The following is a 117,927-nucleotide window of genomic DNA, read 5'->3' as shown; positions in this document are numbered from 1 at the left end:
ACCCTGAAGCTGATCACATGGGTAGCTCACTACAGAATTGGGATAGAAGACAAAATAAAGACTGTACAAGAAGTCAGCAATGTGAGCACCTCCAAACCTGTGATTTCTAGGGGGGGAGGGGATTGTTTTTGTTGTTTTGTTGTTTTCTATATCTTCTTTTTCTTCACCTGAATCTTTATCACACCTCGCAATGGTATTTTAAAGCCCCAGATCCTGGAGTCATATAATTCTATGGGATTCTCCATTTTAATTAAAAATGTACATTTCTGACCCTCATGATTGCAGAGAACAGCTTGAAAATGAGACCCGTAAAGGCTCAAAAACCTGCAGGTAAATAAGAAGATCCCAAAACTCTTAAAACCTAGACCTTTTATTTTCACATTATTCTTAAGTCAATCTCATGATTTTAGCAGCTTGACCCAGGATTTCCGAATGCTTAACAATACTAATCTGGCTAGGTGGCAGTGTATTAACAAAACCTGGATTCACCAATTACACAGACCTCAGTGAGCTAACAATGGTCAAGCAAAAATAAAAAATAAAAAAAAATTGGAAACTTTGAGATGTTGAAGAAATCATATAAAATGGTTGTGCCTAGTGAATATGCAGGTCCCTTGAACAGGTTTCACTATATATAGCTTCACACATTTTTTGATCATCCTTTTTGGTCATCTTTTTTTCCAGTAGATGTTGGTTGTTCCTCATTTCCCTGACCCCTCATAAATTTGTTCCTGTATTGATGTTTAGTGGAGCACACAGCTAGTAATTGCCAACTGGCTCTAGTTGTTTTAAATGATACCACACACTTTGGTTTGTATGATTTTGAGTTTTAGATTCCATATTTTAATGTAATTATTTATTTAATAGTGTGGTTTTTCAGACACCCAAGCTCTGGGGTTGAGGTGTTGCAGAGTTCATTCATTAAATAAAATAATAAATTTATTGTTGTTAAGAAAATTATGGCTAAAATTAAATGTTATGATTAATCCAAAAGCAGTGAGGAATATAAAAGCAATGATGACTTCTTGTGTATTTAAGAACATACACAATTTAAAGAAAACAGGGCTCATTTCTTGTGGAAGCATTCCCAATTCAGACAGGACTATCTTTTTTATTGAAAGAGGAAACGGGGCTAGACTATTAGCAATAGGTCTCATTGCTAGGTCACTGGTTCAGATTCATCCTTTGTCCCAGCTGGCTAAACATGGAAAAGTTAGCAGATGGAAAGTTTTGAGGAGCTTTTATGAAATGAGTTTGCTGGGGCTCAGTCCAACTTCTGATTGATGACCAGCATCACATATCCACCAGCATCCTCCCTGGCTAATAGTTCCATCACCGCTCATGGACAATACCAACACCCCACAAAAAGTGGAAAAGAGAAAGGAGGAGGGAAGGGGAAAAGGTGAGAAGACTCAGGGGCTGTGTCTGAACTGGCCAGTTTTTCTGGAAAATCAGCTGCTTTTCCGGAAAATCTTGCCAGCTGTCTACACTGGCTGCTTGAATTTCCGCAAAAGCACTGACTTCCTACTGTAAGAAATCCGTGCTTCTTGCAGAAATACTATGCTGCTCCCGTTCAGGCAAAAGTCCTTTTGCTCAAAACTTTTGCGCAAAAGGGCCAGTGTAGACAGCTCAGATTTGTTTTCCGCAAAAAAGCCCCAATCGCGAAAATGGCGATTGGGGCTTTTTTGCGGAAAAGCGCGTCTAGATTGGCACGGACGCTTTTCCGCAAAAACTGCTTTTGTGGAAAAGCGTCCGTGCCAATCTAGATGCTCTTTTCCGAAAATGCTTTTAACGGAAAACTTTTCCATTAAAAGCATTTCCGGAAAATCATGCCAGTCTAGACGTAGCCAGGGAGTAGGAGGTGAGGAGAGGCAAGGGGGTAAGAAAGGGAGCGAAACAGTGAGAGAGGTTGTGGCAGGGGAGGGGAAGGTTATGAGATAGAGTTGATTTGGGGAGGAGAGACAGAAAAAGAGGGTTGGGGAAAGGGACAGGTTAGACAGGGGAAGCTGGAGATAAGAGAGGGGTGGGGGGAGTAAGGGGATGAGAATAGAGGTGCTAGGAGGAAAGAGGGAGGGGGCTGGGAGAGAAGAGGGAGAGCCTAGAGGATAAATGGGGGAAGGTACAGAGGAAAAAGTAGGGGGCTGGAGGAAGTTGCAGAGGCGATAATGAGGGGGCGAGGGGACACAGTAGCTGATGGAGGGGGGGAGGGAGGCGCGCGAAAACGAGCTGCCCCGGGGCTGACGGAAACAAGGTCCCCGCGTCCCTGCCTGGGGTTGGCGGGGGCCGGGAGGAACCCGCCTCTCCCGGAACTAAAGTGCCGCGGCCTGAGTTTCCCCGCCGGCCGGCTACAAAGTGACCCTCCCCCGGCCCCCGCTGCCGCTCCCCGGCCCCGCGCATGCCTCCTTTCCCTCGGCGGCGCCATTGCGGCTAGTGGTGCCGAGCCCCGCCCGCACCGCGGATCATGGCCACCGACTCCTGGGCTCTGGCGGTCGATGAGCAGGAAGCGGCCGCGGAGTCGGTGAGTGCGGGGGAGGCCCCGCAGCCCTTCGTGGGGCGGCCCGGCCCTGCGGGGAGTCCAGGTCTGTGCTGACCCGGGGGGGGGGCATTGGCACCAACCCCTCCTATCTTCCCCCCCCCCCCCCCCCGCCGGGCAACGCGGAGCCTGCCTGGTACCGCCCGGGACAGCGGGGCCTGACTCAGCGGCCCGGGGCCCTGGCTCTGGAGCAGCCGCTTCCCGCCTTTTGTCATTTGCTGGGCCTGTAAGACATCTCAAGTGGCGATGCCGGCGACTGGGGAAATCTTAGAGTCTGCGGACTCCCAGAAGTGTGCGTGGAAACCATTCCTCTGGCAAGCCCGCCCTTTCGTGGACCCCTTACACATAGTCTCCAGGTCTGCAGCCCCACATCTCTGCTCTAGAGTAGGATCTGCATGGGCGGAGAATCCACATGGCTTCTACACTACTCCTAGGCTGTGTGGGTGCGTCTACACTGCACCGTAACTTGAAATACGATACACAATTTGAGCTATGCAAATTGTGTATCTTAATTGAATGCTATTTCAAAATATTGTATTTCTTCATTTGGCGCTGTATGCATACTGTATAAATGCTTTAAGGATGTTAAAATATACAGCGCCAAATGAAGAAATAATCCGCTATTCCAAAACATCCCTTACTCCTCATGGAATGAGGTTTACTGGGACATTGGAATAGTGAGCCCGAAATAACTGGCTTGCTGTTAAGACATAGGGATGGCTATTTGGGGGTTTTCCGGTATCCTGACATAGCGTTGCAGTGTAGACATAGCTTGTGAGACCCACTGATAGCTTGGTTTTTGTTCTGCACTTTGCTTGTCTTGTGGCCAAAGCTTTGGCACAGCTCTAGACTACAGTCCTGTGTGTACTACAAATTGCAGCTGTGTTGTAGCCAACTCCCTTGAAATGGTTATGTTTCTATTTTAGGCAGAGTCTGAAATATGAGCCCCACAAAGTAAAGTATTAACTTTTGAAAAGTCAGAAGGGCTGAGAAGATCAGGTGTGTTAATGAACTTGTTTCCTACTACTGGAATCTTGCAATAGAAGTCTGACTTTGCTCACAAGAGAAAATTGGCATCCGTATTGTGAAGACGTAAAATGCTATAAATATAAAGTGATGTTGCTTTCCCAGTTAATTTCTATTCATAAATAATGAACAAATGTGACACCTTCTGTTTGAGATGTCTGTGGTTAGAATTTGCAGTGTTGTAGCTGTGTTGGTCCCAGGATATGCGAGTGAATGAGTGAGGTAGTATCTTTTATTGGACCATCTTCTGCTGGTGGAAGGAAGGTGGAATAGCAGTGATTTGGGAGATCCTGATCAATTTGTTTTAGCTCACCATTGCAAAGTTCTACCCTTTCCTTAATTTTAGGGTGAATAATTATCACTATTAAAGATGGGCAGTTAGGTTTTTATGACTTTTACATGAATGCATTAGTAAAACCATGCAGAAGCTTTTCTAGTAGCTTAAGAGCTAAATGAACAAAAATTTAAAATAAACCTCTGAAATAGTTTGTGAGGCCACTTCATTTGTGGGTGAACACTGGCTTTTGCTAGGGTGCTACTTAATTACTAGCTTGGATTAACATGAGCAGATGCCTGTGATGTGATATTGTCCTCAGTTGGCCTCTTCCAAGAGAGGGCAAAATAGAGATGATTGGCATTACTGGAGTTCTCAATATGTCAGTCAAACCATATAAATATGTCAGTTCTCCTTGTATAATAGGATCCAGAAGACACCACAATGGCTATTACTGTTATGTCTGTATCCAGAGAGTGTATTTCTTTGGTGTCTGCTTTAAGGATGTTAAAATGCAGTTAACTGACTAGTTGATGGAATTTTCATCGATTAGTCGATATGCACTTCTGCATTCCTCCTTTGACATGTACAAGAGTCCCTGCTGCAGCTGGAGCCTTCTTTGAAATACACAAGAGTCTCCAGCGGGGGCTCTTGTGCATTTCAAAGCCATGGAGCTCAGGATCAGCGGGGGACTCAGAGTCCCCGGCCGACCTCAAGCTTCCCGCAGCTGCCCCTCTGAATCTCGCAGATGCGTGGGTCAAAGGGACAGCTACCGCACAGCTGATACATGGAGGCTGCAGGCCAGCTGACCCCAGGCTCCCCGCAGCTGCCCCTTTGAATCATGTAGATGTGTGGATCAGCTGTTCAGCGGCGGTTCCTTTAAACCACACATCTGCCGGATTCAGAGGAGCAGCTGTGGGGAGCCCAGGGTCAGCTGGCGCCAGGACAAGCGCGCGTGGGGCTTCCCTGTGCCAGGGGAGAGGGGGTCGGCCCCCTGGGCTGGCGTGTGCGGGGCTTCCCTGCCTGGGGGGGGGGGGGGCGGCGGTGGTTGGCCCCAGGGCAGGCGTGTTCGGGGCTTCCCTGCGCCGTGTGGGGTTGGCCCCGGGGCAGGCATGGGCTGGTTTCCCTGGGAGGAGGGGAGAATCCTGGGAGGAGGGAGATGCAGGGGACTCTCCGCCTCCACTGGCACCCCACTCCCCAGCCACAGAACGCTGTCCCCACGCCCCTGGCTCCAGCCACAGTACTCTGTCCCCACTCCCCGAACTCTGTCCCCACTGGCACTCTGTCCCCCTGCTGCAGAACCCTGTCCTCTCCCCTCCCAGCACCCTGCTCCCCCTCCCCTGCCCCTAGCCGCAGATCTCTGTCCCCACAAAATGTATAATTATAAATGCTTCATTTTCTATTTAAATAGCATGATTAAAAACCAGACCATTTATTTCATAACTATAAACATCTGATTTTAATTTTATGTATCGCATAATTTAAAAATAAACTGTTTATCAGAGTGTGTAAGTAAGGGCTGAGGATAGCAAGTGATGGACAGGAGGAGAATAGAGAGGGCGGGGCTTCAAGGAAGGGGCGGGGCGGTAGATCTTCGCCTGTTCTGAGATTTAAAAAGTGATCTTGGGTGTAAAAAGGTTGGAGACCACTGCTCTAGATGGTGCTTGGTCCTGCCATAAGGGCAGGGAACTGGACTCAATGACCTCTAGAGGTCCCTTCCAGTTCTAGTATTTTGTGATTCTATGAATGGGGCAGCAAATCTCATGTCTGTGGTGTGTGTAGAACTGTGAAGCACAAGCTGATTCTTATTGTTCTAGGATAATGGAATACCAGTTACTTGTTCTTTGGATTACTTGTTTGTTGAATCCAAACACACCAGGAGTGTATACACTTATTTTCAGAGAATTATGTTGTATTTACCTAGTTATCAATGTGTGTCATTCAGCATCTCTCCAATGACTCATCAAAATTGCATGATTCACCACATGTTCATTTTTAATATCTGGGCCATAACCACAATCCTGTTAACTGAGCACAGATTTGTGGGTGTCATTTAGTTAGCATTAGGGATGTAAAAGAATAGTTGACTACCCGATAGGCCTAGGCTTATTGGGTAGTCAAGTCGACTACTCACATCTCCCCCCTTGCTGCCATTATATCAGAGGCAGCAAGAGTGGGGGGAGCAGGAGACGATGCTGGATGGAGCCAACTTAAAAGCTGGTTCCCCCAGTACCATCTCAGCCGTGCAAGGGGAAGGCAGAGCTGTAGCTGCTGCAACTCTGCCTTTTTAATTGTAGTAAGAGCTGCCCGGCTCCTATTACATTTAAACTGCAGAGCTGCAGTGGGGGTAGTGAGTGCCCTACCCTCCATTAACTATTGGAGTAGTCAATGGAAATTCCATCTACTACTCGATTAACTGATTAATCGCAATTTAACATCCTTTGTTAGCATTGCTAATTAATCTACCAGAATGCTGAGCACACTGCAGTACTCTAAACTTCTTCCAGTCTAAAATCAAGCAAGGGACAATCAAATCCAGATTTCTGTGTCAATGCCCAACCTTTGTTAGGCCACTGGAATTGTGGTTCTGAATTTGACCTGTGCGTTTGTTGCCCCTGTGATGCAGTTAGGTCTCTTCAAGTACATACAACTGGTTAATGCGCTAAAGAGTATTTAAAGAGAATTGCTTTAGCTCCAGGGAATACAAACTTCTTTGTGACAAGACATGAAGAAATGTACTCTTCAGAATTTGTCTTCGGTTACAAACTTACAAAGTGTCTTTGGGAAGGTGGCTTCCCAAAGCCATCTTTTGGAAGGTGGCTGGTCTCCAAATCAGTGACTTAGATTATTGAACATTCTGTGGAGTGTACTCAGTGTCTGTCTTCTCTGTAGTGTTAATTACTATCCTGAAACTCAAATTTCAGATGAGTGACACAGGAAAAGAAAATAGCAAAATTTTAGTAAGGGTTTTGGTGACTTCTCGAATGGAAAATTAAAGATAGCATTTCTCATACAGTTTGTAATTACATTGGCTGTCCTGTAAGCCTCCCCGCGCCTGCTAATTCCAGAATGGATTGTTTTAGTTCCTACTATATTTGGAGTTTTAAATTGTACCATAACCCATGTGAGGTGTTTAGTAATAGTGAGTCTGAAATTATTAACCTTGAGGAAGGTTTCAGTGAGGGCTTTCTTGAGCAAATGAAGGTTTTCTGAGCATAATTATTGCAGTTTCCTTGTTTTACACGTTTACAGTTGAGCAACTTGCACCTGAAGGAGGAGAAAACAAAACCAAACACGAATGGTGAGTTTACAGCAACAATACTGGGTTAGAAAAGACTATTATTTAACAAATGTTAGATCTGGCTTTTATATCTTTCGGCAGGTGGAAAATCCAGTTTAGCAACCACCTTCCAGAAGCATAAGGCTAAGGATCTAACCACTAGTACCCTTAACAGAAAATCTGGCTTAAGTGCTTTTTTTTTTAAAGCTTTTTAAACTGTTTTCACTGTTCAGTGCTGTTTAGTAAGAAAGTGATTCTGTGATTATTATAGGGATGGATTCAGGTTACTATTAAATTAAAATACAACATGTTGAGAGCAAACTGCACTGCCAGCATTTTCATGTTACGTTAGTCTTTCCTGTATAGATGGAACAAAACTTGTACCTATCACTGATTAGATTTACAGCTTTGTTGTTTTACCTCACTGTAGCAGTTACATTATCTATGTAGATGAGCTGTGTGATCTTGTTTGGTTCCATTCCATTTGAGATTGCCCCAGTAACCACTGTTTGTCCAAATGTAGGTGCTATTGTCAAGACAGATGACAATGCAGAGAAGACGGAAGATGAGGAAAAAGGTAAGCACAATTGAGAAGCAGTCTGGCAAGTCAAAAAACTGTTCAGTTTGAATCTATTTAAAGCCAGTCTGCTTCATTTGTGAGTATGGATAGTCTTGGCATCTGCCATTCTGATGAGCATTGTTCCCTCTTATCTTTTCCATCCATGTGTGGAATAAATTGTTTATGTGCACCGATATGTGTGAATGTGCACCACCAACAGGAAAAAAATCCTAGCTGTGGGCACATGCTAATCAGCTGGGCAGTATTTGAATCTCTCCTGAGCGGCCACACAAGTGCACAACTTACAGGAAAGGCTGCTCATGAGGGTCTTCTTGGCAAGAGATGTCAAAATACACTGTTCCATATTGATTCAGGAGACTGCTGTGCGGCCATGGGGTGGGGGCCGGGGCAGAGAAATAAGGTGAAGTCTGTGTCTATCTGCAGTAGTCAGGTACAGGAGCTGTTTGTCTGATAATACTAACTGAATTGCCATCACGCCCCGTGCTCCTAAACCTTTGGGGCTTTTGGCACACATTGCTTTGTTCTTATTGAACAAAATGTTCATAGCTAGCATGTGGAGTGGGTAGTCTGGCTCCTTTATGGAGGACAACTTAACTTGTCCAAAGAAGGTTTATCTTATATAGGGAAACTCAAGGGCACAATGGTTATGCTGGATAAAGGCAGAGATACAAAACTGGGCACTCTTAACAGTAATAGCATGCCATTGTGTTAAAAACCTTAGGAGGGAAAATTTGTCCTCACTTGAGACTCACCAAAGCAATGTTTAAGGTGATATGTTCTCTTTGCCACTACTCAGTCAAAGGTGTCTGAGTAAGATTAACTTATTTATAAATGATCTAGAGAAAGAGGCAAGCAGTGAGGTAGTAAAGTTTGTGGATGATACTAAACTGTTAAAGAGAGTAAAGACAGAAGCAGACTGTGAAGAACTTCAAAAAGATCTCACGAAACTAAGTGATTGGCCAACAAAATGGCAAATAAAGTTTAATGTGGATAAGTGTAAAGTAATGCACATTGGAAAAAAAACCCCAACTATACATATAGTATGATGGGGGCTAATTTGGCTACAACAAATCAGGAAAGAGATGTTGGAGTTATCGTGGATAGTTCTCTGAAAACACAGTCCACACAGTGTCCTGCGGCGGTCAAAAAGGCAAATAGAATGTTAGGAATTATTAAGAAAGGGATAGAAAATAAGACACGGAATATCTTACTGCCCCTGTATAAAACTGTGGTACGTCCATATCTTGAGTACTGTGTACAGATCTGGTCTCCTCACCGTGGAAAAGATATTTTGGCCTTGGAAGGGGTTCAGAAAAGGGCAACTAAAATGATTAGGAGTTTGGAACAGGTCCCATATGAGGAGAGGCTAAAGCGACGGGGACTTTTCAGTTTAGAAAAGAGGAGACTGAGGGGAGATCTGATGGAGTTATATAAAATCATGAGTGGTGTGGAGAGGGTGAATAAAGAAAAGTTATTCATTAGTTCCCATAATATAAGGACTAGAGGACACCAAATGAAATTAATGGATAGCAGGTTTAAAACTAATAAGCGAAAGTTGTTCTTTACACAGCGCATAGTCAACCTGTGGAACTCCTTGCCAGAGGAGGCTGTGAAGGCTAGAACTATAACAGAGTTTAAAGAGAAGCTAGATAAATTCATGGAGGTTATGTCCATTAACGGCTATTAGCCATGGGGTAGGAATGGTGTCCCTAGCCTCTGTTTGTCAAAGGCTGGAGATGGATGGTATGAGAGAAATCGCTTGATCGTTGTCTTCAGTCCACCCCCTCTGGGACACCTGATGCTGGCCACTGTCGGCAGATGGGCTGCTGGGCTAGCTGGACCTTTGGTCTGACCCTGTACGGCCATTCTTAAGTTCTTATGTGTCATTATCCAGGTAGAGAGATTTAGAAAGGCAGACCTCTGTATGTGCAAGTGGTCCTTAGCTTGTCGCCTCCTTGCATTATTCCTTCTCTCCCACATGTCAATATTACTCCCAATACTAGTTAAGAGGTATTTTCTGTTTAACTTCAGTGGTCTACTCTACAAAATCCCCTTTTTTTAATTGTAGAAATTTGGTTTTGGTGTTTGTTTTAATTAGTCTTTAATTACTCTTATTTATGCTCCTGTTGTAGTGGGAGTGACAGTTTATACTGTAACTGCTATAGCCCAGCCAAAATGCTGTAGCTTAACAGCTGGTTCTTTGAGCCTCCTTCTCTTCTGTAAATATAATGAAACCCTTGTTTTTGCCTCCTTTTCTCCCCCAGAGGATAGAGCTGCCCAGTCCTTATTGAACAAGCTGATTCGCAGTAACTTGGTGGACACAACAAACCAAGTAGAGGTGCTACAGAGGGATCCTACATCACCTCTCTACTCTGTGAAGTCTTTTGAGGAGCTGCGACTGTAAGTCCCTGTTCTTCTGCTAATTATAGTTTCGTGCAGTGCCATAATCCAGAACATCTTAGATTCACCTAAAAGTGTTACTATGAAAGATTTAGGATATTTACAAGTATTAGGTGTTACGGCAACAAAAGCCATAACTCCCATAATTTACCCAAAACTACTTGTCACATTAAACTGCCTCTCTGAACCAAAAATGATTATTCTGAAAAGTTCTGGTTTTTTGGTGACTAAATTTCTAGGTATGTTGTATAGGCACAGCCAAAAGATTGTCAGGGAAATGTCAGTTTTCCAATACCAGGTGTAACACTTGTTGCAATGCTTTGTGTGGTCACTTGTGTAATTCCCTTAGGCTATGTCTACACTACATGCTTCTTGCACAAGAAGCCTTTTGCGCAAGAGGTTTTGTGCAAAAACTTCTTGCGCAAGAGCGCGTCCACACTGTATGGACACTCTTGCGCAAGAAAACTCTGATTGCCATTCACAGAATGGCCATCAGAACACCTGTGCTTTTTCCCATATGGGTTTCTTGTGCAAGAAACCCCTCTGGAGCATCCACACTTGCCTTTTTGCGCAAGAACTCTTGTGCAAAAGGGAGTTATGCCTCATAAAAGGAGGTTTACTTACAGCGGGAAAAGCCCTCTGTTCTGCCGTTTTACTCTTGATTTCCTTGTGCAAAAGCATATTTGTGGATGCTCCACGGGTTTTTGCGCAAAAACCTTGCAGTATAGACATAGCCTTACTGTCTCTGCAATGGCAGAAGAGCTGCATTTGAGCAGAAAGGAGCCCGGGAAAGATTTGTTCCTGTCTCAGGCAACAACGCAGAGGAAGCCAAACTGAGATCTGCAGTCTGTATTTCTATGGCGCGGCCATGTTCCTGTGACTTATCTTAAACTTCAGCAAATTATGTATAGTCGGTCTGTTCTAGGGATGTGAATGATTAATGGGTTAACTGGTAAGCATTGGCTTTGTTGGGTGGTGCTTACTGGTTATGGTTAACTGGTGGCAGCTGGAGCAGCTCCTCATCCACCACGGGGAGGGGACTGCTCCAGCCTGATGGGGCCTGCGGTGGGCAGCGGCACTGCAGCCCAGCTGGAGCAGTTCGCCATGGGCGGAGGGTGCTCCAGACCAGCTAGAGTGGGGCTTTTGCCAGGCTGAAGAAGCTGCCCTGCCCACTCCCATTAAAGTGATTAACTGGTTAAACATAACATTTTTACATTCCTAGCCTATTCAACCCTTTTCTTAGAAATTCTAGAGTCCTGCCATTGAAAATAAATTGTTTATACCTTTGTACTTTGGACAAGAGTTAAATTATTTGAAAATTCACCTAATTTGTACTTATTTGTAATAAGACTGGATATTGCAAAGGTATCTCATTAGCAAGTCTCTTAAGCTACATGACTCAGCACCCATCTGCGTTTTGCTAGCAGCTTCAAAATCATTGATGTGCCATCACAGTTGTTTCAGGAGAAGGTTCTGGGAAACCAAAGGGGAAAATTCCAAGGCTGAAGGGGAAAAAGAGAACCTAAAGTTCCTTTCTGCTAAACCAGTCTGCCAAGGAAGTTTCTTTAAAGAACATGCATACAGAAATCCTAGCTTTGGAAAAGAGGGGAGGGGAAACAGGGTGAAGGCAGTGTCATCGGCTTTCAGGTGGCCTTTGATTGCCTAGAGAAATGGCTCTCAAACACCACAGTTCAATAGAGTGGAGGAGGGTGAGTCCATCTCTTAAGTAGTATTGAACAGAGATTCTTCATGAAGGCTTTGTGGCAGAAAGACCTCAGTTTGTGAAGACTGCAGTAGAATGGGCCAGAAACTTAAATATAATGCAAGCTTAGATATTGAAGAAATATAGGAGAAATTGTTGAAAGCGTAAAATTAGAAGTTCCATGAAATCTTTTCCTGTCCATAGAATATTTCTAACTCATTTGTTAGATAAATCTTGTCTCGGTGTCTTATGCACCCCAAGTCCTTGCCCCGGGTCATTACCCAAATCCTCTGCAGTTTGTCTCTGTCCCGCCATCACAGGTCACATCTTCCTCTCTGATCCTGCACCTTCTACACCCTCTCCCCCAAGGCCAGAATCCTTTCCCACACCGGCTCACTGACCCTGTGCCCTCTGCTGCACCCTAATTTCCTGTCATAGGTCATAATCCAAACCCTCTGCACTTCCTTCTGCACCTCTCCTGCATGTTAGAATCCTCTCCTACACCCATACGTTCTCTCAGACCCTGCACCCCAATCCCCTGCCCCTTCCTTCACGCAAACTCCCTCTCAGATCCTATACCCTCTCCTGCACACCATACCCTAAGCTCCCTTCAGCACCTAACCTCCATCCCAAGCCCTGTATCCCCTCTATAGAAAAATGCAGCCTTTTGACTACTTACCAAAATCTTGGGAGTGCTGCCTCCTCTCCTCCCCTCCCCACCCCAATCAAAAATGATTGCCCACCCTGCATGGTAAGATGACAGTGAAACTATCCAGGAACACCACTTTGCTCAGCCCTGTGCAATGCATGATAAGATGAAAATGAAACTGACTAGGAACAAAACTGCAACTCACTAGTCATTTTGTTGTTGGAGCTGAGAAATGCAAAAAGTAAACACATATGCCTTAAATCAAGATTTAAAAAAATCAATTACTATAAGATGTTTATAAAATAAGGATTTTGTAGTCTCACATCCCTTTCAATATTAAAACTGGCTTTCTAAATAAGCCCTGACTCACAAATGGACCTTAAGTAAGAATCCTTATCCCTTTACCCATGCTTGGGACAGCTTTCTTTTACTCTTTGCCTCTTGACTCAAGGTTTTCGAATTCTGCAACTCTGGAATAAGAGTAAATTTACCAGCAGCCGTACCTGGAAACCCCCCTCTGACAGACTCCAAATGGGCGATGTCTTTGTTTGGACCCATACATGTGAAATAAAATGATCCCAGCTGTACTGAGGGAAGAGTGTCTCAACTTTACCAAGAATCTGGAAAAAGCCCCGACTGTTGTAACTCCTGCTTTTAGACACTATTTCATTAGTACTCCTCTCCCCCAGCAGTCTGCTTTATTTGATATCTACTTAGCAACTAACAGGTTCCTAATTAAGTGTTTAGCTTGGAGATCAATGGAAAAAACCTTCGGAGGAGAATGCAGACTTCAGGTTTGTACTGCAATGTACTAGTGGGCCACCATTGTTATAGTTAGTACAGTTCTGATTCCATTATAAACAGGGCAGATTTACTTGAGCAAATAATACCTGATTCTTATTGCTTTAGCTGCTTTTAAGTGGCCTTCAACAGGATTTAATGCATGAGCAGGCAGACTTCAAATTCCAGTTGCTTAGGCAATAGCAGTCTGGCTCTCGTGATAGCCCATTAGAGGTTTTCAGCCAGGGAAGGGGCATCCCTGGTATCTGAGAAGTGCATGGGTTTCCATGTCAATAACTGCACATTAGCTTTCAGAGCATTAGTAAATTAGCACATTCATTTTGCATAGTTTATAAACAAGCAACAGAAAGAATTGCTTGTCTTACAGGTCTTTGGTCTTTTGTGCCTGAACTTGGCTTATTTTTTAGCGGTTTCTTCGTGCACTACTTTAACCCCATGCAACTCATGGCAAGTATTGTAATGTCTCTGTGCTCACAATCTAATGGTTTGGAAGATTTTTTCCCCCCATTAAATCTTACCCAAACCTGTATGAGTTGCAGAATGGCAAGGTTTGTGTAAGACCACACAGTAGAGCTTTCCTTTTAACAGCATGTGCCGAGCTGGTGGGGGTGGGAAAATATTTTGATGAGCTCCATAACTGATCTAATCACTAAATTGCAAAGCAAAAACATTTTGTATAATGGTCTCCATACCCTCCCTCCCCCACACGCACACACAAGGTTCCTTCTACAAAGTCAGGGAAGATCAAGCCAGGTAGTTCTTAGCATGTGTATCTTAAAAAGTAATGAGGTCCCTTCCAGTTCTAGTATTCTATGAGAACACTCCTTGAAAACTGAAGCAGTTTTGGTTTTGTGATTCAGATAGGGATGTATAATCTCATTTAAAATGTTAACTGGTTAAATTATACGTTTAACCGGTGAACTGCCCACCATGGTGCACTGTGGGCCCAGCTGCATTAGAGCAACCCTGCCCTTGGCACAGTGGGCCCGACCCTCTGCAGGTAAGGGACTGCTCTCGCCAGACCAGGCGCTGGTTAACTGGTCACCAGTTTACATCCCTACTGTTAGAAGAAGTAATGAGTTCAAATTTATTTACTACAGTTAATCTTTAAAATCCCTTGTGAAGATAAGTGCCCATGGAGAGCACAGGAAGACACCAACCCATTCGTCCTCTGCCAGTGACATCAGTCCATAAACAACAGTGTCTGATAACTTTACTGATAGAAATGTAGCCGTGTTAGTCTGGGGTAGTTGAAGCAAAATGCAGGACTATGTAGCACTTTAAAGACTAACAAGATGGTTTATTAGATGATGAGCTTTCGTGGGCCAGACCCACTTCCTCAGATCAAATAGTGGAAGAAAGTAGTCACAACCATATATACCAAAGGATACAATTAAAAAAATGAACAAATATGAAAAGGACAAATCACATTGCAGAACAGAAGGGGGATGCGGGGGGGAAGGGGGAGGAAGGAAGGTAAGTGAACTTTCTCACCCATTACCAAGACAGTTTCCCCAATTATCACCTGTAATACCATTAACTCACAAACATCCCACTCTCCCTACCTTTAATATCAGCAATTCACAGACACTTACCTTCCTTCCTCCCCCTTCCCCCCCCCCTGCATCCCCCTTCTGTTCTGCAATGTGATTTGTCCTTTTCATATTCATTTTTTTAATTGTATCCTTTGGTATATATGGTTGTGACTACTTTCTTCCACTATTTGATCTGAGGAAGTGGGTCTGGCCCACGAAAGCTCATCATCTAATAAACCATCTTGTTAGTCTTTAAAGTGCTACATTGTCCTGCATGATAACTTTACTGTTCTTCGTGTCTCCATCTTCCTATAAAACACCTGTTCCAATTGTTCATGGAGTACTTTGTGCATCAACTGAAGATAGTTGCATATGGATCATAATGATAAACTTTTAAAACTTTATACTCTTGAGGTTCTATATTGAATTGCATTTGTGATTATTTTCCCCCAAATTTTATTTGGAAATGGGTCACGAAAGGAAACCACTTGGCAGACTTTTCACCTTGAAACATTACAGGTTTGCTTTTCTATGCTACTGATTTGTAGCTAAATGACTACAAATAGGCTCCTTAGATCATACCTTGCCTGTCTGGCTTTTGAAAGATGAGAATGGATCTAACGATCAAAGAAAGTTAATGATGGGAGCACTCAGAGTAATTGAGTCTTGCTTCTGCAACTACTTGTATCCTTGGCAACTGTTGCAGAGAATCGGGCTATGGAGATTCTTGCTTTTGAACAAACACAAGGTTGCATATTCAAAGGGCTTTTGTTTGAGCCATAGACTACAAATAATACAGGCTTCTTGAAAAGGATATTGAATCAAGTAGAAAGGTTCAACAAGCAGGAAGGTGTGGGCAGGAAAACAGCTATTTGTGTTTTGGAACTTGCTGCTAAGCAACATTAACAGCTACAAGAAGCAGTTAAAAAGGTCATCGGTTGAGAATTTCCAAATACAAATATCTTAACATTAATTTTAGGTTGTTCATGAGTCTCCTTAGATACAAGTGTCTGCTGTGACTTGAAAGCTTTCTTTAACAATTTAGGAGTGCCTTGTTAACAGAAGCAGCTAGTAACCTGGAACAATTGAACATGGCAGATGTCACCACTGCACCTGAGTGCCATCGGATAGTGGTGTACAAATCAATAGCCTAACGTATGCTGAACTGAGCTTAGCATAACTTCCCTCTTTCTCCTAGTTATGCTTAATTTTAGAGCTGAACATCAAAAATGAAAAATCTTAAGTGACATTTACAAAATCATGTTAAATGGCCCTTGCAATCACATCAAACTTCTTCCTGTTCTGGTACCTCCTTTCAGAGTAACATGCCTGGCAGGGCTGGTAACTGTGGTGTTAAGACACAGCTGATAGGGCTCACAGAGGAATTGCCATGCTACATTGGATCATTAGTCTGTTTTGTACCGGGGCAGGCAATAATTTTGGTGGGGGATGACTCCAAGATTTTAGTAAGCGGTCAAGGGCTGCACTTTTTTTTTATGGCGTCTGATACAGAGGCAGCAGTGCCAGGAGAGGCGCGGAGGAGGCTGCGTCTAACCATGAGGGTTAACCGATGAGCCCTGGCATCATACACTATCGCATCCCTAGTTTCTTCTTCGGGTAGTGTCCCCGTAGGTGCTCCACTTCAGGTGTTGGGCTCGTCCCGGCGCCGCAGGTTGGAGACTTGTCAGCTGTATTTCAGCCTGACCGTGCATGCGCTGTGGCGCATGCTGTTCGAGCCGCTTGTGAGCTTGCGCGCGATCCGGCTCCCGCCAGTTCCTCCTAACCGTCCACGGTCACAGGCGGAGCAAACTCCCTCTCTTTCTGTCAGACAAAAGTTGTTGAATTTTTCTTAGAATTTGTTAGTTGTTAATTAGTGTAGAAAGTTCGTTCGTTAGTTTTAATAGTTCATTTTAAAAAAAAAAAATTTTTTTTTCTCTGTCAGGATGCCGGGGTCTCCTGGCTTCAAGAAATGCTCACAGTGTCATGATGCTCAATGTGCGTAAAGTGCTTGGGCGAGGGTCATATACCCCAAAAATGCCTGCGCTGTATTAAGCTCACGGTCGCAGCGCACTCAGGGCAGGCATGACGGACTGGGCCATGACGCCGGAGCAGCATGCGGATTGCATTACCAGGGAGGGAATGCGCCATTACCTGGCGGCAGCTGGTTGGTCTCCAGCAACTTGGTGGGAATGTGAAAGTGCCTGAGCTGCACCTTCCCCATCCTGCGCCCAGTGCCTCAGGACCTGCCAGAAGCAGGGGAGTCTTGGGAGAAGTCTGTTCTCTGTGGCAGACTGCAGGACGGACGCCTCTTCTTTTATAATAGTATAGATTAATTAAATTATAAGACTTTTTGTATGAGGGCAACAGTGCCATTCCAGGTGTTTGGTCAGATGTAATCTGCTTCCAAGATAAGCAAGACAATGGCATGCTTCCAGGCACCAGGCCAAAGTGACATAGCTGTTTTACCAGGATGAGAACTAGAGCTTAAAAGGACAGTAAGCAGCCTTCTGAGGAGAGGAAGGGTCACTTGTCAAAATGCTGTTTCTGGTGGGAACAGATTGGTCCCGCAGGAGAGCCTGAAAGCAAATGAGGCCTTCTCTACATGTAGAGAATGGGAAGCTTTAGGGAAGGCAAGTTTGTAGTATGGTATGTTTTTTTTTTAAGATCTGTATCCTATTAAATGCTCTTGTTCTAAATCAATAAGATTTGCTGCATGGAGGCTGTTTGGTTTCTGGTTCCCAACTGTCATTTCTCCCAGAGTGAACAGAATACTGCAGATACTGAACGTAAGTCAGACCTGCTGAGGGTATCACAGTTGACGCAAGGGACTGCAGCCCAGAACTGAAGCAGGAGAATTGTGTGAGGTGACTGCTGAAGGCCTAAATGTACAAGTGGTACACTCAAAGACCAGGAAGGTAGCCTGTGAACTGAGCGCCTGCTCATAGGGCAGATTTTTCCCAATGCCATCACTTAGGTTAGGGTATTTCTACGCTGGAAAAAAAAAGACCTGCAGCAGTGAGTCTGAGTCCAGGTCAGCTATCATGGGCTTACACTGGAGCTAAAGGTAGCAATGTAGACCCTTGGGCTTGGGTTCTGAGACCTTCTTCCTTGATGGGTTTCGTGGTTGTTTTTAATTGTGTAGCGCACAGTGAGGCCAACAGTCTCACCGGGCTCCTGGGCGAGGTTGACTCGGTGCCCCAGAAAGGGCAGGGCCTCATGTGGAAGGGGCCGGGACTGAAACGAGTCTCCCCCAGGCAGCCCTAAGCACTGCCCTGAGCGCACCATGTGGGGCTCCAGCAGCAAATTAAAAAGCCCTGTGGCGGCAGCATTTGGGAACCCTAAGCCCCGGGGCAGTTGCCTCCTTTGCCGCTGCTCCTCCTTCCCCCCTTCAGTGGGCCTGGTAGCCCAGGTCCTGCTAGATGAATCAGTTGACCCAGGCTCTAAGACTTGTTGCCATAGTCCTTTTTGCAGTGCAGATGTATCCTTAGCAGCTGGCTTGCGTCCCAAATCATGAAGGTTTATGTGCTTTATAAAATTGCCTTCATCCTATATAATGGACACCATATTCTCAATCATATACATATTTAATTTGTGAAGGTCTTAGTGTCAATGATACCTCATGACAGAGTTCCACATGTTAATTGTGTTGTAAAAAATGTTGTCTTTTATCTGGGAGTTAAATTTCTGGTCTTTTTATTAAGTGTTTCCTTGCTGTTGTATTGAAAGGGTCAATAAAAGCTCCTGACTTACCTCCTCTATCTCATTTTATATGCCTCAGGTCTTCTCTAACCTTAATGTCCCAATCTGTTTAGTCTCTGACACTCCCTATTTCTGCTAGTTTAGGCACCGGATGACCAGACCTGAACACACTGTTCCAGATGTGGATGCACTATTGTTTTATAGCAAGGCATGATCTCATTTTTAGAATTGTTTTCTGTCCTGTTCTTTGTACATCCTGACATGTTTGCATCTCTTGATTACTGCTACATGCTGTGCAGAGATTTTAAGTGAGCTGTCCACATTGAGGCTTGGAATGCTTTCTTGAATGGTTAGTACAGTAAAACTCCAGTGGTCCAGCACTCCTGATGGTCTGGCGCCATCTGGAACCCAGAAGTGCTCCGGGCAGCCAGACAATTGGAGCTGCTCTGCCCCCGGCTTCCCCGAGTCAGCTGCTGGTCAGTTCCGGAAGCGGCTGACTTGGGGATGCCTGGGGCAGAGCAGCTGGGGTGCTGCAGGGTTGGTCCTACAGCGCCGAGGGGCGCATCACCCCCCCACTCCACCCCAGACCCTTCATAGCCCCCCTTCTGATAGTCTGGCATATCTGATAATCCTGCGCCCCCTGGGTCCTAAAGGTGTCAGATTATCGGAAGTTTACTGTAGATTTAGAGCCCGTCAGTGTATATTGGAATCTCAAGTGACTCCTCCTAATGTTTGATTCCGAGGGTCTTGTTGTATCTTCAGGGCTCCAGGGTTCCATTTCTGTTCTGTGGTCCTGAGTTTCATGGGTACGCATGACTAGGGCCACATCAGTCCATGAAAATCCAGCCTGGCGAATGGGAACATGCAATGCTGCAGTGCTATCTAGTGGCCATAGGAGACATCTTTCGTTTCTGGCACTGGAGTCTGGTGGTTTGGTAAATGCAGGGTACGTCTAGACTACACCTCTCTGTTGACAGAGAGATGTAGATAAGGCGCATCGAAATAGCTAATGAAGCAGGGATTTAAATATCTAGTGCTTCATTAGCATAAACATGGCTGCTGCTTTTTTCCAAAATGGAGCTTTTTCAGAAAAAAAGGCAATCTAGACACGGATCTGTTGAAAAATAAACCCTTTTTTGAAAGATCCTGTACACCTCATTTTTTGAGGAATACAGGATCTTTCGAAAAAGGGTTTATTTTTCGACAGATCCGTGTCTCGACTGCTGGGTTGTTGCCCCCCTCCCCCCCCAAAAAAAGCGCTCCGTTTCGGGGAAAAAAGTGGCAGCCAAGTTTATGCTAATGAAGAATGGAATATTTAAATCCCTGCTTCGTTAGCAATTTGACGTGTCTAATCTATATCTGTCGACGGAGAGGTATAGTCTAGACACAGCCACAGAGAGCCAGTTAAGGGAGGATCAGATAAACCAGGTTCTACTGTATTTCCTCATCCACAACACAGCTTTGTACCCATGAAACTCAGGACAGCAGAACAGAAATACAAGATCAAACGTTCTATCTAAACAGATTAGGAAGCAGAGACACTATTTTCACATCTGTTCTTGATATCACAAGAGGGCACATAAACCAGCTCCCTTCAGAGCAAAATACAGTACTTAGTGGCCTATCAAAGGATCATTTCGCTTTTGGGGTTAACATGTGTGAACCCAGTATTTCCTGGAACCAGACTGGGTTTTCATCGACTGATGTGGCCTTAGTCCCAATTAAACTGTATAAATAAGGTTCTACTCTATTTCTCTTTTTAGGGTGTGCACAAGCTAACAGATGGACTACTTCTTTTCTACATGTTTTATTAATCTATAAAGTGCTACCAGACCATTTGTTGTTTACTTATTTTTTGTTAGCAATGTGGAGAAGAAATGGCTTGCCACGTTAAACTTAGTAGAGACATAGCCCCAGGTCTACGGGCTGTTAGGGTTTGCTTTTCAGGGGCTCTGCCTTGCTCTGTTTGCAATCAGAAACTCCACCATTGACTTCACTGCCTGGTTCTAGTGCTGTTTTTTACTATCTCAGAAACACTCTACTCTTTCTTTTTCTAGGAAACCCCAGCTCCTGCAGGGTGTCTATGCCATGGGCTTCAACCGACCATCGAAAATACAGGAGAATGCTCTGCCCATGATGCTTGCTGAACCGTACGTATCCATGCTTTCTGCTTCTCCTGGGAAGTGCAGAGGACAGGAGAGCTCATGTACTATTAAACTGTGAGCAGCCTGGGTAGGGGAAGGCCTGCTTGAAGTGGGGTTGAGGCAGACTAGTGGCTGTGTGGAGGATGCCGAAGGCACTCCCTTTCCATGGGGCACTGCTGCTGAAATTCTTTAGAATGCTGGCTGGCTCCCTGCAAAATTTTCCATAGGTCCCCGTAAGCCACCTTTTCCGAGGCTTGCACTGCATATTCAGCCACACCTCTCGGCAGCAGGAAAATTGATCCTCTTGTCAATGTAGGGGAGGCTTAATAAGGCTGTTACGTAACAGCACTGCGGCACTCCTGGACAGGTCCAAGCAGTCAGAATGCCATGGATCATATCAGTGCCCTTAAGGTGAAGGGCATGGAGTAGTGAAGCTAACACTAGGGGGAGGTGAGCAATATGGAAAACTATTGCAGCATCACAGCAACTTTCCCTTCAAATCCCCATGCTGCAGAAAAGCTTCTTGTGCCACGATGGGTGCTCCCTACAGAAATTCATTTGTGTCCTCCCCTTTATGTAGTCCTGCCCTTATGAAGCTAGACGGTGACTTAAGGGACTGGCTGCATCCAAACTAATCTGTGGCTGCAATTCAGTTAATTCAAGCTGTGTTGCCAAGTCCCACAATTGTGTATCTCATATACAGGGCATCCCCGCTCTGTCGCCCCGCTATACATCCGTTCCACTCTAAAGTTGGAAATGCTTGTAGGAACTGATGCATTAGAAGTCCTCCCTTTCCCCACCCTTAAGTCGCGCCAAATTAAAACTCCGATTTGCGCAAATGGAAATCAGCTATCGGAAAAAAATTCCCTGCTTTAAGTTGTTTCACTATAAGTTCAAGTTTTTTGGAATGTATCTTGGACTTAAAGCAAGGACAAGCCTGTAGGGCCATCCCTAAGGGGTCTGGGGCACCTCCCCCCAGTTTCCCAGGTGTAGGACCTAGGGCAGCTCTCCCCCTCCCCACTGCAGGCCCTGTCCCCACCTCTGCTCTGCCCTGCCCCCAATTCATCCTTTCCCCCATATTACTTAGTCATATAATGGATTGTTTAACCTTGTGCCAACGTGTTTGAAATATCCCCTTATGTGTTGATCCAGCCCACAGAACCTGATTGCACAGTCCCAGTCTGGTACTGGTAAAACAGCTGCCTTCGTCTTGGCCATGCTCAGTCGAGTCGAACCTGGGAACAAGTATCCACAGGTAGAGGCTTCTGGAATCTAATGCTTGTGCTGGTTTTTAGTTGTAGTGCAGTGCCATCTAGTGAGAAGACTCTGGCAACAGCTACACAGCTTCAACTTCCCAGTGTGCTGTGGTGTCTAAGCATTGGGGAGCAGAGGCAGCAGAGCTGAAGAAGCTGATTCTTTTGTACAGAGGTACTGGGTTCTCCCAGCTCCCCTGACCAGCCCTGTTCTTGTCCTCCCTTCTCCCCCTCCCCTGTCTTTCTGTGGCCTGTAAAGAGGAGCCAAATCAGGGTACAGTGAGCAGCTGTGTTGGGATGGAGAGTGGGGTGAGGTTGTGTTGGGGTGGGAGCAGGGCTTGTAAGGGTAAGGATCTGTACTGACGAACCACCTGTATGTGAGGAGCTTGGAGAAGTGGCAAGTATATGAAATGTTGAATCGTTCTCTTGCCTTGTTCAGTTTGTATTGATGCCCAGCCTAGCGCCCCAACACAAAGGAATCGGGGCTTAGGGTACATCTAGACTACATGCCTCTGGTGACAGAGGCATGTAGATTAGGCTACTGGACATTGTAAAATGAAGCGGCGATTTAAATAATCACCGCTTCATTTAAATTTACATGGCTGCCCCGCTGAGCCGACAAGCAGCTGATCAGCTAACCATTTTGTTAGTCTTTAAAGTGCTACATAGTACTGTCTTTTGTTTCAGCTACACCAGACTAACATGGCTACATTTCTATCACTTTTCTCTCCATTTAGAGCTATGACCATTAGAAATATCCCTTATGCATCTGTTAATATAGCACTTGTTTGTTCTTAGTATCTGAGTATCTATGTTCTTAGTAAGATGTTCCAGTCACATGCTTATGTGCACAATACAAAATGTACTAGCCACACAAAACTAATTGGTAAACAACACTGCACATTCAAACGAACTTCCTTTAATTGGGAGAATTAGTAAAAATACTGTTCAGCTGATGACTGTTAATGTTACACGTAAATTTCACTAAGTGTTTTATCCTAAAATCTTGGTCTTCTATTTGCACAGAGGTGAAGTTTCACAACTAAATGTATTTCACAGGAAAGTGTGACAGGCTAATATACTCTTATCTGCTTTCTTTCCAGTGCCTGTGCCTTTCCCCAACATATGAACTGGCACTTCAAACAGGAAAAGTAATTGAACAGATGGGAAAGTTTCATCCAGAGCTTAGACTTGCGTATGCTGTCCGGGGCAACAAATGTAAGTATGAGGGAAAATATGCCCCTCTTGCAGATCTAAGCAGGGAAACTTACCTCTTTTTTGAATGAAATAGAGTTACGAGAATTTCAGGGGGGGGGGGGTTCCTCTTAATTTGCAAATGATCATACTGGATTTGACATCAGGTACTCTTAGCACAGTTGGCCTGGAGTCAGATTCTATCAGGTCTGAGTGTTGCACAGAACATGAGCTAGTGTAATGGCACTTCTCATTTGGAAGCCCCCAGTTGTGCATGGAATGAGAGTTGAACAGTTTTACTGGAGTTTCTTCCTCCACCACCTTGGTTACAAATAGATTTGTTAGTCTCTAAGGTGCCACAGGACTGCTTGTTGTTTTTAAAATTACAGACTAACACTGCTACCCCTCTGAGACGGTTCCAAAGTTCAGGTATTTTCTGTAAAATGGAAGGTCACTGGCGAGCCTTTTTGGTGGCTGATCTGTTTTGTCCAAGTAGATCTTTCATATTATGGGTTGCTGGTGCAATCTGCCTAGCAGATAATTACAGATACTACTTTTTTTTTCAGGTATGTATAGGCACTGTATAAACTGCATGGTGACAAGTATCAGAGGGGAGCCGGGTTAGTCTGTAACTTTAAAAACAACAAGCAGTCCTGTGGCACCTTAGAGACTAACAGATTTAAATGTTAGTCTTTAAGATGCCACAGGACTCTTTGTTTTATATGAACTGCTAAATTCATGAAGTTTGGGGGAAATGGTGGATCCTGTGTGCTTCATAAGGGGTTAGTGTTGTGACCAATAAGCTGTTTTGCTAAGAGGAGGGTAACACCAGGAAAGCAAAGTTGGATGCTGCAGAACTTCCCTATAGAGGCTGGAATGATATCTGTTGCTCTGGAACTAATGGGACTGTTCTGTTCAAAAAAGTCAGTCTCCAGGGCAAGGAAAGACCTCTGAGGATGAGGGTGGGGTTGTGGGGGAGTAACATACACAATGATGCAGCATTCATCTTCTCCTGGGAGCGCTGTCCACCCAGATTTCATGAAAGCCTTTCTGTCTGTCTACGAACAGTGGAGAGAGGTCAGAAGATCTCTGAGCAGATTGTCATTGGCACCCCTGGCACTGTCCTGGACTGGTGCTCCAAACTGAAATTCATAGACCCCAAGAAGATTAAAGTTTTTGTCTTGGATGAGGCTGACGTGATGATAGCAACCCAGGGCCATCAAGATCAGAGCATCCGCATTCAGAGGTAAGGGCCGTCCCCACGCTGCCAGCTGGGCTGACTAAGGGAAGGGAAAGATTCTAGTTCCCCTCCACCGCAGCCAATTGGCCCCTCGTTATGTAAGCCAATGTCTCTGTTCCTCTTCATGTCTGCAGAGAGAGCTGTCTTCCAAATGGTAGGACAAGATTATGTGCTGGTCACTTAACTACTAAGGCCACAGGTTACATTAGAAATACACTGAACTCCGCTCCAGGCAGTTCATAAAGCTAGAAATTCATTGAAGCCATTTAATTATTTCAAGGAGCGAGAACAGCACTTCCTATCCCGAGTGGGATTCATGCTTAAAATGTCCAAATTGATCTAGATGCCATTGGCAAATTGAGTGGGGATGGGATCAGATATTCGTAGGCTCGTGTTTCGAAAGCCTAACAGACTTAAAAGGCTGAGCCCGAAGGCTTGTAAGTGACTGAGTGTCGCTTTGCAGCTGTGCTTATCCTGTCCCAGTGAGCTGATGCTTTTTAATAGGGAAACCCTGACTTGTCACTTTGCCTTGCAGAATGCTCCCCAGGGACTGCCAGATGCTCCTGTTTTCTGCCACCTTCGAAGATTCTGTATGGAAATTTGCCCAGAAAGTTGTTCCCGACCCCAATATCATCAAACTGAAGCGAGAGGAGGAGACGCTGGATACCATTAAGCAATACTATGTCTTGTGCAATAATCGAGATGAGAAGTTCCATGCTCTCTGTAATATCTATGGAGCCATCACCATCGCCCAGGCCATGATCTTCTGTCATGTGAGTCATTCTGAAAAATGCAGGGAACAGCGCCATGCCCTAAATAGAAGGGAGCTCTCATTAAAACAGCCCCATTCTGAAATAGGATCTGCAAATGCCAGGAATCCTAGTGATAGACCCCTTGCAACAGGACTGAGGGCAGAGTCGTTCTCTGTTAGGAACACAAACGGGGAACAAGCCGTTCCTCAGCTTCTCTTGGAAATGTAGTGGGAAGGTTGAAAGAATCTGCCTTCCCAGCCAGTCTCAACGCTAATTGTCTTGTTGGGCCTATCTCTGCTGAAGCTGGAAACCTGCTAGCAACAGTTATTTACAAAAATGGTTCCTACTGTAGTTTCAGTGACTCCTGTGGACACTGGATTTCTTAAAATTGTGATAGTCAAACTGAATCAAGGCAAACATACTGCAGCCATCCAGCACCAGCTGCTCTTAAACATGCTTGTGGCGTGCATGGTTCCAGCCATCATGTGGCTATGTGCCTGGTTTTCAATTTTGGAAGCAGTCTCCCCAAAACCAAAGCATTTGAGGTGCTGTAAATCAGGAAAATACATGTTAAAGTACAGTAAAAGCTATTTTATTTGGTATTTCACCAACCAGAAAGCGCTATAGCTGGTATTGCTGATCTTGGAAAATCTGGTTTATAGTCTGGTTGGTGTGGGGCTGGTAGACTCTATACCTGGCTGTCTCTGGCTCCTTAGAAACAGGTACATATCCCTGATGCTCCTAGGCAGAGGACCAGTCACCCGGGCACCATATGCACACCCCATCTGAGCGCTGGCTCCCCTGTTCCTGTGCACTGGGAACTGTAGCCAGTGGGAGCTGCAGAAGCGGCACCTGCAGGCAGAGGCAGTTGACAGAGCTGCCTAGCTGCATCTCCATCTAAGAGCAGCAGGAACATGTCCCTGCTTGCAGGGAGCCACCCAAGGTGGGTGCTGCCTGGATCCAGCATCCCAAAACCCCTCCCATGCCCCAGCCTAGAGCCCTCTTCCACACCCAAAACCCCTCATCTCTGGCCCCACCCTGGAACCTGCACCCTATCCCTATCCCTCACCACCATAGAACTCTCCTGCATTTATTCTAGTTAACTAAGAGTTAGCCAGGATATTTAGCCACCCGGCACCTCCGGTATCTCAAGATGCTGGATAACAAAATGCATACAACAAAATGGTCAAAATCTAAGCAAAGAGGATTTAATGGGATAGAGAAATGTGTCTTGTGGTGTGGGTAGGTAAAAAGCCTGCCGCTGGTCTGTAACCCTGTTGGGCCTAAATTTCCCTCTAAATGGTGGTGATCACCCACAACAAGCTTGCGCTGTAACAATGACGCATCCTGACACTTTTTTATGGAAGCTGCTGAAATTGCAAATTTTAATTAAATGCTCATGGTGATCATTCTAGCAAAGTTTAGCTCTAGATTGGGAGAAGATTGGTATGTTAAGGGACGTGTTCTGTACCCAAGTGTCTAGTACAGCAAAGAGCTGCTTCCTACGGCCTTAAATGCAATGTTTGACATAGTCAGGGCTTTAAAAATTAACTGGTGTCCTGATTTTTATAGCTGCTTGACTCAACCCTTCAGCAGAGATTCTCAGTGGATGATCTTAAGGGACCTGTTCAACTTGAAATAAAGCTAGTTTCCAAAAATGAATAGCTAGTAGTACTGCAGACTGCATTTTTGTCCCAGTCTTCTTGGTGCAAGCATGTGATCTTAAAATAAGTTTCCTATTTTTATTTGTTGCTGAGAGACTCAGACAAGCAGAGGAACTGAGTATACAGGAAAAATGTAGATGAAACTGACTACATACAAAGAACTATCATATATAAAAGAAAATAAGAAACGTGTCTCTGAATTTTATCATAATAGCTTTCAAACGGAAATGGGAATGGTTTGGGTTCATTGATCCTTTTAAATTATGATGCTAGAATCCTGGGATAAGCAGATTGAAAGTTCCATTCTATTGAGAGGCCTATTTCTGTTTGAAGTTCAAATACTGCCTTGCCAGAAGGATCTTGATTGCTCTTCCTTTACTTTTCAGACTCGTAAAACAGCAGGCTGGTTGGCAGGAGAGCTGTCAAAAGAAGGTCACCAGGTAGCATTGCTAAGTGGTGAGATGATGGTGGAACAAAGGGCTGCGGTGATCGAGCGTTTCAGAGAGGGCAAAGAGAAAGTGCTGGTGACCACAAATGTCTGTGCCAGAGGTAGCTTGCAATATCACTGCATTTTGGGAAGGGAAGAGAGGGTAGTTTTACTAGAGATGGAACTTTGGTGTCCGTGACTGACGTACAAAATATTGCTGTACCTCCTATAGAAGAATTTGTATCCTGTGCTAGATTAATATAAGAGAGTCCCTAACAAAGTCATTCCAGGAGAGGCTGACAGACCTAGTGTCCCCCAAAACTTTGGCTTGTCCTTGACATGTGTGGATTGGGTTATGTCTTTCTCTCCCAGAATGGCTTAACGTAGGATTTTCTAAAGTGACCTGAAGTTAGGGTGAAGAATCTTTGCTTCCAGACAGTCTCCTTGCTTTGTCCTTTGGGCACGCTGAGGAATCCTGTGGCTGCCCCCTGCCTTGGCGGGTGCTGTGCGCAAACAAACGCATGCCCTGAATTGTCTCAACAACAATTTCATTATCACTAGAGGTCAGTCAAAGGAGTAAACTCCTGTAATAGTCTGTGCTGCAGGTTTCAGCTAAATGAGGCATTCTGAACAGTGCTGAAGCTGAATGACTCTTTTAGCCTGGGTGTTGAAATGTACGAGGGCAATTTATTAGTGCTTCTAGGCATCAATGTGTAGTTCTGGTATGAAACTGTTAAACTAAGCACCCTTGTGTTACCTAATATTGTCTCATTGTCATACCATACCTTAAATGTTCTTCCATACATTATGAAGATCCCTGTAAGTTTTGCTGATCGTTCACCCTTGACATTGTTACAGGCTTCATCATGGCAGGTTAGCTCAACTTTCCTGGAAACTTGGAGGCAGTAATAGTACAGCTCTGTGAAAGACATTGAAACCCATGGCACCGGGTGACCCCCGATTCTGGCAAAACTCTGAAACAGCCCTGGGCTAAAGCTGTTCTGGCTTAAAATGGGCTAACGGAGAGTTGTAATATCTCTGCTTTTTCCCCCCAGGCATTGATGTAGAGCAGGTCTCTGTTGTTATCAACTTTGACCTTCCTGTGGATAAAGATGGCAACCCAGATAATGAGACTTATCTGCATCGGATTGGGCGTACAGGTCGTTTTGGCAAGCGAGGACTGGCTGTTAACATGGTAGACAGCAAGCACAGCATGAATATTCTCAACAGAATTCAGGAGCATTTCAGTAAGATCCCTTAAGATGAATTTCTCTTGCATGGTTATAGCATTATTTCTGTAGAATGTTGAGCAATGGTGTTATCAGACACTGAGAGACTAATTCATATTTCCGAAGGCCTCTGAGGTCTTGGTCTTTGCTTAGGCTTATACTGTTTTGCTTTGCTGCATATTGTCTATCAAGGGTACAGCTGCACTTTATGTAGCATTTCATTTCAAAAATAACATTGAGAAAACTAGGGAAATAGCCAGTTGTTTGTATACATTTAAATAAACAGAACTTCTGATGTAATTGTCTTTGTTTTAGGGTAGAACAGTGACTGCTGTTTAAAGGGCAGATGGGAACCCATTTTGATATCTGAATAACTTCTATATCTATCATAAGATAGTGAACTTCCAAAGTGATGCATGGCAAATGTGCCTTGGAGATCTTCCTTGCCTTGCTATATCAATCCAGTTCTCATTGGCTAGTTGGCATTATTCAATATGATACTCTGCAAACCATAATGTTATTTGAATGCCCATCAGCTTACAACAAAGACATTGCCCCCTAGTGCCAAATAAATTGTTTCCAGTTTGATCTTTGAAACTTGCATGGCCCAATGATCTGTGTGTCAGAGCCACAAAATATGGTCTTCACGCCAGCATATAGCCAGCCAATCCCATGGAAGTGATCCTTCTAGTGGGCTGAGCCCAAGTATCCACACAGTTCCACAGCGGGATGCCAGTGGCCTGTAAGACTGGCACTGGGCCTTTGGGCACCAACCAATCCTATCTCCCTTTAGCTGTCTGCAATGAATCCAGCCAAGCCAGACTCCTGCTGGAGGTTTGTACTGTACTCCTTCAGAGCACAATACTCCGTATTTGCCTTGACTCCAGACAACTTGTTCCAGAGCAAGATAACATAGTCACCCAGCATACAGAATCTGAAAGTCTGTGGGTTGGAATAGAAAGGCGAAGATTAAGATTGAGTTCAGAATGTCCAGTGTTGGCCAGGGCTCCCTAAAGCCGTGCTGCTGAGGTGTCATCATGGTCCACTCTTCTCATCCCTGCTGAAAGGTGGGGGGAAATCTCTTCCCTTATTGGTTGCTGTGTGTGAACCTCTTGGCTGTTGAGGTTCCCATTGTCCTTCTGGATCCTCCATTGAGTTGGGTTTGTTTTGGCCCATCCTTTAAACAAATCTTCATACCACCCCAGATAGTTAGTGACACAACACCTCATATCCCAAGAGCAGCTTTTCAACCCTTTTACATTCCACGTGTAACAATGCAAAGCACAGAGAGAAACTAAAGCATGCATAAGAATTAAAAGAATATTACCCATACTCCCACTTTCACTCGCCACATTGTTGAGACTTGATTTATAAAACTTAATTCCATTGTTTGTATCACGGATTGGGATTGATTCATCTTGTGATAAGAATGGAAGTGGAATTTCACACGTCAGGAATATTGATGCAGGAAAGTGGGATCTTGTTTCATCTTCTGGTCTTTTGTTGTATAACATACACTAGTTTTGATTCCCTTCTAATCTCCTCTTCCAGACAAGAAGATAGAGAAACTGGATACTGATGACTTGGATGAAATTGAAAAAATAGCCAACTGATATGAAGCTGCTGAAACTGGTGTACACCCTCCTGGGGTAGCTCTCCCACTACAATTGGCTCAGCGCTCAGATTGGCACACCTTTTGGCCAGTCGTGAAAAGGACTCTTAAGATAAGAAAACACAGAAATTACCTCACTTTAAAAATTGCAGTTGGACTTAAAATTGTACCGCTCTGGGGAAGAAGAGGAAATGTTTACAGAAGATTTTAACATTTCTTAGTTTAGCCTTAAAATGGGAAAATGTTTTAAATTCTAAGAAATAGACTTGCCAAAAAGTGGCCAATACGTAAATATCTAAAAGGAATAAACAAATGCTTTATCATTGTTAACTGGGATACTGTTTTTAACATATGTTATCAGTAAAACAAAACTCAGCCAAATATATGGACATTGACTTTAAAAAGCAAGGCAGACGGTTTTGACTAAAAGCTAAATTTACCTACAATAGGATTTTTTTTTTTTTTCCTGGCTTCCTGGTGGATTTACCCTGTTTTTGTAGATTGTCCAGAAGATCTCCTCACTAGTTCATATTCTCAGTGATGCTGTGTTGCTTTTAATGGGAGTATTTTGTTTTTAGTTTTGTTTTTTAGAATGAGCACTCTTCCGAAAGCAGTGCGGTGGTTGACAGTGTTACTTAACTACTATAGAAGTCCATATGCGGCAGTTAACCTTGCCAAACCAAATCTTGGTTCATAAAAGTGGGAGGGATCAGCAGCGTAAAGAGGACTGTACTAATTAATATCCCAAATAAATTCACCCCTACAAATGGGGGATTAGTGTCTCTACAAATATTAGTGTGTCTTGGCAGGGGAGTGGGAATTCTAGTTACCTTTATGCAGGTGGTGCCAGTTTTAAAATGCTGCTGTTGTCTGGGCAGCTCCATATGAAGTCTCATATGAAGCTGTTGGCCTCTACCAATCAATAATGGAAACAGGAATATTTATCTGATTAAAAAATCAAAATAGCTTGTATTGACCAAAAATACCCATAAAGAGAACACCAAATTTGCCTGTTACAGCATGTTTCAGTACCACAGTCTTGAGTTAAATTGCTCAGCCAAAATACTGATGGGAAGCACTCTACTTTCATTGTGCTTGTATCGCAAAGCAGACAGGTCATCAGGCCCTACAAACCTTGCCCCCCAATGTGACCCTTGCCAGTGAAGGTTTTTATTTAGAACTTCTATGTTTGGGTTTTTAGTTGAATTGGGACCACTTACCATGCACAAGTGGAAGTTGGTGGGGTTTTGTTCCTCCCTAATTCCAGAAGTATGCTCCTAAACATTAACTTTGTGGTGCACAGTTCTTTTGGGAAAAGTGGACATGCGTGAGCAGTCATCAGATTGCTACTCAGTGAAGGAATCACTTCAAAATAAATGTATAAATTGTAAATTTAACTATGAATTTTCTTTGCAATTTTGGCCATCATATTCTGTTCAAAGACAGGAACGTTGATCCTTTTACCAAGTAAAAAAAAAGGCTCATTTAAAATGTACCTAAAATTTTAGGAAATTGTGCACCCTTTTATCAATTTGTATAAAGTCTTTAGTGGAAAAACTGTTAAAATTAAACTTTTTGTATTCTGGGGTGTATCTATTTTTATTCTGTTTAAAACCTATTTAAAATGGCAGGTGAGTGAGTGCTTGCGTGTAGAATGGAAGACTTGTTTCAAACACCTTTAATAGTACAACTGAATGACCTTGTGACAGCAGTGCATTGGGTTGAACTGTCATGAACGCCGCTGCTGGTCCTGTGTGCTGTTTCTAATGTACTTTTAATTGGAATAAAGACTACATACTGAACTGTGCCGGTGTTTGGCTTTGGCATCCCTATTTGTTATCAAATGTCTTGTGAAGGGGAGATGGAGTTCTGACAGTGCTTTCTATTGGAATACTCCCAGGTGAATCCCACTGTGAAACATGAGATTAATGTGACTGAGCTGCTATACTTCCCAGATGCTTTCAGTGTCAATTTATGGCAGCATCTTGCCAATCGTTTCATTTGTTAATCTAATATAACGATAGAGTGGATTAATGTTATTCTTCTCTAATGTCTCTTGATGCCAGGATTTTTCCTGGCAAGGGCCTTAGTGGTAACTAAGTACTAAAGGATAAAATTTTGAATGAGGTAGATGCTAAATTTAAGTCATGCATGGCCATTAAGACACTTAGCTCTTTCTCCTTGGGGCAGGAGGGGCAACTCAAAACACTGCCATTCGAGCTTTCCAGCCAGTCACCTGATCATCCCTTTCTCATCACTTATTTTCTCCGCTAGTTATCCTTAGCAGCTTTCTGTCCTTTAACTTGGCCCTCCCCACTTACATGATCCTTAGCACTGAAATTGTTAGTCCTAAGAATTATTTAGAATCCAAACCAGTGTCATACCTGCCTACTGCACAGATTAACAACTCGTTCCTGTTCTAGCTGCTGGAAGACAGAGAAGAATTGGATTAAGCATTGCAGGATTGTTTGGATGCAGTGATGTGTAAGTAGAATTATAAAAGCCTGATCTGTTTTTCTAGAAAGGCTGTTTATTCCTCTTGCCTAGATGTTCTATAAACATGTGTTATAAGATTAATTGAACATGCATGAAGAAATGTGGTGAAGTCAAACCTCTAGTTCATGCAAACCTTTAATTTAAAACCAAAGTTGTACCGAGTCTTAGCATCACACTTAAAACAGTTTATTTAAAATTGCTAAAATGTAACATCATACACACATCTCAAACAGTAAATTGATCGTACTTGACCCAATATTTGTTTTATAACTTAAATCTGATTTTTCCACCACATCCCTGAGACTATTCCTGCTGTCTGTCATGTGACTAGCTGATCTGTGGGGGAGCAGAGATTATATCAATGCATAAATCTAAAGTAACTACTGAAACAATGCCTGTCACAAGTTATAGCTTCCAGTGAAATTGTTCATTGATTTTTTTTTTCATAGCAGAGCTCTTCTGGACACTATCTCAACAGCTGTTAGTTGACAATAGGTTATTCCCTTTATCCTAGCCCAGATGTGATTTGAATAGGTGCATTAAAATGGAAAAGGTTCGATAACCATCTGTAGAAGAGGAAAAAATGACTGCAGTAACAACATACAGAGCTTTGGTCACATTTCACAACTAAGTATTTAAACAGGGATGGGAAGTAACCAGTTAATAGCATAGATTTATTTAGAAAAAAATGAACACTTCACCTATGGGGGTGGTTTGTGTTCTTTAGCATTAGAGGGCTCTTGTATGCTATGGTTTACCTGCCTACAACACTCAGTTCTGCTACTTGAACCAGCCTTCTCTTGCTAACAGCCAACCCTAAGTTCATAGCAGAAGAATGCACTGTATTCTTCCATGTAAAAAAAAAAAAACTGATCATAGTTCATTCTTCCCACTGTTCCTGGCAATTTTCATCGTGAAACATTCTTTCTACCATATTCCCAACTAGGTTTCTAATGAGAATTACAACTAAGCTCTGACGCTCACCCTTGAAGACAACTGAGAAGGCTTCAACAGCAGCATGTAGGCTAAGCTAGAAGCAAACAGACTTGAGTGCTACCCCTTGCAGCATCACGTAGTGCTACAATTTCAGCAGTTATCTTGTTCTATGGGGCTTAATTGCTAGCACATGAATATTTACTTTTGACAGAAATTCAGTGTGTGATATCACAGTAAAGAGCAAATATTCTACCAACCTTCTTTACGAAAGGTGGGTTTGGCCATTACAGTGAGGCAAAAGCACTGAATGTTTTTCACTTGTAATAAAAGTAGCCTATTTATTTGGCAAGCTGTCCAGTCAGATAACAGAAGCTATTCTTTTCTGAGTGCTCAAACTCAGCTACAGTAAATGGACTGTTTTTTTACTTAAAAAGAAGTGAGGCTCTTTAGCACATGCACATCAGCTGCATTAATACAAAACCAAGCCAATCTATGCTAGCAGGTAGATTTTTCAGGACTACAGAAAATAAATAGCTCTAGAAGAGCCACAATAATTGGGGTTGTTATTTACCTAGTAAACTATTCCTCTAGCAGAACTCCTCTTGTACATATTTAGACAAAACATTAAAGCAGTGATTAAAGTTAATCACTCAGATTAATGCAGTTGAATTTAAAAGCATGTTAAATTGCAGTAGTAGTTAGCAAACAGCACTGAAATGCAAAGTTACAGCAGACAATCCACCCTTGACTTTGGATTTCCTGATTTACAGATGTGCATCACGCTCTTAATGCACTAGGTGAAAGAAGAAAACTAATGAGTTAAAGCCTATTTGTATCAAATATACTCAGAGGAGTCAGACCTTCTTAACTATGACTTTTTTCTTTTATGAGAAGACAAAAGTAGTCAGTCTTGAGGCACTGAGATTGTATGGGCATAGTTTGGTTCTTGAATGTACTTTACTCTTAACCTTGTACTTTTAACACATCCCAGTAATCTGTTCACTCACAAACTCAGTTTAAGTTACTGCTTTGAGGCTGTTTTTCTGCATATTGACCGCTGTAACTGTTATTGCAGCTAATAAGCTATTTTATTATAAAGATGATTACTATAGCTGTAAGGGATCAAAACAGAGAAGGGAGGAATAAAAATAGTGCTGCTTGAATCTTCCCAGCTACGTGCATTATTCTGACTCAGACTCCATTCTGGGAAGAGGTACATTCCTGGAGCAAAAACAGAAGATGAGACAGGCCTCCCACCACCAGGAGAGAGATGGGTCTTTCCAGAAGAATGGAAACTCTTTTAAAAACCACTTAGAAATACTACAAAGCCCAGAAGCTGGTGCTTGCTCTTAAAGTGAATTGTGATTGTACATATGGAAAAATACTCTTAAAGCAATGTGTACATACTTTAAAATAATTAAGAAGTATTTCAGCACACTCCATTTATATACAAGTCTACTTCAAGGGAAGCTCTTGGAAGACAGCAGGACTAAGAAGTAGACCACTGAAACAGATCAGGCTGGTCCAGTTCTTAGACCACTCATCAATGGGAAGTTCATGGCATCCAATGGAGTTACATGCTTAAGGTGTGATAGAAGTTGTGCAAGAACAATTGTACATTTAGAGATCTCCATCTTGCTCTTCCTGTAGGATACACAACACTGACTTGTGTGGAATTCCACACTCCTGCAGCGACTTCGTAAGATCAGGAAAGTGCCTCCTAGGCACTTCCATGGTTTCAACACTACAGTGTTTGTATTGGGTTGTGGTTTTTTGCTCTGCCACAGCAAGAACCATTTGAAGGCTATCTGTAGGACTGAAATGATGTTCAAATCTTTGACCAGAAGGAGACCTAATAGCAAGCAGCAATCTTGGCTCTTTCTTCAGAGGCTCCTCCAAGTTTAAAACTGCTGACAAGCTTTCTTCTCTTGTTTTCCTTAATGGCTTCTTTTCATAAACGAGAGGCTGGACTTTTGAATGTTCCCCTCTAGCCCCTTCATTCTCTGTCATTATATTAGTGGATTTTCCTTCTCTGGGAAGGGTTTTGGATGGTTGCTCCTCCTCCTGTCTACTACTCATTTTCAGTTTGTTGGTCTGTTCAATCATTGTTTCCACAGCACCCTTCCCCAAGCCCTTCCTGCTGATGGACGGGAGCACTCTGTACTTATTTAGGGAAGATGAGGTCCTCAAGGGCACTTGTTGGAGGAGCTCTGGGATTTCCTCAGGAGACACCTGCCCTGGCTGGTAAGATGGTTTGGTAGATGATGCTCGTTGATTGCTTGCTGCTTCATAAGGAGCTGCTGGCTGAGGAGAGGCTGGCACTCTATAAGAATAGGCCTCCACACTATGGGAGTAATTCAAGCTTGATCTTGTGCGTCCTTTGGCAGATTTCGGCCGGGTGACGTGCATATTGATGGTATCTGACCGCCAAATGAAACCTTCTGCAGTGCCCACTGTGGTGTTGCATTCAGATGGTGCTATGTTCAGAGGAGCTACTGTGGCCATTGCTTCTCAAGACACCTGTAGAGGGGGTGACAGATGGAAGAAAAAAGTTACATGAATCAGTCAAATCTTTACATCATTTTATTTCACTAGAGTACCCCAGTTTTATATTGTGCTATGTTTAACAGAGTAGGGCATCTTGGCATGTGATGATTTGCTGTCGGGGAGATTACAGAACAGCACTCTTGCTGTGTCACATACCAAGTTAATGGCATGTATTCCCAGATGCTGGCTTTGTAACAGCTCCAGGTTCTTTGGTGTACAGAACAGGTCCATGTATCGGTAAGAGACCACATTCACCTTATTATGTTGTAGGAACAAACAGAAGTGGGTTCTCTCTTTGGAAGGGTCCCACAGTACCTTACCAGCTATGTACTCACAACATGATGCAGCCTAAGCCACACCTGGAATGAAGGACTCTGGTAAGCTGCACAACAAAAGGGAAGGGAAATGCTGATAAGAGATACCATGGCAGTTAGAAGTTCCATGGGATTTTCAATAATAGAGCAGATAAAGCCTTGTGGGGTTTGTTTTTGTTTTTTTATTTTCAGGTTTCATCAGGCTCCCATGCAGCATGATACTCCATTCAGTGAGATCAGAAGGATAAATAGGTGAGTCAGCCCCGCTGGGATCAAAACCACAACTCTTGAGAAATTCAAATGTTAAAGCCAAATAACAAAAGAAAGGTTTTAGCTCTGTTTACATGGTATGTGCTGTATATTAATGTTTGCACAGCACTGTATATCTTGTGCTAGTAAGTGTTCTTATTGCTCATGAAGCATTTGAAGTCGGGGGAGACTTATTTATTTTGATAGATGGAGTGGGTATTATTTGCCTTACAAGACAGACAAAACAGGAGCATCTAGTCACCAGTTGGGGTTGGTGTAGGCACCACGCACTTAGTGACAGTAACTGCCCAAATATCTCATTATCTAAATAGACTAGACACAGAGAGGGTGGGTGAGAGGAAGTGTTGTTATCCTTAACCAAGATAGTGTCTGGTAGAGCCAGGAACTTAACTGGAACAGACCCTAGAGCTCTAATGTCCCACTCGACCAGTGTGTTTATCCACAGTCCTTCCTCTCTAAGGGATGTCTCCACCATAGCTTTATTCCATGCCCCAAAGCCCCATTACCATCTACACACATGCAACCATCAAGCATGTGCTTATTTTTGCATTTTGAACCCATGTTTGTTTGCATGGATGGGGGCACGGGATGTAGCACAAGAAAGCATTAGCTTGTTAGAACTTGCCCATTTTGTAGTGAGGATGCTGGCACAGGCACAGTCACAGGTGTGGTCCTTAATGTCCTTCTCATAATTCCCCCTCTCTCCTCCCCAGAGGAAAGGCAAGTTCTCCCACAGTTGACAAAAGTCCTAGTGTATCTCTGCACAAAGAATCAAGGGCTCCGTCCTGGACACAAGAGAAGTACAATGCAGTGGGTAGGACTTTGCTGTGGGAATGCTCATGTCCAGGCTCTAGGCAAACCTGCGTGCTCCAACCCACACCTAGGATAACTCTGCAGTGTAGCCAATGGTGCACTTGTCAATTTGTACAAAGGTGTTAGTGAAAAATATATACACTATTTTTATTGTGATGTTAGACACTTACTGAACGTGGCAAGCATGTGTATGTAGAGGAGCAGATATGAAATCATTGCTGTTTCTGCAAAGGTTCCCAGTGTGAACTGATAGGTAAGACTGATTACACATTGGCTTTTACAAAAATTTAGAAGTTTCTTCTTTAAGTCCTTTGAGCCAATATGGCTGATTCAAGCCACTCAAACCTGTTGTAAATGATTACAACTCAAAAGACCTGAAGTACATCTCCTTAGTAGCAGTTACCATAGAGGTCTTCTAAGGATGATGGAGCAGAATTTTACTCAAGTGCTCTGAATCACAGCTGCAATAATACCATTTTGCTCTATCAATTCAAAGCAGCCTTAGAGCCACAAGTGGCCACAGCAGTGGGTTAGAGTAAGACTAAGGATATTTACATTGTTCTCTCCCTGTGGCTTGTAAAAGTGGTTTGGCCAGTTGTTAGCAATGGCAGGTTTATTTGGATTTACACACCTCTGCAGGGAAAACTTCCTTTCCCCCACTCCGTACCTAACCCACCTTCATACTCCAACGCCTCTTCTCAAGTATATAAAGCATCTGTCACTCCAAGGGGGATGCCAACATGCATGTTCCACCGTATTCAGGAAATTAACAAGCGTTGGAAAACCAGATTTCCATTGGCCTTTTGCCAGTGATGAGTTATTTTACACCTTGTTTCTCCACCTTCCTCTCTTGTCTCAGTGAAATGGAAATGATCAGTAAATTAAACAACGTCTAGTAAAAACAAAGTACAGATTTAATGTATGGGTGTGCCTTGACATGCATTTACTATCAAAGTACAATAATCACTCAACTACCTAAATAAGTGATCTGTTTACTAACAATATATATACACAAGCCAAGCTGGCTGACAGTAATTATCTGGACACAAAGTGTAAGTCACCAATAACAGATCCCTAGGATTGTATTAAAAGGGCAGACATGTTATTTGATTTAGAATACCTTCAAATAAACTCCTAGAAAGCAAAATCAATATAAAGAACTAAAACCCATTATGCCCCTTTAAAGAAGGATTTCAACTAGATTGTGGCAAATCAGAGCTGTCTAGAAATATGCTGACAGTGAGCAAAATTATGAATAATCCCCCAAGAAATTATCTGTTTGCATCTTCTGAGTACTGAACAGCATGATTTCATTTTAAGATAAATGTGCTTAGCATTTTAAATTGTTACACCAGTCTTTAAACAAAACACAATTTAAACCTGGGCTTCTCAATCAGAGGCCCTTAATAACAGAGCTGTGCCTTGTATTAATGAGATTTTAAGCAACAAAAGACCCAAGATAGTAGTGGCTGCTTTCCCAAAGGGCACAGAAAATGGAGAGGACAGGGAGTTCATTTGAACAAATGGGTATAATTACTGAGGAAGCAATCGAATACTCATTTAATTCAACCTTTCTTGACTTTGTGCAATTGTTGTAGTCTTCACACTGCTGTTACAAGGAAAAGGCCATGGACTGGCCAGCATTTAGAATCCAAAGGATGCACTGTGGGTGCCACTGGGTGTGGTACTAAGACTTTGAAAAGTGGCCACTAATTTTGAGGCAGTCAGGTTTTGGGTGCCTAATTGCAGTCACAGGGGGGTGCAATTTTTCAGACAGGCGGGGATACCCCGGCACTGCTCCGGAACCTCCGAAAATCCATCTTTTTAAATATACCCCTTGGCTCTGATCTACCGCTAGCAGCTGCGCTCAACGCCCAGACCGGAATCACTTAGGACACAACCGTGTACAAAGGAGGTAGGCGAGGAAACTGAGGCACAATGTGGGGCAGACACTAGCCCCAGGTTATCCGGCAGAGCTGGGAGCGGGTCTCCCCCCCAGCCCGATGCTCTATCTGCTAGGCCGCGCTGCCTCCCTTAGAATCTTAAATGGGGGCGGGGGCACTGCTTGTGGAAGCGTCACCGGGCTGTCTACCCACCCGCCCGTGCACCCGGAAGCCCTGCCCGCCCCGGGGGCTGCGACATCCTCCAAGCCCGGGCTGGAAGCGGGACAAGGGGGCTCCTGACAGGAAGGGAGCCTAAGGGGACAGCCGGGTCCCCCGGGGAGGCAGCATCCCCGCCCGGCGGCTCCGCGCTCTCACCTCCGCGCCGCTCCATCCAGCAGCCCGCTCCCAGTCCCGCTGGTAAACAGCCCCGCGTTGCCACAGCAACCGGCCCCGCCCGTCACCCACTTCCGGCAGTGACCGGAACAAAGCCGGACTCCCCCCCCCCCCCCTTCCCGCGAACCAGAGAGAGCAAAGGGCAGGCTGGCTAGAGCGCCCCTCTCCCGGCCTGTTCCGAACGGTGCCTACTGGCCCGGCCCCGCCCCTCCGAGGCTGCGCTGCAGAGGCGTGCCAGCCTACCCCTCCCGCTCCATGGGCCCGGGCCCCCGTCACCATAGCAACGTCCTCCTGGGGACTCCCCAGGGGTCGGCCCTCAGGCCCAGGCGGCGGCTTTTTTTGCGGCAGCCGCCAGGCAAGTCCATGCCCGCTGCCTGGGCCATGCACAAGCCATGAGCAGACCGGGACCCCTTGGGGGGAAAGGGGGTGAGAAACCCTGCCTAGGGCCCCCAGGGGCTGGCCCTGTCTCTGGCCAGGTGGGTGCATAGAGCTCGCACCTAGTGCGGTGTCAGGTACCCGTTTCCCTCTGCCCTTAGCTGGGTGCAGGCGGGTACGGATTAGGGACGTAGGAGACTAGTTGACTATCTGATAAGCATTGGATTATTGGCTAGTCGTTTGACTAATTGCCTAGTCGATTCCCCTCCCCCCCCACACCTGTAGTTAACCGACTAGTCAACTAGTTGATGTGGACTCTTGTGCATTTCAAAGCAGGCACCTGAGTGCACCCCAGAGTCAGCGGGACTTCCCACTGGCCCCCGGCTGTACTTGGAGTTCCGCATTCCTCCTTTGAACTGTACAAGAGCCCCAGCGGAAGTGCCAATCAACTAGTTGACTAGTCAGTTAATCCCATTTTAACTTCCTTAGTATGGATAAAGAAGGGGGTTGGGCGAAGGGGAATAGAACGGAAGTGTTCTGGGGCATCTCTCAGGGGAAGCAAGAGGAAAATGCAGGACTATGTAGCACTTTAAAGACTAACAAGATGGTTTATTAGATGATGAGCTTTCGTGGGCCAGACCCACTTCCTCAGATCAAATAGTGGAAGAAAGTAGTCAAGCAAGGGAAGTAGGGAAGCAAGAGGGCATGGCTGGATTTAGTAGTGATTCTAGGGTCACCAATTTTGAACTCACTAGCCTTGCCCCTTCTGTGAGACCCCGCCCTTTCCAGAGGTCCTGACCCCCCAATCACTACATTGCCTCTCCCTTGGTGGCTCATTCTCCATCCTGCCCCCCCCCCCACCACTGTCATTGGGCTGGGGCAGGCATTTGGAGGGTGGGAGTGAGGGGTCTAAGTGGGGATGCAGTCCCTAGGGTGGGGCCAGAAATGGGGTTGGGATGCAGCACAGGTCTGGGGCAGAGTGTTGCAGTGTGGAAGAGGGTGAGGGCTCTAGGCAGGGGCTGGGATGAGGGTTTGAGGTGTAGAAGGGGGTTGTAGGCAGGGCCAAGGGATTCAGAATGTGGGGGGAAAATGCAGGTTGAAGCCGGGAGTTGGGTGTGGAAAGGAGGTGTGGACTCTGGCATGGGGCTGGGGATGAGGGTTTTGGAGGGACAGGCTTGGGGTTGGGTACATGCTTACTTTAGGCAGTTCCTAGTCAACACTGCAGGGAGGCTAAGACAAGCTCCCCACCTGTCCTGGTTCTGCACTGTGCCCCGGAAGTAGCCAGCAGGTCGTGCCTATGGTGAGGGAGGGGAGTAGGAAGTTCCTGGCCAATGGAAATGCAGAGCTGATGCTCAAGGAAAGGGCAGTGCATGGAGCCCCATTGCCCATCAGCCTAGGGGCCAGACCTGTTGACCATTTCCCAGGTGCAGTGTGGTGCCAGGACAGATGGGGATTAGCCTGCCTTAGCCTTGCAGCACCGCTGAACAGACTTTTAATGAACTACCAGGTGCTGCAATTGAAAATGGCCAAATTAAAGACTGGGGAGAGGCGGGGAGTTATGCAAGCTGGTTTTGGCTCATTCTGTTGGCTGCCCCTCCTGCTGGAGTATATAAATGCTTATCAGATCTCACACTATGTAAGCAGGAGTGAATTATTTGGGTCTATGAAACAGAAAGGCTTTGTTAGGCTGTGCCATGACAGAATAATGGGTTTGTTCCTTCATTGACACGCTGCATCACAACTCAGTGATGTTTAATGCATCTCATCAGGTTGCAATTTGATGTGTAGTTTGTTCTGATGGATGCCTGGGACTGAGCAGCTGGGGTGCTCCCAGGTAGGTCCCCACATCCACGCACCTCTGTGCTGCGGGGACCAACCCGGCAGCACCCAAGCTGCTCTACCCCAGGTGTTCCCAAGTCAGCCGCTGCTGAAACTGATCAGCGGCTGATTCCAGGAAGCCCCGGGGCAGAGCTGCTCTGCTCCAGGCTTCCTGGAATCAGCCGCTAATCAGTTTCAAGAGCGGCTGAATCTGGACACTAATCTGGACCTGCTCCTGCAACCTGCTCCAGACACGCTCCTACCTCCTAACTTTGCTCCGCATCTGCCTGGTCTGCCCCCCCCCCCCCCCGCCCCATGATCTGCTGCTCGCGGCTTTGCTCTGCGTCTCCCTGGTTTCCCCGGGGGAGGTTTTTTCAAAGGCAGCATTGGCAAGCAGCCGCTTTTTTTTTTTTCATTTTAATTTTATGTTTTTTTTTTAAATCAAGAAAGAGAGTGAATGCTCGGAAGAGCAGAGGCAGACTGCGGGCAAGCAGTCTGCGGGGCGTCGGCCTTACCAGCGAGCTGTTGAGAGCCCCATTCACTCCTGCCGGCGGGGCGGGGCGTCGGGCCTGCGAGCGGGGGTGTCAGGGAGCAGTTGACGAGCCCCGTTGAAAAGTAGACTAGCCGCTTCTGCAGGTGAGGGGAGGCGAGGCTGGTGGGAGCAAGCGGGCGGGCCAGCAAGCCAGCAGGCAGGGTAAGCGAAGGGGAGAGGGGGCGGAGCCTGCATACAGATGAGCCCAGGGGCTGGCTGGCGGGAGGAAGGAAGGAGGGAGGAAGGGAAGGAGGGAGGAGAGCGGGTCGCCGCCCAGAGGGCCGCCGGTGCCCCACCACCACCCGGGCCTCCCTGCTGCGAGGGAGGAGGCGCGGCGGGTGGGTGAGTTGGTCGGTCTTGGTGCGGTGGCCGTGAGTGAGAAGAGGGCGGCAGGCGGTGAGCGAGCGAGCGGGCGGGACTTAGAAAATTTCTATTCCCCCGCGCTGGGGGACGTCTTGGGAGGGGGAGAGTACGTCTGTGTGCGCCGTGAGGTGAGGTCGAGTGTAGTATCTGGACCAGGTTCGTGTTTGAAGATGGCCTGATTAAGCAACCGCCGTGGGATCGAATCCTTTGCTCCGTGAGACCCGATCGGATCCAGCCCTTTTTAGGGCTTCTGCACCAAGACTCTGCAATCAACAGCCTTCTTTCTAGGCACCACGGAAACCGCTCCAGAGCGTAAAAGCCTCCAGTTGTGTGCCATTTCTTTTTCTTTCTTGGGAGGGGGAGAGTGTGCACTGTAAGGTGAGGTAAGCAAACAGGTGGGTAATAACAGGGAGTTTTGAGAGGGAGTTCTACAGGTGAAGGAGAAGCAGATACAGGACTCTTGAGGGAAGTGTGTTTTGTTATTGGGGCTTTCTTACTGTGTGCTGAGCTTGTGTTTGTTTGGTGTGTGGTGGTGGTGGTTTTTTTTCTTTTTTTTTTTCTTTCCCTCTTTGAGTGAGGCTTTAGAGAGGGAATTCTCCAGGTAGAGGAGAAGCAGATACAGAAGCCTTGGGGGAAGTGGGTGTTGTGTTTGGGGCTTTCTTGCTGTGTGCTGAGCTTGTGTTTGTGAGTGAGGGTTGGTGTGTGTTCTTTTTTGGTTTTTGTTTATTTACTTATTTATTTAGTTTCCCCTGTGTTTGAGTGAGGCTTTTTTTCCCCACCTGCCCTCCCCCTCCCCTTGATGGAGTTTGTGCTGTGATTGTCTGTGATTGGCAGGTGGAAACTGTTGGCTTCAAATTAAAGTTTGAATTCTAGAAGCCTCTGCTGATTGGCTGAGCCTTGGTAGGGGGAGGGGCTTTATAAGGCAGTGGGCAAGCGACCAATGAGCTTGCGAACAGGTGAGTACTGACAGGGAGTTTTGAGAGGGAGTTTGGAAGGGGAGAGGGAAGGGGGGCAGGTTCTCTTGCCTTTCTTTTTAAATCCCTTTTCCAGGACAGCAGCGATGGTTGGTGATGGGTCTGCTGTTGTTACCTGCACAGCGTGTGCCTTGTTTGTCTTCCTCCCAGAAGAAAGAACGGATTTCATCTGCACGAAGTGCAAGCTGGTCGACCTTTTGGAAGAAAAAATTAGAGGACTGGAGGCCCAAGTGTCGACCCTACACTTGATCAGAGAGGATGAAGACTTCCTCAATAGAAGGCAGCATTTAATCCTTCAAGCACAGCAGGCAGAAGATCCAGAGAGGGCAGTACGTGACCAAGAAGAGAACTGGCAGCATGTAACTTCTAGAAGGGGAAAAAGGCCAGCACGGGAATCCCCCGATGCTATAGAAGTAAGCAATCGCTTTCAAGCTCTGTCCACAGGCTCTGCGTGCTGAAAGCTCTGGAAGGGACCTCACAAGGAAGAAACCGGAAGGAAACACCATCTACTGGAAGGCATGGGATGCGTAGTCCTGTGGATGGGGGTTCCACGGCCACCACACCCAAAAGGAAACAAAGGATGGTGGTGGTCGGAGACTCCCTCCTAAGAGGGACTGAGCCATCCCTCTGTTGTCCGGACCTGGAATCTCGAGAGGTGTGCTGCTAACCGGGAGCTCGCATTCAGGATGTCACTGAGAGGCTTACCAAGCTGATCAAAACTTCGGATCGCTACCCCTTCCTGCTTCTCCACGTGGGAACTAATGATATGGCCAAGAATGATCTTGAGCATGTTACTGCGGATTATGTAGCACTAGGAAGAAGGATCCAAGAATTTGGAGTGCAAGTGGTGTTCTCCATCCTCCCTGTTGAAGGGAAAGGACTGGGCAGGGATCGTCGAATTGAGGACGTAAATGTGTGGTTGCGCAGATGGTGTCGCAGAGAGGGCTTTGGTTTCTTCGACCATGGGACTCTGTTCCGGGCACAAGGATTGTTAGGAAGAGATGGGATCCACCTAACGAAGAGAGGAAGGAGCATCTTCGTGGGCAGGCTTGCAAACCTTGTGAGGAGGGCTTTAAACTGGGTTCGTCGGGGGACGGTGACCAAAACCCTGAGGGGAGTGGGAAAGTCGGATACCGGGAAGAAATGCAGAGAGGAAGGGGCAAGAAAGGAGGACCCATGTTTCGAATGGAGAAGATAGGATGATCAACTGGTTACCTGAAGTGTTTGTACACTAATGCGAGAAGCCTGGGCAATAAACAGGAAGAACTTGAGGTCCTGGCCCAGACCAAGAAATATGATTTAATTGGGATAACAGACTTGGTGGGATGACTCACATGACTGGAGCGCTGTCATGGAAGGGTATAGACTGTTAAGGAACAACAGGCAGGGGAGAAAAGGAGGAGGAGTTGCACTATATGTAAGAGAGCACTACGATTGCTCTGAACTCCAGTATAAAGAGGGAGAAAAACCTGTTGAGAGTCTATGGGTTAAGTTTAAAGGAGCAAACAACAGCAGTGATGTTGTGGTTGATGTTTGCTTCAGGCCACCGAATCAGGTGGATGAAGTAGATGAGGCTTTCTTCGGACAACTGAGCGAAGCTTCCAGATCACAGGCCCTGGTTCTTGTGGGGGACTTTAATCACCCTGACATCTGCTGGGAAACCTATGTGGCAGTACACAGGCAATCCAGGAAGTTTTTGGAGAATGTTGGGGATAACTTCTTGACACAGGTGCTGAAGGATCCGACCAGGGGCCATGCGCAGCTTGACCTTCTGCTCACAAACAGGGAGGAACTAATAGGGGAAGTGGAGGTGTGTGACAACCTGGGAAGCAGTGATCATGAGATGGTAGATTTCAGGATCCTGACCAAAGGAAGAAAAGAGAGTAGTAAAATACACACCTTGGACCTCAAAAAAGCAGATTTTGACTCCCTCTGATGGGCAGAATCCCCTGGAATGTTAACATGAAGGGGAAAGGAGTCCAGGACAGCTGGCAGTATTTTAAAGAAGCCTTATTGAAGGCACAGAAAGAAACCATCCCGACATGTAGCAAGAGAGGCAAACATGCTAGGAGACCGGACTGGCTTACAGGGGAAATCCTTGGTAAACTTAAGCACAAAAAGGAAGCTTACAAGAAGTGGAAACTTGGACAAATGACCAGGGAGGCATTTAAAGGTATAGCTCGAGAATGCAGGGGGGTTATCAGGAAGGCGAAAGCGCAAATGGAATTGCGACTGGCTAAGGATGTGAAAGATAACAAGAAGGGTTTCTACAGGCATGTTAACAAGAAGAAGGTGATCAGAGACGGTGTGCGGCCCCTAATGGTAACCTAGTGACAGATGATGTAGGGAAAGCTGAAGTACTCAATGCTTTCTTTGCCTCTGTATTCACGGACAAGTTCGGCTCCTGGACTTCTGCGCCAAGTGACGCAAGATGGGATGAAGATGGACAGCTCATGGTGGATAAAGAACAGGTTAGGAACTATTTAGAAAAGCTAAACGTACATAAATCCATGGGTCCGGACTTAGTGCATCCGATGGTACTGAGGGAGTTGGCAAATGTCATTGTGGAGCCTTCGGCTATTATCTTTGAAAAGTTGTGGAGATTGGGAGAAATCCCGGATGACTGGAAAAAGGCAAACGTAGTGCCCATCTTCAAAAAAGGGAAGAAGGATGATCCAGGGAACTATAGGCCGGTCAGTCTTACCTCGGTTCCTGGAAAAATCATGGAAGGGATCCTTAAGGAATCCATATTGAGGCACTTGGATGAGAGGAAAGTGATTAGGAATAGTCAGCATGGATTCACAAAGGGCAAGTCGTGCCTGACCAATCTAATTAGATTCTATGATGAGGTAACTGGCTCGGTGGACATGGGGAAGTCAGTGGATGTTATATACCTTGACTTTAGCAAGGCTTTTGATACGGTCTCCCACAATATTCTTGCCAGCAAGTTAAGGGATTGTGGATTGGATAAATGGACGGTAAGATGGATAGAAAGCTGGCTAGAAGGCCGGGCCCAGCGGGTAGTGATCAATGGCTCGATGTCAGGATGGCGGTCGGTTTCTAGCGGAGTAATCCAAGGTTCGGTTCTAGGACCGGTTTTGTTCAATATCTTTATTAATGATCTGGATGAGGGGATGGATTGCACCCTCAGCAAGTTTGCGGATGACACTAAGCTGGGGGGAGAGGTAGATAAGCTTAAGGGCAGAGATAGGGTACAGAATGACTTAGACAAATTGGAGGATTGGGCCACAAGAAATCTGATGAGGTTCAACAAGGACAAGTATAGAGTCCTGCACTTGGGACGGAAGAATCCCAAGCATAGTTACAAGCTGGGGACCAACCGGTTAAGTAGTAGCTCTGCAGAAAAGGACCTGGGGGTTACAGTGAATGAGAGGCTAGATATGAGTCAACAGTGTGCCCTTGTAGCCAAGAAGGCTAATGGCATATTAGGTTGCTTTAAGAGCAGCATTGCCAGCAGATCCAGAGGTATCATCATTCCCCTTTATTCGGCTTTGGTGAGGCCGCATCTGGAGTATTGTGTCCAGTTCTGGGCCCCCCACTACAAAAAGGATGTGGACGCATTGGAGAGGGTCCAGCGGAGGGCAACCAAAATGATTAGGGGGTTGGAGCATATGACTTATGAGGAGAGGCTGAGGGACTTGGGTCTGTTTAGTCTGCAGAAGTGAAGAGTGAGGGGGGATTTGATAGCAGCCTTCAACTTCCTGAAGGGAAGTTCCAAAGAGGATGGAAAGAGGCTGTTCTCAGTAGTGACAGATGGCAGAACAAGGAGCAGTGGTCTCAAGTTGTGGTGCGAGAGGTCCAGGTTGGATATTAGGAAAAACTATTTCACTAGGAAGATGGTGAAGCACTGGAATCGGTTACCTAGGGAAGTAGTGGAGTCTCCATCCCTAGAGGTGTTTAAGTCTTGGCTTGACAAAGCCCTGGCCAGGTTGATTTAGTTGGAATTGGTCCTGCCTAGAGCAGGGGGCTGGACTTGATGACCTTCTGAGGTTTCTTCCAGTTCTATGATTCTATGAGTGTAGTATCCGGACTGGGTTCCTGTTTGAAGATGGCCTGATTAAGCAACCCGCCGTGGGATCAAATACTTTGCTCCGTGGGACTCGATTGGATCCAGCCCTTTTTAGGGCTTCTGACACAAAGCTGGGGGGAGAGGCAAAGGCACAAAATGAGATCAAACTAGCTACAGGCATAAAGGGAAACAAGAAGACCTTTTATAAATACATTAAAAGCAAGAGGAAGACCAAGGACAGGGTAGGCCCACTGCTTAGTGAGGAGGGAGAAGCAGTAACAGGGAACTTGGAAATGGCGGAGATGCTCAATGACTTCTTTGTTTCGGTCTTCACCGAGAAGTCTGGAGGTGTGCCTAACGTAGTGAATACAAGCAGAGAGAGGGTAAGTTTAGAAGATAGGATACACAAAGAACAAGTTAAAAATCACTTAGGAAAGTTAGATGTCAGCAAGTCACCAGGTCCTGATGAAATGCATCCCAGGATACTCAAGGAGCTGATAGAGGAGGTATCTGAGCCTTTAGCTATGATCTTTGAAAAATCATGGCAGACAGGAGAGATTCCAGAAGACTGGAAAAGGGCAAATATTGTGCCCATCTATAAAAAGGGGAATAAGAACAACCCAGGAAACTACAGACCAGTCAGTTTAACGTCTGTCCCAGGGAAGATAATGGAGCAGGTAATTAAGGAAATCATATGCAAACACTTGGAAGGTAATAAAGTGATAGGGAATAGCCAGCATGGGTTTGTGAAGAACAAGTCATGCCAAACTAATCTGATAGCTTTCTTTGATAAGATAACGAGCCTTGTGGATAAGGGAGAAGCGGTGGATGTCATATACCTAGACTTTAGTAAGGCATTTGATACGGTCTCGCATGATATTCTTATTGATAAACTAGGCAAATATAACTTAGACAGGGCCACGATAAGGTGGGTACATAATTGGCTGGATAACCGTAGTCAGAGTTGTTGTTAACGGTTCTAAATCCTGCTGGAAAGGGATAACAAGTGGAGTTCCTCAAGGGTCTGTTTTGGGACCCGTACTGTTCAATATCTTCATCAATGATGTGGAGTTATTTATATTCCCTGCAGGAATAAAATGATGTAGATATTGGGATAGAGAGTACGCTTATTAAGTTTGCAGATGATACCAAACTGGGTGGGGTTGCAACTTCTTTGGAGGATAGGGACATAATTCAAAATGACCTTAGCAAGTTAGAGAAATGGTCAGAGGTAAACAGGATGAGGTTTAATAAAGAGAAATGCAAAGTGCTCCACTTAGGAAGGAACAATCAGTTCCATACATACAAGATGGGAAGCGACTGTCTAGGAAGGAGCATGGCAGAAAGGGATCTAGGGGTCATAGTGGACCACAAGTTGAATATGAGTCAACAGTGTGATGCTGTTGCAAAAAAAGCAAATATGATTCTGGGTTGTATCAACAGGTGTGTTGTAAGCAAAACTCGTGAAGTCATTCTGCCACTCTACTCTGCACTAGTTAGGCCTCAGCTGGAGTACTGCGTCCAGTTCTGGGCGCCACATTTCAAGAAAGATGTGGAGAAATTGGAAAGGGTACAGAGAAGAGCGACAAGAATGATTAAAGGTTTAGAGAACATGACCTATGAAGCCAGGCTTCATGAACTGGGCTTGTTTAGTTTGGAAAAAAGAAGATTAAGGGGGGACATGATAGCGGTTTTCAAATATCTAAAAGGGTGTCACAAGGAGGAAGGCGAAAATTTGTTCCTCTTGGTTTCTGAGGACAGGACAAGGAGTAATGGGCTTAAAGTGCAGCAGGGGAGGTTTAGACTGGATATTAGGAAAAAGTTCCTAATTGTCAGAGTGGTTAAACAATGGAATAAATTGGCCAGTGAGGTTGTGGAATCCCCATTTCTGGAGATATTTAAGAGTAGGTTAGATAAATGTCTATCAGGAATGGTCTAGACAGTATTTGGTCCTGCCATGAGGGCAGGGGACTGGACTCACTGACCTCTCGAGGTCCCTTCCAGGCCTAGTATTCTATGCTGATTTACAGCAGTTGAGGATCTGGCCTACACTTTAAACGTGGCTGCTTGGTGATCTGTCTGCCTCCCTTTTTGAGAGCCAAAGAAGTGACAGTACTAGTAGAGTTGGTCCTCAAAGTACTGTTCCTCAGAGTTTGATTAGGTGAATAGAAATGAACTGAACAGGTCACTAAAACCCTGCCTGAATACCCCCATAGACAAGGTGCATAAATCCAACTCCTTCTATCATCTTAGCCATCCCCAGGAAAAGATTGCCTCCTTGGTAGCTTGATGCTTTCTTTGAGGGATTGGGGAAGGGACTAGAGTAGAGAACTCTGGAAAGAGGAAACATCTGCGCTTTGCAATCTGTTGTATAGCCAGCTGGCAAGTTAAACTTTATTTAGCAACTGGGGGTAGACCCATTGCAGAATAAATTGATGTAATAACGGTATGCTTTATTATAGGAGCTTGCTTCCTTTCTGAAACACAGGGCTGCTGTCCGGTCGCATTCACAGGCTTCCTTTGCGCATGTGGAGTTATTTATATTCCCTGCAGGAATAAAAGTGTTTAGTTACTCCCTTGTGGTAACTAAAAGGCAAAGGAACCCCATGAGAAGCAAGCATTGAGTAGCTTATTCCTCTGCTGGCCTTCAGCACTTCAGAGGTATGAATGACGTTCAGCAAAACAGGAGCCCAGTTACTGTAATGGTGCCTAGAACGTTGTGACACTGCTGTTGGCATGGCAGCAGATGGGACCACTGCACTGGTACCATCGGCATGGGATCTGTGGCTCTGTTGCCAGCTTCAGTGTATTTCCAGATCAGCCGATTCTCCCTGGACTTGTGTAGCCCACTGGTTAGTGAGAGTTATAGTCTCCTGCCTCCCCCTCCCTCCTGCTGTAGTCCCCAGAGTCTGTGTTACTGCCCTGGCTACAGAGCTTTAGCTCAAGCTGTAGCAGCTCATGTGTCTGCTCAGGAGGTCCCTGGCTCAGTTTCCAGTGTGTTAGCCGAGACCCATCACTCTCACTTGGGTGTTGTGGGTATAAAATGCTAACAAATCAGAATGGCAACATGTTACACTCTCTAAGTGTAAATACAGATGAGACAGTGGAACTGAACAGCACTGCTGATCCATCACAGCTGCCTGTAGTGGAACTGGCTCAGTCATCCCAGCTCACTGGTCCCTTACCATCGTCCTTCCACTCTCATTGCAGGATCCTAATTGCCTTGGAGGTATCATAACCTGTTGTGATAAGGGGTTGGTGAGGAGGAACCAGAAGGACATGAAATACTTCACCGACTCCTTCCTCCCCCTCCCCCACCCCAAAATTAGCTGTCCTTTAAGTGTTTTGCTTTTTCCCAAAAGACTCTCTGGAACAAATATTTCCTAGAGAAACAATGTCACTGTAAAAGTTTCAAGCAAGTGAACAAGACATCCACGGCCAATTCAGCCGCACAGAGAATGCTACTCACAGCAGATAATGTCTTCATTGATGATGGAGTATTGATAAAGATCAAAATATGGATGACAGCTTGGGTTTAACTTGTTATAGCAGCAATCATGGGCATGACAGCACCTTTAAGGAGACAAACACAGGAATAAGAGAGGAAAAGGTAATCAGGTGATGTAATGCCTACTTGAGGGGAGAGTGGTGGGGGAGTCTTGTTTTGGAAGAGCACCCAGCAGCCCAGATGTTTATCCCAACTGATGTTTTTAGCTCTGCTCTGTGCCTCAAATCCAGTTCTTGTCCAGAGCTGGGTGAAACTTTTGGAACAAAATTTCTTTTCAGCAATAAATGCAAATATGAGTTAATTGGAACATTCTGTGAATTCCTGTTGGATTTGCTGAATAGCTTCAGTTGGGGTAGAGCCTTCAAAGCTGTTTAGGAAAAACTCAAATATTTCACTTCAAAACAAACTGTTCTGATTTTTTTTATTCATAATTGTTTTAAAATTTCCTTTAATTAAAAAAAAAACCTTAAAGTGCCCAAAATCAAATGCAAACAAAACACTAGCTCAACTGAAAACATTTGTTTTGATTTTTTTTAAAGTTCTGGGGTAGAAGGTAGGCTAAGGTGATAGTATATGCATTTTTGGGGGGAAGACAGTGAACCAAAAATCCATTAGACTGACAACTCCCTGGGGGCAGGGCCTGAGGGTATGTCTACACTACCCCGCTAGTTCGAACTAGCGGGGTAATGTATGCATACCGCACTTGCTAATGAAGCCCGGGATTTGAATTTCCCGGGCTTCATTAGCATAAGCGGGGAGCCGCCATTTTTAAATCCCCGCTGCTTCGAACCCCGTGTAGCGCGGCTACACGGGGCTCGAACTAGGTAGTTTGGACTAGGGTCCTATTCCGAACTACCGTTACTCCTCGTGAAATAGGCACCCTAGTCCGAACTACCTAGTTCGAGCCCCGTGTAGCCGCGCTACACGGGGTTCGAAGCAGCGGGGATTTAAAAATGGCGGCTCCCCGCTTATGCTAATGAAGCCCGGGAAATTCAAATCCCGGGCTTCATTAGCAAGTGCGGTATGCATACATTACCCCGCTAGTTCGAACTAGCGGGGTAGTGTAGACATACCCTGACTCTGTTCTATGTGTGAGCGGGGTCAGGGTAAACTCTATCCTGACATCTGGTGGTGAACTGTGGCAAGTGGTGCAAAGAGGCTTCAGGGGCTGAGCCAAATTTGCATGGACACACCCACCCTGTCTAGTATGTGCTCACAGCAGCCCAAATGGTCACTTTGGCCACTGTGGGATCCCCAGTCTCTCTGTTATTGAGGCAGGGGGGATAAAAGTGTTGTTACCCTGATTAGGCAAATCAAGGACAATGGAATGGTGGAACTGTTTATGACAGAGGGATTCGTCATAAACTAAGTAGCACTTGCTAGACAAGGGGCATGGGTTCCAAACCAAGTCAAATTGAAAGAGGGTGGACCTTGTCTGTGGGCTTGAACAACACTGATTGCACCTCCTCATTGCTCCAGTGTGGAATATCAGACCCTATGCCACCAGCACTCCCAGTTACCTTCGTGACACTACGGATTTCCTGAGAAAACTACAATGCATAGGTGATCTTCCAGAAAACACCATCCTAGCCACCATGGATGTAGAGGCTCTCTACACAAACATCCCACATGCAGATGGAGTACAAGCTGTCAGGAACAGTATTCCTGATGATGCCACAGCACAACTGGTGGCTGAACTCTGTGAATTTATCCTCACACACAACTATTTCAGATTTGGTGACAACATATACCTCCAGACCAGTGGCACTGCTATGGGCACCCGCATGGCCCCACAATACGCCAACATTTTTATGGCTGACCTGGAACAACGCTTCCTCAGCTATCGTCCACTTACACCCCTTCTCTACCTACGCTACATCGATGACATCTTCATCATCTGGACCCATGGGAAGGAGACTCTGGAAGAATTTCACCATGATTTCAACAGCTTCCACCCCACCATCAACCTCAGCATGGACCAATCTACACGGGATGTCCATTTCCTGGACACCACGATACAAATAAGTGACGGTCATATCAATACCACCCTATACAGAAAACCTACCGACCGCTATACTTACCTGCATGCCTCCAGTTTCCATCCCGGACACACCACACGATCCATTGTTTACAGCCAAGCACTGAGGTACAACCGCATATGCTCCAACCCCTCAGACAGAGACCTACACCTACAAGACCTTCAACAAGCATTCTGTAAACTGCGATATCCACACGAGGAAGTGAGGAGACAGATTGACAGAGCCAGACGTGTACCCAGAAGCCTCCTGCTACGGGACAAGCCCAAGAAAGAAACCAACAGAACACCACTGGCCATCACCTATAGTCCCCAGCTAAAACCTCTCCAACGCATCATTAGTGATCTTCAGCCCATCCTGGACAATGATCCCTCGCTCTCACAGGCCTTGGGAGGTAGGCCGGTCCTTGCCCACAGACAACCCGCCAACCTGAAGCATATTCTCACCAGCAACTACACACCGCACCATAATAACTCGAACTCAGGAACCAATCCTTGCAACAAACCTCGGTGCCAACTCTGCCCACATATATACACCAGCAACACCATCACAGGACCTAACCAGATCAGCCATACTGTCACTGGTACATTCTCCTGCACATCCACCAACGTAATATATACCATCATGTGCCAACAATGCCCCACTGCTATATACATCGGCCAAACAGGACAGTCCCTACGTAAAAGAATCAATGGACACAAATCTGATATTAGGAATGGCAACATACAAAAACCTGTAGGGGAACACTTCAATCTTCCTGGACACACAATTGCAGATCTAAAAGTAGCCATCCTGCAGCAAAAAAACTTCAGGACCAGACTTCAAAGAGAAACTGCTGAGCTACAGTTCATCTTTAAGTTTGACACAATCAACTCTGGATTAAACAAAGACTGTGAATGGCTTGCTAACTACAAAAGCAGCTTCTATTCTCTTGGAATTCACACCTCCAGATCAGCTGCTAGAAGTGGGCCTCATCCTCCTTGATTGGATCCACCTGGTCATCCCCAGCCTGATCCTGGCCTGCATATTTATTCCTGCCTCTGGAAATTTCCACTACATGCATCTGACGAAGTGGGTCTTTGCCCACGAAAGCTTATGCTCCTACACTTCAGTTAGTCTATAAGGTGCCACAGGACTCCTCGTCGCTTTTGCAGATTCAGACTAACACGGCTACCCCTCTGAGAGTTAATTTGGATTCCATTAGGAGTCTAGTTGTGAGCTGTGGAGTTAGCTTCACTGTGGGCCAGTATAGCACTAGTGCTAAGGCTCCTCAGTTATGAGCTGGAATCATTGTGTGCTGTGGGGAGCCTGGTACTAAGCTGCTGGGCTATTAGCAGAGCAGCTTGCAAGGGACAACCAGCAAGTGCAGGCGGACAGCAGAGTGGCTGATGGGGATGACCTGACCTGCGGCAGAATTGGAGCAGAGTGGCTGATGGGGATGACCTGACCTGCGGCAGAAGTGGAGCAGAAACGGAGCAGAAGCGGCAGCGGAACAGAGCTCGGTACCAGGAGCCATCTGTATCGATCCCCCCCACCGCTCCAGGATCACGGTGTATCGATCAGGTGAACTTTTGAACCCTGGGGCTCACCGCCACTCCAGGTTGGGATGGTGAAACCCTGCCGGGTGAACTTTTGAACCCTGGGGTGGAACCCGGGGCAGAGACTTTTGGGGTGTTGGACTTTTAGGACTTTGGGGGGGATTTGTGGCAGGGGGGAGGCCCTTTGCTCATGTTTGGTCTGTAAATCCAAGTTGTGGTGTTTCCCCAATTTAATGCTGATGTGTTTCCCCAATTTAATGCTGATGTCGATTACCTCATGTTATTAAAGGTTTGCTACTATACTGAGGCTCTGTGCTTGCGAGAGAGGAAGAATTGCCTCTGTATGTAAGATTTCCCAGGTCACTGGGTGGGAGCTCGAGCCAGTGTTGTATTACCTTGTTGGGAGGAGACCCCTAGATACTGAACCCGGCCCTTGCTGCTATTTACTTGGCCTGGCAGAAGGGTTACATATGTACGTACTATACAGCACCTAGCACAAAGGAGCCCATCCTGAATTAGGACCCCCTTGTGGTAGAATACCAATACATACTAATCACACAACTGTACTGGCCCTTTAAAGATTGTGGGGGGTGAATTAGCCCTGTGTGCCTTCACTACAAAAGTTTTTCCATTCTCACAATAAGCTGGAGAATTGACACATGGCACCTGTAAAGGGCTTAGTGCAACTGCAAACCTAGATTTTAGATGAGAGTTTTCAAGCTCAGTTAACAAAATCAGTGCATTACTAAAATTAGTATTCATGCCAGGATTAATAATAATGGATGCAACTATTGATACCAGCAGCCCCGCCATGAATCAAAACTTACCAGTCAGTCTTATCCAGAGGCTGCCCTCTCCCACCCAGTCCACAGTGGCATCCATACCCATTGTAGGAAAGGAGAGCACTTTTCCTAGTAACTGTCCGGATCATGAGTTTGAAATCAAGGAGGCTGCTGAGAGTCGTGGTCAAAACTGCAAAAGAGCAGAAGGGGCTTCTGAGGACTTTTTAAGGTGATATTTTTGCTTTCCAGACGAATCCTTTCCCCCAGTTCCTCACTGACATGGAGGGAGGCCAAAATCGCTCAGGCCATGTCTATACTAGGAAACTAGTTCAAAGTATCGAAATGTGACTTAAGTCCTGATTTTACAAAATCAAACGGGAGTCTCGAAATTAGTCCGAGGCAGGCTCCGTTAATGTGGGCGTGCTACTTTGACTTGGTGCCTCAAGAAGCACTGGTGCGTAATTAACTTGAATTACTCTGGGGAATAGTTATTTTGAAATAATGGCACTGGAGTGCCCACACTACCACTATTTTGAAATAATGATTTCAAAATTAGTCATTCCCTGAAGAAAGCAAGGAGTACAGATTTCAAAATAAAGGGCCACTGATTTAGAAATAACGGGCTTGGTAGTTGAAACAAAATACAGGTTGATGTAGCACTTTAAAGACTAACAAGATGGTTTATTAGATGATGAGCTTTCGTGGGCCAGACCCACTTCCTCAGATCAGGTTTTGATCTGAGGAAGTGGGTCTGGCCCACGAAAGCACATCATCTAACAAGATGGTTTATTAGTCTTTAAAGTGCTACATCATCCTGTATTTTGTTTCAGCTACACCAGAGTAACATGGCTACATTTCTATCACTATTCTACGGGCTTGGTAGTGTGAGTGCTCCACTTATAAATTCAGCCTATTTTGAAATAACACCCTAGCGTAGACTATAGGACTGTGTCTACACTGGCATCTTTTTCCGGAAATGCTTAAAACGGAACAGTTTTCCGTTAGAAGTATTTCCGGAAAAAGAGCGTCTACATTGGCAGGATGCTTTTCCGGAAAAGCTCTTTTTCCGGAAAAGCGTCCGCGGCCAATGTAGATGCGCTTTTCCGGAAAAAAGCCCCGATCGTCATTTTCGTGATCGGGGCTTTTTTGCAGAAAACACTACTGTGCTGTCTACACTGGCCCTTTTCCGGAACAGTTTTCCGGAAAAAGGACTTTTGCCCGAGCAGGAGCAGCATAGTTTTTCCGGAAAAGCAGCTGAAGTAGGAATAAGAGATCCTCCAGAAAAGGGCTTTATTCCGGAGGATCGCGCCAGTCTGGACGCTCTTTTCCGGCTTTTCCCCAAGCCGGAAAAAAAGCGGCGGCCATGTTTATTTAAATCCCGCGGGGGATATTTAAATCCCCCACGGATTTCCCTATTCCAAAGTTAGAAATTAGCATGCCTCTTCCGAAGAAGGGGCCAGTGTAGACACAGCCTTACAGTAAATCGTCACTGCTTTTCCGGAAATTCAAGGGGCCAGTGTAGACAGCTCGCAGCTTATTCCGGAAAAGCGGCTGCTTTTCCCGAGTAAGTGGCCCAGTGTAGACACAGCCCAGCTGAGTGGGGACTGTGGTGCTATTGCTGCTGTGTATGTTAGCTATATCCTAGAACACAGAGGAAAGGCAGGCTAGTGATCAGCCTCTTCCAGGGATTCAGGAGATACAAGTTCATTTTCTGTTCTGCTACAGGAACTGAAACGAACAAGTCATTTAGAGCTGAATATGCAAAAGGAGATGGGACCAGGGTTTGGGCATTTATGGCCACTGTGATGTACAAAACTCCTGCTGAAATCCTGTAGGTGCCTAAGTGTTGTGTGGCTGGTTCAGAGGTTATTTTTGTATAAGTTCTCTCCGTGCCTGTGAGCATGTGCACTGAGGCTTCCCTGGAGGGCTAGATCCTCATCTCCTACCTAAGCCCCAGAGCAATTCTCAGCCACTCAGTCGCCTAACTTGCACATGGTGCCTGATCCACTAGGGGTGCTCAAAGCAGGCCCCTCAGGCAAGTTCACACAAGAATGACACTGGCAACCAAATGCCTTGTAACTTTTGGCCAGGATGCTCCCCTGAGGGAAAAGAAGGGATTTGAATAGGGATCTGCCACCTCTCAGGCAGTTGCTCCGATCATGGGGATATGGGGAATCCCTCAATTGCTCCGGCTGAAAATGTTGCACACTGGATAACGGACGAGTCATTAAAGCAAAGAGACTAGATCCTGGGTCTCTCCAAAGCCGTCCAGTCCATAGGACGGATCGGGGTGGTCGCCCCAAGCGCTAGGCTTTGGGGGGCCTCATGGAAGCTGCCTCAACTCTCCTAGAGACAGAACAGCCCCCCCGTTCATATGGGGGACTGTTTACAGGGCCCAGGGCAGCCTGGGGGATTACCTGAGGCTGGAGTGGCACAGGGCAGCAGCAGGGGTTGGCCCCTGGTACTCAGCCTGGCAGCAGAAGCCCGGGAAGCAGAGCGAAGCACACAGCAGCCTGCTACGCTGCCCTCTCCCTGCTGGGTCATTCCACTTCACTATGGCGGCAGGAATGGGAGCACCCCGGGCCCTGCCCTCTGTGCTCTGCTCCACCGAGCTCTGCGTCGCTCGGGTGAGCGGAGGAGGGTGGGCCAGGGCACGTTGCTTCCCGCCACCCCCCAGTGAAGCAGAGTGAGCTGGTTGGGAGAGGGCGGTGGAGCAGCACAAGCTGCTGGGTCACACCAATTCCTCAGCTCCTGCTGCCACAGTGAGTGAGTACAGAGTGGGGGAAACTCAGCTACCACGCCATGCTAGGCCCCACGGTAATCCCCCCAGGTCACATAGCTAGGGGTGCAGGGTTTTAGGGAGGGGGGTACAAGGAGGACAGCAAAGGGTAGAGCATGGGGGAGGGTTGTCCAGGGCCCCACACCTCTCTAAGGATGACCCTAGTCTCTCACATTTTGTGTGAGTGCCCTTATCCCTGTGAGTGGTGTGGGGCTTAGCACCTAGGGTTGCCAGGTGTCTGGTTTTCACCCGGACAGTCCACTATTTGTGGGCTCCGTCCGGTAAAAAAAAAAAAAAAACAGGAAATACGGGACATGTGAAATGTCCGGTATTTCCTGTTTCCCTGGGACGGAAGCCCGGCAGGGACTTCCAGCGGGGGAGTGAGGAGCATGGCAGAGTCTAGTGAAGGGCCATTTCTGTGTGCCCACCAAGTGTTCGGGGCTGGCCCCCCCCTTAGGCGCACGGTGCAAGGGCTGTGCCGGCCCGTGGGCGCGCGGCGTATGGGCGGCCCCACCCCCAGGTGCATGGCGCACGGGCTGTGCCGGACCCGGGCTCATGGCTCAGGAGCGGCGCCAGCCACGGGTGCATGGTGCATGGGTGCTGCCGGTTCCTGGGCGCGTGGCTCAGAAGCAGCGCTGGCCCCGGGCACGCAGCACATGGGCTGTTCCGGCCCTGGGCACGTGGTGTATGAGTGACGCCAGACCCAGGCGTGCGGCCCCACTCCCTAGTGCGTGTGTGGCCCCACCCTGGGTGCCTAGCATGTGAGCAGCCCCGCCCCCGGGCACCTGGCAGCCCCAAAAAGTTGGGGGCCACTGGTCTAGACACACCTTAAGTGTCTAACTCAGGCTCTGTGTATCGTAGTGGTTTATCCTAGGTACCTGATGCCTCTTGTGCATTCAGGCCTTACTCTCTCTGCATCAGTTCCCTGTCTGTGTTAGGGTGGTCAAAGTTCTTGCCTTCCTCACATGGAAGGATAGAGACACTTGGATACCAGGGCAATAGGGTCTATATAAGCAGGCCATCTGCCCTGGCATGTGTTCTGCCTGACACTGAAATAGTCTCATGATGTCAAAGAGGTGAGTGAAGGGCAGTTCAGAAGCTAACAGCAGCTGTGACTCAAACAGAAGCCCTGGAGAATATGGGGAGCTGAGCTGTAAATAGATGAGCGTGTTCTGGGGGTCTGTGATGCTCTCTGCTGTACGTGGTACAAACAAGCTAACCTCATCAGACATGACACAGTCAAGGCATCGGATGACTATGACATCCCCTAGCACAGTGTTTCTCAACCAGTGGTACGAGAACCCTTGGGGTACTTGAGAGAAGTCTGGGGGGGGGGGTATTTGGAGAAAACTTCAGCATTTTATTATTTTTGTACTTTTTACACCCACAAATTTCATCACCCGCCCAGCTACAATTAAGTTGTTTAAACAAATGTGTTGCAATGGTAGAAAAAAAATGTCTGAAAACTGTAGGTATTGGGGGTACTTATATATAGATATTTAAAGGGATATTTTATTTTTTTTAAAAAGGTTGAGAAACACTGCAGTAGAAGAAAAGAGCATCTCTAGTGACAGGCACTAGTGCAAAGAGGGGAGGAAAACATCATGTCAGACCACTTCTTGTAAAGTGGCTCTGACCCTTAACCCCAGCAGATGGCTCAGCAGTGTTTTTTCCACAATTTTTGTATAAAGAGGGGCCAGAACCTCTGTTCTGAAGAGCCCTGAATTGTGGGCAGGTATGAAAGCCTAGTGCAGATCTGGAGTTCACTAGTGGGCCTAACCCAGGACTGATCTGTGGAGCCTTCAGAATATGAACCCTTAGCTTGGGCCACGCTGTAGTTCCTTGGCAAGATGGTGGTCACTTGGCTGATTGATGCCAGTTGGCCTGCCTCTGGAGATGGATGGGAGTGTGGGGTTTCCAGTACTCACTGCTGGCTGCCAGTATTGCCATTGGGAAGAGTTTCCACATGTCCATGTAGAACCTGAGGAAGAAATAGATTCTGGGGTCACATCTGGAGCCAAGTGACAATTTTCAGATGAGTAGCAAATTTAAAAAAATACCATTGGGGTAACTAATTATTAAATACTCCTGGAGGAACTAATTATTTGCAAATTTGGATCAAATTTAGAGAAGAGTTTGGTTGAACAAAAGATTGAGGGCAGGGAGGGAGTCCAGAAGACTAATTGGTTCATTTTGACATTTTTGGAACTAGCTAGATCAACTACATTTGTTTGTTTGCTTTTTACAAAAACGTCTTTGGAGTCAAACAAAATATTTTTTGACCCCAAATGACTTTTTTTTTCAAATTGCTAGCCCAAATGGAGGGAAATAATCAGTTATTCACTCAGCTCTAATAATGTTACAGCTGCAGACCAATGTTCAGTGACAGCTGTATGATTCGGGGAACAAGTTCCTCAAATAATTCCAGACCAAGGTTTCAAATGCACCCGGTAACAGAGAAGCCGGAAGTGTTCTCACAGCCACCTGTTGGTGTTCTCCTTTCCTTTAAATGGACTTACTGCCTTAGGAATGAATTTCCTACAGTCCCTGCCGTAGCCAAAAAGCTGCTGATCTAAGGGAATCCTTCAGCTGATGCATCAGCTGTCTCTAAGTGAGATAATTCAGAGCATCCCTGGAGTTCATTAGTTCTCCCTCCCCCTGGAATCCACTGTGCCTGTGATACTTGAGTTCTGGTATAACCAGAGGAACACCAGAGAGCTGTCCCTTTGTGGGGGTGAGAAGGGAAAAGGCAGGGAAATGACTGGGCATTCACTGGGGCGGGGAGGTAGGGGGACACAAAAGCTGATCAGTCAGTCCCTTCTTTATATTCTGCTTCATAAAATGAGAACAAAGGCTCCAGCCTGTGAAATCAAAGACCGGTTCAATTTGAACCTGCAAAAGGAGTGTTCACACAGCATATGGGCTGTGTGTGGAAGTCACCATGACTGGAGATTAGTAAGTGAACTGCTGAGGATTGATTTTTAAAAGGTCTTTATGACCATAGTTAACACTTGCAGCTATGAAAGCTAAAGGTAATGCTCACGGTGCAGGGTGTCCACTTGTCTCCGTCTGGGTCAGGGTAATACAGCAATGTACCACATAGCATAAATAGCCATAAGAACCCTTTGAGGGGGAGAATCGCCTCCCATTGGGAGGGTGACAGCCTGACACTGGGTCAGTGCAGTCTGCTCCTGAATGCCTGTGTTCTTACCCGTAACCCCAATGCAACGGGGTTTGTGGTTCAGCGTGGCCCAGTTCAGATTGGCCACGAACCTGGATCGCCATGGCATCCATTACCCTCTTGAAGAAGTGCACAGTACACGTTCTAGCACCCAGGGTATGTCTACACTGTAGAGTTTTTCTGGAAAAACGGTTGTTTTTCAGGAAAAACTACACTTATAACCACAGTGCAATTGCGTTCTTTTGACAGAAAGTCGAAAACGCAGGGGGTTTTCCAACAGCAGTAAACCTCTTTCTACGAGAAAGAAGCCATTTTGAAAGAGCTCTTTTGAAAAAAGGTGTGTGGGGACTGGGAAGAGAGGGTCTTTTTTCGAAAGACGAGGCCTCCGGGAAAAAGCACAGGAGCTCTGGTGGCTACTCCATCCACAGCAATCAGAAATTAAATACAAGATAGCGTCCAATGTGGATGCCCTTTCGAAAAAGCAGATTGCTTTTTCGATGCACTTTTGCTGTGTGGACTCTCTCTTTCGAAAGTTTTTCCAGAAAAGCTTCTTCCGAAAGAAGCCTGCAGTCTAGACATAGCCCCAGTCCCATTTCCACTCCTGCCCTCGCATTCCTACCCCAGTGCTCTTTCATCATGACACTCCACATACCTTAGGGCTTGATTCCCACCCACCCCCACTTTCCAGTTCTCCATCATGATACTCCACACACCTCAGACTCTCATCACAATAATTCTACATCCATGTCGCCAGCTGTGGTTCCCATTTCATTCCAGCAACCTTTGTCTCCATTATCCTGCACCATTCCAAGCCCTCTTGTTCCTGTTCCATTCTGAACCCCACCATTCCAATAGTCTCCAGCACTCTGTGTGTGAGACACGCACACACACACATGTGATGGTTTGCTCTACCATGAATAGAAGTTTGTGGCTCTGGACATTTTGCAGAGCCCATGAATGGACTGCTGACCCTGTCAGTGGAGCCAGCATTTCAGTCCATATGTTTTCTCGGGTATTTAGGATCTGAGCCAAAGCCCATTCAAGTTAATGGGAAGACTCTAATGAGGGCTTGCTTTCAAGGGTAAAGTTGTTTTATTTTTTAAATCATGATGCTGGCTGTAATTATATTTTTCTTGGTCTGGTCTGTTGTATTACCTTGGTGAATGCATTTGTGGCATCCAGGGCTTTGGAAGGGTGCTTTGCAGCTAGAAGTCAAATACCAATAAATAAAAGGTCTGCTGAGCAGAAGTGCCAAAATTCATGTACAGAGCAAAACTGTGGAGAAATCTGCCTTTCTAATATATTTTAATTTATTTTTTTAAAGAAGAGAAAATACCATCTGGGAACACACAATTGCTCAGCAAGAGATCATCTTACCTGCTGGCAAATCCTTCCTGGCTGGAGAAATGAAGCAGAAGAGCCCAACAGGACACCTGTGACAGCTATGGAGACTGGAGTTATGGGGCAGCTGCTGCTAAGAGGTGGGGATCTTCCCTTTGAGTGAGCCAGGAGCTGTGGCTGAGATGCATCTTGTGTTTGGCCAGTGTATTGCTCGGACCCTATCTGAACTCTCTGAGGGTACGTCTACACTACAACGTTAATTCAAACTAACTTAGTTCGAATTAGTTAATTCGAACTAAGCTAATTCGAACTAACGGATCCAGACTAAAAAACGAGTTCGAATTAGCGTTTTGCTAATTCGAACTAGCATGTCCACATTAAGTGGACCCTGAACCAGGCTTAAGGATGGCCGGAAGCAGTACCAGCAGGGCATCAGAGGAGGACTTAGAGCGTGGAGATGCTGTCTCAGGCTAGCCGAGGGCTGCGCTTAAAGGGACCCGACCCCCACCCCGGACAGACAGTTCTCAGGGGTGCCCCGCTTGCAAAGCAGTCCTGGCTTGGAGTGCCCAGAGCACCCACACTGGGCACATCACAGCTCTCGGCCATCAGCCCGACTGCACTTGCCGCAGGCTGTCATCTGGGGAGAGGGGGCAATCGGGGGGGCTGCAGGAGAGCTTCCACCCCAAAAGCCCGCAGAGCCAGCCCAGTCCTCCCCATCGGAGGCTCGTGCCCCATTCCTCCCTCACCGCCTTCCACTTACCCTTCCCTAGCCCCTCTTCTTGATGTACAAAATAAAGGACAATTGTGTTCAAAAATGGAATCTGTCTTTATTGAACAAAACTGGGGGAGACTGGGAAAAGCAGGTGGGAGAGGGGAAGAGAGAGGCTGGGAGAGGGGAGGGCAACTAAAATGATCAGGGGTTGGGAACAGGTCCCATATGAAGAGAAGCTAAAGAGACTGGGACTTCTCAGCTTAGAAAAGAGGAGACGGAGGGGGGACAGGATAGAGGTCTCTAAAAGCAGGAGTTGGGTGGAGAGGGTGCATTCAGAAAAGTTCTTCATTAGTTCCCATAAAGAAGGACTAGAGGACACCAAAGGAAAGGAATGGGTAGCAGGCTTCAAACTAGTAAGAGAAAGTTGTTCTTCACAAAGCAAAGAGTCAACCTGTGGAACTCCTTGCTGCAGGAGGGTGTGAAGGCTAGAACTAGAACAGAGTTTAAAGGGACGTGAGATCAAGTCATGGAGGTTGGGTCCATGGAGTGGTATTAGCCAGGGGGTAGGAGTGGTGTCCCTGCCCAAGGTTTGTGGAAGGCTGGAGAGGGATGGCACGAGACAAATGGCTTGGTCATTGTTTCGGTCCATCCCCTCCAGGGTCCCTAGGGCTGGCCGCTGTTGGCAGACAGGCTACTGGGCTAGATGGACCTTTGGTCTGACCCAGTACGGACATTCTAAGCTCAGGGCTCAGGGGTCTCACTGGACCACCCTGATTTTCATGCACTCCTGCTCCTGGATGTCCAGGCTGGCAGCTCTCCTGCCCTAGACGGCCACTTTCCTGTGCCTAGTGTGGAGATCATGGACGAGGTCCACGATGTCCGCACTAGCCCAGGCGGGTGCCCGCCTCTTGCGGTCCAGGGCAAGCTCCCGGGAGCCGCCAGCCTGGCCACCCGGGGGCATCGGGTGGGTGGCTCAATCCGTGCCAGGTGCAGGGTCTGCTGGCTGGGTGCTGGCAGGCTTGCACCTGGCATGGGCACCGTAGCCAGCCCATGCCCCTTTAAGGGGTCCAGGGCCGGGAGGGGGGCAATAGAGTTTCCCTGGTGTTGGCCAGAGTGGCCACCAGGGAAACCTGGGGAGGGCTAGCCTCCCACTAGTTCGAATTAAGGGTCTACACAGCCCTTAATTCGAACTAGTAAATTCGAACTAGGCTTAATCCTCGTGGAATGAGGATTACCTAGTTCAAACTAAGCGCTCCGTTAGTTCAAATTAAATTCGAACTAACAGAGCGCTAGTGTAGCACCTATGAAAGTTAGTTCGAACTAACTTTGTAGTGTAGACATACCCTGATTGATTTGTCAGATAAGATAATTTCCCAGTCACGTGAAGGAAGGACAATCCTATTTCAGGGCTTCTCGCCAGCCACCCTCTTCCTTGTTTATTGAAGATCACTTTTCAGAGGTGTTCAACAGTGGTGCATTAGAGCAAAGCTGTCCAGCCACTCTGTCTTGCTGTGGCAATGGAGCGGATCGCATTTGGTTACATTCTTCAGTTTCCATCGCTTCTTCCTCTTCCTCCTTGTGGGGCTAGAAAGGCTCATTGTGCCATTAATGTCAATGGGATGTTTGACTATTTGGTGTTCAGCAGTGGAGTGAGTCTTTTGAAGGATGAAATGCCAAGCCGCCCAGAAATGGCTATTTTGCCTTTCCTCTTTCCTTCTGTAGCAACTAGGGGGTCAAAGGGTTTCTTCTAATATTTCTGTTTCATCAGAAATTCCAGGGCCTGACCAACCTGGAGGACCTTGTGGGATGGCTGGAGACCCGGAAATGAGACGTGTCTAGAGTCATACCCTCAACTGAGGATTAAGTGTCTTCCCACTCAAACTGGGGTTGGGAGTGCTGCAAGTCAGGTGTCAGCTTCCCGCTGTGATATAAGAACATAAAAACGGCCATTCTGGGTCAGACCAAAGGTCCACCTGTCTTCTGACAGTGGCCCACGTCAGGCGTCCCATAAGGAGTGAACAGAATCACCAAGTGATCCCTCCCCTATTGCTCATTCCCAGCTTCTGACAAACAGAGGCTAGGGACACCAGCCCAGCCCATCTTGGTCCATTGATGGACCTAGCCTCCAAGAATTGATCTAGCTCTTTTTTTGAACCCTGCTGTAGTTTAGGCCTTCTCAACTTATTTGCCATATTTCAGGTCTTCCCCAGATTGGCATGGTCCTCCAGGGAAAAATAAGTCAGCAACACCTGCTATTTCTTATGTCAAAATAACTAGATAAAACTTTTTGAGGCTGCCTATACATACCTTAAAGCTCCAACTTTGCAAACACATCCACATGCCAAGCTTTATCACTGAAGTGAGGTGTCCCACTGAAGTGAATGGAACTGCTCAAAAAGCGAAGCACTTGCATGATCAAGGCCTACAGGCTCAAGAAAGGACAACCAGATGATGTAACTTTGCAGTTCACATCAAAGGCATCAGAGCCATCCACATCGCTGCCACAGTCCTGTTGTAACTGACTGAGGAGGGTTTATTTTTAAATAGCCTTTGTGACGGGAGAGAATTAGGAAATGATGAGCCTCCCTTAAACAGGTCTAGCTTGGTAGATGTGTGCCCTGGAGATCAAAGGGCTAGGTGTGTAGCCGTTACGTACGGTGGGAATCCTTTCTTCAATTCTCCCCACCCCTCTCTCCCAGAAAAAATACCAAAGTCAAGATGGCTTCCAGCACCAGGTGATATGTCTTTGTAGGGCCAACCACAATTTAACTTACAGGAAAAATAAAATAATTGACAGATCATTGTTTTGAGCACCAAGCCATTAAATTCCTTAAGTACCCCTAAGGTTGTGCACTAGAAGACCTCAACTAATAAACAGTTTACACTTTATTTCTAACTTCACATATAGGGGAAGTACGTACACACAAAGAACATTCACATTCAGGGAATTACAGACTCTTGAATGATAGGTTACTTTCCCTGTTTGCATAAAGTATATTTGAGTTGTGCATATTTATATTAAAACATATTTCCATAAAAATAAGGGTGTGTAGCATCCTGTGGGTCATTATTAGAAAGGTGTTAGAATCTTGGGGCTGGAAGAGACCTCAGGAGGTCATTGAGTCCAGCCCTCTGTCCAAAGCAGGACCAATCCCAACTAAAACATCTCAGCCAGGGCTTTGTCAAGCCGAGCAGCTGTTTCCTACAGTAGCACTCCCTTATGATCATGCCAATAAGAAATTGCTACGTGTAGCACATTCCTATAAGGTTGGAACTTTTGACATTACACCGGCACTTAAAAACCTCTAGGGATGGAGATTCCATCACCTCCCTAAGTAATGTATCCCAGTACTTTACCCCTTGCTAGTGAAATAGTATTTCCTAATATCCAACCCAGACCTCCCCCACTGTAACTTGAGACCATTGCTCCTTGTTCTGCCAACCGTCACTACTGAGAACAGCCTCTCTCCATCCTCTTTGGAACCTCCCTTCAGGATGCTGAAGGCTGCCAAATTATCTAAAAGGCTCAAGACAGAATGAGAAAATCTGAACCACTTGCTATTTAGGAAAGATACCTGGTGAGGGCTGTAAGTTATTCAGTGCAGTCTGCTTTTCCTGAAACTCTACGCAGCTATGAAACAGCCCTGCAGTTTGTGAACCCAAGTCACAGACTAGCAGCAAGGTTTTTTTTCCTGTGTAGCCCTGTTTGGATAGCTCAAATGGTGCCCAGTTGGCAGTACAAAAACAAAAATGGGGATTGAAAATGTGAGCCTGGGTAAAAGGATTTCATTATTTTAGTCCATTTCCTGATATCAAGTTCATTCTGTAAATGGCTCTCCTGTGAGTGTGACACAAGCCTCCAGATGGATTATATGTAGACAATTATATGGTGTCGCCAGGAGGGCTTTGGCTTCCTTGACCACGGGGTGCTCTTCCAGGAAGGACTGCTTGGCGGAGATGGAGTTCACCTTTCCAGGAGCGGGAAGGCCTTGTTTGGACACAGACTGGCTAACCTTGTGAGGAGGGCTTTAAACTAGGTTCGACGGGGATAGGTGAGCAAAGCCCACAGGTAAGTGCTGAATGTGTGGGACTGGGAGATGGGTTGGAAATGGGGGGGACTACGGCCTATAATGGCAAGGAGAAAGGAGGGTCAGGGCACAACAGGGAGGCAAGATCAAATCAGTATCTTAGATGCCTATATACAAATGCGAGAAGTATGGGTAATAAGCAGGAAGAACTGGAATTGCTAACCAATAAATACAATTATGATATCATTGGTATTACAGAAACCTGGTGGGATGGGACTCATGATTGGAATGTTGGTATGGAAGGGTACGGCTTGCTCAGGAAGGACAGACAGGGAAAAAAGGGAGGAGGGGTTGCCTTGTATATTAAAAATGTACACACTTGGACTGAAGTGGAGATGAACGTAGGAGATAGCTGTGTAGAGAGTCTCTGGGTTAAGCTAAAAGGGGTAAAAAATGAGGGTGATATCATGCTAGGAGTCTACTACAGGCCACCTAGCGAGGTGGATGAGGCCTTTTTTAAACAATTAACAAAACTATCCAAAGCCCAAGATTTGGTGGTGATGGGGGACTTCAACTATCCAGACATATGTTGGGAAACAAACACAGCGGGGCACAGGCTATCCAATAAGTTTCTGGACTGCATTGGAGACAACTTTCTGTTTCAGAAGGTTGAAAAAGCTATTAGAGGAGAAGCTGTTCTGGATTTGGTGTTAACAAATAGGGAGGAACTAGTTGAGAACTTGAAAGTGGAAGACAGTATAGGGGACAGTGATCATGAAATAATAGAGTTCATGATCTTAAGGAAAGGTAGAAGGGAGACCAGCACAATTGAGGTAATGGATTTCAGGAAGGCAGATTTTGATAAGCTCAGAGAACTTGTAGGTAAGGTCCCATGGGAAGCAAGACTGAAGGGAAAAACAACTGAGGAGAGTTGGAAGTATTTCAAAGGGACGTTGTTAAGGGCCCAAAAGCAAACAATTCCGCTGTGTAGGAAAGATAGAAAATATGGCAAAAGACCAGCTTGGCTTAACAAGGAGATCTTGCATGATCTCAAAATAAAAAAGGAGTCATATCAAAAATGGAAACTAGGACAACTAACAAAGGATGAATATAGGCAAGCAACACGGGAATGCAGGGGCAAGATTAGAAAGGCAAAGGCACAAAATGAGATCAAACTAGCTACAGGCATAAAAGGAAACAAGAAGACCTTTTATAAATACATTAAAAGCAAGAGGAAGACCAAGGACAGGGTAGGCCCACTGCTTAGTGAGGAGGGAGAAGCAGTAACAGGAAACTTGGAAATGGCAGAGATGCTCAATGACTTCTTTGTTTCGGTCTTCACCGAGAAGTCTGGAGGCGTGCCTACCGAAGTGAATACAAGCAGAGAGAGGGTAAGTTTAGAAGATAGGATACACAAAGAACAAGTTAAAAATCACTTAGGAAAGTTAGATGTCAGCAAGTCACCAGGTCCTGATGAAATGCATCCCAGGATACTCAAGGAGCTGATAGAGGAGGTATCTGAGCCTTTAGCTATGATCTTTGAAAAATCATGGCAGACAGGGGAGATTCCAGAAGACTGGAAAAGGGCAAATATTGTGCCCATCTATAAAAAGGGAAATAAGAACAACCCAGGAAACTACAGATCGGTCAGTTTAACGTCTGTCCCAGGGAAGATAATGGAGCAGGTAATTAAGGAAATCATATGCAAACACTTGGAAGGTAATAAAGTGTTAGGGAACAGCCAGCATGGGTTTGTGAAGAACAAGTCATGCCAAACTAATCTGATAGCTTTCTTTGATAGGATAACGAGCCTTGTGGATAAGGGAGAAGCGGTGGATGTCATATACCTAGACTTTAGTAAGGCATTTGATACGGTCTCGCATGATATTCTTAATGATAAACTAGGCAAATATAACTTAGATAGGGCCACGATAAGGTGGGTGCATAATTGGCTGGATAACCGTAGTCAGAGAGTTGTTGTTAACGGTGCTAAATCCTGCTAGAAAGGGATAACAAGTGGAGTTCCGCAAGGGTCTGTTTTGGGACCCGTACTGTTCAATATCTTCATCAATGATGTAGATATTGGGATAGAGAGTACGCTTATTAAGTTTGCAGATGATACCAAACTGGGTGGGGTTGCAACTTCTTTGGAGGATAGGGACATAATTCAAAATGACCTTAGCAAGTTAGAGAAATGGTCAGAGCTAAACAGGATGAGGTTTAATAAAGAAAAATGCAAAGTGCTCCACTTAGGAAGGAACAATCAGTTCCATACATACAAGATGGGAAGCGACTGTCTAGGAAGGAGCATGGCGGAAAGGGATCTAGGGGTCATAGTGGACCACAAGTTGAATATGAGTCAACAGTGTGTTGCTGTTGCAAAAAAAGCAAATATGATTCTAGGTTGTATCAACAGGTGTGTTGTAAGCAAAACTTGTGAAGTCATTCTGCCGCTCTACTCTGCACTAGTTAGGCCTCAGCTGGAGTACTGTGTCCAGTTCTGGGCGCCACATTTCAAGAAAGATGTGGAGAAATTGGAAAGGGTACAGAGAAGAGCGACAAGAATGATTAAAGGTTTAGAGAACATGACCTATGAAGCCAGGCTTCATGAACTGGGCTTGTTTAGTTTGGAAAAAAGATTAAGGGGGGACATGATAGCGGTTTTCAAATATCTAAAAGGGTGTCACAAGGAGGAAGGCGAAAATTTGTTCCTCTTGGTTTCTGAGGACAGGACAAGGAGTAATGGGCTTAAAGTGCAGCAGGGGAGGTTTAGATTGGACATTAGGAAAAAATTCCTAACTGTCAAGGTGGTCAAATATTGGAATAAATTGCCAAGGGAGGTAGTGGAATCTCCCTCTCTGGAGATATTTAAGAACAGGTTAGATAGACATCTGTCAGGGATGGTGTAGACGGAGCTTGGTCCTGCCTTGAGGGTGGGGGGCTGGACTTGATGACCTCTCGAGGTCCCTTCCAGTCCTATTATTCTATGATTCTATGATATTGTCTCTTGTTCTGTGTCCTACCCAGGCATGTGGTGTTCAATTCAGAACAAGTATACATTCACGTGACCCAGGCTGGAATTTCCCAGAGGAACAGAAGAATAATTCTGCTTTTGGAGTGAACAGCATGAGAGAACGCCAACACAGAAGAACCTAAACTGAAGATTGGGGAAGTTTTCCAAGTGCTGAAACCAATGTCACTGTGATAAAGTCCCCAGCCCAGGGAGATGATGGACCTTCTACTTGAAGCTGGGCAAAGCACTCATGCCCGATCCGGCTCCCATTGCGAGTCTTTACCCTGACTTTATTGGAAGTTGGATTGGGCCTTAGCACGTCTTTCTAAAATATATACTCAACCTCAAGCGATTGGGCTCAATGCAGAGCTTTGAGTGAGATTCTGTAGCCTGTGTTATCCAGGAGGTAAGGTCGTAATAGCTACTTCTGACCTTAAAATCTATGAATCTACATCCATTACCTGATGTAATGGTAACCCTCGTGAATGGAGGCAAAGAGAAGACCTAAAAGTGAATTCAGAGGCCCATAGCCAGCGGTATGAATTTCAGGCGCTTGTAGTTAGAAACCAGATTCAATTAAAGGTTGAACCTTCAGTGAACATGCTCTCCTGGTGCTTGGGTACTCTGCAGGGCAACCGCCAAGGAACAGCACCAGAAATGGCCCCATTTATTCCTGTCTGTGGGTGAGGAGAGTGTTTTATGACTAAGACAACCTTGGCCCTCTGGATGAGTCACCTGCAGGATTTGGCTTTTCCATAAAAGGGCACGGGAAATCCTTCAGACTCCAGGGCTTCCTGACTGTGTGCCCAGAGGAAAGGAAGAGGAGAGGAGGGATGGGAACTACAGATCTCTGCCAATGTAAACAGCAACTGGGCCCGTATGTAAGATGAAAAGCGGTGTCAAAACCACTGAGCTTCTGTAATCAGGCCTACAATGAGCAGGAGGAAACCCCCTCTGCCAGGCCCTGTGGCTTTCTGAAACCACAGCCTCTGTGTGCACAGTCATGCAGGGGGAATTGATACCCGAGGCTTCAGCAGATAAAGGGCCCTTGGAAACTGAATGCCATTGTGTGGGCTCCCTGATGCGAAAGCGCAGAGGGGAAGGTGCTCTCCTAGCCAGCTGGGTTGCTCCGGAATGTTCGACTGAGTTAAAGCCTGGTACGACAATACACACGTTAATCATGGGACAGCTGGAAGCCTTTAGGACAGTGGTTCCCAAACTTTTCAGCATTATGCCCCCTTTTTGATTTTTGAGAACCCCCCCCCCCCCCCACACGCACACCCATAGCACCAAAACTTGTTGAGCGGGGGAAAAAAAAGAAGAAGGACCTGACCGGGGCCAAAACCCATTCTACTGAATCACTGTTCTCGGGAAGTCAGAGTGACTGAGTGCTGCTTTGTACATGCGCTACAATCGCAGCTTAGTGTAGGGCAGGGGTGAGGAATAATTTTTGATGGGGGGAGCCACTCCAAGTATTTGGTAAGTGGTCAAGTATTCATGATGTGAATGGAGGAGGTGCAGAGTCTGGGAGGGAGTTGTGACCTGGGGTGGAGGGTTTGAGTGACGACCTGGGGCAAGGAGTTGGGGAGCGGGAGGGGCTGGGGTGCCAGAGGCAGGCTGTGGCTGCGGGACGCTCACTTAGGCGGCTCCTGGCCAGTTTCCCATCAGGTCCCTCAGGCAGGCTCCCTGCCTTCCATGCCCCCACATGCTGCTCAGAGCAGCCAGATGCAGGGGCCATGTGCATCTCTGAGCTCCATGAGCCCAGAGAGGGCGAGAGGCTTTGCACGCTACCCCCACCCCAGCACAATCTCACAGTTCCCATTGGCCAAGAGCTGGCCTGTGGGAGCTGCCTGGGCTGGGTTTGTGGGGCAGACAGTGCATGAAGTACCTCCCAGGCTCACAGCACTCAGAGGAAGCATGAGGCCCCCGTAGCCGGCTGCTATGAGCGGCATGCGGGGGTAGGGCAGGCAGGGAGTCCGTGGGCTGTCTTTTGCCAACCCCTGCTGTAGGATGCAGCAGCAGGCTTGTGGCCTTTGTCAACTGTAGGATCATTGACCCATTCTGTGTTTGGAGTGGGCAGCTGGGAGTTGGTTCTGCTCCTTTTGCAGGTGAAGGGGGAATTTCCCTGATTTCTGATGAGTATGTTCAGAGTGGTTCTTGGAGCCTGATCTTGTGCTGAAGGCACTGAACTGGGACTCCGGAGATCTGCCTTCAGTTCCTGGCTGTGCAGGCTCCACCGTGTGATCTTGGGGAAATATTTATGGTCCCAAATGGGGCTGAACACCCTTGAAAATCTGGATCTGAACCTTTGTGACTCCATTCCCCAGCTGGAACATGGGGCTGAAGTATTTCCCTTATATCTTTAGGGGCAGAAATAGTCTTTTACTCTGTACAGCACCTAACACAACAGAGCCCTGCTCTTGCTACCATAAATAATAGCAGAATTCACAGGGCTTTTTAGGTCTGAATACAGGCAGTCCCCGGGTTACGTACAAGATAGGGACTGTAGGTTTGTTCTTAAGTTGAATTTGTATGTAAGTCGGAACTGGTACATATTGTAGGGGAAACTCTAGCCAAACATTTCTCCAGAGCTCAGTTTTATTCTCCCACACCTCACTTCCCTCAGTCCTTTATTCTCAAGCTGAGGTGTCTGCTGAGAAAAGCCGCTCCGCGTCTCCCTGGTCTGCTGGGGGGGGGGGCACTAGCTTCGCGTCTCCCTGGTCTGCTGGGGGGAAGCAGCTAGTGTGGGGTTGCCTCACCCCATTTGTAAGTAGGGATCCGATGTAAGTCGGATTCATGTAACCCGGGGACTGCCTGTACTTAGGCATTAAAATGCAGTTGTATGATAGTAAGTTGGCTAGATGCCACATTCCTTTTCCCCATCAACTTTATCCAAGCCACTCCAGGGCACAGGGTGCTTTCCACAAGTGAATTTTATCTGCTTTCAGTTTATCCCTCCAGACTGTAAAAGGGAAGTCTGCATTGCTGATCAAGGCAAGGGAAAGTTCCACAATCTGCCACATCTGCTATGGAGTTCTATAAATATTTCTGTAAGTCTGAGACCCACTCATCTGGGCTGTGACCACACAGAGAATGGGAAGTCTTTTTGACAGAAATCCCACATCTTTGCCTACACAGCCATTTGAACCCTATGACCTGGGACTACAGCACTATAGTTACAATTGGCTTCCTCCAATCGCTCCTCTGTCTGGGAAGTAACTATTTTAGCCTAACGGTCTACAGAGAGCAGCTCTTACCTCTACAGCAATCCTTAAAAACAAACAGTCACTGGAGGTGAATTCATAGTAGCATCATCACCAAACCAATGACCTATATAAACTTCATTTAATCCTGGCAGGTTTAGACTACAAGCTTTTGGGGACAAGGACTGTCCAATAATGTGTGTTTAGGCCTTTGTACTGGGCATTGGTCTCAATTGAGGCTTTAGGTTGGTAGGGATAAAGAAGGGTTTCCACACTGAGTGGGTTGGGTGCTTCAGGGACCGTGACACTGCAGTGTTTATTAGCAGCAGATGGCGATTAAATGCTTTGGGGAGAGTGGGAGAAAGATACAAAGGTTACTGCAGTGGGCATAGATAAAGGGAGCTTGTTACCAGTTGCTGCACAAGGTGAAGTCTTCTGAAGCTTAAATTTCAGGCTGTAGACCGTAGAGAGAACATCAGAGAGGCCTCTGTAGCAGGGCCGGCCCACAACATTTTGGCACCTGAGGTGGGGAGCTCAAATGACACCCCCATTCCACTTTTCTCCTGCCTGCCTGTTATGTCTCTTGTGCCCTCCTTCCTCCAGCGCAGCACTCCACCATCTCTGGGCATCTAGAGCAGAGAGAATACATATACACCGGTAGCAGATACAAGTTTCTACGCTCTGGGTGCACAGTCTGGCACCTGAGGCAGCCGCCTCAGTTTGCCTCATAGTAAGGCCAGCTCTGCTCTGTGGCAGAATCCACCTTTGTCTTCACTCTCTACACACATTCGTAATAGCCTTTGTGAAAGAGATGCATTGAGAGAGACTGTCTGAAAACTCATAATTTGCTGGTCATTGCTGCCTGGTAAGATATGCATGCCAGCACTGGATGGCTAGTTGTAAAATTCCTCAGTGTGACTTTATTCATACATGGTCCATATCCCTTGGCTCTGCCCGGGCAGCAGCCAGGCCTGGCCTAGACAAAGGAAGGAATATGTGCTTGCCTTAATTTGCATTTAAGCCATAAATGTAGTTATCAAGCGGGGAGGGGTGGGAAGAAAAGTTCTTCTTCGAGAGGCATCCCTGGGGGTGCTCCACATTAGGTGTTGAGTGTCCCAGTGTTTCTTGATGGATTTTTCTTGGCAGTACATGGGGGGCCGCGTATGCGCAGCGCCTCATCCAGTGCCATCACGCCCCCCCACCCCTCCCTTCAGTTCCTTTCTACCATCCCCGGCTTCAGACGGAACTCCTCAGTGCTACCACAACAGACTTCTCCCCACAGTTTATTTCCTTCAACATTTATTTAGAATTAGTTTTATCTTCACAGTTCTGACTGATAACATATATCCTCAGTCTCCATTCTCTGACTGCTCCCCCTCCCTGCTCTCAGGGGATTAGGAAGAGTGTTTTCCTAACTTTTCACCTCAGCCATCTATGGAGGCCTCTATAATATCTGCTTATCAGACACAACCAGATTTTCTCAGAGCTCAAATGGCTCCCTGGGCTCCTTATTTTTGGATGCCACCACCTACGCTTTGCTCCCCACAGTGGCAAATGTTTAATCAACCCCCTCAACAACATAGAAAAAGACCATGTAAGACCAAGCATATGGCGAAGTCTTGCTCTCTCTTAACCCTGTCACCCCATAGGTCCATGGAGGGAAATGACAGTGAAAGCCAATGTTCTCCAATTTGGGTTTCTGTATCTCTTCTACATTCAAACGAAATCTCAGGCACTGAGGAGGCAGTCCTGACACCTACCTCTCATAGCACAGATGATGTTTCCTCTTTCCAAGATCTATTTAAAGGAGTTGCCAATGACATGACTGTATCGATGGAGGAAGTTCGGGTTTCTCAGAATGAACTCATTAACATCCTTCAGTCCAGCACAGCCACAGAAATTGCACTCCCTATTAACCCTGCCATTCTGGAGCCCACTAAAATCCTGCAAGATGGATACCTGCATCCATCCCACCAACACGCAGAAAAGTGGATCAAAAATACTATGTTCCTCCCAAGAGTTTCCAATTTCTCTTGACACACCCTCCACCCAATTCCCTTATAGTAGATGTTTGTTTCTCTGCTGAGCAACAACAAAATCACTCCACCCTGTCAGAAAGAAGGTTTATGCCTCGGCCACACTTCAGATGAGGGTGGCAAACTACACTGCTTTACTCAGTAAATACGAGTTTAATAACTACACAAAATGTAATACTTGTATTGAAGATATCCCTGATAACAAGAAGGCACAGTTTAAAGCTCTCATCTCAGAAGGTCAGATAGTATTGCGAATAGCCCTTCAAGCCGCACTTGACGCATCAGATACAGCTACAAGGACTACGGCAACAGCTGTGACTATGAGACGAGCCTCATGGTTTAATTCTTCTGCCTTTCCCCGCCAAGTACAACCATCGGTAGAAGATCTTCCATTCGATGGGGAAAAGCTTTTTTCCACAAAGACCAATGAGTTGCTCCAATCGATGAAGGATTCCAGAGCCATACTGCAGTCACTCAGTATCCAAACACCTATGACGAGACCAAGACAATACAGGTACCAACCATATCAGAGACCAAGGTATCCACAATTCATTTGCCAGTACTGGAGGCAAGACCATGCTCCACACCACCAGAGGGGGTGGAACAGGCAAGACAGATATCGCCCTGGGTATGTCTACACTACCACCCTAGTTCGAACTAGGGTGGTTAATGTAGTCATCCGGGCTTCATTTGCATCTTGCCGGGCACCGCCATTTTTAAATCCCCGTTAGTGCGGACTCCGACTGGGGGTGGGGTGGAAGAAGCGGGAGGGGGAGCAGGCGTGGGAGGAGGAGCGATAGGTGGGGCAGCCGTAGGGGCTGGAGCAGCAGGAGGCAGCAATCGGTCTGCTGGGCCTGCAGGTGCTCGTGGAGGGCACAGCCCTGCTCCTGGAGCTCCCTCAAGCTCTCCCGCCACAGCTGCAGGTCCTCTTGCACCCACTGCTCCTGGCCGTGGACCTGCGGTCCCTGCAACTGCAGCTGCTGCCTCTGAAACTCCTCCAGGTTGCGGGTGCACCTGCTAGCTCGGGTTCGGGGGGATGCGGTCCAGGGCCTCAAAGTGAGGGCAGGCCTCTGGGTCAGCCCCTGGTTGGGAGGCCCTGGCGTAGGCCTGCCGCAGCTCTTTAATTTTGAAGCGCACCTGCTCTTGGGTACGCATGTGGCCAGGCTGGCAACCAGGCGCCTGTAGACGGCCGCATTCCTGTGCCTAGTGTGGAGATCATGGGCATGGGAGGCCTCCCCTCAAATCTCAATGAGGCCCATGATCTCCACACTTGACCAGGAAGGCACCCGCCTTTTGCGGCCCCTGGCAGGCTCCTGAGTGCCACCAGCCTGGTTCTGGGAAGAGGTGGAAGGCTGGGTGACAGCGGGTGGCTGGCTCATGCTGTGCCAGGTGCATGGTCTGCTGGCTGTGTGGCAGGCTGGCAACTGGCACAGGCACTGTGGCCAGAGCCTGCCCCCTTAAAGGGCTCCGGGGTTGGGGGGGAGCAGACGAGTTCTCCTGGTTGTGCCCAGAGTGGCCACCAGGGATCCCTGGGAAGGGCTGGAGGCCAGCTAATTCGAATTTGGCGTTATTCTTCGTAGAATGAGGTTTACCAAATTCAAAATAAGGGCTCCGCTATTTCGAATTAAATTCGAAATAGCGGTTTGTATGTGTAGACAGCTATTAAAGTTAATTCAAAATAACGTCTGTTATTTCGAATTAACTCTGTAGTGTAGACATACCCTTAGTTGCAAAGCAAACTTTCTCACCACATACTCTAGCAAATTACTGAGCAAACTCTTCACTCAGGAATCCTTCCCCCAGCATCTAACACCCATTTCCTTTTGTCTTCTCAGGTGCAGAGAATGAGGTGGGCAGGAGGAGAGAGACAGAAGACTTGGGTGATTCTCCCTCTTTTCTAAAGTTTCAGTCCCCTTCTTGAAAAACATTTCTAGCTCAAATCCAGGAGAGAGAGAGTCGATGTGGAAGCATATTTCTTGCTGGCTTTTTTCACCTGTTTGAAAAGGAGATTACTCACCTTCCTGTAACTGACGGTCTTCGAGATGCGTGTCTCTGGGGATGCTTCACATTAGGTGTTGAGCATCCCAGCGCTTCTCGGCGGATTTTTCTTAGAAATGCATTGGGGGCTGCGCATGCGTGGGCCCCTCCCCCCCTTCAGTTCCTTCTCTATCCGGAAAGAATGTGTTATAGATGTTCTCATAAGGGCATTCCGAAGTAGAGGGGAGAAAGGGAGGGTAGCGCAGCACCCCCAAGAACACTCATCTTGAAGAATTTTAGTTACAGGAAGGTGAGTAACCTCCTTTTCCTCTTCAAGAGGCATCCCTGGGGATGCTCCACATTAGGTGACTTCAAAGCAATATTTTTTGATGGAAGTAGGGACTTCGGATCAGGTAAATATGCCATTTGTAATACAGCTTTTGCTAGTTTCGTATGCTGGAGGAGTCCCGAAGTGAGTGCATAATGTTTTGCAAAAGTGCTCTCTGAAGACCACGTGGCCACTGCACATATGCCATGCAGTGGAATTTTTCTCAGGTAAGCGATGGACGTGGCAACTGCTCTTGTGGAGTGTGCCCAGACTGGAATTGGCAACGGTAAGTCATTTAGCAAATAACAAGTAGCGAAGCATTCTGAGATCCAATGTGACAATTTCTGTGATAAAATTTGTTTTCCCTTACTATGATCTGCAATGGAGATGAAAAGTTGAGAAGAGGATCTGTAAGGTTTGGTTCTGTCAACATAGAAGGAGAAAGCCCTTCCGATGTGTAGGGAATGCATCTGAGCTTCAAATGCATTGGCGTGGGGCTTTGGAAAAAATACTGGTAAGTATCTTGTCTGATTCAGGTGGAAAGGGGAGCGCACCTTAGGTAAGAATTTTGGACGCAGTCGCATTGTGATCTTATTCTTAAAAAAGATTGTGAAGGGTGGTTCCGCCATCAGGGCCGCCACTCACTCACTCTATGGGCTGAGGTTATTGCTACCAGGAATGCTGTTTTTAAAGATACATGGCATAGGGAGCATGTCGCCATAGGTTCAAATGGTGGTTTTGTGAGAGTTGTTAATACCAAGTGTAAGTCCCATGGTTCTTGAGGGGGTGCCACCTCTGGGTATAGAGCCTGCAGGCCTTTCAGAAATGACTTAGTTATTGGGTGTGTGAAGACTGGGGTCTTCCACTGGTGCATGGAAGGTTGTAATGGCTGCTAGGTGAACCCTGATAGAGCTGAGAGAGAGGTGTGACTGTTTGAGGTATAACAGATATTCCAAGATTGCAGGGAGTGGAGCGTCTTGTGGCAATATGTTATGAGAGGTTGTCCTGTGAACGAATCGAGTCCATTTGCTCATGTATGTTTTTCTTATTGCAGGCTCCCTGCTTTGCAATAGGACATCATGGACCTGTTGGGAGCACTGCAGCTCTATGCCCATGAATCATCCAGGTACCACACCTTGAGATGGAGTGTCCAAAACTGAGGGTGAGGATACGTAATCTCTGGTTGATGCAGAATATTGGGATTGTTTGGAAGTGTGATTAGTGGATGTCATGCCAACCTGTGTAGGAGGGGAAACCACGGTTGTCGAGGCCAGCAGGGCGCAATGAGGATAATTTTTGCTTGGTCCTTCAGAGTTTTTATGAGGACTCTATTGAGGAGAGGAAAGGGAGAAAGGCGTAATACAGGGATGCATTCCAAGTTATAACAAGAGCATCCCCAAAGGACTCTTTCCCCATGCCCGCCCTGGAGCAATAGCTTGGGCATTTTTTGTTGGGTGCAGTGGCAAATAGATCTATATCTGGGAAGACCCATTGTTTGAATATGTCACTGAGGAGTGCATAATCGAGTTTCCATTCGTGTTCTTGTGGCAGGGCTCAGCTGAGGGCATCTGCTGTCAAATTGAGGACCCCAGAGAGGTGACAAGCGGATATGCGAATGTCTCAGGCTAGATCCCAATTCCAAAGTGCTATGGCTTCCGAGCATAGAGTGTGCGATCAAGCGCCGCCTTGCTTGTTTATATAAAACATGCATACGGTGTTGTCTGTATATATTTTTATATGGATCCCTGTGACATGGGGAAGTAGTTCTTGGCATGCCAGGCAAATGGCTCTGAGTTTGAGGGTGTTGATGTGGAGAATACAGTCTGCCAGCGACCATAGGCCATGTGCTGTGCGGCCTTCTGCATGAGCACCCCATCCTGGAAGGGATGCATCTGTAGTGATAACTACAGTGGGGTCTAGACTTCAAAAAGGAATGCCTACGCACAGGTTGATGATTTTTGTCCACCAGTGTAGCGATTTTTTCACTGGATGTGGTAATGTAAGCATTTTGGTCATATAATGGAGTGTGGCTTGTATTTGAGTCGGAGCCAACCTTGGAGACATCTCATAAAAAGTTGTGCATTTGGGACTACAGGGTTGCATGATGCCATGTGACCTAAGAGTTGAAGGCAGTCGTAAGCCCTTACTATTGGCATCTCTTGAAGCAATTTTGCAAGTTGACCGATGTGAATGAATCTGTCTGGCAGTAGGCAAAGAGGCTCTGGCTGCGATCAGACTGAATTGTGCTCCAATTAATTGGATTCCTTGGGTAGGCATGAGTGTTGATTTGCCGCAATTTATTAGGAGCCCTAATGAGTGAAGGCAGGTTAGTACGATGATGGCATCTTGATAGCAGTCTTGATTGGTCCTTGTTTTGATAAGACAATCATCTAAGTATGGATAGATTGTGATTCCGCGTTTTCTGAGATGAGTGGTAACAACCGCTAGCACCTTTGTAAATACCCTGGGTGCAGTGCAGAGACCGAAAGGAAGTACCATGTATTGGTACTGTTGGAGACCTAAAGTGAAACGGAGAAAACGTCTATAAGAGGGATGAATTGATACATGAAAGAATGCGTCCTGTAAGTCAAGAGAAGAAAACTAGTCACCAGACTCCAGAGCTGGGATAATGGTGTTTAGGGTAACCATTTTGAATTTCTGTTTCCTTATCATAGAATCATAGAATACTAGGACTGGAAGGGACCTCGAGAGGTCCCCTGCCCTCATGGCAGGACCAAATACTGTCTAGACCATCTCTGATAGACATTTATCTAACCTACTCTTAAATATCTCCAGAGATGGGGATTCCACAACCTCCCTGGGCAATTTATTTCAGTGTTTGACTACCCTGACAGTTAGGAACTTTTTCCTAATGTCCAACCTAAACCTCCCTTGCTGCAGTTTAAGCCCATTGCTTCTTGTTCTATCCTCAGAGGCTAAGATGAACAAGTTTTCTTCCTCCTCCTTATGACACCCTTTTAGATACCTGAAAGCAGCTATCATGTCCCCCCTCAGTCTGCTCTTTTCTAAACTAAACAAACCCAATTCTTTCAGCCTTCCTTCATAGGTCATGTTCTCTAGACCTTTAATCATTCTTGTTGCTCTTTTCTGGACCCTCTCCAGTTTCTCCACATCTTTCTTGAAATGTGGTGCCCAGAACTGGACACAATACTCCAACTGAGGCCTAACCAGCGCAGAGCAGAGCGGAAGAATGACTTCTTGGCGGTGTCTACATTGGCACCCCTTTCCGGAAAAGGGATGCTAATGTAGACTTCGGAATTGCAAATTCCGCGGGGGATTTAAATATCCCCCGCGGCATTTGCATTTACATGGCTGCCGCTTTTTTCCGGCTTGGGGGTAAGCCGGAGAAAAGCGCCAGTCTAGACGTGATTCTCCGGAAAATAAACCCTTTTCCGGAGGATCTCTTATTCCTACTTTCAAGTAGAAAAGGGCTTATTTTCCGGAGAATCCTATTTCAAAGTAGGAATAAGACCCTCCGGAAAAGGGCACTTTTTCCGGAGGATCGGGGCAGTGTAGACGCTCTTTTCCGGCTTTTTTAAAAGCCGGAAAAAAGCGGCGGACATTTTTATTTAAATGCCGCGGGGGATATTTAAATCCCCCGCGGATTTCCCTACGACGACTGGTGAAATTTACATGCCCCTTCCGGAAAAGGGGCCAGTGTAGACGAGCCCACGGGGATAAGCTTCTCCCTTATCCACAAGAAAGCTGTTAGATTGGTTTGACATGATTTATTCTTTACAAATCCATGCTGGCTGTTCCCTATCAGCTTGCCACCTTCCAAGTGTTTACAGATGATTTCCTTAATTACTTGCTCCATTATCTTCCCTGGCACAGAAGTTAAACTAACTGGTCTGTAGTTTCCTGGGTTGTTCTTATTTCCCTTTCTATAAATGGGCACTATATTTGCCCTTTTCCAGTCTTCTGGAATCTCTCCTGTCTCCCATAATTTTCCAAAGATGATAGAAGAGGTATCTGAGCCTGTAACTATCAACTCCTTGAGTATCCTGGGATGCATTTCATCAGGCCCTGGTGACTTGCAGGCATCTAACTTTTCTAGGTGATTTTTAACTTATTCTTTTTTATTTTATCTTCTAAACCTACCCCCTTCCCACTAGCATTCACTATGTTAGGCATTCCTTCAGACTTCCCGGTGAAGACCGAAACAAAGAAGTCATTAAGCATCTCTGCCATTTCCAAGTTTCCTGTTACTGTTTCTCCCTCCTCACTGTGCAGTGGGCCTACCCTGTCCTTGGTCTTCCTCTTGCTTCTAATGTATTTATAAAAAGTCTTCTTGTTTCCCTTTATTCCCGTAGGGTATGTCTACACTACCCCGCTAGTTCGAACTAGCGGGGTAATGTAGACATACCGCAATTGCAAATGAAGCCCGGGATTTGAATTTCCCGGGCTTCATTTGCATAAGCAGGGCGCCGCCATTTTTAAATCCCCGCTCGTTCGAACCCCGTGCCGCGCGGCTACACGCGGCACGAACTAGGAAGCCTAGTTCGAACTACCTAGTTCATGCCGCGTGTAGCCGCGCAGCACTGGGTTCGAACGAGCGGGGATTTAAAAATGGCGGCGCCCCGCTTATGCAAATGAAGCCCAGGAAATTCAAATCCCGGGCTTCATTTGCAATTGCGGTATGCCTACATTACCCCGCTAGTTCGAACTAGCGGGGTAGTGTAGACATACCCGTAGCTAGTTTGAGCTCATTTTGTGCCTTTACCTTTCTTATCTTGCCCCTGCATTCCTGTGTTGTTTGCCTGTATTCAGCCTTTGTAATTTGTCCTACTTTCCATTTTTGATAGGACTCCTTTTTTATTTTTAGATCATGCAAGATCTCGTGGTTAAGCAAAGGTGATCTTTTGCCATATTTTCTATTTTTCCGATGCAGCGGAATAGCTTGCTTTTGGGCCCTTAACAATGTCCCTTTGAAAAACTGCCAACTCTCCTCAGTTGTTTTTCCCCTCAGTCTTGATTCCCATGGGACCTTACCTATCAGTTCTCTGAGCTTACCAAAATCCACCTGCCTGAAATCCATTGTCTCTATTTTGCTGTTCTCACTTCTACCCTTCCTTAGAATTGTGAACTCTGTGATTTCATGATCACTTTCACCCAAGCTGCCTTCCACTCAGGGGCGGCCCATGAGCCTAGGCAAGCTAGGCAGCTGCCTAGGGCGCCTCTGGCCTGGGCACCCGATTATGACTGTCACGTTACTGGATCTTGAGGGGAGCAGCCAGATCACTGATGCACCCATAGGTGGGGGTGTTGGCCCCAAAAATGGTATAGAAAGGGGCCATGTGAGGTATTGAATAGAAGCTTACTGTCTATGTACACTGTTCATGTGTTTGTATAATGTCTGTGTGTGCAATTATTAGCATGTACTTGTGTGGATACTGAAGATTTCCCTGCATGTGGTTGAGCATTGGGCAGGGCCGGGCCTGTTGACATGCTAATTAGTGAGGCCCTGTGGGACAATGGCACTCAATGGGCCAAGGACACACCTAAAGAATGGGGGCTGTCACCTGAGAGCTGCCAGCAGGGAGCACAGAGATTGGCCCCTGGCCAGGTGACCTGCTACAGCCAAGAAGGGACCAGGAGGGGGGTATAAAGAGGCCATGTGGTTGACACCATCTTGTTCTCAGCTCAGCACTTCATCCCAGAGGCAGCATTGCAGGGATCAAAGAGCCGGAAAGACCTGTGAACCCATCCTGATTCTAGGATGTGCAACAAGAACTTTTAAGCCAGCAGCTGTAACATCTCTGCTAGAGCCTGCATCGAGGACTGGGAGATTTGATGCATGTAATGTATGATTCTTTAGCAACCTTACTCTCATGCTTTTCTTTCTTGTGATAATAAACCTTTAGTTGTTAGATGCTAAAGGATTGGCCCAGTGTGATTTGTGGGTAAGGTCCAAAGGGTAAATTGACCAGGGACCTGTGGCTGGTTTCTTGGAACCGGACAGAACTTGTTCGGGGTAGGTGGGATTGGTGCTAGGACCCCCCACCGGTGTATGAGGCCCGGGGCCATCTGAGGCACGGATATTGCTGGGGTGTCGGAGGGGTTTTTTCTCGTGAGGCTTCAGGCAGGCAGATGAAGCACCCTGTGGGACTGGTTTGTGGCCTGTTTGGAGAGGTCACCAGTCTGGGGGCTGTAAGTAGCCCCGGATTTGAGCAATTCGCCCTGAGCGGACGCCCTCAGCTGTGCCCGGACACGGCCCAGTCCGTCACAATGACATCACGGCCATTGACGGCCATTCAGACAGGGGCGCCGATTGCGTCGACCCACCTAGGGCGCCAACTGCTGCAGCCGGCCTCAGGCCGCTCCTGCTTCCACTTTCAAATTCTCAACCAGTTCCTCCCTATTTGTTAGGATCAAATCTAGAACAGCTTCCCCCCGGTAGCTTTTTCAACCTTCTGAAATACAAAGTGGTCTCCAGTGCAGTCCAAGAACTTATTGGATAGTCTGTGCCCCACTGTGTTATTTTCCCAACATATATCTGGATAGTTGAAATCCCCCATCACCACCAAATCTTGGAACGAGGTGTACCGGTAGTTCGAATTAGAAAGCCTAATTTGAACTACCTACTCTGTGCCGCGTGTAGTCCGCACTCCCAAATCTTGGGAGAGCCAGCAAGACCTCCAATCCTGAGCTTCCCCACCCCTTCCTCCCCTTGCCTCCCCCTTCCAGCTCCCTCCTCCCAGGTTTTCCCCCTCCCCTCTCCTGCCCTCATTCCCCTCCTTCCCCCACCCCAGTTATGTGAAATAAAGACCTTTTTTTGTGGCCACACAGGTGTTTTTATTGTAGATCAGGAAGGGGGGTTAGGAAGGGGAAAGATGTGGGGGAGGAATGTAAGGTCCCAGGCTCCAGTGGGGCACACCAGGGGGACTTCAATCCTCGTCCGCCTGGAAGCTCTCCCGCAGGGCTTCCCGGATGCGGACAGCCCCCCGAAGGGCCTCCCGGCCGGCAGCCATGCGGGGCTGTGCATACTGGCCAGCCAGGCAGTCAGCCTCTGCCATCCAGGCTGGCAGGAAAGCCTCCCCCTTCCTCTCGCACAAATTGTGGAGCACACAGCATGCTGCCACCACGTGCTGAATATTGTGCTGGGAGAGGTCGAGGCGGGTGAGGAGGCATCTAAACCGTGCTTTCAGTCGGCCGAAGGCCCCCTCAACCATAATGCGGGCCCTGCTGAGCCTGGCATTGAAGGCCTGCCGGGAGGGATTGAGGTGTCCCGTGTAGGGCTTCATCAGCCAGGGCTGTAGGGGGTAGGCCACATCCCCCAGCAAGCATACTGGCATGTCCACGTCCCCGAGCCTGATGTGGCAGTCGGGGAAGAAAGTCCCAGCGTGCAGCCTCTGGCACACGGAGGAGTTGCGGTACACCCGGACCAGTTCACATTGATGTCCGTGAACTGGCCCCGGTGGTCAGACACAGCCTGCAGGATCACTGAGAAGTACCCCTTGCGGTTAATGTAGAGGAAGGCCTGGTGGTCCGGGGCATGGATGGGGATGTGCGTCCTGTCGATTGTCCCCCCCCCCCCTGAGTTGGGGAAGTTTAGGATGCCAAACCCCTGGATGACTGCATCCAGGTCAGTGAGGAGGACAACTCTGTGGAGCAGCACCCAGTTGATGGCCTTGACCACCTGCAGAGAGACACACAAAACTGAGGGTCACTGGGGTGCCCAGGTAGCTGGGAGTGTTCTTTCCCCGCCACTGCCCCGTGCCCCACTCCCAAGAGCAACCCCGGCCACCGCGGGCAGTCTATAGCGCGACCGGGATGGACCGACCCCTCCCAGGGAGGGCACTTACACCACCTCCCCCCCATTTCCCCTGGGGCAGCCCATGTCTTCCTTGCAGCCCCCCGTCCTGTCCCAGTGGCCGGTGAGTGCCATACCTGCATGAACACCGCTCCAACGGTGGATCTCCCCATGCCGAACTGGTTCCCAATGGATCGGTAGCTATCCGGCTTGGAGAGCTTCTAGAGGGCGATGGCCACCTGCTTGTGGAATGGAATGGCGGGCCTCATGCGTGTGTCCCGTCGCTGCAGAGCAGGGGCGAGCCACTCGCAGAGCTCCAGGAAGGTGTCCTCCTTCATCCTGAAGTTCTGGGTCCACTGTTGGTCTCCCCAGCGCCCCAGGACGATGTGGTCCCACCACTCGCTGCTGGCGTCCAGACGCCAGATGCAGCGGAGCACTCTGGCATCCGGGCGCTGCTCCTCCAGGCGGGGCAGGGGGAGGGCCAGGGGGCTGGGCTGCTGCAGAAGGTGCCAGACAGCCTCCAGCAATTGCTGCCAGGCTTGCAGCAAGACACTGAACATGAGCTCCAGAGTGCCCAGGGGCAGCTCTGGCTCCATGGTGCCGAGTGCTGCGGTGTCCCAAAGGAGAGCGACCGAAGCAGGTGGAGAGGAAAACGCTTTGCTGTCCCTCGGCGAGGTAGGCAAGCAAGCGGGAAAGCTGAGCACTGGCTGTCCAGGGGGGTCCCTTTAAGCACGAGCCTCAGATAGCTTCAGACAACAGCCACACAAAGCAACTACTGACCTGATGCCCTGCTGGAACCAGTTTCAGCTGCCCTTAAATGCGATCCAGCATCCAATCAGTGTGGATGCGCTGTTTTGAAATAGCAAAACACTATTTCAAATTAGTTTTCGGGTTTAGATGCGTTATTTTGAAATAGCTTATTTTGAATTAACTAATTCGAAATAAGTTAATTCGAAATAGTGCTGTTGTGTAGACATACCCTAAGGCTGCGTCTAGACTGGCATTAGTTTGCAGAAATACTTTAAACGGAAAAGTTTTTCCGTTAAAAGTATTTCCACAAAAGCGCGTCTGGATTGGCATGGATGCTTTTGCGCAAAAAATGCTTTTGCACAAAAGCATCCGTGGCCAGTCTAGACGCAATTTTGCGCAAGAAAGCCCCTATCGCCATTTTAGCCATCGGGGCTTTTTTGCACAAAACAGTTCTTCCCTGTCTACACTGGCCCTATTGCGCAAGCATTCTTGCGCAAGAGTGCTTTTTCCCGAGCGGAAGCGTGAAAGTATTTGCGCAAGAAGCACTGATTTTGTACATTACGAAGTCAGTGCTCTTGCGCAAATTCAAGTGGCCAGTGTAGACAGCTGGCAAGTTTTTGCGCAAAATCTTGCTAGTCTAGATGCACCCTAAGACAGTTTCTTAGGTAGATACTAATGACAGCTTTATCTGTTTTTTTCTCCAAACCATTTCTGACGTTTATGTCTCAATACTTGTACTCACTTAAAATCCTTCGCCTGCTCATGCCTTGGAGGATCTTTGGTCTCTTCTGTGTCAGTTGGCCAGTGCAGGGGGAACAGCTTAACAAACTTCATTCAAAGTCAACAGGCGTTGGCTGTGAAGTGTATAGGTGGTCTGGATGGTTTCATGGTCACCAAGGCCTTATCTACACTGGCACATTTTGTCACTCAAAACTGCCTGTTAGCAACAAAACAGTGTTTACACTACAATGCGACTTTTGTTGGGAAAAACACCCAGTTTTGGCAACAAAAAAGGTCCACCCCTGCAGGATACTTTTGTCTTTTCCCCTCCCTTTATTGTCAGCAAAGAGCCAGTGTAGACTCTGCTGTTTGTTTTGTCAAGAGAACTGGCTTCTGCCAGTATCCTACAATGCCTGCACTGATGGCAAGCAAAGGGAAAAAGTGAGAAAACAAATTTCATGCTTTAGGGCATAAGCTGGTAAAGACAAGAATCAGGACGGAATTCCACCGCTCTCCCTTCTGAAAACACCACATTGCATTGCACAAGTGCCAGGGGATTTAGGGATGGGTAAGGGTTTTACAGAGGAAAGTAGTGGGATCCTAATGTTACTAGCAAGATTGTTACCGTATTTTCCGGCGTATAAGGCGACTGGGCGTATAAGACGACCCCCTAATTTTCCAGTTAAAACATAGGTTTTGGCCTATACTCGCCGTATAAGACTACCCCCCCCCTTCTGAGGCAACACCATTTAAAAACACCAGCCCGCTGGATGTGCCCTAACACAGTACTGTACCTTTGGCTACATACAGAACGTCCCTGTGCTGATACTGTATGTACCGCGCTGAGCCAATCCCGGCAAGCGGTGTATTCTATTAATGCATACAAAGCCTGCTCGGATTGGCAAAGGTTGTAATAGCCTGCCTCTCTGACTCAGCCAATCCGAGCAGGCTTTGTATGCATTAATAGATGACACCGTTTGCCGTGATTGGCTCAGCGCGGTACATACAGTATCAGCACAGGGACGTTCTGTATGTAGCCAAAGCTACAGTATGTTTATACCCGGCGTATAAGACGACCCCCGATTTTTGGGGGATGTTTTTTAGTATAAAAAGTAGTCTTATACGCCAGAAAATACAGTATTCATTATCTATGATTTTCAAGTTTGCCTTTAAACATTTTCAGGGGTCTGATAGAACTGCCTTGCAAGACACTGGCAAGACTCTGACACCAGCTGGTGTTGGTTTAGGCCAGGGCTAACTTTGGAAGCCCTGGGGGCCACAATGATATTCTCAGCACATGCTGAGGGCCGCAAACTTAAGCGTGGTTGCATATACATTATTTGCAAATCACTTCTTTCACACTGACGGACATGAATACAAAGCACTTCCCACAATGCCCCGACGCTCCCCGCATCTCCTCCCTGGGGGCTAGAAAAGCAGACACCCTGTACCCGTCCGTTCCAGCCAGCCTGTCTGCTTGCATCTTTCAATGCTCATCCCACCTGGGAGATGCCTCACCATTGTGGAGCATGTTCCCAGTGGAGGCCATATTCAAAGGATCCCACCCGCGGGCCGCACGTTGAGCCCTGCGTAAACCCAAACCACCCCTGGGCCATTTGTTGAGTAGCCCTGGTTTAGGTGCTAGATGAATTCAGAATGTTGTATGTGCTCATCCATTATGTCTGATTATAGATTATCAACATCCTGTTTGCAGCATGGACTTCTCAGGAACCCAGCCCTGCGTGGGGAAATACCCTTCATGCCTTGAAATTGGGAAGAATGAAACCTTATGTGACAGAGAAGCCGCACTACTGAGTTCTGGGAAGTTTGACTATTTGACCACATTTGTGCTGACCTTGTTATCTGAGAGTTCCCAAAGGGAGGGACAATCTCCTATATAATGTAGATTTTTCATTATCGGAGATCAGGAGTCAGCTTGAGCTGCAGAGACGCCACGGAGCCCAGGAAAGGTGAGTAGAGACCAATCCATGATATTTGAATCCTTACTGTGTCCAAGAGTTAAACTGTCCATGAGGCCGCGATGGAGATTGGAAACCACACAAATCGTCATTGGCCCTGATCCAGACCCAACCCTGATGCAGCCCTGCTGAAGGTCAATGGGGATTATGCTAGGAATGCATCTGCTCTGATGTATCCAGCATGTGGAAAGGGACAAAAGTGCAGGATTAACAGGTTAGCAGGGCTCCCATTCAGTGGATGCACTTGCTGGGGGTGTATCCAGAGACTCCGTCTGGGGCCCTTGGGACTCCTAGTGAGTGTGGCTAGCAGGTTCTCCGGGGCACATGACCACACCACATATCACCTGTGGGCTGAGAAGCAGCAGCAGAGCCAGGAGCACCGGGGCAGCGGTGAGTGAGCGACTCGGGAGCCTTTTGTGGCACCTGGGTTCCACAGGCAGAACCATCTCCAGGGGGCATCTCTGGCTGGTGCCTGGATCCTGTGGGGGAGAGGCAAGAGTGAGTCAGGGCATGGCTCAGAGCTGTGCTGCCCGTCCTGCTTAGGGAGCGCTCAGCTGTGCAGAGACAGGACATGGAGGGCAGCCAAGCTGCACCCCGGTTCTCACAGCATGTTGAGCGGGAGCCTGAGAAGTCTGGGTGGCTTCTACCAGCTTTCAGCCCACCAGCTCCTAGCAAAAGAAGATGGTTTTCAAATCAGGGGGTGCACCCTCCCGTAGGGGGACATGCCCCAAAGTTTGAAAAGCTCTGCCCAAGATAGCAATCAGCAGGGGGTGCACACCTCTTCCTCCATTTTCCCACCTCCATGGCTGTGCACCCTGGGCAGCTGCTCTGCTGTGGTTACAACCCTGGTCCTGGCTGCAAACAGAGTGGGGAAGGTGTGAAAGTGAGGTGAATGTCCCCCTATCCCTGTTCAAAGGCAGAGCAGAAGATAAAGATCTGGGGTCAGAAGTCTCCTGATGATCCACCATTGTGCCTGAGCAGCAGTTCCCATCCCCTCGTTTGCAAGTCAGCGTTACTGAACGGTAGCAAGCCACGCGGTTCCTCGCCACACTGTTCTTTAGGCTACGCCGAGTACAAGAAGCCCAGGTCATCACAGGGTTGGCAGCTGTTTCTCTCAGAGAGTTTCAGGCAATAATAGAACTGACCAGTACAACCCCAGCTACAAACCTCACGCAGCCACCCCCACACCAGGCCCAGCAAGCAGAACCAGACAAAATTAAACAGCTCTTAGAAGACTCAACTATTATGTGCCAAGGCAGATAACAGGAGGGACAGAGATGCACCAATGTCTGGGGCTCCTGCAGTGGCAAGGAATTGATTTAGAGAGAGAGATCCAAGTGACAGTGATCTTCACCCCCTTTCTCTTCAGTGCCTTCTGTCTCTTTGCTTTCCTCTCCTGTCTGCATCTCCCATTGTTTTCCTGCCCTCCCCGTTGCTTTTCAGTGTCCCCAGTTGGATCTGCAGACCAAAGCAGCCGCATATCTCTTGTGTACAGAGAAACTGACAATGCTTTTACGCTTGCTGGCTCTGTTGTGAATATTTGCAGCCTGTGACCCTGACAGAGTATTCTCTCTCGGAGTCCTCACATCTGCAAGGTGCTTTGTGCCCCAGGATGAAACAAAGGCTGTATGTGGGAGAAAGGAAGAGAACCCATTTCCTGTAACTTGGATCCTTCACACTGAGGCCAGAAATGAACTTGTCCTGCAAGTGAAATCCCACTGGAGTCACTAGTGCCCGTGTGCACGAAGCAGGGTGAATTGTGTCACTACCCTAAAGGGGGGCATCAGGCAGCGCTCTGGTTTTGGCTTCCTACCAGCCAGTACAACAATTCACAGCGACCGCAATATCAGCTGAAGGAAAAACCACAGGTTGAAACTCTCTAGCCTAGCACCCTCGGGACCTGACCGGCACCCAACCAGAGAATTTGCCAAACCACAGGCAAATCAGCATGTTGTCTATCAGCATGACCAACACTTCCACTGCTTACTGGGCTCTGGGGAGACATTTAGGAGTCAACTGGAGCTAAGGAACAGCACAGAACACTGAGAGCCAGGACTGGTGGTGGTAAACAAACTTTATGGGACCACGGGAAACTCGACCTTACCATAATCAGTGGACATCCAGCTAACTAAAATCATGCCAGACCATGAACAACAGACCAGAGAGTGCCGGACTAGAGAGGTTCAACCTGTACAACAATTCCCAGCAACCAGAAGGGGGAGGATTTAGAAAGTCTGAGCAACGTTAGAATTGCACCATGAAATTCAGCCCTGTGCTGAGAGCCTACCAGATATCCACGTACCATTTAAGACCAGAGAGGACTTCAGTAATGTGCTGGCTCCCAGGGGTGTGCCTACACTGCTGCTGGGGTCAAGCCTGAGCACAGATAGACTGGTGCTGGCAGAACTCAGGTTTGCATGCTTAAAACTAGCCAGGTGGATGGGGAAGCTCTGGTGAAGACTTGGGGTAACTCACTACCCAGTCTCCGGTCTATGTGGCTAGGTGCAGTTGCACCCAAAATGCAACCTTCACAGTGATATTCTTAGCATGTTTGCTTGATCCCTATTGGCATAATTCTGTCTTTCTAGGCTGGAAAGATCAACCCCAGCTGCGATGTAAACATACCCCTGCAGCAGAGGGTTGGATTTCACCCATCCTGGTTTATGCTTTTTCTACTTCCCAATGCAACCTCTCCTCAAGAATTCAAAGGGTCAGAAAACCCTGCTTCTGCGGTCTTCTCAGCTGCTTTCCGTACAATGACCCATGCAGGCTGCCCATAACAAGGTGGGAATATGTGTCACTGAATCCTGTGCCTGAATGGAAGATCAGGGTGGTTTTGGTTTCTTCTTCCAGGCCCTGCCTAGAGATGAAGAATCTGTTGGTAGTTGCTGTGCTGTTTGCTTGTGGTAAGTGTTAAACATTCACTGATCTCCCCAACACTTCAATCTATTGGAGTCAATAGCATATGAGCGTTAAACAGGTGAATCAGAACCAGGCCTAATAATTCCTTCCCCCCCCCCCCACCAATTACTTTGTGGGAGGGGAGAGTACTAGCTTGGACTGTATGCTGAAAACTGTAATAACTTGCTACAAAACGTGCCTCCAAATACTGCATGTCTGGGTCTACTTCTCTTTCAGTTGCATCAGTACAATGCCATTAAAATCAATGGGGTAGCACAAGTTTCAGTGCAGGGAGAATTTGATCCTCAGGCTGACTATTATGGGTCTGGAAGCTTCTGGGGCAGCTGAGTTAGTCTGTACAGGATAAACTTAAAAAACAACAAATGGTCTGGTAGCACTTTTATAGACTAACAAAACATGTAGATGGTATCATGAGCTTTCGTGGGTACAGCCCACTTCTTCGGATGACAGGAGTTTTGAGTTTAGGCTGTGCAGACCCAAAATAGATAATTATGGGTCTGTTTGCCATGTCAAGCAAGGGAACCTACAACTGCATCTATGGAGAATCATAGAACACTAGAACTGGAAGGGAGCTTGAGAGATCATCCAGGCCAGTCACGGCAGGACCAAGCACCATCTAGATCAGTGTTTCTCAACCTTTTTTTATAAAGTACCCCTTTTAAAAAAATCTCTCCATATATATATATATATATATATATAAATAACCCCAGTATCTACAGCTTTCAGACACACCATTTTTTTTCTACCATTGCAATGCATTTGTTTAAACAACTTAATCATAGCCAGGCGGGCGATGAAATTTTTGAGTGTAAAAAGTACAAAAATAATAAAATGCTGTAAAACTTAAAACAAAAATTCAGTTTTCTCCAAATTTCAGTTGTGTTGACGTACCCCCCAGACTTTTCTTGAGTACCCCTAAGGGTACTCATACTACTGGTTGAGAAACACTGATCAGTGGCGGATTTAGGGCAGGGCGAGCGGGGCGGCTGCCCCGGGCCCCGCGTGTCCCGAGGCCCCGCGCATGCGCCTTGGCACCACGGTGCATGTGCTGTGTCAAAGGGGGGAGCCCGCGAAATTTTGCTGCCCGGGGCCCCACGGCGATGCCCTGGGCCCCGTGGCACTCTCCTCTGCCCCTGCACTGATGTAGATCATCCCTGACAGATGTTTTTCTAACCTGCTCTTAATTATCTCCAGTGATAGAGATTCCACAACCTCCTTCGGCAGTTTATTCCAGTGCTTAACTAAAGGAACTATAAGTGAAAGCAGCACTGTTTCTAAATTTTTGAACCAGGGACCCCTTACATGTGAGGCATACTTGATAACCACTACCCTCCATGAACCACTCACAAGAGAGCTGCAAGGTCTGTATATGGAGATGTGGCCTCAACCAATTGTGGGAGAAGTTAATGCACAAGTACAAAGTTACCAGAAGATTGACCCAGCGTTGCCTGGGTGCTTAATCCAATTAATGTTGAGGTTTTGGAATATAAAATGAAAATGTCTGTGCTTCATTTAAATCATTGCTCTGGGATGGGGGTGAGGGGTCAGTAGACAGGCTGCCTCACGGAGAGAGGTCTACCCCAGCCCTCTCTCACCACAGCAGCTTGGGGCTAGGTGAGAAGCGTCTCTCCATGGCTGCTGCAGCTCCAGCGGGCACAGCTTGGGGAAGGGTGCATGTTCACCAGCAGAAGCAGGTCCAGGTTCATCTGCCTCTGTGCTCCCCAGCCAGAGTGAGAATCTAGCAAACTGTGCACTTTTCCCTCGCAAAAACCTGCCTGTCAGGAGACTGAGGCTAGGTCTACACTGCCGGTTTTTTCGGACGAAGATATGCAAATCGCGCTCTTATTTGCATACCTTCCGCCAATCCTTTTTGCAGAAGAGGTTTTGCTGCTAAAAAGCCCCGTGTAGATGGGGCTATTTGTCGGGGGGAAAAACCTTTTTCACAAGATCCTGTAAACCTCATTGTTTGAGGAATAAGGGTTTTTTTCCCAACAAATGGCCCCAGCTACACGGGGCTTTTTAACGGCAAAACTTCTTCCGCAAAAAGGATTGGCAGAAGGTATGCAAATGAGAGCAGATTTGCATATCTTCTGCTGAAAAAAACTGCAGTGTAGACATCCTGAGAGAGAAAGTAGAACTAGTTGAAATGTGAAGCAAAATTGGGGGAAATAGTAATGAAACTTTGGCATAATTATCATCCTAGTTGTATGAGGACGGGGGGGGGGGGGGGGGGGAGACACGGTGTTTTTTACCAGCTAAAGAGCTAGCTGGATTGTTTAGAAAGCATGAACCATTCTGAAATTTGGGAAAATGCCAAAAGTCCAATTTAAAGAAAAAAATAAAAGGAGAGGAAATTTGGAAATGTAAAGCCAGTTATAATATGGCCCTGCCAGTAGCTGCCTAATCACTCCAGGATCAACAGTAAATAGGGTGACTGGGCTCAGCTGAGACTGTAAGAGGCCTGAGAAAGTTTGCTGCACCTTCCCAGGCACTGCACCCCTTTATTAATGGCACTGCCATGTGAGTAGCAGTACAGCACACAAGCCATCCTTTCCACTTGTGTTTCTATACAAGCCCCCTGCCAGCTAATAAACTTCTTGTCTCCTAAACGCCTCCATGGCATGACATTAAGCCCTTTTGCAGCTGGGATTACCAGTACATGTTCTTCTGCATATTAGAACTGCTATCACATACTACCTGGAACAGGGATCTGCCTGCACTTGCAGGACTATATTCATGCCACTATCCCAACATTTAGGCTGTGTCTAGACTACATGCCTCTGTCGGCAGAAGCATGTAGAATAGACACATAGGCAAAGGCAAATGAAGCCGAGATTTAAATGATCGCGGCTTCATTTGCATTTACATGGCTGCCGCGCTGAGCTGACAAACATCTGATCAGCTGTTTGTCGTCTCGCGCGCTAGTCTGGACGCTCCCCTGCCGACATCAAAGACCTTTGTCGGCAGCCCCGTTATTCCTCATGGAATGAGGTTTACCGGGGCTGCCGACAAAGGGCTTTGATGTCCACAGGGGAAACGTCCAGACTAGCGCGCGAGCCGACAAACAGCTGATCAGCTGTTTGTCGGCTCAGCGCGGCAGCCATGTAAATGTAGATGAAGCCGCGATCATTTAAATCACGGCTTCATTTGCCTTTGCCAAAAAAACAAATCTACATGCCTCTGCCGACATGTAGTTTAGACGTACCCTTATAGACTGAGACAAACAATCTGGGATTCACACCTTGTGCATCATCTTACATGTTTCATGGCACATTTGTTACCTTCCCTTGGACTTTCCTCCTGATACTTCAGACAAAACGTTCCTATTCACCACCTGGTGTTATTCTTCCCCTCCTGATGTTTCAGACAAAATATCATCACTTGTGTCAAACCACTTTATCGCATGCTAGACTGGGGCAGCCTTGTGCTGTCCTGCTGGAATGTATTTACAGGCTCTGTGTGTTTTAGCAGGGCTAGCAAAACTGATACCGCATCTGTGTCCTGGACACTGATTTGCAGGCAGGGCCTACCTGTTACTCCTACCATAAAGTTTGCTGACTTTGGTTCCGACCCGTGCTTCAGGCTCGTTCTGTTGCAACTCCGGGTTGCTCTACCTGCCAAGCTCACAACGCAGCTTGGTAAAGGCACAGGAATAAACGTCACTTCCTTTTGGCAATGCCTCCTCTCGCAGCACTGGATTTCCTTTGGCTGTTTCCCCAGGCACAGTTCTGACACAGGGGAGTCTCTGGGAGCTTCAAAGGATGATTAAGGAAGTAACCAGGAAGAGTGCCATTCCGAATTATTCCCACTACGGATGTTACTGCGGATGGGGCGGGGCAGGGATGCCAAAGGATAGCACCGATCAGTAAGTTCCCGTCTTAAAAAGCCTGCCAGGCACATCCGTCAGGGTGACACTTACAAAGGGGCTTTCAATAGGGTCGCTAACTGTCATTTATTTGTGTAAACGTGTAACCACTGGAAATGTCAGTAGTTACACTTTTATACGCAGGGGGAAGAGGGAAGGCAGGAGCCAGGGCTTGGAGAAGTCGGCTTTTAAGCCAGCTACTTGCAAGCACCAGCTCCTGCCTCACCCCGTCTGTGGCCTCTGATAAAGAAGCAGCAGTGAAGGGGGCAGGCTGCTCCATGTGGGGAGCCAGCTTGAAAGCCACTTCCTGCATGTACTAGCTCCCATCAAAGGCAGAAGTACAGAGTGAGGGGGGAGCCAACACACACAGGGAGCCAGCTTCTCCAGACCCACCTTCCCCCCTGCCTCCCACAGAGGCAGCAGGGGGGGGCCAGGTGTTACCACCCCCCATGCTGCTGACTTTGTTGAAGGCAGCAATGGGGAACAGGCAGTTCTCCAAAGCCAGCATGCACAGAGAACCACAGCAGCATGGTGAAGGGGGTGCAGGTGGCTCTGTTGGAGCTGGTGCTTGTGGGGACCCGGCTTTTAAACCAGCTCCCCCCAAGCACCAGCTCCTGTTTGCCCCCCCCCCCCCCCCCCCGTACTACAGCTTCTGTGGAAGGCAGCAGGGTGGAGGGAAGGTAGGTGGCTCTGCGGGAGCCAGCATGCAGAAGGAGCAGGCTTAAAATCCAGCTCCCCATTGGTACTGGCTCCCATCTCTCCCTCCTCCCCCCTGCCCTTTGCTGCCTCTGTTATAGAGGCAGCAAAGGGAGTAGTTGTCTGTAGTTGTTATGATTAACAGAGAAGCCCAGGCTTATCGGTCAATCATGTAACCGACTACACACTAACATCCCTAGTTTTCAAAGGCATTTAGATCCCTGCAGATGAGCATCTAGTGGAATTTTCAAAAGTGCCTCAGTGCCTAATTCCCTGGAAATCAATAGGATTTAAGCACATGGGTACCTAGTGGGCTTTTTCAGAAGTACTTTCTGCTTCTTTAAGCACCTAAATACTTCAGAAAATCTGGCCTCCTGGGCCAAACTCAGCTTAGAAAATAGAACATGAGCTCCTGAGTCACTTAAAATTTTCGCCTCTGAAAATTTGGCCCCAAGTCTGTATTGACCCAAGATGCTCTCAACTGCATAAGGCCAATAGGCCAAATACCTTGTGTAAACTGGCATGGCTCTAATCAACTGGCTGGCACAATGTCAGTCTACACAAAATGCATTTTCAAAAGAGAGGTGGATTTGAGTTACTAAGGAGTCTGGTTTCATAAACAGAGCTGCTTTCCTGAGCCTGTCCAAGGAAGGTAGCTGAATCTACCTCTCCGTATTTCTTAGAATGGGGTGCCCCACTGTGTTGGAGTTGGGAAGAAGGCTACAACCTTTGGCCTTAAATGCACAGGCATTTCCCCCCTCTGGGATTGAAGAGGTAAGGAATCCAAGCCATCCCACCCCACTGGGTTTTTTAAGAGGAGCGTCTCATAGATTTGAGATATTTTGGTTTAAAGATGAACAGCACAATAAAGCCCCTAAGAAATGTGCTTATGCACACTGGTCGGGTGGGTAAAAAGCCCACAGGCTAGATCTGGTCCACTAGGGTTAGCCCTGGCGGGCTTCCACCACTGTGTTTAGTTGCATGGCTGCAGGTACGGGCAATTGCAGTTCCTATTGGCCGTGGATTGCTGTTCCTGGCCAATGAGAGCTGCAGGAAGTGTTGTCCCAGAACATGCCATTTCCTGCTGCTCCCCTTGGCCAGGAACAGCGAATGGCCAATGGGCCGTGCAGGTTAATATAGCGGCAGCCCACCGGGGGCTAACCCTCCGCAACCCCAACATGTAACCTATATAGATGGAAAACAAACCGACAACCAAACCTGTTCACACCAGTAGTTTTACTCCTGATTTGCACCAGTGTAAGTTACAAGAGAAGCTGGCCCCTCGTGTCAAAACACGCACTAGAAAAGGGTCAATGGGGATTTCTTTGCTTGTGTGTTAAGCCTACACGTGCGTGTCTCGTTGCTGAGCTCTTCCTTTCCTCCAAGGTGCTGCCGCCTGCATGACTGTTGCTATGACAAGCTTCAGGATCGTGGGTGCTTCCCTAAAATATACATGTACAGCTACTTCTACCTGAGTGGGAAGATCTACTGCGGTGAGCTGGCTTCTGGACGGAGAGACAGGGGTTTGGTTTTGTTTCTTGTCCTAAATCAGCTGATTGCTTTGCCTTTTAAAATCTATATCCTGAGCCCAGTCCGCCAGAGCTCTTGATCTGGGGCGTAAGGAGCAGGATAAGAGACCCAGAGTCACTGGCTGAACCTGAAGGTGCAGGCCCCACATCAAGCTAACACTTAAGCACATGCTTATATGCTGTCCTGAAGCATGGAGGGGGGGGGCTTTCCTGATTACAAGGAGATGTCTTCCTAGCATCTGCTCTCAGCTAGGAGTTCTCCAAGCCAGTGAAAGTGAAAGCCCAGCCAGCCCCCCGAGATCAGAATCTCAATGACAGGAAAGGGGCAGAAATGGGGAAAACCAATAGAAATGTGATTTGCTTCCCACTGTGACAAGGGCGGAGAGATGAGAAATTAATAGGATGAATTCAGAAGGGAGACTTAATTGGGGCTGGAGTAAAACTGGAGTGATGGAGTGGGGAATCATGCTTAGTTACTCCAGTCAGCAGGGGTGCAACTAGGGGGCATGCAGGACATGCTGCACATGTGGGCACATGTCCATGGAGGGCCCAGTCCAGAGAAGCCGGTGGGCTGGGGCGCTGGGCTGCAGCTGCTCCCAGACGAGCTCCCGGTGCTCTCTTGCAGGCTGCCTTGCTAAGAAGAAGGCAGCCAGGCAGATGAAAGGAACTGGCTGGGGGGGTGTGCTTCCTCCACCCCAGCTCTGGGGTGGCCCCAGACCCTAAACTCCTCCCCCACTCTCTTGGGGGGAATTTGCAGCCGCATGCAGCTGGAACTCTGCTGCTTTTCTTCCCCGACTGTCAGGGAGTGAGGGGAAAGTGCATAATGCCAGGGGGAGGGGCAGAGGAGACTTCACACAAGCTGCACACTTACCCTCGCTCCCTTATATTCAGAGGACGAGGAAGAGCAGCAGCAACTTGGTATGTATGGCTGCAGCTCCCCTCCTCCAAACTGGTGCCCTTGCCCCCCTGCACTCACCTGTATACCTCCAGCCTCCTGCCCTGTCCTCCACCCCCTCCCACTCCCTGCCCTGATGTCCTGTCCCCCAGGAGGATGCTGAGCTGAGGGTTCCTCTCTAGAGCAGTGGTTCTCAATCTTTTTGGCCCACAGCCCACCCTGTTCAACACAGAACTTTTCACAGACCACCACCCAACACCCATGATGACAAAATAGGTACAGGAGCGGGCTGGGAGTGGGGCATCTGAGTGGGAGGTTGGGTGCAGGAGCAGGAGAGGGGGTGTGAGTTGGATCGAGGCAAACTGTTTGGGCATGAGGGGGATGGGAGCACTTACCTGGCTCTGCACACCCTGCTGCTCCCAGACACTGTCCCCCACTGCTCCCCACTGGCCGGGATTCCAGCCCAGGGGAGCAGCAGAGAAAGCCTCCAGGTGAGCAGTTTCCTGCACTGCTGTTAGCCCACCTGCAAGATGGTCATGGGCCACTAGAGGGCGTCTACACTGCACCGAAACTCTAAATAAGATACACAATTTGAGCAACACAAATTGCGTATCGCATTTCAATACTATTTCGAAATAGCTTATTTTGTCATTTGGCGCTGTCTACACAGCCCCAAATGTTGAAATAAAGCGCTATTCCAAAACGTCCCTTACGCCTCACAGAATGAGGTTTACTGGGATGTCGGAATAGCAAGTTCGAAATAACGGGTTTGCTGAGAAGACGTGGGATAGCTATTTCGGGATACTCTAGCATCCCGAAATAGCGCTGCTGTGTAGACGTAGCCTTAGTGGTCTACAGACCACACTTCGAGAACCACTGCTCTAGGGACTTGTCTAAATGGGAAATTGTGGTGTGTTTGAGAGCACCCTTGTGGAGTCAAGGTAATTAATAGGATGTTGAACACTACAGCCCCTGTCTGTGATACTATGTCATGTTTAACGTTGCATCAGTTACCGTTGTGCCTCGTTATAACATGATGGAGTTTCACATTGTAGACCAGCTCCTAGGTGTCAGCACACTCTGTCTTGGGGTAGGACTACACAAGGTGATACTGCAGCTAGCACTTACCTCGTTAACTCAGGTCTTGAGACCTGTGTAGTTACAGTCGGGCTCACCTCAGTGCTGCAGACTGCTCTGCAAGTAATTATCTAGGGGTCTTGCATGGTCCACACTGAAGCAATAATACCACAGCTCCACTTCTTCAGGACCTAAGCTAGCTAGGTTAAAGCGCTCTTGGGTATGTCACATCCCAGGATCACAGTGAAGTCACATGGCCCCATATGCAGCCTCTCTCCTTTTCCCCAACACTCCCCTCTCAAACACATATCCTATTACTGTTTGTCGGCAGGCTTGGGGGACTGGTGCAAAGAGCTGAGCTGCCAGTGTGACAAGAAGTTCGTGCTCTGCTTGAAGGAACACTTGAGCAGCTACAACAAGGCTTATCGCTTCTATTCCAAGAAAAGGTGTGGGAAGGAGGCACTCGTGTGTTAAAAAAACGGTGTTGATTCTTTAACTGCCGTCTGACTGTACTTTCTTTTCTGTTAGCACAAGGTAGAGCAATAAAACGTGATTGTTTTGTGATGTCTGTTTATTACACACACACATTCATAGCAGTGATTCTCACAGTGTGACCACTAATGGTCCATGATCGTCTTGCAGGTGGGCTGCGGACTTGGGATACCTCCCCCCTGCAGTGAGGAATCTGTACTGGGGCTCTAGCCATGTCTGCCCCCCCGTCTGGCCTCCCACTGTGGGAAGGGGGAGCCGAGAGAGCCTCTTGGGTCAGATCTGGCTTGTAGGGGAAGGAAGTAGATCCACAGGCTGCTATTCCCTCTCCCCCTAAGTGGGGCAATGGCAGTGCAGGAAACTGCTTGCCTGGAGGCTTTCCCGCTGCTCCTGTTGGCCAGAATCACAGCCAATGGGAGCAGCAGGGGATGGTGCCTGGGTGTGGTGGGATGCACAAAGCCAAGTAAGTGTCCCCATCTCCTTCATGCCCAGACCCTGCACCCTAATCCGCCTCATGCACCCCCTCCTGATCCTGCACCCAACCTCCCACTCTGATGCCCCATTCCCATTCCACTCCTGCACCCATTTTGTCATCATGGGTGCTGGTTGATGATCCATGAAAGGGTCTTTGTTGAACAAAGTAGGCCACAGGCCAGAAAGTTTAAGAACCAGGGATTTATTGATACAAAATTGTGTATGCACTGTTTAATTCTGCAGTAAGGCATAATAGTTTTTGTGTGGATCATTTTTAATGTTGATCCCATTTTATGTAGCAATGGTTTTTGCTGTATTTTAAAAAAAATTAAAATAACAAAACAATCATGTGCCTGATTGGTGAAGGGAATGAATTTAATTATTTCGTTAGTGCTTTTGACAAGATAGAAATCTCAAGAACTGCTTGTAAATACCAACATGATTAAAACACATTGTGATTCAGGGACTTAATGAGCCTAATTTAACTATGCTATCAATCAGGAGTAACTCCCTGCAAGTCAGTGGAGATACTGTGCCAAATTGTCCTCTTACACCAGGGCAAATCTGGAATAAATGAGATTAAGTAATTAGCATTTACACTGGTGTAAATGGGAGCAAAACATGCGCCTCTGCAGTAAAAACGGTAAAATCTGGTGTCTTGGTTAGTTGCTTTCTTATTTACATGTATGTTCTCCTTTTGCAATGCTGGGCAGTGTCATCCTCGTTGAAACTTCCATTCTCAGATGGCTCTGATGCCATGTGGTTTCTTGCCTAGTTGTCAGTCCAGTTCCCATACTTCTCCGGAAAGGCACACGCATCCCACGGTGCAGCTTTGTGTTAGCCAGGTTGTGAAAGATTTAGAGTATTTGAGGTTAGGGCAGTTCGGAGAAGGAGAGACGTTGCTCAATATAACAGAAAGTGAGACGGAAGAGTAACGTAACAGCTTACTGGAGAGGAGACTGGGTTTTCTGCCAGGCCGCTGGTAAAGAAAGGAATTCTATCTCTAGGGCAGGGGTGGGCAAAAGCCTCTCAGAGCATTGCCTGGGAGCCAGGGATGCATGAGCCCTTGTAACTGCTTCTATTTAAAGGCCTCGTGTCCTCCCCACACCTTGCCTAGCTGCCCTGGGAAGGCGCAGGCCCTTTTAATAGAAGCAGTTGAAAGGGCTCGCATGTCTCTGGCTCCCTAGCAATACGCTAGCGGCGCCGGAGCTGCGAGCCCTTTTAACTGCTTCTATTTACAGGGCTGGTTCCTTCCCCATGCCTGTTGGGCAACATGTTGACTAGCAGCCGCGGGGAACACGAGGGCCCTTTAAATAGAAACAGTTAGAAGGGCTCGCAGCTCTTGGTTGCCTGGGAGCTGCCTGAGAGGCACGAGCCCTTTCGACTGCTTCTGTTCATAGGGCTTCACAGGTTAACAGGAGCTGTCATCTGTGTTATGTGAATTCTAAGCCTCCACCCCAGACAACTCTGGGAGGAGGCTAGCCCCCGGAACCCTCCCATCTGCTCTAGGTTCCTTCCATTGGCCATCATTCAGGGGGGAGGGACCCTAGGCCAAGCAAAGCTCCTAGTAGGGCAGCTCTTAACCCCGCCCCTTCCAGGTTGGTCCATGGCCACTTTCAAAATTTGTGAAGTGGCCCCCCTTCCAAAGTTATTGCCCACCCCTGCTCTAGTGCCTACCTGTCCAGCCATCTGGAGTATTACAAAATTCAGCTGCATGTGGTCACAGGCTTTCTGGGAGCAGGAGAGGAAGATATAAACGGTAAGTGGGTGACCAGCACAAGCCAGGAGCTACTCCAGCTGTGGAGACATTCCCAAGTCCAGTGCCGGTAAGAATTACTGATCATCTAGACCAGGGGTGTCCAATCTTTTTTCAAAGAGGGCCAGATTTGATGAAGTGAACATGCGTGAGGGCCGACCATTTTGCCTGACATTCTTTGAACCATTAAAATTAAATGCAAATTAACTATTTTATGCAAAGTTCATTGCAAACGGCATACTTTTCATTTCGTCACATGGATGACAAATCTAAACAGGTGTTAAATCACTCTGCCTTTCATATCTGAAGGCCAGATGAAAAAAAAATCCAGGAAGCTGAAATATATGTCAGGAACATTGTAAAGTACATTACATATTATTGGTAATAAAGCTTGTCTGTCAACTTTTAAGTTCAAAAAATATGAACAGGAACATAACACCAAGTATACATGTTGTGTCCAAATATATTTATAACTGATTTAGACCAACTGACATTAACTGAGATTTTACAATGTATTCATCTCAATACATATGGATTCGTTGGGAGCCATAAAAGATAGATATTGCCAAATTACCTGTGGGGCCGTATTAAACCGGAACACGGGCCGCAATTGGCCCGCGGGCCGGACTTTGGACATGCCTGATCTAGACTGTCCTTTATTCTTGCCGTATTTCATCCAGCTCTGAGTTAAAAGCTGGTGTGTGTCTACCAGCTGGAGAATGGAGGCAGTGAATGCATGAGGAGTGCTGTAGAAGGGCTGTTATTATCAGGCCTTGTCTACACATAAAAGTTCTCTTCCTTTCCCTCTGCCAGGGTAGGTAAAGTGGTAAACAGCTACACCAGGATCTCGTATTCCCACATGGGAAATGGACTAAGCGTCTCTTACCTCGTATCATTATAACTGTACACACATTAGTGCTTATCCTGGTATAACTATTTCAGTAAACCCCCATGCGTACTCACATACGCCTTTTGCATTTTGGTCAGTAAGAGGCAACATTCTGGTGGTTAGATTCAGTGGCCTTGATTTTTCCTCCCATTTACACTAGTGTAAACTGGATTGGCCTGATTCTTTGCTACCTTGAACTTTGGGCAGCTGTATAAAGGGGAAGTTACATGGTAACACTTTAGAAATGGCCAAGCCTGAGTCTTGGTTAGGCAAAGGCCGCTATGCCCCACTCTGGCTATGTAAAAAGGCATGAATATAACTTGTTACATTTACAATTCAATTCAGGTGTGATTTACTCCCACTTTAAGGCTCCTGTGCCCTGCCCGAGCCATGCGAAGCCGCCATACGGAATGTCTGCTCTAATGTCTTCCACTCCAGCTGACTCACTCAAGGTAGGGAGCACATTGCAAAGGCTCATATGAATGCTTCTGAATCGTTTGCTCCATGGCGCACATATTTGGGGGTAAACCATAAACCTGTGTAGCCTAGAGCGCAGGGCTAGGCAGTGTCTAGATGAGGTTTTACAAATCCATTCACCATCTCGAATTAATTTGCAATCAGTTAGCGGGAAGGAAAAATCTGTAGTGTAGACATGCCTTAGTGTAATTGGGTTTCACACCGGCTTTGCCTAGATGTGCAGGGCAGGAGGGTACACACAGTGCAGGGCTGTGGAGGGTCAGGCCTGCAGTAAACGAGAGGTGAATCAGGCTCCTGGGATCTGTTTCTACTTGCCACTGAGGTTGGAAATAAGTCACCCAGAGGCATCAGCTGTCCCAGGAGAGAAGACTGTGGGACCTGGTTTAAATCCCCTTTTGTGCTGCAATAATTAATACCTAATGGAAGTAATAAAGAACTTGGCACTGCCATAGCTCCTGCCAGCCAGAGAGATCCAAGCACCTTTCAGGAGCATTGGTCCCAGTTACAGAAAGGGAAACTGAGGCACAGGTGATGGTCAGGATTTCCAGCTGCCTGTGTGGCAGTTTAGATGGATCAGAAGCGTTGGGGGAGTTGAATCCTTTAGGTGCAAAAGAGGGCATCAAAGGACCTTGGGAGGTGTGGGTCTGGCGAAGGCCATACGCACTGACCTTCCACTTTCAGAAGGGCCCAGACTCTCACTCACACAGGTGCTGCTGCTCCAGCTGTGCCTCAGGCTAACGGAGTAGGAGCAAATTAAGACAGGTATTCATTAGCTCAGAGAGATACAGTCAAATGCAAAAGATGGTGAGGCCACATCTGGTGTATTGTGTCCAATTCTGGGGCCCTCGTTACAGAAAGAATGTGGACACATTAGAGAGAGCACGGCAGAGGGCAACAAAATGATGAGGGGGCTGGAGCACATGACTTATGAGGAGAGGCTGAGGGATTTAGGTTTATTTAGTCTACAGAAGAGAAGAGTGAGGGGGGATTTGATAGCAGCCTTCAACTACCTGAAGGATAGAGAATGGAGAGAGGCTGTTCTCAGTGATGGCAGAAAGAGGAGCAATGGTCTCAAGTTGCAGTGGGGGAGGTCTAGGTTGGATATTAGGAAAAACTATTTCATTAGGAGGATGGTGAAGCACTGGAATGGGTTACCTAGGGAGATGGGTTACCTAGAAGACACCAAATGAAATGAATGGGTAGCAGGTTTAAAACTAATAAGCGAAAGTTCTTCTTCACACAGCACATAGTCAACCTGTGGAACTCCTTGCCAGAGGATGCTGTGAAGGCTAGGACTATAACAGAGTTTAAAGAGAAGTTAGATAATTTAATGGCGGTTCGGTCCATAAAAGGCTAGTAGCCAGCGGATAGAAATGGTGTCCCTGGCCTCTGTTTGTCAGAGGCTGGAGAAGGATGGCACGAGACAAATCGCTTGATCATTGTCTTCGGTCCACACCCTTTGGGGCTCCTGGTGCTGGCCACTGTCAGCAGACAGGCTACTGGGCTAGATGGACTTTTGGTCTGACCCACTACGGCCGTTCTTATGTTCTTATGGTAGAATCTCCATTCCTAGAGGTTTTTAAGTCCTGGCTTGACCTGGGTTGATTTAGTTGGGGTTGGTCCTGCTTTGGGTAGGGGGTTGGATTCAATAACCTCCTGAGGTCTCTTCCAACTGTAGGATTCTCTGTGCAATGCCACCATGCATGGAGATCCTTGCTGAGTGACGGTAGCGATGATAACATGCATTAAGGGACTAGGGGAGAGGGAATAGGTAACTATGGTCTTTTACATGAAGCACAGCCCACCAGCAAATGCCTTTCTCCCCAGAGCCGTCCTGCCAGGGGCCCTTCTCTCTGTTTCCGTCTATGCTTCTCTGTGCCACATGGTTCACTACTCTGTCAGCAGGCCTGACAAACTCATCACATCTTCCACGTTGACATTTAGTATTTATCTATGAAGAATGTCATGGGAAGGATCAACTAAAAGCTAATGTTATGCTGGTCCCCATCATGTCCTGCAGTGTGTGGTGGATGTCCTGCAAGAAGGTCAGTGCATGTACCAAACACATGTTTAGAATCTGTGTTCTGGACATGGTTGACAAGCAATTTTTGCCTCACTATGGGATATAGAACCCAATTACCACCCTCTCCCTAATGCAATTAATTACATGCAATTAATTAATTGCATTATGAAACCAACATGAAGGAGACTCTCTCTGCATATTAGCCCACCAGAAAAAAAAACAGGTTGATGCGAGGGAGGGCAAGGATGTGAAATCAGTATGGCTACGTCTAGACTGGCATGATTTTCCGCAAATGCTTTTAACAGAAAAGTTTTCCGTTAAAAGCATTTGCGGAAAAGGTGGTCTAGATTGGCATGGACGCTTTTCTGCAAAAGCACTTTTTGTGGAAAAGCGTCTGTACCAATCTAGACGCGCTTTTGCGCAAAAAAGCCCCGATCGCCATTTTCGCGATTGGGGCTTTTTTTTGCGCAAAACAAATCTGAGCTGTCTACACTGGCCCTTTTGGGCAAAAGGACTTTTGCCCAAACAAGAGCAGCATAGTATTTCTGCAAGAAGCACTGATTTCTTACATGAGATCGTCAGTGTTCTTGCAGAAATTCCAGCGGCCAGTGTAGACAACTGGCAAGTTTTTCCACAAAAACAACTGCTTTTGCGGAAAAACTTGCCAGTCTAAACACAGCCCAAGGGTATGTCTACACAGCAAAGTTATTTTGAAATAACTATTTTGAAATAAGATATTTCAAAATAATACTGTAGTGTAGACATACCCTATGGGAGTTTCAGGCCACGTGAGTACTGGAACCTCACCTAAGCTGCCTCAGAGAAGCTGGTGTCTACGTTGGCTCTTCGCAGCTATCACACGGGGCAATTTCCGAGAGTACCCACTGATCAGGGCTGGATAATCCTGGGGAACATTCTTCCGGGGGGCTTGGGAACTGGGGTGCAGCAAGTGTTCACTGGAAGGCAAAGGAAAGGACTGACAGTGTCCCAAGAAGTTTGTTTGGGGCAGCTAACAGACAGGGGTTATGACACCTCTATCACTCAGCTTAGCCCCAGCAAATCTTTCACTGAGGCAGAAGGTTACATGGTGACCTACAGCCTTTCATAGCAGGCTCTCCTTTACTAGTGCTATGCACGGGAAGAAGGCCACAGAGACGCTCCCATATCTGGTTGTCTCCAAACTCCACCCATTGTTGCCAACGGGATTCCTGGTGGGGGGTTTGATAAATCCAGAGACAACCATCTCTTACCTGACCACAGATGGAGCATTGGACAAGATGCAACGTCCAACTGGCCCCAAAGAAGGGCTAGAGGAGAAAACAGAGATGGGGAAAGGACAAACCAGGATGAATTGGGTCCGAATGCCCGGGTGGCAATGACTTCTTCTCTTGATCCCCACCATTGCTCCTTGGCACTACCAGTCAGTGTAGCTCAGCACAGCTCAGAACCAGTGCTTGCAAACTGGCTATTTAGATCAGCAAGAGACTCCCCATTTCAGTCTGGGGCAGTTGAATTGAAAACACCCCTGCAGTAGAGCTTTGATGAATTCCTGTGGGAAAACCAGCTTCTATTTGCTCTCTGCTTAACAGAAGCCGACTTTTCAAAGTACACAGTCACAAACTCCTGGGGAATGTGGGAAAGAAGACATTCCCCTCGGAGAGAAATGCTTTTACCAGAACAGTGACATGTTACGCCTGGGAAGAGCTAAGGGGGGCTGTGTAACACAGCAGAATATTGAGATGTTGTGGAAACAGAGACCCCCCATGAAACACATCAGAGGATGTGAAAAGAAGCCTTTTAAATACCAGAGGACTTGGAATGGATGCTACTGCAAGGTAACAAAGCTGCTGGTCAGGAAACTCTGACCTGAGTAGGAACCTGGGGTTGCGCAAATTTAATCAAAGAGGTTACATCAATCACCCTGAAATCTTTATAAAGGCCACAGATCCATGTATGGCAAAACAAGGGAGTTCTGGGTAGGCATATGTCAGTTGCTTAAACCCTTGACATTTTGAAAGCAGAACTTAGACTTCAAGTGCAAGTGCCTTGAGACATCTACTAGTTCCGGTACTAAAACCACAGTAAACACATGCCATTACAGTCAGGAAGTTGCCAATCTAGGGCCCTGTTTTCTCTGCTTGGGATGTGCAAAGGCAATGAATGCAGCGTGCTCTCTACACCAATTGGTCAGCATTGGTTTGTTGAAAATGGGACCCATCCAATTCCAGGCCAGAGAGCATGTCCAAACCTGGCCCTCCCCCCAATGGAAGAAATAACCCTTGTCATCAGTTTGCTTCCCCAAAGCCAACAACTCTTGGACAAGTACCGGATCCTTAGGCTGGCTGCTGAGGACGAGGTGCAGGTAACAAACTCAGGCTTATCCTAGATTAAAGCAGAGCTAATAGTGTTTTTAAGACAGTGGTGGTATAGAATAACCTTATGCTACTAATGGCTGAGATCCACTGGCTGCTGCGGGCAGGTCAGACTAGATCTGTGAATACTGCCTGACATTAAAACAGGCTGTGATGAAGTGGGGATTGTATTCATTCTGTTCACTATATGTTGCAAGTGATTTCTACTGTCCGGTGGTAACCCTGTATATGTGCCTCAGTTTCCCTGGGCACTGCACCACTATCTAGATGGGGATGGGAATTCTGGGTGTGACTCACTGAGGGAGGCTGCCCCAGCCCTGCATGTACACAACCGCCCAGGCTCATTGTAACCTGAGCCTGAGAGGGGAGTGTGACCAGGTGACACCTTTTACCTGGGAAGCTGGACAAAGGCTGGATCGAGACAGAGATGAGCTTCTGAGAGCGTGAGTGAGTCTCACTGCCTTGGGGTGTACAGATGGGGGGCAGGGTCATTGTCTCTGGACCCCCCCTCTCCTCAAGATGGATTGTTCTGATTGCTTCTGGTTCCTGCGCTGACAAGTCTGTTCTTCGCTGTGTCCCTGTGAACCAATAAACCTTTTGTTCTACTGCTGGATGAAACCCATGTCTGGGCCCAGTGACTCCCCACACCTTGGTGACACAGACCACCTGTGAACTGGAGCTTTCGCCTTCCATGGCTCCATTTGACAAACAAGGACTTTTATCCCTATTATGTTTCTTTTCAGCTTAGAGAGTCCGTTTGACTATTCTAAGTTCCATGTTTGAGTGATAAAGCTTGTAAAGAGCTCTATGCTGCCATGCACGGACACTGGGACAAATTGTAAGGTGGGGGTGCCAAGAGCGATTGACCCAAACTATAAACCCTGTGTAGAATGGAAACCACTTCAAGTCAGGGGCTGCAGCAGCCCCCCTTGCACCAGTACTGATGGTATGTCTCAATCCTGTTGAACTCAAGATAAGTTTAGCCACTGATTTCAATAGGATGAGGATCTGGGCCTTGGTCCATACTGGCTCGCTGTGTCTAGACTGCATCCCTTTTTCGGAAAAGGGATGCAAATTAGACATATCGCAATTGCTAATGAAGCGGGGATTTAAAACTCCCCCATTTCATTAGCATAAAAATGGCTGCCGCTTTTTTCCGGCTCGGAGCTTTGCTGGAAAAAAGCGCCAGTCTAGACGCGGATCTTTCGGAAAATAAAGCCTTTTCTGAAAGTTCCCTTATCCCTTATTTTTTTTCGGCAAAGCTCCGAGCCGGAAAAAAGCGGCAGCCATTTTTATGCTAATGAAGCGGGGGAGATTTAAATCCTCGCTTCTTTTGCAATTGCAATGTCTAATTTGCATCCTTTTTACGAAAAAGGGATGCAGTCTAGACATAGCCATGATGTATAGTTTTATGTCCTTAACACGTGTCATCCTAGGTGGCGTGATTTGATGTCCTTTTGTTATATTTTAACACCCCGAGCCAGATCCTTGGCAGATGTCAATCAGCATTGCTCCATTGACTTCAATGGAGCTCCACTGATACACCCTCTACTCCAGAGAGAGATCTTCGAGTCATCGTGGATAGTTCTCTGAAAACATCCACTCAGCGTGCAGTGGCAGTGAAAAAAGCAAATAGAATGTTAGGAGTCATTAGAAAAGGGATAGAGAATAAGATAGAAAATATCTTATTGCTTCTACATAAAACCATAATACGCCCACATCTTGAATACTGCATACAGAGGTGGTTGCCTCATCTCCAAAAAGATATATTGGCATTTGAAAAGGCTCAGAAAAGGGCAACAAAATTGATTAAGGGTTTGGAATGAGTCCCGTATGAAGAGAAATTAAAAAGACTTGGACTTTTCAGCTTAGAAAAGAGAAGACTAAGGGGGGTTATGATAGAGCACTATAAAATCATGATTGGTGTGGAAAAAGTGAATAAGGAAAAGTTATTTATTTATTACCACAATATAAGAACTAGGGGGTCACGAAATGAAATTAATAGGCAGCAGATTTAAAACAAACAAAAGGAAGTTTTTCTTCACTCAGCACACAGTCAATCTGTGGAACTCCATGCCAGAGGATGCGTAAAGGCTAGAACTTTAACAGGGTTAAAAAAAAGCTAGATAGATTCATGGAGGTTAGGTCCATCAATGGCTATTAGCCAGAATGGGTAGGAATGGTATCCCTAGCCTCTGTTTGTCTGGATGTGGGTGACAAAGAGGGATCACGTGAGGATTACCTGTTGTGATCCCTCCCTCTGGTGTATCTGGTATTGGCCACTGTCATCAGACAGGATACTGGGCTAGAGGGACCTTTGGTCTGACCCAGTGTGTCCGTTCTTATGTTCTTATGAGGATTACCTTCGCTAAGGATAAATTCATTTATTTGAGCTCTGTAGAGGTTACCGTACGACCATGTGTTTTGTGTTCCCAGTAAGCATTGATTTCACTCTCTTTGGATTACTGAAACATGCAAACTTGCATCAGTTCCTGAGCCCACACTTTAACCAGGCAAATTCATGAGAAACTCACGTTGGGTAACCGGCTAATTTCAGCTGCTTAACCCTTGTGTGTTTTATACTGTGTCTGTGTTTCCACTCGTGTTAACGAAGTGTCTCACATTAATGAAGGGTCTCGTGCGCCACTGGTGAAACCGTTGATAAAACCTGCTTCTCTTTCTACAGGCCTGGAACTGCACGTCACTTACTGCAGTAAAAAGCTTCTTCAACTCCGTGGGAGTTTGCATTTGCAGAGGGAGGCCAGCATTGGGATGTATGGAGTAACCGATTTTCTACAGCCTGCTGGACAGACGGACTGCTCCTCTTGAATAGAAGACCAGTGTGGGTTTCTCTTCTTCCAGATCCTGACAAGTGGAAGATGAAGCTCCTCTTAGCATTGGCTGTGCTGTTCTCCTGTAGTAAGTGAAGTAATTTTTCAAAATGTACTGATTATCGGGGGCCTGAGTCTGCTCGCATTTACCTGTAACTCCACTGAGGTCTGTGCACTTGTCCCAGTGTAAACCTAGCATGAGAGTAGAATCCAAGGGTCAGATTCTAGGGTGCCCTGTGCTGCTGGTGCAGCTAGCTATGTGAGGACTAAATATGAGTCAACAGTGTGACACTGTTGCAAAAAAAGCAACAGGATCCTGAGACGCATTAACAGGAGTGTTGTGAGCAAGACACCAGAAGTCATTCTTCTGCTCTACTCTGCGCTGGTTAGGCCTCAGTCGGAGTATTGTGTCCAGTTCTGGGCACCACATTTCAGGAAAGATGTGGAGAAATTGGAGAGGGTCCAGAGAAGAACAACAAAAATGATTAAAGGTCTAGAAAACATGAGCTCTGAGGGAAGACTGAAAGAATTGGGTTTGTTTAGTTTAAAAAAGAGAAGACTGAGAGGGGACATGAGAGCAGCTTTCAAGTACCTTACAGGGTGTTACAAGGAGAAGGGAGAAAATTTGTTCTCCTTGCCTTCTCATGTTACAACAAGAAGCAATGGGCTTAAATTCCAGCAAGGGAGGCTTAGGTTGGACATTAGGAAAAGCTTCCTAAGTGTCAGGATGGTTAAACACTGGAATAAATTGCTCAGGGAGGTTGTGGAATCTCCATCTCTGGAGATTAACCAAGGAACCAGTTAACTGGTAAGCATCAGCCTTAATGGGTGAGGCTTACTGGTTCCGGTTAACTGGTGGAAGCTGGAGCAGCCCCTGCCTGTGGTGGGCCCGGGCATTCTGCAGGCAGGGGTGCTCCAGGGTTTTTATGAGGAGGCCGTTCCAGCCCAGCAGCGGGTGGGAGGGCCCCATACCAATTAAATGAGATTTTGATGGGAGGGCCCCATACCAATTAAATGGCATTTTGCTTTCTTAACTTGAAGGTGTGAAAACAGCCCCTAGTTTGCACCCCAGAGACTGGCTCGAGACACAAAATAAACACAAATGTTTATTGACTAGAAAACAATCCCAGCGGTGGAGATGAAATAGTCAGGAAAAGCAACACCCACAAGCTGCACAGAAAAGGAACCCGAAGACACAGGTTTCAGGTGTTGCACTTCTGCGTTAGATTAGGTTCCTTTTCTAAGCTAAGTTACTTACTGTCTCTGAACCGCCACCAGCAGCTTCATCCATTATTAGATAGGAGGCGGACAACCTATGTCTCACGGGCCACATCCAGTCTGCCAGACCCTTCTGTTCAGCCCCTGAGCTCCAGACCCCTCCCTTTCTGTCCCCCCACCCCCGCTGCAACCTCAACTCTTCCAGCACCTGGGGGGTGCGCTCAATGCACCGCCAGCCCCAGTGCTCCAGGTGGCATGGTCGGGGGGAGCTGGTCAGGGGATGGAGAGTAGGGGTGCCACAGGTCTGGAGTGGTGGCAGTGAGGAACAAGGGGGTTGGATAGGAGGCAGAGGGTCCTGGGGCAGTTAGGAGATGGGGAGCAGGGCTCATTGACTAGGAAGTGGGGGGATAGTCAGGGGACAGGGAGCAGTGGTGGGTTGGATGCGGTAGAGGGGCTGGGAGGTGGGGATTGGAGGGTTGGATGGGGGCATGTCTGGCTGTTTTGGGAGGCACAGACACCCCTAGCCTTCTCTACCCAGCCCTCTAGATCATTTCTGAAACCTGGTGTGGCCCTCAGGCCAAAAGGTTTGCCCACCCTCATTTATCCAATGGCATAGAGAGACGACTTATAAAATTTTTGGACGATACCATGCTGGGGGAGGTATCTTTGGATAAGTGCTTTGGAGAATAGGGTTAAAATTCAATATGATCTGGCCAAACTGGAGAAAAGGTCTGAAGTAAACAGGATGGAGAAATGCGAAGTGCTCCACTCAGGGAGGTAGATTCAGTTTTGTATTGAGGAAAGGAATCTAGGGGTTATAGTGAACCACAAGCTAAATACAAATCAACAGTGTAACACTGTTGCCCAAAAAGCAAATATCACTCTGGGATGTTGTATGGTGAGCAAACGTGAGAAATAATTCTTCCATTCACCTCGATGCTGATTAGGCCTCAACTCTAGTATTGTGTCCGATCTTGGGCGCCACATTTTGGGAAAGATGTGAACAAATTGAACAAAGTCCAGAGAAAAGCAATAAAGAGGATTAAAGGTCTTGAAAACAGGATCAATGAGGGAAGACTGAAAAAAATGAGCTTGTTTAGTCTGGAAAAGAGAAGACGGAGAGGGGACATGCTAACCGTTTTTAAGTAAACCAAAGGAGGAGGGAGAAAAATTGTTCTTTGTAACCTCTGAGGATAGGACAAGAAGCAATGGGCTTAATTTGCAGCAAGGGAGGTATAGGTTGGACATTAAGAAAAACTTTACCAGTGTCCACAGCCAAACTGCTATTTCAAAATTAAATCGAAATAGCGGAGGGCTTATTTAGAAATTGGTAAACCTCATTCCATGAGGAATAGCACCAATTTTGAAATTGCTATTTCGAAATAAGCATTGTGTAGACACTTATTTCGAAATAGGGGCCTCCAGCCCTTCCCAGGGTGCCCTGCTGGCCACTCTGGGCACAACCAAGAAAACTCCTCTCCTTCCCCCCCTCCCCAGAGCCCTTAAAGGGGTAGATTCTGGCCACAGTGCCTGTGCCAGCTCCAAGCCTGCCAGCCCAGAGCCAGCAGTCGCTGCACCTGACCCAGTGGCCCCAGCATGAGCCAGGTAGCCAGTGCCAGCCAGCCCTCCACCACTCCCCAGGACCAGTCTGCCAGCTCCCAGGAGCCTACTAGGGGTCGGAAAAGGCGGGTGCCTGCCTGGTCCAGTGCAGAGATCAGGGACCTAATTCAGGTTTGGGGAGATGCCTCCAATGTCCATGATCTCCGCACTAAATGGAGGAACACAACCGTCTACAGGCAGATGGCTGCCAGCCTGGCCACCAAAGGCCACATGTGAACCCAGGAGCAGGTTCACATGAAAATAAAGGAGCTGCGGCAGGCATATGCCAGGGCCACAGGGGGCAGCTCCCAACCAGGAGCAGACCCAGACCCCTGCCCCTATTTTGATGCCATGGACCGCATCCTGGGGGGCAGGACAGTCTGTGCCCCCCAGGTGGTCATCGACCCCGGGGCAGAACTTGCTGCCTCCTGCTGCTCCAGCCTCTGCTGCCTCCCCAGCTACCGCTACTCCTCCCACTCCTGCTTCTTCCTCCCAACCCTCCCCACACCCCCAAGGGCCGAGGCCCCCGCACCCATGGTGTTGGGGGACAGTTGGGCCGGTGAGACCCCCCAACCCTGAGCCCTGAGCTTCTCCTCCTCCTTCCTCCCCTTGCCTCTCCCTGTCAGCTCCCTCCTCCCACATTTCCCCCTCCCCTCTCCCATCCTCTCTTCTCCCCTCTCCCACTTTCTTTCCCCAGTTTCACCTCAGTTTCACTCCCCCCCCCAGTTTTGTTCAATAAAGAGGCTTTGTTGTAATGAACACGTGTCTTTTATTGTACAGCAGGAAAGGGGGTTAGGGAGGGGTAAGTGGAAGGACGTGAGGGTGGAATGAGGCACGAGCCCCCAGTGGGGCACACCAGGGAGACAGTTACTGCCTGCAGAACGTGCTGCCAGGCTCACAGCAATACGTACAGGAGAAGCATCAGAGTGCCCAGAGCTGGCTCCGGCTCTATGCTGCAGAGTGCTGTGGTGTCCTGAGTGAGGGCAACCAGAGCATGCAGAGTAAAAAATGCTGTGCTGTCCCTCAGCGAGGTAGGCAAGCAATCAGGGAAACCTTAGAACTGGCTGTCCGGGGGGTCCCTTTAAGCACAAGTCTCAGATAGCCTCAGGCAGCAGCCACACAAGGTAACTCCTGACCTGATGCCCTGCCAGAACCGGTTCTGGCTGGACTTAAATGCAATTCAGCATCCTATCAGTGTGGACGCGCTATTTTGAAATGCATTTTCTGTCTAGACCCGTTATTTCAAAATAAACTATTTCAAAATAACGCTGTCGTGTGGACCTACCCCTAGAGAGGTTGTGGGATCTCCATCATTGGGGAGTTTTAAGAGCAGGTTAGAGAAACACCTGTCAGGGATACTCTAGATCGGGGTGGGCAATCATTTTTGACGGAGGGCCACTTCAGAAATTTGTCAAGTGGCCCCAGGCCACCCCTGATTGGAAACTTTTTTTCTCGTGATCCAGTTGGAGAAAATCATTGATGCTGAGACCCAACAGAATTTGACAAAAGTGTGAGCTCTGAGGTGGGGCTGAGGAGGAGAGCTTTGGCTGTATGTGGGGGTTCTGGCTTTTTTTGCGGGGGTCAAGGCTGGGGCAGGAAGGGCTTCCCTTGAGTAGCTCTAGAGGTTTTTCGCCTTCCTCTGTAGCATGGGGTACAGATCACAGCTGGAGGATTCTCTGCATCTTGGGGTCTTCAAAGTATTTGAAGGCTTCAATATCTGAGATATAGGTGAGAGGATTATTCTAGGAGCGGGTGGGTGAGATTCTGTGGCCTGCACTGTGCAGGGGGTCAGACTAGATGATCATAATGGTCCCTTCTGACCTTAAAGTCTATGAGCTCCCAGTCAGCGGTGCGGGGGGGGGAGGGGAGAGGGGCTAAGGCAGCTTCCTGCCTCTGCTGGCACTGCAGACCATGTTGCACCTCAGAAGCAGCCAGCAGCAGGTCCCCAGCCAAGGGGAGTGAAGTGCTAGTGCTCAGGGCAGGGACAGCGCATGGATACCTGTGCACTCCCCCACGCACACACCCCTATGAGCTGGGCCTGCTGCTGGCCACTTCTGGGGTGCTGCACAGTCTGTGGTGCAGGACAGGCAGGGCGTTGCCTTAGAACCTGCACTGGTCACCTGATCCACCTGCACAAAGAGACCCAGAGCCTGACATTCTGCCACCGAGTGTTGGGTCACAATCCATCGTTTGAAAATCACCAGTCTAGCCAGTGCCCTTGCTGGGCCATGGAGGGGGACTTCAGGCGCAGAGACCCTGAACTAGGATGTAACACTCTGCTGTTATTTTGCAGGTGAATTTGTGGTGCATGGGAGTCTCTTGGAGTTTCGAAAGATGATCAAACAAGCAACTGGGAAAAGTGCGTTCCCAAATTACACCTTCTACGGGTGCCATTGCGGCGTGGGAGGCAAAGGAGAACCTAAGGATGCCACTGACTGGTACAGCAGATATTGATTATGGTATCTAAAAACACAGGCCACATTGGTGAATTATGGGTCTCCAGTCCTTGCTCTAGATACTAGAGCTTGCTGAATATCCCAGCTGCACCCCAGTCAGCCTTGCAGAGTGACACACAGGTGCAGGAAATAGAGAGCAGGAGAAAGGTTTAAGCCAGGGAGAAAAGATGGTATCAAATTCATCCTTAGCGTAACTCCACTGAGATACTTTACGGATGCTTTTAGCCTGGTATGTGCAGCAGGGCCAACAGCTACCGCAGACCTGGGCGCAAGGTGTGGGGGGCACTGGATTCATACCTTGGTAAGGGGCGGGACCGAGGGAAGAAGGGGCGGGGCAAGGGCGGAAGGGGCAGGGCCAAGGGAACTCAGCCCTTAGCGCCACCCAGAGCACATTCACCCAGGACCCCTCTGAAATGCCGCACCCCTGTGCGATCACCCTCTTTGCTCCCCCTGTCGGCGGGCCTGGCTATGTGCTCAGGTGACTTCTGAAAGAAGACTGCGGTACGGATCCCTAACGGAGAGACATGAACGTAACTCCATGAAGCGACACGGATCAATGGGCACACAGGGCACGACGTCTGCTCCCAAGACCAGGAGATGCACAAGAGAAGCCCGTCACCCCAAGGCCAGACAGGATATGTGGAAGCGTGGAAAGAAGGCCAGTAGAGGCAGCAAAGAAAGTAACAAGAAGAGCAAAGACCTATCACGGATATCAGAGAGAACTGGCCCATGGAATGTTTAGGGAGAGGAGGCTAAAATCTATTGACATCAGTGAGACTGTCTGTATGAGTAAGTTTTGCGACCAGCTTTACTCCGTTGAGCTGTGATGTCGCAGGATCTGCTTGTTTTATGCAATTCAGAAACCCATTGAGGGCAGGCGCAGTTGGAGGGGGGGGCGTTGTTTTGTTTTTCTGCATACTCTGCTGTGTATCCAGT

The 117,927-nt window shown here is 47.2% G+C and overlaps 5 protein-coding genes and 1 long non-coding RNA gene across 9 annotated transcripts in view; 4 read left to right on the top strand and 2 right to left on the bottom strand.

The window, feature by feature from the left end:
• Positions 1-2,359: 2,359 nt before the first annotated feature.
• Positions 2,360-31,801, top strand: LOC102444945 (ATP-dependent RNA helicase DDX19B). Its single transcript, XM_075906778.2, has 12 exons — positions 2,360-2,518; positions 7,086-7,134; positions 7,637-7,690; positions 9,958-10,093; positions 20,537-20,629; positions 21,776-21,878; positions 22,980-23,094; positions 24,139-24,316; positions 24,846-25,083; positions 27,113-27,275; positions 28,209-28,400; positions 29,934-31,801. The coding sequence occupies exons 1-12, from the start codon at positions 2,462-2,464 to the stop codon at positions 29,993-29,995; spliced, it is 1,440 nt and encodes a 479-aa protein (XP_075762893.1). The 5' UTR covers positions 2,360-2,461; the 3' UTR covers positions 29,996-31,801.
• Positions 31,802-32,607: 806 nt separating this feature from the next.
• UBXN10 (UBX domain protein 10) lies at positions 32,608-39,743 on the bottom strand. Of its 3 annotated transcripts, XM_075906781.2 has the most exons (4): positions 39,629-39,723; positions 38,047-38,262; positions 37,183-37,342; positions 32,608-35,946 (listed from the first exon to the last, which is right to left on the bottom strand). In XM_075906781.2, the coding sequence occupies exon 4, from the start codon at positions 35,929-35,931 to the stop codon at positions 35,047-35,049; it is 885 nt and encodes a 294-aa protein (XP_075762896.2). In that variant the 5' UTR covers positions 35,932-35,946; positions 37,183-37,342; positions 38,047-38,262; positions 39,629-39,723; the 3' UTR covers positions 32,608-35,046. The 3 variants fall into 3 exon arrangements, with proteins under 3 accessions (XP_075762896.2, XP_075762894.2, XP_075762897.2); XM_075906779.2 differs by lacking the exon at positions 37,183-37,342; XM_075906782.2 differs by lacking the exons at positions 37,183-37,342; positions 38,047-38,262 and having other exon boundaries at positions 39,629-39,743.
• Positions 39,423-63,686, top strand: LOC142819448 (uncharacterized). 2 transcript variants are annotated; one of them, XR_012897364.2, is made up of 3 exons: positions 39,423-39,670; positions 42,286-42,475; positions 62,887-63,686. It is a non-coding gene; the product is annotated as an uncharacterized LOC142819448 (long non-coding RNA). The 2 variants fall into 2 exon arrangements; XR_012897366.2 differs by lacking the exon at positions 39,423-39,670 and adding an exon at positions 39,880-40,122.
• PLA2G2F (phospholipase A2 group IIF) lies at positions 50,137-62,293 on the bottom strand. The gene is made up of 5 exons (XM_025189497.2): positions 62,215-62,293; positions 60,310-60,362; positions 55,648-55,792; positions 51,208-51,311; positions 50,137-50,285 (listed from the first exon to the last, which is right to left on the bottom strand). The coding sequence occupies exons 1-5, from the start codon at positions 62,259-62,261 to the stop codon at positions 50,137-50,139; spliced, it is 498 nt and encodes a 165-aa protein (XP_025045282.1). The 5' UTR covers positions 62,262-62,293.
• A 25,455-nt stretch (positions 63,687-89,141) lies between the features above and the next one.
• Positions 89,142-101,550, top strand: LOC102447532 (basic phospholipase A2 Ts-G6D49). Its single transcript, XM_075906249.2, has 5 exons — positions 89,142-89,414; positions 92,277-92,329; positions 96,066-96,210; positions 98,293-98,399; positions 100,739-101,550. The coding sequence occupies exons 2-5, from the start codon at positions 92,290-92,292 to the stop codon at positions 100,879-100,881; spliced, it is 435 nt and encodes a 144-aa protein (XP_075762364.2). The 5' UTR covers positions 89,142-89,414; positions 92,277-92,289; the 3' UTR covers positions 100,882-101,550.
• A 7,124-nt stretch (positions 101,551-108,674) lies between these two features.
• The window catches only part of LOC149521720 (phospholipase A2, membrane associated-like), a 10,812-nt gene continuing 1,559 nt past the window's right edge, over positions 108,675-117,927 (top strand). Inside the window, exons 1-4 of the mRNA XM_089773053.1 lie at positions 108,675-108,877; positions 111,574-111,661; positions 111,750-111,806; positions 116,829-116,973. Of these exons, the coding sequence (XP_089629179.1) occupies positions 108,779-108,877; positions 111,574-111,661; positions 111,750-111,806; positions 116,829-116,973 (389 nt within the window). The 5' untranslated portion in view covers positions 108,675-108,778. The remainder of the gene's footprint in view (positions 108,878-111,573; positions 111,662-111,749; positions 111,807-116,828; positions 116,974-117,927) is intronic.

The sequence above is a fragment of the Pelodiscus sinensis genome, chromosome 24, assembly GCF_052426305.1.
Source record: "Pelodiscus sinensis isolate ZL-2025 chromosome 24, ASM5242630v1, whole genome shotgun sequence".
Taxonomy (NCBI): domain Eukaryota; kingdom Metazoa; phylum Chordata; order Testudines; family Trionychidae; genus Pelodiscus; species Pelodiscus sinensis.
The sequence above is the reverse complement of the archived record's forward strand: the minus strand, read 5'-3'. Positions and strand labels throughout refer to the sequence as shown.

Excerpts from the sequence above, each read along its gene's own strand:
- LOC102444945 (XM_075906778.2), top strand. The coding sequence starts at position 2,462 with ATGGCCACCGACTCCTGGGCTCTGGCGGTCGATGAGCAGGAAGCGGCC. Across the intron at positions 2,519-7,085 it reads AGGAAGCGGCCGCGGAGTCG|TTGAGCAACTTGCACCTGAA; the intron begins GTGAGTGCGGGG and ends ACACGTTTACAG. Across the intron at positions 7,135-7,636 it reads AACAAAACCAAACACGAATG|GTGCTATTGTCAAGACAGAT; the intron begins GTGAGTTTACAG and ends GTCCAAATGTAG.
- UBXN10 (XM_075906782.2), bottom strand. The coding sequence starts at position 35,931 with ATGGCCACAGTAGCTCCTCTGAACATAGCACCATCTGAATGCAACACC.
- PLA2G2F (XM_025189497.2), bottom strand. The coding sequence starts at position 62,261 with ATGATGGAGAACTGGAAAGTGGGGGTGGGTGGGAATCAAGCCCTAAG. Across the intron at positions 55,793-60,309 it reads GGCAATACTGGCAGCCAGCA|TTTTGACCACGACTCTCAGC; the intron begins GTGAGTACTGGA and ends GCTCTTTTGCAG. Across the intron at positions 50,286-51,207 it reads CAATGAAGACATTATCTGCT|GGAATATAAATAACTCCACA; the intron begins GTGAGTAGCATT and ends TTATTCCTGCAG.
- LOC102447532 (XM_075906249.2), top strand. The coding sequence starts at position 92,290 with ATGAAGAATCTGTTGGTAGTTGCTGTGCTGTTTGCTTGTG. Across the intron at positions 96,211-98,292 it reads CCAAAGGATAGCACCGATCA|GTGCTGCCGCCTGCATGACT; the intron begins GTAAGTTCCCGT and ends CTTTCCTCCAAG. Across the intron at positions 98,400-100,738 it reads GAGTGGGAAGATCTACTGCG|GCTTGGGGGACTGGTGCAAA; the intron begins GTGAGCTGGCTT and ends GTTTGTCGGCAG.